This window comes from Antennarius striatus, chromosome 9, assembly GCF_040054535.1.
Source record: "Antennarius striatus isolate MH-2024 chromosome 9, ASM4005453v1, whole genome shotgun sequence".
NCBI lineage: Eukaryota > Metazoa > Chordata > Actinopteri > Lophiiformes > Antennariidae > Antennarius > Antennarius striatus.
Window position 1 is genome coordinate 6,497,141 of NC_090784.1, and position 133,253 is coordinate 6,630,393.

At 39.7% G+C, this 133,253-nt stretch overlaps 3 protein-coding genes across 7 annotated transcripts; 2 read left to right on the top strand and 1 right to left on the bottom strand.

The window, feature by feature from the left end:
* The first annotated feature begins 9,908 nt into the window (after positions 1-9,908).
* On the top strand, positions 9,909-46,989 carry mbpb (myelin basic protein b). 2 transcript variants are annotated; one of them, XM_068323768.1, is made up of 4 exons: positions 9,909-10,156; positions 21,105-21,163; positions 30,649-30,724; positions 46,691-46,989. In XM_068323768.1, the coding sequence occupies exons 2-4, from the start codon at positions 21,119-21,121 to the stop codon at positions 46,987-46,989; spliced, it is 420 nt and encodes a 139-aa protein (XP_068179869.1). In that variant the 5' UTR covers positions 9,909-10,156; positions 21,105-21,118. The 2 variants fall into 2 exon arrangements, with proteins under 2 accessions (XP_068179869.1, XP_068179870.1); XM_068323769.1 differs by having other exon boundaries at positions 9,909-10,098.
* On the top strand, positions 46,979-61,603 carry LOC137601541 (myelin basic protein-like). Of its 3 annotated transcripts, XM_068323766.1 has the most exons (5): positions 46,979-47,237; positions 55,246-55,350; positions 55,512-55,538; positions 57,541-57,624; positions 60,209-61,603. In XM_068323766.1, the coding sequence occupies exons 1-5, from the start codon at positions 47,118-47,120 to the stop codon at positions 60,239-60,241; spliced, it is 369 nt and encodes a 122-aa protein (XP_068179867.1). In that variant the 5' UTR covers positions 46,979-47,117; the 3' UTR covers positions 60,242-61,603. The 3 variants fall into 3 exon arrangements, with proteins under 3 accessions (XP_068179867.1, XP_068179868.1, XP_068179866.1); XM_068323767.1 differs by lacking the exon at positions 55,512-55,538; XM_068323765.1 differs by lacking the exons at positions 57,541-57,624; positions 60,209-61,603 and adding an exon at positions 56,301-56,519.
* A 1,286-nt stretch (positions 61,604-62,889) lies between these two features.
* On the bottom strand, positions 62,890-115,829 carry LOC137601853 (zinc finger protein 236-like). Of its 2 annotated transcripts, none has more exons than XM_068324302.1 (32): positions 115,748-115,829; positions 110,424-110,563; positions 108,641-108,805; positions 108,361-108,539; positions 107,212-107,339; positions 105,974-106,146; positions 100,004-100,126; positions 99,006-99,179; positions 98,139-98,316; positions 97,535-97,807; positions 96,807-97,010; positions 96,481-96,613; positions 94,693-94,953; positions 94,337-94,563; positions 92,876-92,977; positions 90,114-90,256; positions 89,198-89,301; positions 86,998-87,149; positions 86,437-86,613; positions 85,861-86,161; positions 84,732-84,835; positions 83,618-84,061; positions 81,297-81,442; positions 79,319-79,550; positions 79,056-79,229; positions 77,597-77,755; positions 74,212-74,369; positions 74,002-74,130; positions 73,421-73,615; positions 71,642-71,771; positions 67,075-67,248; positions 62,890-63,851 (listed from the first exon to the last, which is right to left on the bottom strand). In XM_068324302.1, the coding sequence occupies exons 1-32, from the start codon at positions 115,797-115,799 to the stop codon at positions 63,730-63,732; spliced, it is 5,556 nt and encodes a 1,851-aa protein (XP_068180403.1). In that variant the 5' UTR covers positions 115,800-115,829; the 3' UTR covers positions 62,890-63,729. The 2 variants fall into 2 exon arrangements, with proteins under 2 accessions (XP_068180403.1, XP_068180402.1); XM_068324301.1 differs by having other exon boundaries at positions 85,861-86,167.
* Between the last annotated feature and the right edge of the window lie 17,424 nt (positions 115,830-133,253).

Below are 133,253 nucleotides of genomic sequence, written 5' to 3' on the forward strand. Positions count from 1 at the left end.
ATTCACAGGAAGGCCGAAAGGTCATTTTGATGCTCAAGCGGATGAGGTGCTGTTAGCATTCTCACTGGATTGTCTGAATATGAACCTTCAGACCTAAGGCCGTCTCATCATACCACCAAAAACAAGTGACTGAAATACTGCAGCTGTCATGTCGCCAGTCATGAAGATCTGTTCCTAAAACGAGTATAAGTAATCTGACTGCTAGATGTTCAAATACATTAATATGACAACGTTGAAGTGTTGTGCTGGTGTGCACATTTTTTTTAAACCTAGTTTTCAAATTCATGGCTTGAGATAGTTTTAACAACTTGAATCTCAAAAGATGATGAGTTCACCATCACAGATCTTAAATAAGAAGATCTCGACTGGAGGAACAAGTTTAGAATCTTTAACAATAACTTAACTAATGATAATTAGTTATCCAAATCCCATCATATATAAATGTCCTGGTGTCTGAGAACAGTGAGATATTTTTAGGATGAACATGTTGGGTTACAGGATGTTTCATCTATTAAAAACCATAACCTTCTAATAAGCTGATGAAAAGCCAATATTTATTACACAGGGCCTACTCTAGGAGCAGATCATCAGGGAGCTCACTTTGTATTTATACTCATTTGTTTTTGTTTTCTGGTAAACAGTTCAAGTTCTCTCTATATTTCTGTCGTTAACAAAGAGTGATATTTATAATATACAAAATTGAAAGACATGGGAAAATGAATAAAGGAAAAGAATATTCACCTTGAGACAAAACAGTACAAACTGTTGCTGCAAACATTTTTATTTCCTTTAATCAGTCACTCAACCACACACTCACTTCACAAACACATTTTATTGTAAGACATGCAATTGTGGCAAGAAACTCCCTCACTAATTATCTTGGATTCTACAAAATATATCCAGCTTCAAAAAAATGAGAAAATGTGGCCTTCATGTTCATTTACAGTTGAGTTTCTGGCCCTTTTAGCTCTGAATCTTTCATTTTTAAATCCTGTCAATTCTGGTGATAGTCGTTACATGTCACACTGTTTTCACAATATCATCTGTTGCACATGGCAGTTTATTACACATCAGTGTAAATTAGGAATTTTCTTGGTTGCAAATAAACCAAACAACAAGCTGCTGTGCCAGCAGGGATAAGTGCTATTTGACATGCGTTGATGAACAGTGAAGATGCTTGTCACTGATGATGATGCTTATCTTTCATGTTGGAGTGCTCCCCTTTCACGCAGCTTTTTAGGAATAAAAATTAAAAGAGATCTGGGTTCAATGACGGCCTCAAGAGCTGAAGAGTTCAGGTCGGGTCAGGACGGAGTTTATTGAGGTTCTGCTCCTGTCGGGCTTCAGAGGCCACGAGCGCAGCTCTCCGTCGTCCTGACATGAGGCCTGACCAACAGAACAGTCATCTATTCATCTGGACATTATTGTATGAAACCTCAGAGCAGTCATAGTGTGATTGTTATTCAAAGGTCAGACACACAAGAACAATCAATACAAAAGTAATGGTAGCAAAGGTTATTCTACTCAAACAGAACGCTTTGTGTGTTTAGTGACATGTATGTCCTAAAAATTTTATATATATATATATATATATATATATATATATATATATATATATATATATATATATATATATATATATATATATATATATATATATATATATATATATATATATATAATGTTGTAACTGCTATATTCTCTTACAATTATGCTTTAATATAGGATTGTCTCCAGATTACATAGAGTATATCTATCTATCTATCTATCTATCTATCTATCTATCTATCTATCTATCTATCTATCTATCTATCTATCTATCTATCTATCTATCTACCTACAGTATCTATCCATCTATCTATCCATCCATCCATATAGCCTCAAATAGGTGCAGGCTTACAAGAGACGAATGATCATCTCACTGCATAAATTGTCCTGTGTGACAGCAGTGCACGGTTCAACCCTGCATTTCCCATGATGCATCTCAAGCTGAGCTTCTGCTAAGACTTGATATGCCTGTTTTCTTTCCTCTCTTCAGTATTTATGCACCAATGTGTTCAAATTGCAGCTACAAGCGTCAACATCCACCTCATGTTTGGTGTGTTATTTTCCTATTTCCTTCCAGCTTTCAGACCCAGCGTTTTATGTTTGTTTTTTATTCAACAAATTTAGCACTTCATTTATTTAGTTGCCTGGAAAGATAGTAAAAAAAAAAGAGAGAGACTGTGATTAAAAGTCAGGTGAATCAAACTCTGTAAAATGAAATCGTCCATGAACATTTGTCCTTCAGTCAGTGCAGTCAGACTTTCACCGACAGTAGTAGTCGTGGATTGAGAGACCCCTGGTGGCACAAACTACTACAGTACAAAATGTTTTACTCATATTTTCAGCTGGGTTTGTCCTTGATAGCTTGTTTAAATTATGGTATGTTAGCTTTGCTCATTAGCTGTCGCTGCTCTGTTTAACATTGCCTGCCTCTCTGTATATTTATTGGATAGTCACCAAACACCCAACAGTTCTGGATACATTATTTTACCCAGAATGTGCCCATACTGCCAGCTCCACCCCAACTCAAGCTGTGAATGCAGCTTCCCTTCTGTTTCTGCTTGTGTTCTGCTGCAGTAGATTGTCTGGGCTTCTTTCAGAAAGGCTGCTGCTTTACACAGCAAACATGTGTTTATGAGCATCCCTCAGCTGAATCACCCCACGCTGCACGTCTCCTGTCATCGAGATGAAGCAGGTACATTCACGAGCATTAGTGCAGTGATTGGTCATATTAATACTTAAATAAAAGCGTCAGCGTTTAATGAAGCATTGAGAGAGGCTTATGAAACTGAAATCGGCCTTTTTATTGCCTCCATCTGTCGACACAATTGTTGGAGACAACAATCAAAGTGGTCTCACCATAACCTTGAATTAAATTGTGTATTAGCTTTGGGCTCCCAAGAGTTTGATTGCTTTTCGTGGTGTTTTCTACCACAAAAGAAACACTTTATTTTTCTCCAGGAAAACCAGACCCTTGTAAGCTTTTGGGGATTGATTTTGGATATCAGCACCAAACATTCTAATAGCCAAACTGTACAAGCGTAGCTATCAGCCTGCCGATCAATCCCTGAGTGAGATGAGGCTCTTTGAGTGGATGATTTGTATTTATTGCCTGGCAGTGATCTCAGCTTTGCTCTGCATATGAGATGCTATCTATGTTATTCTTCCCCTCTTTGTGATTAAAGCTAAATGTGGCATGCTTAATATCCATCAGGTTTCTTGACATTCATTACGCAAATGTCTAGGGATAAAGTACAACTGCTCATTTCATTCATGGAAAACAATCTCATTCTCAAACACCAGGCTGATCGGAGAACAACAAAGTATGTCCAAAAGTGTCCTGTGGGTGGACGCTATTTGTAACACACACAAAAAAACAAAACAAAACGCTACACATTTTCAGCATCATTTAAATCTCTGTCAGGTTAACATCTCCACAAGTAACACGAGCTGAGATCTCTAAGATGAATATCGAGGTTGGCACCCCAATCTGACAATTTTACGCTTCCTGTCACCTCTCTTGGCCAACGTCTCCTGATCCTACTGTAATCACTCAGGTGCGTTTTGTGCAGAAATATCAGAGTAATGTATATTATTTTTTGAGTGCATTCACTCTTATTTGTTTCATTAACTCAAAAAATGCAAAAGGTTCACAATGTCATATACTTATCTTCACTGATGTGTCACCAAATTAATTTTTCACCCATATACCGCTTTCATTGAGAATCATTATCATCAAATATTCACTATGTGTTGCAGCTAACTAAATTGTTAATGTTACTTGTTATGCTTCAAGACATGAATTAGACCAGAGAGACAAAATTGTGATGGATGACTGACTGATGCTTGATTGAAATACCATAATTATGTAGAATACACTTTTAAATTTTTTTAAATATAAGCCATTTCTAATTACAAACCGGTGACATCATTAGCCTGTTTTCCAATCACTGTTCAAATAAAAACACTGGACAACCATGTAATCTTGATCCTAATGTTTTCATGTATTTTTCACTCATTTAATATAAATAACTAGCGGTTATTAGAATTTACAGGGTGTGTGTGTGTGTGTGTGTGTGTGTGTGTGTGTGTGTGTGTGTGTGTGTGTGTGTGTGTGTGTGTGTGTGTGTGTGTGTGTGTGTGTGTGTGTGTGTGTGTGTGTGTGTCTGTGTGTGTGTGTGTATTTAAATACTATGTTACCATACAGGCTTATACTCCTGTTGTATACGTGATGTGAGTGAAAATGTCATGTCAGGTAGAAGAGCTCAGAAAGATCATGGGGTGTCTGAATTTTAAAAATAAGTTTTAGGCCACAATGAGAAAAAATATTGAAACATTTTGTGAATGTAAGGTCTAATGTCTGCAAAAACCACTTATTGTAACCACTTATGTAACTTATTGTTACAAAATCTTGGTCAATCTCACTTTTTCATTTGATACTAAGAGCACCTTTAAATATTAGCCGTCTACTCCACAAATGAGACCAATCCCAGCAGGCCCAACTTCTGACACAATCTTTTCAAAGTCTTCAGACTTCTAATTATGTGCAATTGAAAAAAAAGCGACAGTTGCCAACAATGTTAAAAATGTGCATGGGATCTGTCCATTATAATCCAAGCATATCAAGTGCTGCAGTGACAGACATGATTCCCTCTGACCGACCAGTGGCTGCCAGGTTTTACAAAGGGTTTTAGTACTTGTTCAATCATTTTGAAAACAAAGAAAAAAAATTTTTTTTTTTTTTGGTACTAAAGAAGTAACACCAGGTACCAGGTACAGTTTTACCAAGTGGAAAACTAAAAAAGGCACTTTGACACAAGAAGAGCTCATAACACAGAGTGGAAATGTGGCTGAAGTGCCATTTCGTATCCCTCTGTTTGCTTCAGAAATCATTACATGTCAGTAATGTCTACACAACGCTGTAATGTGGAGGGGACAATACTTTTGCGGAAACACTCAATCTTCTCACAGCAACATTTCAAAGTGGTTTTATCTGTCAACACTTTCAGTAAGACAAACTGACTGCTTTCAATTACAGCAACATGTGAAAAAATGTGTGTTCCTTCCTTCAGTCAAGAATGGAGAAATGGAAACAAGACTGCAATGTTGCCAGCCTCATCTCCCAGTTGGCCTTCATAGACTCAGGAGATTAAAACTCAGACGCTGAAACAATTTCACAGTAAATGCAAGGTTTATGGGTTTGCTTTGCTCAGTGGAGCTAATTCAAAACAGCACAGTACCATTTTGATTATCAACACCCAGTAAGGCCGTTACCTCTGTACATCTGTTGACCATCATAAAGCCAGTTGAACCTTAAACTACAACTAAATGATCCCTCAGTTAAGGATGAAAGGAAATCCATCTTGAGCCTGCTTGGAAGAGTCATTTCCATCAAGGTAATTACATTTCAGAAAAAAATACAGAATCAATGGAAGCAAGACACCTGGAATTCTTTTTTTTTTTTTCCAGCAGATCATCGAGCAGAACACCAAGAAATTCATAAAACATGAAATCATGAGGATGTTTCTGTTTTGCACCAGTAACTCACCATCTGTCCATGTGTGCAGCTGATGAAAATGAACATGTCGTGATCCAAATGGAGTTTTATTTTTCTCTCAATACCTGATGGTAAGAATTGTAGTTCTGACTATAGAAAAGACAAACATCTTCTTAAGCTATAGAAACATATTTCTAACAACAAAGAGACATAGAGAACAATCCCCCCCGCTTTGCCTGAGGAATGGTGATGGATAATCCATGCAGTTTTATGCCCATTACCTGAAGTGCAGCCTGGGTATTTCCATGACAACTGACTGTATCTCTGTCCAAATCTGTCCAGGCCCTAAGCTAATGGGTTAGTATTATATGACTGATGACGTTGAGTAATTTTCTCTGAACTGGTATGATCTCCATTGATTCTGCCAGCAAACACACATACGCACAAACACACACACACACACACACACACACACACACACACACACACACACACACACACACACACACACACACACACACACACACACACACACACACACACACAGCCCCTTCTTCCCCCTCTCTCCCCCAAATCCTGAAGTTGAAAAGGCTACAAGCAGCTTTGAGCCTGAATGGATGGAGCCCCGACCTTCTAGATCCATCACAAAGAAATCATATTGGTAGATTCAACGATTCATCATATTATAGCAAAATCCGATTGTCTGCAACTTGGACTGAGTTTGATAAATTTACCAATTTAAAACTGAATAAATGTATCATTCCACTATTGCCATCATTCTGTACTGAACCTGCATCTTTGTATAAGTTTCTTTGAATTTTTTAAATATTGAAACAACATTTTACACATATCTAGACACAAAAATACCATTAAGACACAAGAAAGACATTATTAAATTTTATTGATATTTATTGATATTATTAAATTATTAAGTTTTGACGTCTAGCAGTTTTGATCAAACACTTCCACAATGACAGACATTCCTCCAAACCCCAGATCTACTGTGTGTATGCAAACTAGAAAATTTTAACATGCATGTTAAAAGATGATAGTGAGCTTTACAATCGTCTTAACTACTTGAAATAATTGGAATCAAATATTATTAAATGAAAAATAAATCAAAAAATCAAAAAACAGATTTGAGGAGAATAAAGCAGGATATTTATTCATCTCATCTCAGAATGAAAAGCTGTCCTTTTGACATTTTTACATAATTTTAAGTTTTAAGGTTTTATGTAACTTGAAGATTCAACTTCAAAGTGCCCACTCTTCTGATAGATGGGTCCAAAGTTTAGTGATAAGACAACCTGCACAATGTAATGCAAGTTACCATATTGTTCCAGTCTACGTGTCTCTCTAAACCAAACCTGGGCAAACCGCAGCCCACATCCAGTCCTTTGTACATCCCTGTCCAGACCATGAATTACGCGCACACAAATTACATACATTAAACACCACAATTTCAAATAGCCCATTATAATAGTGTTTTATTCTTCTGATTATCAGTAGCAGCTATTCAAAATATTTTATTTAGTGCATTTCGCTATTGAAAGAAGTATGATCAGAATCATGTTTAACTGGTGTGGCCCTCTGACACAATTCGGGTTTCTAATGTGGCCCCGTGTAAGAAATGATTGCCCAACCCTGGTCTAAACTCTACAATTTGTCGAAACTCTGAAACTGTCAATGCCACAGTGGGTTTCTACAATTCGCTTATGTTGACATTAACAATTACTGTATTTTTAAAGTATTTTTCTCCTTTCGGCTTTTCCCATCAAGGGTCGCCACAGTGAATCAGTTGCCTCCATCTATTCCTGTCTTCTACATCCTCTTCTCTCACACCAACTACCTTCATGTTCTCTTTCACTACATCCATAAACCTCCTCTTTGGTCTTCCTCTAGGCCTCCTGCCTGGCAGTTCAAAACTCAGCATCCTTCTACCAATATATTCACTATCTCTCTTCTGGACATGTCCAAACCATCTCAGTCTGGACTCTCTGACTTTATCTCCAAAACCTCTAACATGTGCTGTCCCTCTGATGTACTCACTCCTGATCCTATCCATCCTGGTCATTCCCAAAGATAATGGCAGCATCTTCATCTCTGCTACCTCCAGCTCTGTCTTTTCCTCAGTGACACTGTCTCTAGACCAAACAACAGCGCTGGTCTCACCACAGTTTTGTACACCTTTCCTTTCATTTTAGCTGAAACTCTTCTATCACACATCACACCTGACACTTTTCTCCACCCGTTCTATCCTGCCTGTACACGCTTCTTCACCTCTTTTCCACACTCTCCATTGCTCCAGACTGTTGACCCTAAGTACTTAAAATCCTCCACCTTCTTGATCTCTTCTCCCTGTAGCCTCACTCTTCCACTTGGGTCCCTCTCTTTCACACACATGTACTCTGTCATACTGCGGCTAACCTTCATTCCTCTCCTTTCCAGGACAAACCTCCACCTCTTTAGCTTCTCCTCCACCTGTTCCCTGCTCTCACTGCAGATCACAACGTTATCTACAAACATCATAGTCCATGGTGATTCCTGTCTAACCTCGTCTGTCAGCCTGTCCATCACCATAGCGAACAAGAAGGGGCTCAGAGCTGATCCCTGATGCAGTCCCACTTCCACCTTGAACTCCTCTGTCACACCTACAGCACACCTCACCACTGTCTTACAGTCCTCATACATGTCCTGCACTGCTCTAACATACTTCTCTGCCACTCCAGACTTCCTCATACAATACCACTCCAGATCTACAAAAATACAATGCAGCTCCCCCTGGCCTTCTCTGTACTTCTCTGTCAACATTCTCAAAGAAAATACTGCATCTGTAGTACTCTTTTTTGGCATAAAACCATACTGCTGTTCACAAATGCTCACTTCTGCCCTTAGTCTAGCTTCAACTACTCTTTCCCATAACTTCATTGTATGGCTCATCAGCTTTATTCCTCTGTAGTTGCCACAACTCTGCACATCTCCCTTCTTCTTAAAAATGGGCACCAGCACACTTCTCCTCCATTCCTCAGGCATCTTCTCACTATCTAAGATCCTGTTGAACATCTCAGTCAGAAACTCTACTGCCACCTCTTCTAGACACTTTAATACCTCCACAGGTATATCATAAGGACCAAGTGCCTTTCCACTCTTAATCCTCTTCAATGCACTCCTCACTTCATCCTGACTAATCTTTGCGACTTCATGGTCCACAACAGCCACATTGTCTAGTCTTTGTATGCTCTGTATCACTTTGTCAAAGTACAACCAGAATTTCTCCTTCTCCCCCAGCTCACATCCTACCTGTGGAAAATACCCACTAACAACACTGAACATCAGACCTTCGATTTCTAGCTTCAGATTCATCACATTCCTAACAAAGTCCTCCTTCAAGATAACTCCTACTCCATTTCTCTTTCTACTTACACCATGATAGAACAACTTGAACCCTGCTTCTAAACTTCTAGCCTTGCTACCTTTCCACCTGGTCTGCTGGACACACAGTATGTCTATCTTCCTCCTCTGGATCATGTCAACCAACTCTCTACCTTTTCCTGTCATAGTTCCAACATTCAGCGTCCCTACTCTCATTCCTATACTTTTGGCGTTCCTCTTCTCTCTCTTCCTACGAACACACTTTCCTCCTCTTCTTCTTCGACCAACAGTAGTCCAATTTCCACCGATGGTGGCCGTTAACCCGGGCCTCAACTGATCCGGTATGGAAGTCATTGATTTGATTCACATGTCAGATGCCCTTCCTGACACAACGCTCTGTATTTATCCGGGCTTGGGACCGGCACAATAAGACACTGGCTTGTGCCCTCTTGCGGCTACATTGTTTAAATTGATGTAGTTTAATACCATGCTACTGTTCTTCCGCTATAATAAAGGTTAGTTATGACATTTGGTTTTTATAAACTCAAATTTTGTAGCTCTTCCTCAAAATGTGAACCGGTGACACCATTACCACTTTTAAGACTAGGCAGTCCTTCTCTATCCTGTGTTTTCTTTGGTATCTTCTCGTCTTTGGTTTTGGGTCATTCTTCCCCAGGAGCAGCTCTGGATTAGGTTGCATAATGTCTACAGAGAACTGTGTCCTTGAGCAAGGCACTTTGCCTCGCAGCTGACTGGACGGTGACTAACAGCAGCTGTGGTGTTTGTGTGTGCGCGCGCTCGTGTGTGCGTGCGTATATGCGCACGCGTGTCTGGCTGTGTGTGTGTGTGTGTGTGTGTGTGTGTGTGTGCGCGCGTGTCTGTGTGATGAGCCACGAGCCCCTAATCAAGCACAGACGTGCACCAACGTGTTGCACCAACGTGCTTTTTAGCCTACATTTCTTGGCGCACCGAGGCTACATTCCGCCCCACCCCTTACAAACAACATCACCACTCTACCTAAATCAGGAAGCACCGACGCACGTTTTTCTTTATTTGTTTTGTTTTCTTTTGTTTTTTTGACAGAGACAATTATTTTTTTTTTAAATTCACTTCAACGACGAACCGTGAAGCAGGAACGGCGTTTGTTGTTGACGACCACCGCCGGAAGAAGACCTGACAGCTGGGTACGTTCGGTTCGAGGCTCAGCTGTGGATGTAATTGGCACAGACTAACAGGAGAAGGGTATGTGTGCGCAGTCCCACTGGTTCAATTCACAGGACAATCAAAGGCGACAAAGCCCGGTGTAAATACAGATGTTACTGCCTCCATACGGATCGGACTTCACATAGTAAATAACCACCTCGGCTTGTTTACAGTCGTTGCGAAACCACCAAGGAAATTACGCTAGGATGTCATTTTGGTTCCGGTCTGAGTCCACGCAGCTCTACCTAACCACACGGAGAGTGGATTGTTTTTCACGCATCTGTCCCACCGCTGTCACTGCCATGTCATGTGCTTTGACAGGGTCCCCCCCCACCACCACCACCACCACCCCCCACAAACACCACCACTACAACCAGCACTCCCTGTTTCCTCCTAACGACGAACCAGACCCTGTTAGAATGCGGAACAATTTAGCGCGTTTGTGCTAACTGGTGATGTAATACACTTAGTTTGATTACATGTAATGGTTAATATCAACCATTAGTTATTTATCTTCAATTCGGCATTACATGTAAAGCTAAAAGAGACTTAAATCTTATTTAAAAAATCTACATTTTGTATTTGCTCCACATTGGTTGTTGACATAGGTTTCGGTGTGTTTGACTGGCAGGAGACGGACAAGGAAAACAGTTTAGATTCCATTGCATTTCACTTTTATGTGTTAATATATCGATCATACATCAGCCGAATTTACCGGAAGGTCTCTCTAAGTTTGTCAAATGTATTACTTGCGTTGCCATATTATGTAAACACCTAAACCAACGCCTTTCACATTGTATTTAGAAAAATGTAAGCCGAGTTTCGCCTCCAAGATGTGCGGAAAAGGGAACCTGTCAGTGGGATCCCCACAAAGTGTTAGCAGTGGTGAAGGGTTAACTCTTGTTCATAGTTTCCTTAGAATAAAGTCATATTCCAGACACATCCTCTGTAAAGTATTGGAGCATATAGAGACCATTGTGATCTGTGACCTCATAACCATAGACATCAGTCTGTTGGCCATTACATTAAAGAATTCACATAACGTAGAAATAAAGAACTTTATCATGGAATTGTGGAGGCTAATGGAACTCTTTGTGCTGAAGGTTTATGAGCCAAAGTTAGAGATCCATGAAGTGTTTTTTTCCTTTTACCTCAGTCAGGTTCAAGTCAGGTTTGTTTGTCGGGAAGATTTAGAAAAAGGTAGATTTAGAAAAAGGTAGCACAAAGGAGTGTTCATACCACATGGAGACAGAAAATGAATCAGGAAATTTCAGTGGAGATTCAAATTATTACAATAACTTTCTAAATCTCTTATTAGAAAAAGTGTAAACAAGGAGAAGTTATACTTCTGGGGTAAAGTTGTAATATCATGCAAAAGCAACCATACTATCATGATTAGACTAATAAAAATCATAATTGGGACATACGTATGAGATGGGAATATCAGAAAAGTCGTGCATGTGTGAAAATGAGGAATGTAGAACATATCTTGTCAAGTTAAGTAATTTTATTTGACAAGTGGTTAGACGAGCGCTTGAAGGAGCCTGAAATGTATGACGCTGAGAAAATCTTGTGTAACATTTCTGCATCCTTTGTGAGGACTGGCCTGGAGCAAGCTCCACTTGTTACTCGACTTCATGTGAAGACAGTGACATGAACATAACAACGAGCAGACCAGCTATTTACTACTTTTAGTGTATTGAGAAGAAACACTGCCATAATCTCAGCTGCATACTAACATATACAAGAAGATAGGGGCTTTTAGTTTTACGCATAGTGTTCTAGTTTTATGTGGAAAAAGAGTGTGTCTCAAGCAGTGACATGCTCATGTATGGTCGCTGCAATCCACAGTCTATAAATAAAGTACTCACACATGAGTGGCTGCTTATGTCGGAACTGCACTGATTTAGTAAAGCCTCCATCCCTGAATGTCCTCTAGCCCAGGGACACACAGTACGGTAACCTCCAGCTCTGTCTGACTCAAACTGAGAGCGGCGTTAATCCTCAACCGTGTTGCTTCATAAAAACAAAGCAGATCAGTGGCACTGTGTCTCTAGGATCGCATGCTGTCACACATTGTCACATAACATATGTCAGATTATACTTCTGTTTACATATTGATGTAGATCTGAGCTGTGTCTACAGAGATGCCTTTGGTGTGATCTGAAAGATCTTATGAAACTACAAGGATTACCAACAAGGGAAAAAATTGTGTGTTGTACAAGTAGCAGGGTGCCAACAGCTGTAGCTTAACCTTCACATAGCTATAGGAGAAGTTTCTGTTTGCTCATGACTACCTGAGCCGAGGCGGCTGCAGGAATGCATTCCTGCGTATTTTTCAGGATTTGCCTCAGCTCAGCAAAGAGGTTTGAGTAGCCGTCACATGGCTGTTGACATTCCACAGTTGTCATGAAGGAGACAGGCTGATACTAGCAGGCCTTGGGTGTTTGAATACAGTGTCGTGTTTGCTTTCTCCATACCAAATTAAGTTTTCCCTCCAGCAACTGCAATCTTGACGCTATCTCTGTGTGGTTAGTCAACTTCCGCCCTCTAGACTTCCTGTGTGTTTTTACTTCCCCTCCTGGTGACACCTGTTGTTGGCAGACAAGTTGAGTCACAGTGAACAAACCAAAAGTTTTGTTAGTGTCTGAGGTGTGGTGCCGCCTGTTGTCTCAGGACACGACTCCGACAGAAGCCACAGTCTCCAATGTAGGGCTGTGTCATTAGAAGAAATATTATGGAGTAGGATTCTTCTTGCCCATGAGAGGCAAGTGTTGTGTAAATGCCACAATATTTTGCCTGCAAATTGGGAGCCTTCACCTTGGATTATGAAATTGCGAATCCCAAGTGCCAGTTTTCAATTAACACCAACGCTTCGTGCCCGGGGCTTTATTATCAGTACACCTGGACAAGTAACAGGAGGGGCCCATGCATAACAAGCCCAACAAATATATGGATGAACTCACAAAGCAGCTGCTATACTTGGTCCCCTGGGAGTATTGTTGTCCTGTCAGTTTCTAATATGTCTTCAAAGCCATATCCCTACAATGGTATTCTCATGAATTGAAATATGTTGGGCTACTGCTAACAGGAACTTCACATCCATACAGTACCAGCAGGGTACAGCTGTTTAAAACTTTCTTATAGTTTTTTTTGTTTTCATCGTGGAAATATAGATTGGTTCTCTCTGTAGGCTGACACAAGGAAGGAGAACTGATATTGAAACATTTTTACCAGGAAGATGAAATAACTGAGACAGTTTCAAAAAGGTAGGCTGGATGTCAGGCATCCTGTAACGCACATAAAACACTGAAGAAGCAAATGCCTTCCCTCAGGCACACATGTTGACCCTTGACCTCCGATCTTATATCAGAATAGAATCAGAGATCTTCCAGTCATAGAGAAAAGTCTTCTTTCTGAACTTTTGGTTTGTGGGAGTTGCGCAAAATTAATTGGGCACTTGGTAGAACAATCTCCAAAAACGTGACTCTTATATTCGGTTGTTTTCATATTTATATAGGCATGATACACATAGGTCTATTAAATAAATCTCTGTGGCTTTAAATGGTGTGAAATACCCTGTTCCAACCAGTCAGCAGTCATGAGCAGAATGCCAGTGTTTTGTGGTCAACATAGATTTCCCTGAAAGAAAAAGAAAACAATGTCAATGCTTCATTTCACTTCCGATATACAGGTATAATCAATGTTCTAGTTGCAGAAGCTTTTATTCAGGTGGAGCTTGAAGACTCCTGCAATGCCCTCCAGGTGAAACGCACTGTTGGAGCAACAAACTGACAGGAAGTGAACAGGCTGCATGCAGCAGGGCTGTGGTAGAGCGTGTTTGCTGGTGGAGAGGCAATGCCTCTCTGTTTCTCATGCTATCACACAACATTCTGACAAACACTGTGTCTCTATTACATACTGATGTGATGCTGAAAGAAAGCTGTTCTGCGTCCTGCATAGGAACAGCTTTACATTAAAACCACAGAACCAGGCAACAGCAACCACACACATGTTCCAGCCATTAGAGCTTGACTGGGAGATGGGTTTGTCAGCATGTTCTGTACATACGGGTGTTTTATCGCATCTAATTTTCACGGCTTAGTTTTTGTAGTATTGTTGACAATTCAGTCTTTGAAAGATTTAGTCTTGTAATGCAGTAATTGACAAGTTAAATGAAAATATGGAATGCAGACTTACTTTAGTTTTTAAGGACATAACTGCCTAGTAGCAATTGTGTTGTTGATTTAACAGTTGTGTGTTCACATGAACATATAAATATAAATATAATATAAACATTGATCATACATTGATGATCACACAGTTTGGACTGGAAGCCAAAACATTAGCAGTGTCTATTTGCAACTCTTAATTGTCAACAGATTCAGCATGGACTGAAGCTGTTCCTAAATCTTTCGGAATGTTTATTGTGCCATAACCCAAAACCCCTCAAATAACTCGGTATGAATGTTGTGCCAGATCTTTATAAAACAAGAAAAGATGTAATCCAAAGCATCCTGCAGTTGTCAACTCGAACTAATGGACCTGCAGGGTGAGGGAAAGAAATACAACATAGAAGGACTGTAAAATAGTATACAGTAGATTAACATTTTGATTTAACATCTTGTGTATGATCAACTGTTCCTTGCTATAAATCTTCCGCTGGTGTTTTTAGCCCCTTCTTGTTCGCTATGGTGATGGACAGGCTGACAGACAAGATTAAACAGGATCCTCTTTGGACTATGATGTGTGCAGATGACATTGTGATCTGCAGTGAGAGCAGGGAAGAGGTGGAGGAGAAGCTAGAGAGGTGGAGGTTTGAGAGAGGTGAGAGGTGAAGAAGCGTGTACAGGAAGGATGTAACGGGTGGAGAAAAGTGTCAGGTGTGATGTGTGATGGAAGAGTTTCAGCTAAAATGAAAGTTGTACAAAACTGAGACCAGCAATGCTGTTTGGTCTCGAGACAGTGTCACTGAGGAAAAGACAGGTGGCAGAGCTGGAGGTAGCAGAGATGAAGATGCTGAGGTTCTCTTTGGGAGTGACCAGGAAGGATAGGATCAGAAATGAGTACATCAGAGGGACAGCACATGTTATAGGTTTGGGAGATAAAGTCAGAGAGGCCAGACTGACACGGTTTGGATGTGTTCAGAGGAGAGATAGTGAATATATTGGTAGAAGGATGCTGAGTTTTGAACTGCCAGACAGGAGGACTAGAGGAAGACCAAAGAGGAGGTTTATGGATGTAGTGAAAGAAGACATGAAGGTAGTTGGTGTGAGGGAAGAGGATGCAGAAGACAGGGTTATATGGAAGCAACTGATCCGCTGTGGCGACCCCTGAGGGGAAAAGCGAAAAGGAGAATACGATTTACAACAGAATGCAAAGTTATACTTGTCTCTCTTTTTGTTTTCTGATATCAAAATATGGATCAATGACAAGCAGTGTAGAAAGAAGCTATATAGTCAACCAGAAAGCAGAAACTGTATGACACAGGTCTGTATTTGAACTCCACAGCAGTTACAATCTATCCATGCCTCGGTTACCATGGATTGTATAAATCTCTGATAGTACATGTTTAACTCCAGCAGTGTTTTATCTGCTTCATCTCCACTGTGTTTGACACATTAGTGACCCTCATCTCGCTGGACGCACTGACCCAAAAATTTATTCCGTCCCCAAAGAACAAAAATGTCATCACCATGAAGTTCAGAACATTTTCATCATGTCTGCCATTGTGGGAAAACTTGATTCGAATGCTACTTAGTGAATGAGAAAATATTGAGGAACATTCTGTTCAGACAAATAAACAAACAAAAAAGAAGTACCCTATTGTTTACATGGCAGTTCCAATCCTTAGTTGCAGTCACAGTTGTGTGAAGGTCACTTTCATCCCCGCTGACCCTTTTCTTGATGAAGCTTCACCCTTATTGACCGGGTGATGTGACTTTTTGATTGTTTCTGTAAAGTCAGAACACACATCCCTTTGATTGGTCATGAAGCAAGAGCGTCAATCTGATTCGTCCCAGAAGTTTTATTGCAGTGTTTGTTGAACAGTAACCCATTCTCCCTTTTGTCAGCATTATTAAACTCTGACCTGATCCGGAGGGGGAGGTTTATGTTGCTGAATAAGGTAACACCCCTTTCATCTTCTTCGGCCTGCAGCCAGTTAAGTAATTATCTGCACCTTGGATTTTCTTTTTTAAGCTAAAACGTCACCTGAGCCACAGTTACAATAGGAAACGCAGAGCAAATTTTCAGCACATGATTCATCTGGCTGCTCTGTTGACTATCTATCTGACAAGACCTCTGTTGTATATGTTAATAGTTCTACACAATGTTAAAGAATGGTTGTTATCCTCTGTAAAAATCAGTCAAGTATATGGCCGCCTTCTGGAATAGTCACAAAGAAGAGAAAATTGAACTGAAATAATCCGGTTTAGGTCAACAGACAGACATTTTATGAAGTAATAAGCCCTTCCTCATCCCTGTAAGCCATGTAAAAACATTAGCGGTTTATGATGTGGATGTGGAGTGGCTGTAGTTAATGTCCAGCTCAGACACATAGATAAGTGCTCATGTGTGGTGCAGGCTCTGCTGTGAGCGGTAATGGATGCTTCCAGGTGCAGGCCTGTATTTTATCTCCCCTATTATGAGATCTTTTTTTCTCCTGATTATTTATTTAAAAGACAAGCAAAACTGTTTGAGATGTCCTCAAACAGCAGTTTTTTTTTGGTTTAACGTGAGAAGAAACCAATGAATGTCTTCTATTTCTATCAATGCATGTTTTCCAGCTTTCCAAGGCCCCTGGTGATGTGTGAATTGAAAGAAATTCCAGGCTATCTGGTATTTTGGTTATATATGGCTCCATAAAGCGCTGTTGCTGAGGTGTTTCTAACCCCCACCTCCCCTTCTTTCTGCTGCCTCACATGTTGTTACGCAACAGACTGTGTTTGCATGTCCATGCAGGAGCCGATTGTTAGTTCTGCAGTAATGTTCTATTCTGAAACAAGGTGCAAGGCTTCACACGTTAGTTGTACAGAATGACAACTCAAATTCATGACAACCTCGTTTTGTATTTTAAGTCAATAATAATCTGTTCTAGCTGCTCTAGCAGATTTTAAATCTGCTGTAAAACACTACAAAAATTCCATCGCACCCTGTTGTTCCTTTGTTTGCTAATTGTAGTCCAATCACCTGTCTAGACTTTTTTTCCCCTCCACCTTGTTTGTTTTCACCAGTGTCTGTCAGAGTATAATTTAATTGCAAAGGACTTTAGAGCTACAACAAAGGCCTGCACCCAACTGGGTTTAATTGTCCAATATTTTCCCAGAAATCTTCTCATGCAAATATGAGCTGTGATTGAGACAAGAGACATCCAGACACCATGCTGCTGCAATTTTCTTAATTTTAATACGCAGGATATACACAAGGATCAGAAAAGATTGACAAAGGCTTGTTATTTGTCCAGAGGCAGTGTTATAGCTTTGTTAGCCCGACTCGACTGCTTCATGTGAGCCTGGATGTTATAATTCTTTAATCAGCTCAAAGTCCATCTAAGTTTTTAGTGTGACAAGAGCTCTGCTCAAACAGTTAGCTTATTTGAATTTCAACTAATTAATTTTGTTGTTTTACCATTGTAACAGATTATATGTTGTATGTTTGAGCTGTCACTAGTATTAATGAACCAACAGAGAACCAAACTCTGCAGTTCAGATATATTCAACATTTATTTATTTTGACCCATTACTTTATTATGTTGTTGCACATACATTTTGACAAACCCTCAGTCTGAGTTTTAAGAAACCTTTGTTGGATTTGGTCTCTTCTGGAAACACATCCTCATGGAGATGACTTGTCTGAGTATTGATGATGGAGCAGAGGATTCTTTAAAATTGGCTCCATCTTTGGATTTACAGCCGGGGAAGGGGTGATGTCCCCTAGTAAACAGTTTTGCTTAGATGTTGGGACATCTTCCTGGTCCTTAATAATATTATCAGCATGAGTGCTGGGGTGCTGGGTGGGGGCCGACAGCTCCCTGGCCCGATGGAGCAGCAGGAGGTCGAGTAGATGTCGGAATCACTCTCAGCTCTCTTGCTGTACCTGTTTCCAGATGAAAATCTGGAACAAATACCGATCAATGGTACCTATACCAGCAGACACAGAAAGTCAACTACAGTACTAGCATGTGAATATAATGAATATGGTAAAAAAAAGTCAACCTTAAACTAAAAGAATAGTAATTTACCGTAGTTAACGTTGCATATGCATTTGAAATGTGTGCCAACTTGGCAAAATGACTTCCAGAGCCATAAAAATCTCCTGGGTATGTAATTACGCTGCTGTTAGCTAATGTTTGCCATGGCAGCTTTATAAAGTGAAGCTCAGCACTGTTAAATTACCCCAAGTAATTAAATTATATTTTTGCTCCTCAGATAAGCAGCAGCACATCACTTTATAATAAGACTGATTGTAAAGAGAAACTCACTTTAATTCTGAGAAGAACTACTCATTAAGTTTTACTCATTGGTTGTAAAATGTGCACCATTGGATGGAAAGCTGTTTTTCTTCAGCTCTGTTGTTGTGACATACATGGTTAACTTTTCAGTTTGACAGTTTTTAATCACACTGTGCAGTGTTCCCTGTTAGAGAACAGTGGATGCAATCGCATGTCTCAGCACAGACTGTCAGCCTCTCCAAAGTAAGATGATAAAACTTGCTATTAGCATTGTCTTTAGGCCATAGTTTCAGAATTGGTGAAAGGCTTTTATCACAATATATAGGAATCCCTTGGACTGATGGAGCTGTGTGGAGGGAATATGAGACCTTTGGTTCACATCAAATCTGAATAATGAAGTTTGCATATATTACATTCTTGAGCTGATTGAGATCATTTTTCATCTTTTACTGGCCTCATATTCTTATAGTCACAAGGAATATCTCCATCCTGCTCAGAGAACAACAATGTGGGTCACCAGTAGACCATCACACATTCAGACACTTTTTTTTAATCATAAATTTTTACTAAAACTGTTTTTGGAAAGAGGCATGGGCATTCTTTGTCCATATATTGTTCTAAAATGAAGAAAGGCCAGAAAAGGAAAATGCTCACAGTGCCAAAGATGAATTAATATGATCGAAACCATTTTTGAAGACTGGAAAAAGAAACCCAGAAATGGAGCTGCTGTGATTATTTGAAAGGCATGAGAATGATCCTCCAGAGGAAACCAGATCCTTACTTTGAGTGGTGGGAGCAGGCTGTTTGTGATTCATGCAACCAATAAGAAGAGTCTCCAATACGTTTTCATACCGTTCTCAGTCAGTACTAGAATATGAAAGTTATACCTGGAAAAAAAAACATGTATGATGCCTTTTTCTATACCAAAAAATAAATAAATAATAATGAACATTTGTTTTAGCATTTATGCAATCTAATTTTGAAGACTCATTAGAGATCTTTTTATACTTATTTTATATGTTCTTGTTTTAAATTTGTTATGTGAGATTCATTTATAGAATGACTTCTTAAACATGGTCCATCATCTGTGGATAACTGCATCTGATTGAAAGATGTGACACTGATGCTATTACTGACAGATGCAGTGCCTACTGATCACAGCAGGTGGTGTACAGTGTGACAGCACTACAGGCCAAAAGAAATCCTCTGCTTTTGTAATTTTGTGAATGAATATAGGTGTAGGACACAAAGCGCTGAACTGGGGGCCTGTCACGGATTAGTTTGAGCCGTGTCAACCTGCTGCAAAATGGATTTTATAAAAGTAGGAGTGTGGTCTTAAGTAATCTACCATCCATCTACTGATGGTGTGTTGGGTCTAAATCTCGAACACTCACTCAAAAACTGTTCTAAGCTAGACCAGGGTCATCAGACAAAGGCACCTAGAGAGGTTTTAAAGTTTTACCAGCTGCAGCAGGGAGAGACACAGAAGAGATGCACTTGACTTGGTGCAATTCAAAGTAGACTCTGACTCTGTCCCACCCGGCTGCTTTCTTTTATTAAAAAATGGATAGAGCAGGGTTAGATAAAGACGCGCGCAGGCGCCGTAACAGTTTAGATCACACACAAGGTCAAGAACAATAAGATGTTTTTCTACATGTCGGGAGTTAACTTGTGGTTATCTATGTTGGAACATTCTAATCGTCATCAAGGTTGTAGCTGTCTGCAGTAGGTGATTAACCGGAACAGGATGTGTTTGTTAGTACATTCGGGTGCAGCACTTCTAAGGTAGATTATGACACTTTAGAAACACACATATACTTCATTTAAATTTTAGCTTATCTTACATGGTGAATGGCTCAGGGAGCAGTTATTTGAAAAGCAGGCTGTAGACTCACTGGATAGCTTGCATTTATACAGAATTGAATAAATTATAGTAATGGTTATATGCATTTTCTTGTTATATTAGGCAGCAAAAAGGCTAATACATGTCGTTTAGTTCGGAAGCAAGCATTTTGTAGAAAAAATGTGAACCTTGATGATGTAATTTTACAGAGCAAAACATTGTTTCCATGCGGTTTCTGTTACACACTGTTACACACTGTTAGACTGTTACATGCATGCCAGGAACTACCGGTTTGTTCTTCAGCATCTTTTCCTTGTTCGAGCCCCAATACTCCAGGGATTATCCGATGACCCTCATTCCACACTGATATATTTCCATAGAGGTGCTGGAAATGGTGAAAAAACATCTTGTATCCTCAAAACCGAAACTGCAGCTGCATGCTGGTGTGGTGAGGGAGCTGAAAGGCAGGCAGAATGAGCGATGTGAAAATATTTTACTATAAATTTTCTGCCAGTTTAGATGGTGTGCTGAGAACCTGGGTAAAATATCAAAAACCGGACCATCTAGGTTTTGAGCAGCACCAGGATCCAGTTTAACAGATTAGATCCTAGCAAAGACCAAACGTAGATCAAAATAAATAAAAACTTTGTTGTCTTCTGCTGCTGTTAACTGATTCTCTGCTGTTGTTCCAGTCTCTGTCGGCAGCATGGGCCAGCATCTAGGAAAGAGAGAGTCACCTGCAGACAGTAAGGTAAGAGTTCACATCTTCAGTTGGTTCATGTTTTTGTGAATGTGGACATGTAAATCTTGTAACATGAGTACATATCAGTGTAAGCATTTGGACAACAGTGATGTGAGAATGAATCATGTGTATTTAGAGTTTGGTTTAATGTTATCAGTGTGAATACTGGCCTCAATCAGCAGGACTTTAGACTCTTTCAGTCACATGATCAGACTGTTAAACATTTTTCATAAGCTGTCCGTTTACCTCTTATGGTTTTTGAAAAAAAAAAAAGTATAGAAACTTATACGTATATAACATATAAAAAAATCAAGCCATTACAAATACCCGTGAGCTGCCTGTGTCTGGTTATTACTGCTTACTCTCTTGCCTCCGGCGCTTGGATCACAAATACAGGTTTCATGGAAATGGCTTTGCTGTAGGCAACACTCATCTCCCACAGGTAGAGATGTGGAGCAGTAAGTAGGGGTCCATAGTGGATATTGAGTTTTGCTTTGAAGCATAGAGTGAGGAATGATGAGGGAATAACTTTGCAAATATTGACTTGGCTGTGTTTTATATGTTTACACTTATCCATTATTTTGTCTTAAAAGTTTCCGCATAGGGTCCAAATACTTATTGGTTCTATATTATTATAATTTATTGAAATGATGAAAGAGACACTTTTTCTGTTGTATTGTTTGCCAAGTTTAGGAGTTTGAAGTTTAAATTATGTCTGCAGACAGAATGAGAATATTTTACTCACCACACTCAAACAGTTCTTCTGAAACAGCCCCATTCCACTTTTAATTCAGTTGTGTTGCCATGGAGATATTCCAAGTACAACAAGTTGCTGGGGTTCTTGTGTGTTGCCCTGAAATAACCCATCAAACCCAAAGTGTGATGATTTATTTTAAAGCAACACATAATTGCTCCAGGACACAACCTGTCTGAAGTGGATGTGGTTAATAGGTCATTATGTGCATCGATGCGCAGACTAAAGGTGCTTATGTCATCTGAACATTAGCTTTAGCACATTTATCAGAACTCTGCAACGTTCACACACTTATCTGTCCATTTTCAACCAAATCATTATTTGTATCTCATATGGAAGATGTTTTATTTTTTTCAATGTCAAGCGAGATTTGTAAAATGTTTCTGTGCACATGCATCTTGTATTATTGTTGCTCTGTTAAAAGGTCTGTTTGAAGTCCCACATAGAGAAATGGATTGTGCTGACTGCTGTTTTTCCACTTTATTCTCCTAACCGGTCTGTTGGAACAATGATTGCCCTTGGACAGGTTGGTGGGTTTACTCTGAAAAAACAAAACAAAACAAAAAAAACCCTTTTATATCGGAGCCAGTATGAACAAAGAGAATTGATCAGAAATAAACAAGAAAGCAGGTGCAAGTTTTCCTCTTGAACCTTTATTCACCTGCCTAACATTTAGCCATGCAGAAATATTATCAATACTTTTTTTTTTTACAATTCCAGGATCAGATTATTATAATGAACTATTTTCAAGCTTCACTGACAATGTGAGAGATAATATTCATTATCAACCTCCTATTAAAATCCAGAACAAAATGTTGAATCTCCTCCTTCCTGATAAAAAACTCCAAACTGTTAGTTGCCAGTTGCCACCATGTCTCAAAGAGCTCATGGTTCTGTAATGGTTATGTAGGGAAGCTGAGTGGGGGCAGACACCCCTGTCATCAAGCTGCTCTTGTGTCGAACCATCTTCCAGTCTTGGACCAGGAGGCAGACACCATCTCCTCCCTGCATGTCAAACTACATAACCAGTCAAAAGTTTGGACACCAAACTTTTTTGACTATGAACTTAAAATGTTGAGTTTTGATCAAACTTCCTGTGTCGTTGTGACTATTGCCTCAGTACAGCCTTTACTGTCTTAAAAGCAGGATTCACTGCTCTGCCCTTGGGCTACTGTTTGACAGAATATATCCACCTCTAATTAAAAACACCACAAGCATTTGAGCGACCCTTTGAGTTGTCTTTTTGCTCTATGAGAGCACAAAAATGCAAACACAAATTGAGTGTGGCAGAGGATAAGGATTAAAATGAGACGTTGGTGCTGATTCCTATCCAGTTGAGACATCATAAAACGGTAATTTATTGTTTGACAACCAACTGGAGTTTGATGCTACCATTTTGAACAGAGTTTGTTCCAAAGACAACAGGTATATGATTGAGAAAGGCAGAGGTATCTTTAGAAGCTCAGTCATTTGCAAGCAAGGAGAGTTTCACCTTTTTTTTTTTTTAAATGTAAATGTGTAAGTAATGTTCTTTGTAATCATTTACATTTTTTACTGATGTTTCACTCAAAAACTAAAATTATGAATTGTATGAAGTCTGTCCAGCTATTTGTGAGAGTGTTTTGAGCAGCTGCCACTCCAGACACGAGTCAGGTGGGGAGGAAAGAAAAATATTTGGAAGATAAAAGCACTGCTCACTGTCATCATTTGAGGCCATGGGCAGTGGTGAAAAACCTGAGTCCTGCCTGTGTGGTCTGGCCTGCGCCTGTAATGGACGCGGTGATCATGTCAACTTTCTGGGAAGGATGGGAGCCCAAATCAGCAGGAAGGCTGAGAGCTCAGCTCACAGATGATTTGTTTCATCTGCCTGCAAAGCACACACCGGAGAGAGAAGAGCTGGTGCAAGAGAACTGGGTTAATTTGTCAAATGTGAAGCTGCCAAGAGAGGTGGCAAAACAGCATGTTGCCCTAACGCTGTATATTTTTTATCGTCATCATCATACTGTATATCTCTTTAGGTCTACCATTTGGCTTTCTTTTCATGTTGGCTTAATTATCATGGCTTTAATCATCACTATTATAATACTTCATGCTGAGTGTCTTCCATTTAACAGACAGCTGTCATACTGACAGGCAGGAGCAGAGCACGACAAAAGGAAAGGTTCTGTTTCAGTGCTGTTGTCATGACAGTGAAGTCGTGATCCCTCTCCCAAGATCTTGTCATTTTCTTGAAGGGTGAAATGTTCCTGTACCTCCTGTGACAAACCTCAGCAGCCGCAGCTTTTAGAAAACGTTTCCCCTCCAGCTCTCTGAAATGTTCACTTGGATTTACGGGATAAAATCATTGGCCTATGCTTTTTGACAGTATACACTATTGAATTGTTTGCTCAGGTGAAACTATAGTATTTATGTTAGTACATACTTATACAATTTTCAAGGAATGAGGAACTGCTGACAGACTCTAAATCAGATATTCAAAGGTATTGATTCGGGGGGGGGGGGGTGGTAACAGCAGATAATCGGGAAAGTTGATCTTTTCCACTATATCTTGTTTTTCTCTAGATTTGTCATCATTATGAAATTATACACAGAGACACTGAATGCAAAATAATCAGCTTTTGCTTTTATTCTCTTCGTAATTAATCACACAAATTCCTCAACAAATTAACCTGAATCAAGTGGCCGTCATCTGGTTTGTTTCAACTAAATTTCATGCTTTGCATAATCTAATTTGTCTCATACTTTAACAGGATGCTATAGGGGGGAAAAAACAGTACACTGAATGAAACACAGATTATCTGTGTTTCGAGTAAGCAACTGATACGACACGTTGAGTTGACATATTTTTTTAAATTTCTCAACTAAAGCCAGTTGAATGAATCTTTCAGTAATCTCAGACCTCGCTGTTGAACGTTGGATTGAAGTGTAAAGGCCTCAGGGTCAGTGCTCAACAATCATCATCAGAGAAATGGTAAAGAACACCCGTTACTGCAGCTTAACAGGAAAACACACTCTGTGGCTCTTGGTGTATGATTTCTGTTGCTACTGAATGAATGATGCTGTCTTCTGCTGGAGTTGTAGACAACCATTTTCATTTCTAGATATTGGTAAAAATCATTTTTGTGAAATGTCAGATTAGGATGGAGGAAGGATTAGATAAGGTGCAATGAGTACATGTGGCTGCACCAAAAAAAAAAGACATGCATGGTTGCAGCAGATAACATTCAGAGTAACAGAATGATCCGTCAGTGGTTTGGACGTATTGGCTGTCAATGAGGATGTGGAGCTGTGGCAGGAAGACCAGATCGTTCATATTGCAAAGAGGATTTTCCGGCACTTCATATAAACATTGAAGCGATCATTTTGCCCAGTAATCTCAGATTTTGGGTCGTCAGTCCGTCTTTCACTTGTTACTGGTTGCGATGAACACTGCAGTGCTATCACTATGGAATGCAAGTCTAAATAAAGTCTCCAGATGAGGGAGCTTGAGGCACAGCTGGTAGAACAAGAGACCTTTATGCATTGTCCAGAGCGGCAGGCTTGTTTATCTCTTCCGTCCATGTCTGAACCATTATATCACTTTTCTCTTCTGCTGTCTGATCTGAATCACACTGTGCTGTGATTTCTCGGCATTGCTGGACTCGGTGAACAGTTATGATTTCTTTAGCACTGGTCCCTCACAGCAGCAAACTTCTGACTTTGAATCTATATCTTTGGTCATTCCATGTGAAGTTGGCATGATTCCTCCGTTTCTGCTTTGGTTCTTATAGACAGGCTGACTTTGAATTACCCATGTTTTAAATGTGATGATGAGTGCCAACTGTGTTCCTCTTGGGACGAAGCTGCAACCCATCCAGGGTGAACCCCGCCTCTCACCCAGTGTCAGCTACAAAAGAGTGAGAATAAGACCCAGCCCCCACAGCCCTGCGAAGGATAAGTGGGTGAATAAATGGATGTGGTGCTTTTGATTGCCTGATAGTATAAAAATTGCCTTTGTTTTATTTCTAATGAAAGTGTATATTGAAAACTGTTTAATAGAAAACATCTTTATGTAAACTGAGTCATTTTTCAATAAGACTAACAGACATACAGCTGATATGAAATTGTTCTTTCATTTAAGAAATATTTTTACCGTCTGAATTTGAAGGTCAAGCTAAAGGGACTCAAGCCTGTCTAGTACATTTTATATCTTGGTGAAAGGTAACGGTGGAATTCTTTCCATTTGTCTTCTGTCTTTGAAGACACTGAAGGGCACGAACAACAGGAGCTTGGATTCCTTTGATGGTCTCAAATCAGCAAAACCTTGAGAGCTGCTCAAATGGCGGAATTCCTCTCCCCCAATCTCGGCTCAAAGGCAAGGAGCACTTAGACCAATTGAACACCATCCAGTAGCCTAGTGCTGACTAGAGATCAGAAGCTATGTGGTTCTGTAGCAGCAACTACCAAGGCTCGGTGTACTTGAAATGAGACACGTAGCAATCAACGTGACCAGCTCACAGTTATTAGCCTCAGACCTAAGTAGCAGTACAAGTACGAGCAGTGGAAGAGACAATAAAGCTTCAGCAACAGACGTAACTCAAGACCGATTCTTCACAACTATCTTATTGAATTCCAAACATAATTTGTATTTTATCACACATATCTTGAATGATGGGAGGCAGGGCACTGTCTGTCATGTATTGTCATGTCGGTGGAATAAATAAATAATGCTGTCTCAGGGAGGTTATAATGATAAGGGAGGATGTGAATGCTTTCCCTGCACCCATTTTTTGCCTACGTAACCAAAATGACAGTTCTGCTGATTTCCAACAATTCAGCTTCAGGAATATGCGTTTGTTGTTTGCATTGCTAATTTGCTACACACTTAAAATGCCCAAAGCTGAAGGGAGAGAAAAGACAGCTGTTTCTTTGCCTGAGGGTTTGTTATAGGATAAAATCCATCAAAGTTTAAATGACAATTGTTTCAGCAAATAAAAAAGAAAAACGTGGATCGCAGTAATAAGGCATAAAAATCCTGTTACATATGGGCTTCTGTCTGCCCGGAGCAGTGACGGGAAAGTGGGAGGATATGGTTGAATAGAAAGTGAAGCAAAAACCTAGCACTCTTCACAAACTAAAAGGTCAATGGGTGAGCCCAGAGATGAGAAGGATGAATCTCTCAGGAAAAGATGAATCACTTCCTGGTGTGTGATCTGATTGAGCCTCTGTCCTGATCTCTTTAACGTGCCTTATGGTCAGGTGAAGCTTCCCCGTCTCCAGCACCAGCTTCTCCAAGCTCTGTTTGTTCAGGGCTTTAAGTAACAAGCATCCAGCGGGGATCAGCTGTCTGTAAGGATGAATTAGCTGCTGTTCTGGGCTGTGGAAATGTTTCACATATACAGCGTGTCAGCCCTGGATCTTCAGAAAGTAGTTTGGCATTTTAAAAACAATGTGACAAGTGAGTGAATTAAATTTCAATGTCATTAGAATTAAAATTAAATGAAGCACAACATAACAAAATATGCTGCTTGTGTCCTTTGTCAGGGTTGAGGGTTAATTACTGCCTTTTAAATGCTAAGAGTAAATTTGAAGTTTTAAAAAAAAGGAATAAAATGCAGCTTCCACTAAACAGCTTTACTTATGTCAAACTGTGATTGTATGTTTGGATTTCGCATCGCCCAAAGGGCTGATCAACTTCAGTCTAATGAGAAACATTTGCATTCAAAGACTCGGCAAACATCCAATCACCATCAGTTTATCCGTAGGAATATAGATTTGCTGTTTGAATTGCTAATTTTTTTTTAGAGGAGGTGTGAGGCTGAAGGATGAGAAACCACAGCTGTGCCTAGGGGTGTGTGTGTGTGTGTGTGTGTGTGTGTGTGTGTGTGTGTGTGTGTGTGTGTGTGTGTGTGTGTGTGTGTGTGTGTGTGTGTGTGTGTGTGTGGTGACAGAAAAAATCTTTCTGTGCCTATCTGTCAGAATGCATTGATGGTTGGAGTTTAGTCAATGCATAGATAGATAGATACATTATTAATCCCGGAGGAAATTGTATAGACGTCCTTGTTGGATTATCTTCTATCTCTATCTCTTGTGGCTTTAAAATCACCTTCTGAAATATGTTTCAGTTTCATTATAGATTGTTCTGGTTAGGGTTACGATTATTGTTCAATGTAGTTTTATTTTTAAGCTAATAATAAAACTTGCCAGAGGGTCTGGTTAGTTCCAGTGCTACCTAGAAGGTATCTTGTATTAAATCCCAGTCTAATTTCCGTAAATACATTTACTGGGCCCGTTAAAATGGATCTCTTTAAGGATGTGGGAAGGCAGAAAGAAAGTGAGAGGAAAAAAAACAAATCATGGATCTACAGTACTCTTTTATTTCATATCTCCTCTTAAATTCAATGGTTCCTTTTGTGGCACAAAGTTTGGGCTGTGTAGCAAATTTTAGAAATTTGACAGCCATAGCATAAATTCTTCTTTTGTTTTCATGATTTCATATTTAACACACAAATAAGCATATTTGATTAAAAAAACGTAATGTTGTTACCTACCTGTTAATATGTCAGGTTTACTTGTAAATGAAGTCCATGCGCCGCTCCCTCTGAACAACCGCATCAATAACTTGTTTGTAGAAATTGTCCGTATCTTCCTTCAGTTTGTAATATTTAATCCTCCATTTGAATAGGCGAGCAGAAAAAAAAATTGCTGCACTTGACTTAATTTAGATCTTAGCCTGCATTCACTTATTCTTCAGCTGTGGAGTCCCAAGACGGATCCCTGGGATCACCAGCACCCCCCATCCATGAGGCTGGGTATTTTTGTGCCGCTCAACTCAAGAAAGTCGTTACACACATGCAGCTGTTTACAAAAAAACACTGTACATTATATACATTAGCTAAATTACGGGAATTTAGTTCATAGAGCAAACGTGTTTGAACATTTTAATAGCGACATATAGAGAGATAGCATTACGGTCCTACTGTATAGCATACCAGCACAGCTATCTGAGATATTGCGAATCTATGGTGAGGCACTGATGGCCGGTGCCTCACCGCAAGTCTCTGCTCTGTATTTCAGCGGTAAATGTGAAAATTCAGCGATTTTGAGTAAAAATAACCTAAAATTGGTGACGTTAAATGGAAAATAAGTTAATGATACATATCGATGGATAAATATTAGCATTTAATTTATTAATCCATTTTCCATTTTTTTCTTTTATGATGGCAAGTGAGGCCGTGCCTCACCTGCCTCCCCTGACCGCACGTCACTGCATTTTATTGTTCTTTCTTTATGTTCTACACTGAATTGAGATTCATTTTTATACAATCTGAGTCATTTCATATTTGCTGAATTTGCATGCATGATGAACAAAGGAGATTTGAAAAGCCTGGCGCAAAGCCTTTCTGTGATTTCTATTGTGCTTATTCCACACGACGGCTAACAACATACTGTAATCTAAGGTGAAAACACCTCCATCAGAAAGGAGGGAATCAGTTAGAGGATTTTTAAAAGTTGGGGATTTACATGCTCTTATTTAGTTCACTTAGAGCTCGTAAAGAGAAACAAGAAACAGTGTCGACAAATGAGATGAAGGTGATGGGGATTTGTTAGAGTCAATAATGCAGACCAGGTGGCTTCAACAGTTCAGCTTGCATAATGTTTCAGTCGTGACTTCATATATCGAACTGAACTGGCATCTGTTGCTGAGTCAATATTTCAACATATGTGAAAAGCCTGATGAGTACATCCATTATAATAAGTTGTGTTATTTATCTCTGCATCCCCATCCCTCCTCCCCACCCCCCAAAACGGATTATTATTCTTCAGCCTCAGCCCGCAGAGTCGACATCGATTTGTAAAGTGAAGTGGGTCATTTTAATAGACAGTCTGATGGAAATTATTCTGCATGTTCACAAATTCTTATTTTCCAGCAGGTAATGGGATTTCAAGCCGATGTGATCATGATGTAGAACCTTTTTGATTAAACCCCAAAAAATTGGATGATAACAGTCCCTGAAGGAGTGATTCAGTTGATGTGTCTTCTGATCACTTACAGTGCTGTCCTTTAAGACAAAATAAATGATAAAGTTTCTATTATCAAAGTATTGATACGTTCATAATAACACACTCTGACTTGACCGCCTGATACAGAGATTTCAGCAGGTAAACGTTCACCCACAGTGTTTACAGCGCTGCCGGATATATTGCTTTGTTTTTGTGACTTGTAGTCACCCTTTCTGCAATGTGAACTTCAGAGGCTTTGTTTTTGCTCACAGTTAAGTAACCTTAACAAACTGTTATTTATAGAGTGTTTTTATAGGCTCCCCTTTCACTTATAGAAAGCTTTCTATAAGTGAAAGAGAAAATACATTTTAAACTTAAAAAGTAATGATTATAATGAAATTATCGACAAGTGTTGATTGCTGATGGATTTACATCAAGTCAGATTTGTTATGTTCTTATCAAACCCTTTTTATTCACATGCTTTATTCTCAGCTAAGTGTGACTGATAATTGGCATCAAAATGTGTAAATCTCAGTGTGAGTTCATAATTAAAACGACTCCACACCTTCTGTGAACCTTAAATTTATCTGAGTTTAATTCTGCTACGATTATTAAAATTAACATAGAGCACTAATGTCAGTATAAGTGTGTCTCTCTGTAGTCCTCTCTTTTTCTGCTGTCTGTTCTTTCTTTCTTTCCTCTGTTGCCATGGCGCCTCAGCATCTCACCTCAGTCTGTTTTTGTGTTCCTACTAAAGGCTTCGTCACCTGAACTCAAAGCAGTACAGACGGTTGGAGCAGCAACAGAACCGGAATCACAAGATGAAGTCTTTGGTAAGGGGTCAAACTGCCTCAGAAATTTAAATGAAATGTGCATTCATGTTAGTCTAAGCTCTCAGTAATGGGGAGACTAAGCCGACACGGAAAAAGCCAGAGAACCCACGCAGACGCAGGGAGAACATGCCATGCTGTGCTGCGACAGCGCTACGAGTCCATTGTGAAAAGTGTATATAGATACTCAGAAAAAAGTTAGTAATGTATGAAATTAACTGTACATTTATGATTATTCAGTGTTTAAGATGGTACTTTTTCAACTGGAAACATGATAAATATTCAGCCGTGCACAATTTGAGCATTTAAATGAGTTTCAATGAATAAAATATTTGGGGGAAGTTTCTTGCTGAGCTGCTCATAAAGCCCTGAAGTCTGCTTCCTAGAAATAATTAGAACCTGCCATCTTTAAATCCAGGTTGACTCAAAAATATATTTTTGGCCAGAACCAACTGATCCTGCTTTGTGACATTATTTGGGCGGGGGTGATTCTTTTAGCTGATGAGGTTAGCAGGCAATGATGGAAAAACCTGCAATCTTTCTCAGAATAAGAGAACCTCAGAAATCTATGTTGGGACAAAAATTATGAGCGTCCAATCATCTTTGTGTTTAAGAGGTTTTCCTAATCGGAACTCAGCATATTTATCCAACAGATGAGAGTTTAATACAACCTTGATAATTCTATAGCTCAGCAGATGAAGGAAGCGTTTGGTGCAAAACAAATAGACCGCGTGATGTTTAGCAGGAACTTAATTGATTTAAATGCTCAGTACGCATCCAGAGGCCAAATTCATAATTGCTGGTTTAAATATACAGAATTGTTCTTTTTAACTGAACCAGCACATTTGAATTAATCAACACATGCAAATCAGAATTTCTGCTGATATATATATATATATATATATATATATTGTAACTCAAGCACACTGCATACATAATAGATCAAGTGTTAAATAGAACAGCTCAATCAAGGCTTGGCTTAAAGTAGGAGCTAAACTAAAATTTAGATGATAATGTCTCTGAGGCTTTATTGAGATTTTTTATCTCAACTTTAATGATTGGATAATAGTGATGACACTACTTCAGGAGTTGCAAGCTGTGATGAACTCATTTTACTCCTTGTGTACAGTATGTGATCAGACAAACCATGTTGAATTCATTGGATGTTACCGAAATGAAGAGAGATGTGAGTTTTGAAGTTTTGCTTGTTCATACTGCAAGACATTAAAATCCTTAGAGGTTGTGAATAAAGTCCATGATGGATTGGAATACAGCAGCCTGTTTTCATCCCTCTGTGTCAGGTTTGATATTTTGAGTTAACTGAAGTAAAGCAGAAACGATTTGAGGATGTTAGTGTTGTATCCTTTTTAATTTAAGTTTGTGTTGCAGCTTTACCTGCGTGAGCTGTAAATCCTTATTTTTGATCTACTGCTAAACATTCACCTTTTGGTAGACTCAGGATTTGGGCGTATGAAACGGGAATCGTATCATAGTGTGTACCATAACACTGGGCTTAGCATACTTCTATTTCTGTTCTGTGTTTATGAGCAACATTACTGACTGTATTATTGAGTGACTGGAAAACAGGGCCCACAATAAAGTGATGTACGAACAACTGCTTTTCATGGAAAGGTCAATATTGACCTAATATTATGCAAAACCAATTTCCCATCTTAGTTACGGCTAGTGTGTGTTTCTGTGTGTGTTTGTGCTTGTGTGATTAGATTATCCATATTGATGTCATGTCCTGGCAGCTTGTTTAAAAGTGCGATCATTCCTCCTCGTGCAGAGGGAATCTCTGTCTAAGCCGAAACAGTTACTGCTGCTGTTCTCGTTGTTGCGTGACTGTCAGTAAAGTGACGTGCTACTCTCTCATTTCCTAATGATCCTTATACTGTACAAGCCTGCTCTTCACTAATGTAATTTAATCATGCCGTCTGTTGTAAATTTTAATTTTAATAACAAAATTTGATTTATGCAATACTTAATAAAGAATAATTATTTAAAAAAGTGTAAATTTACAAAAACATAGAAGTAGAGTTAAGAGGAATTTCAGACAAAATCAAAATATATTTTCTAATGAAATGTTAAAGATGACATTCAATAGAAGGCACTGTCAGACGTTTTGATTTCCTCACACAGGTTTTTTTCTGATGGCTCAGACCCCAGAAAAAAACCTGTCCTCCAGGAACAGACAAGATAAATGCATGGGGATCTGTGAAAGGTCATGTGTGATTGAAAGGTCAGAAATCAGGAGGGTAGGGTACTGTTTTTGTAATCATGTGCTGGGGCCAAATCATTTGAGTTAAGGTGGAGGAAACTTAATGACATCCAGCTCTTAAAACAGTCTTGTTGGAAAACTCAGCACAGGTCTAAACCACATATGTCAAATGCAAGGCCCGGGGACCAAATGTGGCCCACCAGGTCATTTTATGTGGCCCGCGAGAACATAAAAGGTCAGAGTGTCTAAAAATAAATTGGTGTGCTTTGACCAAAACTATATTTCCCACAATGCAGTCATTAAGACCATTTTAACATTGACAAAAACGTTTAAAAAAAAAAGGTTAATGTCCAAACTTGTGTTTGATGTTCTTTTTCTTTATTCACTTGGATAGGTTGATCGTTGGTTGATGGACTTATATGGATTTCAGAACTTGACAAATTAAAAGGATTTATTTTAAAACACAGAAACAAACATTTTTTCTCTGCAACTGTAATGTTTGTAACTTGAATGAGTAATAAATTCAGAGTTATTTAACATTAAGGTATAGTTACATTTATTTTACATTACATTGAGTTACATGTAGTTACATCTGGCCCTTGAGGACAGACATTCTGCCCATGTGGCCCTCAGTGAAAATCAGTTTGACAGCCCTTGGCCGTGTGTCATCATCAGTGACAATAGATATGTGACGTTAATCAGTGAAATCTATGACATTTTGATTGAAGCCAGGATTGGTCAAAGGGTTGATTCTTCGAATCACTCATGCTGAAATTTTGTAATGTCTGCACATGATGATGAACGGACCAGGTTGCAGATTACAAGGTGTTGTATAGTGCTCTGGGTCTCTCATAGTCATTCAGGATTTCTTCGTGCTGCTTTTCAAATTGAATATCAAACTGAACCTCGATTATATCAAGAAAAAATTCCCTTGATTTTAGGTTGATTAGTCTGGTAAATTATGACCATGTGTCAGAAGGTTACTAAAATTTGAACCATGAAGAGTGTTTGGTCTCATTAACGTGTGTCGAAGGGGTAAGTGAAAGTTAATGTATATAGGTATTAGCAAATGCTGTTTTGGCACAGCGAAATATAGATTCCACTAATCAATGGTTAACCGACGCTGCCTTCTGATGTAATGCATGTAAAAATCCCATTTTCTTCTTCAGCAAGGGAAAGTGGCAGAGGATACATTTCAAACCTCCATACTGAACTAATTTAACTCCATTAGTTTGCTGCTAACAGAGAATAAAAGGAATTTATTTTTAATTGTTATGCTGAGAGTGGTTTATGATGAGCAGGTCAGCTTTATTGGAACCTGTTTTGGTTTAGTTGTCATCAGCAGGCGTCATGACTCATCCCAGCCTGTCCAGTGTCTGGGGATGTCTCCATGCAGCAGTTCCTGTTTGCAGTGCTTTTCCACTGAAGGGCAAACACCACCATCAGCTGTACGGCTGTTAAAAGCCCATTATGGCTCCATTACCTGACCCAGTCTGCAGCAGGTTCCCGCTCGACAAGGCAGACCCTCCTCTATCTGCCTGTTTCATCCCGGCTCTGTCTGGGTCATTGTTTCTTCATCTTCACAGGGTTAAGTAAGGAGAAATGAAATCAGCTCTAGATGGAAACCCGAGAGACTTGGAGAGAAAAGTCAACATGCTCCAAGAAGCCTGTGTGGAACAAAGTTGGTTTTGCTGGTTTCACACCTAACATGGAATAGTAAAAGAGTATATATTTTAATTTCTTTCATATTGTACACAGAATTTTCTGCACGCAACAGTAACATAATTTTGTTATTTAAGAACTTCTGTCATTTTTTTTTCTGTTTCCATGGTTACAAGTTGAATTTAGGCTCATTCTGGAGCATTTCTTAAATGCCATGTTTTCTTCACAAATCTTTTTGCCACAGAACTCAGTACTAAGGCGATGACTGTTGTTACTCAGGAATGTTTGTCATTTGCCTTTTTATCCTTTTTATGGTTAGAAGTTTGATTTTGACTCCTGTGAATGGGATTTGTTTCAGATGAGGCTTCATGGGGCTTAATCCAAAAACTGTTCAATGTTTCTTCACATGAGAATTGTCCGTTTATATTTTTGGAGTCATATTTAAAGTGGTATTCAAGAAAAATTTAATTTTGTTCATGTTAGCTAATATATTCAGTTAATAGATAGGCTAGTGTACATTAATATATTCCAGCAGTTCTCTTCATCATCCTGGCCACACAATGAAGCCGTTGCCAGGATGTCTGTGGCCTGGTCTTCAAGATTTGTGATGTAATAAATAAAAATTGTATTTACTCTTACACCAAACCTTATATCTGTCTTGTAGTGCCAGGAGGAGTATTTCCTCTCTAACATCCGAATTAGGTCAAGGCCTGAAAGCCTGTCTTTCTGTGATTGTGTACTCGGTGGGTGAAGCCATGTTTGCGCTCAGGGCAGAGCTAGCTTCCCTCCCATTGGTACCAGGTTCAGGTTGGTTAGCGACAGGATGGGTGTTGGTGAAGAAACACTGATGTGGTGGCCTGGATTGCATTTTGGAGTCAACATTTGTCCACCTTTGTTTTTATTGCTTGTAAATTCGGGTCACTGTCAATCTGTCTCCTGTACTTACGGTGAATATCTGTGTGGGAAACATGGATAAATCAGTAGGAATTATCCATCCTTAAATTCAACTGATTTATCCGTGTAAGGAACGTCAAGTCAGTTAACAGAATAGAAAAACAGGATGCTCGTGCTCTTCTGAAATGTAACAAGTTACATAAATTCCTCAACGTTTTTTGTTCCTTTTTTGTGGGGTATGGAAGCTTTTTCTTAGATATTAAAGCAACAGGGACAGCATTACTGAGACCCAGAGTGGGCTTGAGTATTGCATACTTGTATGCTCTGCAGAAGGAGCTGAAGGGTCTTACCAGTGATCTCAGGTTATGTATATATAACAATATTCATTGCTAGAGGTAGTAATTAGAAATGCAGTATCGTACAAGTAAATATCTTTTGTGCTACAGACAGACGCACAAGACTGATTTCCTTACCTTACCTCACCTTACATTGCCTTGCTTCATTTCAAGCTTGTCGAGGTTTTAAAAATGAAAAATGGATTGAAAAGACACTAACAATATTTGATAGCAGTCCACTTAATGAAGCTGCAGCTATCAGAGTATTATTGGCGGGCATGTAAAGAATTTCTGATCAATAGGACATCAGTTAAAATTGACTAAAACTTTCAAGGACAGACACTCATCATCTCTAAGTTGTCTGTCCTGCTCATTCACACAGAAAAAGGCTGCAAGTGTAACTGGGATTTCATCACTTTGTCTTAAATCTTTGGCTTCACAAGATTGATATTTTCCTTTCAATCAGTTTGTTTTTGTGTTTGTCCTACACCCACAGAAGAAGTGTAGATAAATTAATCAATATGGGTTACTTAAGCTCTTGCCAATATGTTCTCAAGAAAAAGAGTGAGTTCTGGAATAAACAAAATGTTTTTGAGTTCAAGAACAGGGTACTAGAGGACACCTAGCATCATGTTGGGAAAGAAGAAATGCAGATGACAGGAGAGAGGTGTCACCTGTGCAAAGAAACTGCAGACCATCCGAAAAAATAGTTTCCTGATAAAGACTAACCTTAAATTCTGTGTGATGATGTGCTCAGCTTGAAAATTAATGATTGTGTAGATCATAGTGATATTATCTTGTATTAATATCTGATCATTTTGTGAAGAAGGATGGTGGACAGTAATTGGTCCGGACCAACTGAAAGGCACAATGATGTTCGGCAAAATGCTTCAAACATTTTTTAATATGTTACAAGCATATTTTTTTTTTAAATCTGCTTTTCAGATTTTATTTCACAAAACTCATCAATGACAAAAAAAGTTTGGCTCTAAAAATAATTGTACCCTGTAGCAAGCAAAATGCTCATAAAACTCAGCCTCTCCTCCACATCTCTTCCAAGCAAAAATGTAATTACCTATCAAACCTAATTTGCATCATGCACAGGAAAGTCGGAGTCAGCCAGTTGCGAGGACACGAATCATAGACAGGGAAAGTTGCTGAAAAATATAGATGAATGTGCATCAAATACATTCAACATTTCAAAATAACAGCATTGAGAAAACTGGGAAAACTGTCAAAGCCATGAAGGGAAGAGGATGTCCACTGTAGATACTGTAAGTTTGTTTTTCAGATTCATCCCTTCTTGAGGTCACACATGAGCTTCTATCACTGGTGTGAGACAGATATTGCTTCCTTCATATATGTACTTTTAAGGATTTACTTCTCAGTCATGATGTTTTAAGATTTGCTCCCAGCTTGTCTGTTCGCTCATTACTAACTCTGTACAGACACATCTGGAAAAACAGATCCACTTGTAATGAAAATAGATTCAGAAAATGCTCTTTAGAAATTAGATTCTTTTTGCCTTTGATGTCTGAATATTTAATGTCTGGTTTTAGTTTCTAAGGATGAAGAGCTGGATGATGGCGTTAATGCAGCATTTCTTGTGATGTGCTCAGCAAGGTTTTTATTTACCTGCATGCCCTTCATCTGGCACTCACAACTCACTCTGATCATTTTTGCTTCATCCAATACAAATATCCCACAGCTATAGACAGAAAATCCTTTTCATTAACTAGTTACCTTTGAAAAGGTGCAGCTAGAACATTTCTGTTATTCTTTTACAAAACTTAAATAATTAGTATAATTTTAAAAAATCTGTGCAACTGGCATGAAGCTTTTTTGTTTCCTCTAACAACAGAGGACTACAGACACTTAAGGTGAAGCAAATTATTATTTATATTTTTTTATGAACAAAACCGATCTAATAGCTTTAAAGTAAACTAAGTGAATAATAAAAACCTACCGTTAAAGTTGAGAAAGAACAAGAAAGCATTTTAACCTGGATTTAGCAGAGATGGGTGACTTTCATGGCTAACCTGTAATGCAGCAACAGTATTCTGACCAGACATCAAAATGTTCTTTTTATCCTCTAACATACCATATACTGTATGTCCAAGCCAAAGTCTAGGACATCAATAAGACATGGTTTACAAGTTATGGCTGATATCTAACTCAGGAGAACTCCAGCTCAAGCTCAGCTGAAACATCAAAAGAGAACATGTGGTCTGCTCAGTACCCATGAGGACTTGAGCCTGTGAATCATCTTATCATTGGACATGGGCTCCTCTACTCAGATGTAAGGGGTCATATCAAGCAACTTTTGTTCTTCCAAGAACCCTCTACACATACTGTATCATACTTATATCTTCATGGTTGATTGGGCTCTATCAACAGTCTATTATTAGCGGGCGGTAGAGCGGGTCGTCCTATGATTTAAGATCGGCAGTTCGATTCCCGCTCCCGCCCCCCCAAAAAATACCCGGAGGTGAGCTGACAGTGGGAGGTGTCAGCTCACCTCTGGAGCACTGCCGAGGCACCCTTGAGCAAGGTGCCGTCCCCTTTACAAATTGCTCATTTGAGGCGCACCAAGAAGGAGCTGCCTGCCACTCTACCTCCCCTGCATGCCTACAGGCCCCCTTGTGTGTGTGTGTGTGATACAGGGGCCTGTACTCACAAATATATATGTATGCATCCGTTTGAATCAGTAGCTAGAGTGTGCGTTCTTAATTTCCCTTCGGGGATCAAACCAGTATATACAATTTACAATTACAATTAGCATAGCCAGACCCCAGACAGAAGGGTTCTCTAAAACCTGTACCTTCAAGAAGCAATAACTTTGTATTTTTGTAAGTTGCTTTCTTGTTTATATTTTTTACACAATTTCCATATCCTGAGGAAAATATCTGGGTGTTTCACAAATAGTCTTTGAATGCTATAATATATCTATGTGACATTGGAAAGTCAAGTTTTAAAGAAAAGTTATCTTCCTAGTTCTGTAACTCACGATTACAAGAGCTGTTAGACTGAACCAGAGTAGCAAGGTTGTGAGCAGTAATACCACAAATCCAAGACGGTAAAATGCTCCATTAAGCTGAAAATAACTGAGTTGGGTTTCTTGTGCATTTAACAAGCATTTTGTCCATATACTATACATGTGTATAGTATAACATGTTTGAATGTACATCATATCACCTAGACACGCGGCACTTTGAACATAGGTGTGAGTTTGTGTCTGTGCTGTGCTTTTGTCGGTCATATAAAGCCCAGCAGCTCAGTCAATTGTCTGTGGCAGTGGCTGACACTAACTGGTTCAGGCCCTGGCACGGCCAAACATGAAGCACCTCCTCTCCTCCTCCCTCAAAAGCTGTGATTGTTAAAGGACAGCATCCATCACTGGGTCAGTGTTCCTCAGTTTGACACCATTGTTCAGATTCTCCCTCTCTGTCCTCTCTCACCTCAGTTCCTGATCTTTAGTTCTTTCTGGGTTTTTATTTGTCTCTCAGATGGATGGATACACCTTCGATGTGAGCTGCAGGCAAATATTTTCCTGCCATCTGCTGAATGTGCTCCTGTTTATACAGTCATGTTCAGATTCTTATGTTTGTAGGCTTTCATGATTGATTTCATGAAGACACACATTATTTATTTGCGTATTTTGTGTGTCATCATGTTCCTAGAGATTGTACCTCTGTGTCGCCCTGCGTTCAGGAGACCATGTCATCTGGCCTCGACCATCTGGCAAGACAATCACTGAGAGTGTGTGTGTTGGCAGCTAGCTGGGTCTGTGGCTTCAAGAGTCCAACAGGAGGGGATGATGAGTAACCAAGAGGGTACAAAAGTACTACTCGGGCTACTACATCCCATATGTCTGAAACCATGAGCTGCAGTACTTTCTCGTTGGGGAGAAACAAGAGCCGAGTGGACATGTGTCTGAATGAGTGACAAGTGACAATGTACATTTAGAAACATCTTGATTCTTTACAGTCCATACAAGTTACAGTTCATGCCTGACAAGAAAGAGACTGCCTAATTGGCTTCTTGTCATCGGATTTATTTTTCACACTTGGCACAGAATCAATTGTTTTTACACTGAACAGATGAGAGTCATACGCACCTTTCACAGCTGGTGAAGACCACTGAGAGCATTTGATATCTAGTTTGGGGTCCAAATTAAAAGTAAACCTGTGGTGTTTTTCATCAGAACACAGACAGACCTTACCCCTGGGAATGGCAGGATTACACGCCTGTTGACCAAATGATCCTCCAGTTCTATTAGAGATGCACTTTCAAGGGACAAAGACAAGCAGCACAATCATGGTCATGGTGAATTGTGACTTTTCTAATGGGATTGACACTTACTTGGTCTATTTTATGTGCACTTGTTAAAAAGTTGCCAGCTTGTGCCCCGATTGCCTTCAGTCTCAGGATCCTTCTCACTACATCTGCCAACAGCTAAATGAAAGTGTCTCAACTCAGTGCCTTATTGATGTTTTTTGGTGCAACATAAATCTTTCATTTCTCACACTTTCAAAAAAAAGGTCACAGCTAGTCAGGCTTCATGTCATCCTGCACTTACATATTTACAATGTTTTCCCGGTTGATTTTGGTGTTATGGTTGTAGGGAATGTGTATGTTTTGTGGAGCATGATTTTCCCAACTAGAGCTGATGTTCAAGGTTATTTTCTCTGCTGATGCTTCTAACCTAGCTTCAGTTTCAATTCAATAGTCATGTCCACTGTCCTGCTTAAGCGTGTCTATCTATAAATAAATATCTTTTGTCTTCATGGTTAAGGTAACACCCCAGTGCAATACAGTGATGGTAGAAATCCTGTTGAGTTCTGCTGTTTTTCTAGGCAGTCCATGCCCTAGGTCTGAATCCTCACCAAAAGCCATCATTATATCACACAGGTATTGATATATTACTAGAACTGTGGAAAAGGAAACAAAACCCATGAATTCAAATTACTTTTACCTGTTGCTGGTGAGTAAGAAAAAGTCACCCTGTAAATGTGTTGTTTTTTTTCAGATTATTATCAGTCTATATGCAGCACAGTGCATCAGTCTCATAGATACATGGGATTCGTATGTTAGAATTAATGCAGTATTTCTTAAGAAATGAACAGTAGGAATTTCTGAAATGTCCTGTCTGGCAAAGGATTGTCAGTGAGCATATAATCTTTCCCTATCTCTAGCCTCTCTCAGCAACAGTTGATGTTTTGTTTTATGAAAAATATCCCATCATTCCACCATTATCATTATTTTAAGAGTCTAATAAATTCCACAGTGTTGTCAAGAATAAAAGAGAACTTCCTTCACAAACTTACTGGATTTGTTCCTGGTCCTAGTCCAACTCCTTTATAAGGTTTTGTGAACCTACAGTATAATGTTGTGAATAATCCTACTGACAACCAACCAACCAATCAAGAAGTGATTGACCAACCATTTGACAGTCAAAAATATTTAGATTGAAGCATGCAAACAAAGGTAATTAACTTGGAAACACAACATAATGTCTTTGTATAATTAATTCAGAGATTGTACGACTATGCAGATGTTATTTCACTAAAATGGCAAAGGAATTAGTCAATAAATTGATGAAGTAATTTTCCAGCAGACTGATGAAACGATCAATTGTTTCAAATATTAAATGACATTTTCCCGCTCCTAAATGTCTCGTAATTAAATATGAATGCACCCTGTGTCGGGTATAGTCTATTTATACATAGGTGATTTACAGTCACATCAGTCTTTGATTATATATGATTACAGTTTATACTAAAATATATAAATTTAAAAAATGACGACAGATTATGTAATAATTGGTTGCAGCCACAGACAGAAAAAATGTGCAGCACCTTGCATTGTGACTTATATTATCTACAAAACAAAGAGACATATATTAGGAAATTGTTTCAATATTGTTAAGAACTAGGTTAAAGCCTGTGTGGTATGTCCAATTAGAGATAAAAGATGTCAGAAAAGAAATTGATGTGGAAAGGTGTTGGTAATCAGGCCTTGTATTTTGTGTGGCAGCAAAATTTGAATATTGCAATTTGTGAAATGTAATTGCTGATTAAATATTCTAAATAGAAGTGCTGTCTTGTCTGCTATATGAGTACATTTATTCTTTAAAATTGTTGTTCCCTTTTTAAACTCATTAAAGAGTTCAAAGGTCAAGGTTCACGTGACATGAAGGGTGCGGTTCTATTGTGGCTCTTATCTTGTCCAGAAAAATCTCTGGAGGAATAACGTCCTGAATTCCACTTGAAGTTTCTGAGACAGAGAGATGCTTATTTCTCGGGGCTTGTGGGTGCTTCATCTCCAGGATGAATGCAGCGGCAGAGGGATTTTCACCCCTGGGTGGGAGGTTTGGTTCGGCTCCACATAGCGATGGGGTTTTTTTCAGAGGAATGCTTCCCATGCTTCAGTCCCACTACAGCCTTTGCTGTTGTCCCAGAGGCTTAGCCACACATCCTCTTCACAATGAGGAAGAGGAGGAAAAATGAGGAGATTGAGGCCCACGCCCCGCATACCTCTTCCAATCACGATTCTGATCGGTTCTACTTTCAGGACGTGGAACTTCTACGGTGATGTGAGCGGACAGCCGGTTGTGACCTGTTTTCATAATAATTTAATGACATAGGGGTAGGAGATAACGGTGATGATGGTAATAGTTTTGGGCACCAAAATCTGAAAGTCTGTGGTGCCCCACCCCCCACCCCCATCAGCAAACATGTCATTCATAGCATAATTATTCTCAAATTATCAAAACATGGTAGACCATCAGACAGTCTTCAATAACTTGCTTTCATGTCACTCTGACTTCCTGTTTTTTATCAGGCTATCTTCGTTTATGTCTTTCTCTTTCTGCTCAGATTTCATAAAGCTTCATATAATGGATCAGCTGACCTAGAACAAGGCTCTCAACTTTCATCTGTGGTATGCTGTAGATCAGGGGTGTCAAACTCATTTTCACTGTGGGCCACATCAGCATAAGGGCTGTCCTCAAAGGGCCAGATGTAACTGATGAATGTAACTCAATGTAATGTAATGTAAATGTAACTACTCTTTAATGTTAAATAACTCTATTATTCAATCAAGTTACAAACATTACAGTTACACAGAAAAAAATGTTTGCTTGTTGCTCTATTATAACATAAATCCTTTTAATTTGTCAGGTTATTAAACCCACAGAACTCCATTAATCAAGGATCGAACTTTCCAAGAGAATAAAGAAAAATAACATAAAACACAAGTTAGAACATTAACTCTATTCATTGTCAATGTTAAAATGGGCCTAATAAGTGCATTGTGGGAAATGTATTTTCTGACCTTTAGTGCTCTCGCGGGCCACATAAAATGACGTGGTGGGCCAAATTTGGCCCCTGGGCCTTGAGTTTGACACATGTGCTGCAGATGAAAGCCAAGAGCTATTTCCTGTTGTTGCAAACAACAGGAAACAATAACCCCCCCCTTTCAGTTGGCCTAGAAGGCTCCATTTCCAACTCAGACTTCCAAAAATGCTGTTCAATGTCTGCTAACCTTTGGTCATCTTTGTGGCTTTTGGACCCATTTGCTGGACCACTGAGAGGCAGGTCTGTAACATAAATAAATGAATCTTATTTGAACAGGAGGACAGCACAGACAACATAGCATGTTTCTGTCAGTGTTATATGTCGAACTGGTAGTTAATTGTCCATTAGTGGTGTTTGTAGGCTGTGATTCCTCTGCATTGCATGTAGTGATGGACTTCCGTTGGGAGGAAGAAAGAAATCATTTCTGATGCCTCTTCCTTCACGTAGTACTTTAGGAAAGGCATAAACGTGTGTTCATTCCTTTGTCTTGTAGTTGTTAGTTTTCAGATTAGAACCCAGGATTGAGTGATTTCTTATCGCGCTGAAAACTTTTACTATATTATTGAGCATATGTCACTGTGGAATAACTGAAAAGACTGATTAAGTGTTTCAATGCCATTCCTAAGATCTGCTAGGTACTGATTGGCTGTTTCATATAGAAAAAGGGAATTAAGACCTATTAAAGTATAATGAACATTAATTTCATGATAATTTAATTTCAGTTGAATATTTAAACTGGAATAGCTTTTACTGGAATACTACCCACTCCCTTGTCACTTTCTTCATGTAGTTGAAACCGAAGCAGCTTAGTAATCTTTCACAAAGGCATGTTTTTACAAACCCCATGCTATTTTATTCAGCTCACTAGCTGTATATTTTCATAATGGAAGTTTGATTTGCATGTGCTGAAAACAGCTGAACCAATCATGAGCTGCCATTAAAGTATCATTACGCATACTTTAATGGAACTCTGTCAGCATCCGATGAATCCGATGAATATCATTAGCACCAATCATTAAGTGATGTCACTGTAAAAAAGAAATGATAAACAGTCTTCACCTAATCTAAGCAGTGTTCAGAGATCCAATGAAATTACTTCATGATAAGCAGTGGAACCACAATAACACCACTGTGTGATTTGGGCTTTGAGCCGATCTGGTTCGAGTCTCACACTCATCGACGTGTCTTCTTCTTTCGGTTGCTACTAATGTGTGTGGGAGGATTTTTATTTTTGAGCAAACCATAAGGGCTGCAGAGTTCTGATTAGGCAGAACACCAATACCGGACTTAATAATCACCAAGTCATTGGCGTTGATTGATGATCCTATCAATGCACCATATTGTATTGTGCCATTGTGTGTGTTAGGATGCTAAATCCACCTAACAGCTGGGCACTGAAAGTCTGCTTTATCGGCAAGTTCAGTCTTTGCAGGATGTTTTTCTCTCTGCTTAGATTAGAAACTGGATCAATAAGTGATGGATGACAGAAGTTATATCAAAGGACTCATGGGCAGAAAATCAGTAGCTCTCTGAATTATTCTCAAGTAACAGCCCCACTAGCTCTGCTGAGAAGGAACTTGATGATATGACATATTTACTGTTTGTGAGTTCATATCAGCTTTATTTAGTTAGAGTACATTTGTTCTAATTCCATGTGGCTGAGGTGAGGATATAGCTCCATGTAAACATCTTATTGTATTGTTTTTATTATTCTGCAGGAGTCTCTTCATTGATCCATAAATATACTTGTAATATGCAAAGAGACTTTTGAGTATCGCTGTTGGTTACCGAGATCAGAAGGAAGCTTCTCTTCCTGGTGCATCATGTTATCCCTGGAGTTCTTTGGATTTATTGAAACCACAGCAAATAGCTTTTCAGACCAATAAAAGAAACACACATTCCAACATGCCAGCAGTTCCAAAACTGTGCAGAAGTGTAGGAGAAACCACAGCCAGCTATTATTACATCTCAGTTGTTCAGAACTTGTTCAGAAGTTTCATTTTGTCCATCACAATAATTCAAACCATGTGATTATAATATTTTTCACATGCACTGGCTCCAGTCCCAGCTTTCTTCTCTTTGCTTGACATTTACTGTTTCCTTGGTGTTAAAGCTAGGTTTTTATTAGAAATATATTTTTTGAAAGCCGTTGAACGGGATCTGCCACCTGCATTAATGAATGTCGCTGTTAACCTCTCAACAATTTTCTTTGCAGTGGTTTTTACTGTCTCCGACTCTAAAACGGCCAGTTTTCAAGAATGACATTAGGAGCAAATGAGACACGCAGAGTGAGATAACTTTCACTTAGTACATTTTACTGCAGTGTTTTGTGCGTGTGTGATTCAGTCTTCTCTGTAGGAATAATGAAATGGTATAACGAGAGCATTTTTATGAAAGCCTTTTCACTTATTCTTGCAGAAGGTGTTTAAAAGACAGTCTTTAGAACTCTTCTCAATGAAACTGGAGCATTTTATAATGAAGCAGAAGATAAATGATATTAAATGAGCATGCTTTTGTGCCTGTTTACCAGTCCAACCACGAACAAACAGGTTTGAATGTTAACAATATGTACGCATCTATCACTATCCATCAGTCTCTACTGTCTCGGGCTGTGACGGGCCTGCCGCTTACAGCAGTGAGGTTAAATGAATTCATTCATATTCAGCCATATTTTTATTCAAACTACATCCATATTTGATAAATGGCTTCCAAATCCCCCTGAAGGGAGGAGAATGTGGGTGTTGCTACATAAGCATAGTAAAAAGAACATTTCAAATTGAACCTCGATGTAGCATCCGTCAAAGAACCAGCCTTTGCTCTGCACTCAGAGCGAGGTCTCGTAGCTGCTGCCCCAATCAGATAAGTGTCATCACGCATCGGGTCGAAAATCCATACTTATAGGAGTTATTTTTGTGACACTGGGCTCTTTGTCTCTCTGTAATAACTATGCAGTTCCAACAACAGGCTACTGTTTCAGCCAATAGCAGCATGCAAATCCTCTGGTGTAGCGCTACACCATTTGGTCCAGTACAGTGTGGATATTGTTTTGGGGGGGGCAGGAATGCACTGGATGTCCTCTGCTGTGGGAGCTGTCCAACTTAATGGGTAGCTGTCAACGTGGAGGAACTAATGAAATGAAGGACTCATTGTTTTGGACAGGGAGTTGACTCGGTCATAAAGGTGATGCCGCCCGAAAATATCCCGTGTCGTGTGAATCCATCAGTCATAGTATTAATAAACCTTTGAGAAGGGCTTTTCAGAAGAATTATCATGCGTTCTGCGCTCGCCACAATCATCTAATAAATATTTAAGGTTTTCTTGTTCTTGATCTGTTAATGTTTAGGTTTTGCTATGCAGATGTGAATCTTTAGTTCTGCTGGTGTTGGCTGCAGCAGGAAGGGGTGCGGTCTCGTCAAAAAGGCCCCATTGTGTTGCTACGTTGGGTTGTGTGCTGTGTGCAGGCCCGAGCCCATAGATGACCCTTGTTGTCTCCACACAGGCCTCGGTGAGGCAGATGCGAACCAGAACAATGGCTGCATCTCCCAGAAGCCGGCGGTGACTGACTCCACAGGCGCTGAGGGCCCCCGCCAGCCTTGGACTCTTGCCAGCACGGCCGACCCTGACGCCGCCACGCCACGCCCCCACCTGGTCCGCCTCTTCTCCCGAGATGCCCCGGGGCGAGAAGACAACACCTTCAAAGACCGACCCTCTGAATCGGACGAGCTGCAGACCATCCAGGAGCACAGCGGAGCAGCTTCAGAGTGCGGGTCGGAGAGCCCCGAACAGGACCTAGAATAGGCTAGCTTCTTCCCCTCCCTCCCTCTTTTTTTCTCTTTTCCCTCCTTTGTTTTTTTGGTTCTCTCATTTAAGAGAGTGACAAGAACCCCACATTTGACAAACACAAACCACCAACCACTAGTACAAACATGGCATCTGCAAGCAGCTCCGCACAGGCCGCTTTCGGACTGGGCCGCAGGAAGAAGAACCCCGGCCTCCTGGATCAGATCGGAAACTTCTTCGGAGGAGACAAGAAGAGGAAGAGCAAGGTGAGGAAGGAGTTGAGGGGCCTTCATTTGTGTCTCAATTCATTCTGCTGATTCAACCCTAGAACCACCTCAAATGGTCTCGAAAGAATTTGTCGCAACATATTTGTCAAATAGATTTGTGTTTATTTACAGTTGTTTTAATGGTGAACCAAAGTCTGACATTGTCCTGAGTTTCATTTAACAAATCAGTAGGCACTGGACTGGTCACTGGATAATGTCTTTGGTTAAGGTTTATTTTAATTTTTTATCGTAAAGAGGATGTGACTTAAGATGATTTAATGATGTGTTTCGATATTCTGTTTTTTCCCTGAATGGTACTGACATTAGCAGCATTACTCTCGACAGTTCGATCTAAACATCCGTTGTAAATGTGATTTGTTGGCATTGTTCACTTCCTGCTTCAAGTTATTTATCGGCTCATTTGTCCATCTGGAATTTAAAACAGTCGAGTTTCAAGTCAGGTGCTTCGCGAAAAAATAATGATGAGGATGAGGGAGATGTTTAAATTCGTTTTTTGGATTTTTGTCGAGGCATTAGGTACCCTGCAGCGTACGGACTCTGTAGATCTTCTGTGATAAGTCAGCCACAGGGAGGTACTACACTTCACTCCTGTTTGCGTAGTGCAACATTGATGGTGTTAGGAAAGCCTCAGCTGTCAGTCGGATCTCAGACGTGAGATAAAAGGCATCAGGTCTCTGGAAAACTGACAGCAATTGCACCAACAAACGTCTGTCAAAACAGCCCGAGAGGAGACGCTTCAGAGGAAACAGCTCCAGATATAATGTCCTCAGAAGGAATGTCATCAAGATGTGACCAGAAGAATTTACAAATGCACAACGTTCCACACAGGTGGAATGTTTTGGTGCAGAGGAATAAATGATCACATGATGTGTTTCTAGGATTAAGAAGTAACAGCTTACAGCTGTTTTAACATTAACACTCCATACATGTTTGTGGTTGCATCTTAGTGACATCTCATGTTTTTTCTGACACTTCCTGACGGTTTACCAAGAACTGGCATCTGTAATGCCGACACCTGACCTGGTGGCTGAAGAAGTCCTCGTATGAACACCGTAGCATTCAGATGAGTCACTTTCAGGGTTATTATGCTATACCTGATGGAAGAGATATAAAATGTATATTAACTTATAATGGAATATGTTAGAATAGGGGCATATTATCACCCCCTGTTTGGGAATAGAAGTGTCTGCCTTCTGTAAAGTAATAACAGCTTATTTTACCCTGAAGACTGGTGATTATAAGGCCTGCATTGCTTACTTTTTACTCTGCTGTTGTCAGGAGACTGCACCAATTTTTACCTAGTGTAACAGACACATGTTCCTCTGCTGGTGAAGTGTCCATCTTTTCTGTGGCAGGCAGAGTTTTCTGTGTGCTCCTGGCTCCAGTTTGGCCATTAGCTTGGACAGACTGGATGCACTTCCATGTAATTGGCTGCTCAGTACTGCTGCCACGACTAATAAGAACCAGACCGGAGCTTTGTTAGTTCCTTTCCAGTCCAGTGACTTCACACTCAGTGATGCCCTCTGGAGGTGGTGTGAAATTGGAGTTCGGTAAAAGTCTTCAGTTCACAGCAGCATTGAACATTACTGTAAAAGTCTTATTCCTGGCAACACTTTGCCTTAAGTCTGGTGTAAGATTGATGATGAAAATGGTTTTATTTGTACTGTATGCTTCAACCATTTGCAACCTGTTGTGTTTATCGATAGATTTGCCTGTATAGATTGTACAAATTCAAAAGAACAAACTGATGATTTCCATCATTTGGGCCTGAGACAAATTCCCCTGCAGTATTTTGAGTTCTTGTGATTTATTTCTTTTAATCTTTATTCCATTAAGTTGTGCATCTCTCTTCATGCTGTCCAAGCGTCCTCAAGCAAAGTTATAGAGATATATATTTATCTATTCACCAAGGGTTTGCCTTCAAACGATGAGTGCTCACATTAAGTGAATGACAGATTTCTAAGCCCCACCTCTGTTGCCTCCAGCGAAAAAGTAAAACTGCACTAACGTCCTGCTGCAAACGCTTGTGTAACCAGCAAGAAATACTCATGAAGACAGATTTTTTTCTCAAACTTAATTTTTCATCCATTCCTCTGTCTGTGTGCACAGATTCTCCACAGACATTCTAAAACACACACTTAGATTCTTAGGCTGCAGTATTAGTAGGTGTGCATAGTTATTTGACTCGTTTTACTATCTGGTAGATGTAGAGCCATTAAAACAGATCTCTTGTACTTTTATTATTATTTGTTTCATACATGTGCATTATTTTCATTCCAAGCCCAAGTCTGAAGTTTTTAGAAAATATTTAAACAGTATACATACGTTGTGAGATGACGGCAAAAAACTTACTCCATTACTCAGGATATGAAGCAACTGCAGGAAATCTGCATTTGAATGCTGACAGGCTTTTGGTATAATTAATATCTAAACTAGAGGGGAAATTAGGTTTGCATGAAAATCAGCCATTGTGGAAAAAAAATTGAAGACTCTTAAGGACTGGAGAATAAATTCAAGTCCTAATTTGCATATTAATTTGTTGGATAGCAGCCTGAATCAGTTCCTTAATGCAAAGCGGGATTGATTGCTGTTAATGAATCCAGCTTTAGTGGAACAGCTCACAGTCCAAACCAAAACTGATGTGATGCTCTTCCGACCCCAGCAACTCGAATGAAGCCCGTCACATCAGTTGGCTCACCTCAGGTTCACGTGTCTTCGACCCAGTTGGAGTGTTTTGTTTGGAACCACCACTAGGATCCCTGCTGATCCCTGAAACACCTTCAACTTTGCAGCGGATACTTGTAAGCGTTTGTATTTCTCGTGAAGTGCTGTGACCGTTGACCTGTTCCTAACATGATCCTGTTTTAACTTTTTAAATTCTTGCTTGATTAAAACTCTTTAACAACACCCTCAGTTCTGTCTCTGGTTTGTTTTTAACTGATCATCTTGTGTTGTAAATGTAAGAAAAAGTGTTCCCACTTCTGCGCTAACAACTGGAAGCAACTAACTGGTTTGTCATTACTGCAGTTTTGAAGCGATTCAACTTGAGCCTTGTTTACACAATGTTTCTGCTGAAAAGAGAGGCTTTTTTTTTTCTTTAGCTTTTCAAACCTGTGTATTCTAAACAGTTTCCAGACATGCAGATTTGTAGTCGAGGGTTAAAAGTGCTGTAAAATGTATGCTAAAGCAGTGATTGGTGGTGTAACCTTTCAAACTTGACACCCCAGAAGAAGATTACACTGGTGGTTCAGCAGATCTATGGTGGAAGTGCATTAATAAACCCATTAGAATCTGTCTAACTTCACAGTACCAGTATTACTTTTAGTTTTTCCCATTTACATGATGGTGTGGTGGCATTTTCACAAACTCACCCTCTGGAACCCATCTTCAGAAGTCCGTAAATGAATGGTGAAAACCGAACTAGTTATCTGGTTTTGGAAGAACTGATTGAAGTAGCCCTTTATTTTAGTCTTAATGGACAAAACAGACTTTAGTATTAGATAATAAGAGCAGTTAATGTATTCTACAGTTCAATCAATGACAAACAGAAGGAGTTTAATGACAAGCAGAGCTACATTTTCGCTCCACTCTGATAATCCCGTGTGACAGATGACTGGTCTGATTTTGTGTGAGACTAAAGATTAAATGTCAAGAAGAAGAAGATAGGCGTCTCATTCTTTGTGCGCTGTTTGGGCTGATGGGTGATGGACCCCAGCGGATTGTTCATGTTTTGTTATGCACAACCTGAAATTCTGATCGCTGAACCACATTTGAATCGTCTGAAGTGTTTGCAGTAGTAGCATGTTAATGAGGATGACTTCACGTTTAAAAAAAACACTCATTTCACTTTCATTGTTTTCAATCATCAGAGACTCTTTAAGTTTGTTTAAAATGTAAATGTCTTTTTTCATCCTTTGTGAGATGGATCAAGACACAGGCTGTAATCACTGGCTTATGAAAACAACGGCAGACGTGGGTTTTGTTTTAATTTAATGATCGCTGCTCTAGAATTATGTAGATCTGTTTTTTTTTATTTGTGCATAAAAGAAGACCTCTGTTTCAGGGACTGTAGGAAAATTCTACTTGGGAGGTTGGCTGAACATTTTTTAATTTATTTTTTGAACAGAGCTTTTAAAAAGAGTTATTTTCTGCACGTATTTGGCATTTATCTCAAGTTTTAAATGTAGAAATACAATTTTTGAAAAACATTCTCGAGTGTAAACCTAATTTTGTCAATTTTGACGAATTAGTCAAACATTGATACCTTCCTTTACCCAATAAAAGAAACACCACTCCCCCCCCTATTATTTGGCAGCCACCACATGGTCCCTAAGAAAATTAGTCTTCATTCCCCATCGGTTCTGTCTGACAGCACAGATAATTGTTTAATTCACCTCCGTTTTGTTTGATATTTGATCTTGTGAGGCGGAAGACCTGATAGCCTTCAGAGGGGAGCAGTGAGCTACAGCTGCCATGTTTGCTTATCTGAACAGCCAGCCAACCTCTGTGTTTGTCAGCCCCCACCCCTGTTTATCAGCCTGAAAGACTCCAACTCCAACAAAAAATGTTATTCTTTCCTACTGTTTGAGTACGGCTGATTGTGAGGAAATGAGTGATGCGGAATACAGTAGTGCAGCCTTACAGGTAGATTGAAAGATGACCTGCAGATCTCTCAGTGCTGCTCTGGATAAAAGTTAAAAGTTACTCACAATGTTCTCCAGGATTAAACAGCATCAGTTATAGCTGAGGTTCTTGACCCCTGACTCAGTGCAGACAGATGTGATCGTGACCTTTTGTTTTTAATATCATGCGGTCTCATATTATGCAAAAATATTGTTTTTCATTGAGAGTTGGAAATGTCAGAAAAGTGCTAAGAATACAAAATAAGAATCCATTTGGTGCAAGGCTAGTCCAACATTAAAAAAAAACCCCAAAAAAACAAAAAAAATCCTGAAATTACAACCATTCTCATATCCAGACTATTAATATTAGACTAAGTGGACGGTTAGCTTCATGTAGCATAAAGATTGGAACCTGGTACAAGACCAGTCTTAGTGATTAACACTTTGTACATAAAGGAGATATAACAGCTTTAATCCTGTTGGCCTGACCATCAGGTATCGGTTTAGCATCATTGACCAGTAAAGCTCTGGATGGATGGATGGATGGATGGATGGATTGATTTTCTCAGGCGACCTTTTCTATCTATGAAGCTTCATATTTTATTTATCTGTATTAGAATACTTTCAATTCTCTTATTAACCCAGAAAATTAGATGAGACCCCTTAAGGGACATTTTAAAACCATTTAGTTTGAATCTGACAATAATCCAACATTAATTCAGTACGAGTCCTACATTCTGCCATTCTGTATTTCTTCTTGTAATCGCTGAAAGAAGAAGATTAGTGGCTGTTAACTCAGGGGAATTATTCTCTTCATTTACTACGAACAGCTTTCAACCTGACAACAACGACTGAATGGCATATGTTAAAGCACGTCGCTGCTGAACAATTGAACGTCTCCATCATGGTGAACGGCTTGTCGGCAGCTAATGGGAACCTGCTTTACTTCCTTTTTTCCTGCTTCAGTAGGTGTAGTGTTCATCTGACATTTTAATGCAGTCAGGGTGAATCGATGTCAACTCACATTTTTATCTTTCTAAAAGGTTAAAAAAAAAAAAAAATGAGGACAGAAAATGTGTTTTAAAGCAGCAAGGAGTCGAAAAATAAAGAGTCATATAAAAATACCCGCACAATTCACACAGCAATAAATGATCTCCTTTTTCTACTCCAGTCTCTCCTCTTCTGCCTCCCCTTGAGACAAGAAACAGCCTCCTGTAGTCTGTATCGTATCGCTCACATCACGACTGAAACAGACACACACTTATGCAAGAAGGCCTCATTAAGGGGTCGGTGTTGAAGCGCTGGAGGGGCCACAGAGATGAACGGCACACGAGTCCAACAATAACAGGAGAGCAGATTTACTCCACGGAGTTGTTTTTACAGATACAGCTTCTTCTTTTTTTTTTTATAGAAACAGAATTCCTTTTATGCAACTCTTGATTGTCTGAATCCATTTTGATATCTAAGCGGGAACCTTTCAATTTTCTTTTTCTTTTGTGTCTCTGACACTGTACTGATATCATTGTTTGTCTGTCCATTTACACCCCCTCCACTCCTCCTCTTCCCTTGTTGCCTTGTGGTTGTTTGATGTGGGGTAATGGATGTGAATCACCGACGGTGAGCCGTCCCACACAAACAGAAAATCACACGTCCGCTGTCCTCTAACATTAATGGGGTCAGAGGAAGGGATGAAGGAGGTAACGCTCATCGACACAGTGTGTGGGCGGATTATGTTTCCCCCTGTGGGCTGCAGGTTGTTGTTGCGGCTCTATATAAATAATAATTACACTTCTCACCTTTAATGAGTCTTTTTGGATCAGTTAAGAGTTTGCTTTTTTCGTGCTGCAGTTCTTTTTATTGAAAACCAGAGCACCATAGTTAGTGCTAACATTCCCTTTGTGATGTCTGACTCTGAAGAACCTGGCTGCACGGATTTGAATAATGAATAAAGAGTAATTGTTATTCCTTTGTTCAGATCCAGTCATTGACAGAAAAAAAAAATTAATTCATTTGACTCGTGGCCAAAAAATTTAGCTAGAGGTGATGGTCAAGGAGTGTCAAACTCGTTTTCACCGAGGGCCACATCAGTACATCAGGCTGTCCTCGAAGGGCCAGATGTAACTTATCAATGTAACTACTCCTTAATGTTTGACTGAATTTATTACTTATTCAAGTTACAAACATTACAGTTGCGCAGAAAAACCATGTTTGTTTGTTACTCTGGTATAACATAAATTTGTCAGGTTATGAAACCCACAGAACTCCATCAATCAAGGATCAAACTATCCAAGAGAATAAAGAAAAATAACATCAAACACAAGTTAGGACATCAACTTTGTTCAAAACGTTTTTGTCAGAGTTAAAATGGGCTGAATTACTGCATTGTGGGAAATGTAGTTTTGGTTAAAGCACAATTTTGATCTACTGTATTTATTTTTATACACTCTGACCTTTTGTGCTCTTGTGGGCCACATAAAATGATGTGGCGGGCCACATTTGGCCCCCGGGCCATGATTTTGATACGTATGTGTGTGTGTGTGTGTGTGTGTGTGTGTGTGTGTGTGTGTGTGTGTGTGTGTGCATGTGTGTGTGTTGCTGAATCTCAATCTGTTTGCTCCTGATTATCCACTAATACCTGCAAACAAAGTTCTCTTAGTTTGTGGTCACCTGAAAACAGCACAAGGCTGTTCAGTTTTCACCTCATCAATACCATTGATTGGTGGACGTAAACTCGTCTCGATGTGCTTCAGGCACACTGGGACGGGGGGAAACAAGTCAGGAGGTTTGTGAACGCTACAAATGGAAGCTGGAACAGTTTAGCGGTGAACAGGTTGGTAACAGAACTGCCCACAGACTCAAACAAGCGATGATTGTAGAAAGACTTTCTGCTCAGGATGGCAGGTGATACATGTCTGCTTTTAGTTATGTTTTTGACAAGGTTCCAACTTTTCTGAAATGTATTTAAGGCTTCCTTCATGAAATCCCACAGTGCTGCCTTTCTTTCTGAAGATATAATTGGATGTACTATCTTCTCGATCGCCTGACTTCAGGAGATAAACTGTTAATCTGATAATTATTATTATAAGAACCTGAGAAAATCCTTGTGAGACATTATTTCTGCGCGAACTTTCAAGGACTGTAAGGTCAATAAAGTTTTGATCACAAAGGAGCAGCTGTGTACTTAACATGTTGGTCTGTTATTTCTCTCCTCTCCTCTCCTCTCCTCTCCTCTCCTCTCCTCTCCTCTCCTCTCCTCTCCTCTCCTCTCCTCTCCTCTCCTCTCCTCTCCTCTCCTCTCCTCTCCTCTCCTCTCCTCTCCTCTCCTCTCCTCTCCTCTCCTCTCCTCCCCTCCTCTTCTTGGACAGGGATCTTTCCGAGGTGCCCTCGCTCCAGGCCCTCAGAAAGCTGCTGCCACCTCCCAGCGTAAGCGTGGAGCAGAAAACGCCGTGGTCCACTTCTTCCGCTCCATCGTGAGTAGAACCCACTGTGGGTGTGTTTGTAGGGACAGCGCTCTGCATCAGCAGCGAGACCCCCATCCTCTTCATCCAGCTCTATGTTTGTCTCTTTGCTCTTCTGCTCGTCTGTCTTTTCTCTCACAAACAATCCTGTGTTGTGATTAACTCCTCTTCAGGTGTCCCCCGCCCCTCCCAAGTCCAGGGTGAGTCTGCTCTGTGCTGCTGAATTTCACTCTCACACACATACAAAAAATAAATCCATAAATAAATACAGAATAATCTTGAGATAAATCTTTTTTAAGAACAGTAGAGTCAGAAGCTCATGATGTTCAGGGCCGTCTTCATTTACCAGCACCAAAGAGGAGGTTGGTTGGTTGGTTGGTTGGTTGGTTGGTTGGATGTCAGCCCTTTGGTGAATATCAGGATCCAGTGTAATTCAATTAAAGATCATTTATTCCGTTTTCCCTCATGATTAAAACAAAATGCTGAAACGGTTTCTGCTGAGCGTGGTGGGACAACGGGACGCGTGTCAGACAATATCGACTTAAATCTGGTTCGGATCAGAATGGAGAACCAAAACCTTTTTTTTTTTTTTTAAATCTCCTCAGCAGCGCAAACATCAACTTTTTTACACACATTTATCTCAGTCTAATCTCAACTGTTCGTGTATTTTCCTGCATTGTTTCCTGTATTTCTGTCTTATAATTTCTTGCTGCTAATGGTCACTAAATGTGTGCCCTTTTCAATATGAGCTCCTCCTTTCCCTCCTCCCTGTCTACCTGCCCCCTCCCCATCTCCCCCCACCTCATCTGCTCCTGCCCCCCTCATGACCCTGTGACTTTCCCCCCTGGATGGACTCTCCTATCTGCCTCCTCTCCTTCCCATCCTGCCTTTGTGCTGAGTAAGAAACTTACTTCTATTTGTCCCCACTCCCTTTCTTTGTCTTTGATTCTCTACTCATCCAGTGGAGACGACTAGCAGCCAAGATGGGCCTGGTAGGTGGTTTAAAAGAAACTGCGACAAAAACGGGTCTAATGCCTAATCGAAGCGAGGGGGAGCCAGCGAGGTCATCATCTGGAGCAGTGTTTGAGTGTGGCGCTGGCGTGACACTATTTCCATTCATTCTCCATCGACACTTAGGCAGCTATAATCTACCCACACATCAGTGATAACACCCTCATTTCCTTTCAACTTCAATCCATTTTTCAACTAAATCCATTGCCAAGTACATCATTTCCACTTCCATATCTGCATATATTATATGTCTATGATAACACAGGCGTCATGATGCACTTCATTACCCTCATTCCATTTCAAAAATGGTTCTGAGACAGACATTAATGAGGCTGCCTTTGTTTACTGCCAGCACTTAGTTTGAGGTCCTTGTGTATTAACGTTCAGGTGTGTGTGCTCGAACGGAAAATGACTCAGATATTTTACTATAAATATAACTGTGAAAATGTTTAACATAAATAGTAAAAGAGGGTTGTAGTTGGGTTTTTTTCTGATTGAAGGCAGGAGACTCACATTTTATGGAAAATTGAGCATCTTTTAGTTTTTTTTAAAATCCTTTTTTACATTATAAGGAATATTTTCTTGGGCTATTGCTCATAGTCGGTTACACAAAACAAGATTTTGTAGAATAGAAAGGGCTTGAACCAAACAGTCATTTTGACATGTTGTTGAAAGGTATTACCCTTGTGGGCTTAGTCATCCAACACTTTTGAAATGCTTCCAAAACAAAATACATTTGGTTTTGTGAATCTTCATAAATGTCGCTAACACACATTAGAAAACAATCTCTACATGATGATCTACATCTAATCATTCGTTCATTCATTCGTTCATTCGTTCATTCATTCATTCATTCATTCATTCATTCATTCATTCACTCATTCTATTGCTGACTCATTCTTTTGTTCAAAAAATATTTTATTCAGATACGAACCTTGCCAGAATTTAAAAAAAAAAAAGATTCTACAGTATAAATGAAATTGAGGAAATTGACAATCTATTCCTAGTTTTCTTCTATATTTGTTTTATGTTTAGACTTGGTCCATCTCTCTCCACATTACATATTTCCTTCTTTTTTTCTTAAAATGTTCCTCTACTCCACTGAATTTAATATGAATCAAGAACGGGCATCCATGTCCTCTGACAACCACCTTCTCGCTTTCCGTACTGACTCCTTTTCTGCTCCTGCAGGGTGACCAGAAGTCACAGTCTGCTAAAGCCAAGAAGGCCAGTGCAGGGGACGGCAAAGGTTCCCTGACTAGGATCTTCAAAATGGTAATAAAAAAAAAAAAAAGAGAAAAAGTCTGTTAAATAAGTTCCAAGTTTTTCTCGTTTCTCATAGAAAATGGAATCTCCCTCTAATCTCCCTTTTTTGTTTTTTCTTTCTGCCTCAGTGATTATATCAGCAGCAGAGTGAGTGTCTGATCCGTGATGGAGGGGCTCTTGAGTTTAACGCACTCCATATTTGTTCCATATACGTAGAATTCATCCTAATCTCATTACAACAGCAGCAGAATAATAAGAGGCTTTTAAACACAGGCGTTGTTCATGCTACAAGCTCTATTCCAGGGCTGATATAATCACGCTGAACATCATGGATCCACTTCCAAATGACCCACTGGGGCTGGAGCTAACATATAGTACCGGCTTTACATGGAGGGAGGTGTTTCTCATCTACATATAATGCAAGAACTCACTTTTCAAGCATGACTGAATCCTTCATGTAGGAGCCACTTCATATTATCAGCACAGTATAAAAGTGGTTCAGAATTCCCCATTCAGTAGCCAGCAAGGCTAAAATTCAGCTTCAGCATTCGCAATGTCCTGAACTGTCAGTGATGGTGACTCTAGAGTGACAAATTCAGCAGAAAAAAGTTCACCTTGGGTCTATTTCAGTAAGAAAATGAAACTACAAAAGACTGAAATCCTTTATATGGAGTTTGGGAAATGTGAATTGAATGTCTAAATCGTAGTTACTTACTCAAAAATAGAGTTTATGATTAAATATAAATGGTTGAAAATCTTTTTTTTTCCCCATTTCAATCTGGTATAATCAATAAGTTTATAATGACAACATATTTAAAAGTGAATTAGCACTGAATTAGTAGTTTAGGGTTTCAAACTTTGTAATCATTAAGGTTTGTGTCAAATAAATTATCCCCTCATTTTTATTGCAGACTGACACTGAGCTTTATATTGATCGGTTGTTATGCTAATTAAGAAATAAAATGTCAAAAGAAGTTATGGCACAGCTGCATTAAATCTGATACCTGTTAACGTTTACCCATCAGCCTTAGCGTGTTCACTGGGACATGCTTCAGACTACTTGGCCTTTTTCCTTTTACACATATTTTTTTCTAAATGATGTTTCCGTATGTCATGGAAATAGAGTAGCAGCTTTCACGCCCTGACAGTTTTGATTTGTCAGCCTCTTTCCATCTCTACATCAGAGTAAATCGTTTGGAAATCAGGGTTTCTGCAGCGCCTGAGTTGTCGGCTGGGAAATCGAAGTAGATGATGGACGTCTGCAATGTCTCACATCTTTTTAAAGTGATTCATCCGTGTTGACTTGAAGTTCCATCATAAATTCATGTGTGTTCCTTCCACTCATAAACAGGCCTGATGGGACTGAGTATAAAGACTTTTTTAAACTTCAATTAATTTTTCACAGTTTTTCCCATTTCTTACGTTCTGACATTTAATTTTCAAATCCATGCGTGCCTCTTTTAGAACAGATACTTAATTTAATCTGAAATAGCTGTAAGAATGGATTAGAACAAAAGCTCAGTCTGAAGCCATCATTTCATTTCACGGAATAAAAAGCTTCTCGTAATGTGGATTATCTTCTTTACAATCCATTTTCTGCCTTTCAGAAACTCCCACTACTTTCTGATCTGAATGAGAGACGGGAATGGGGAAAAAAGAAGTACAATACCATCTCAAACAGGGCTCTGAGATAAACACAGGATTCTTATTTGAAAAACCCTGGGGATGAGAAATGTAGAAAACAGAGCGGTTTTTATCTCTGAAAGGACAAAATGCCCGAAAAACCCACAAAGAAAACACATTTACAGCGTCTGAGGGGCGACGTGTGTTTCCAGATGTCACAGAAGAAGATGCAGCCTAATTTACACCCAACCTTTATTCCTCTTTATCTTAAGGGCAAACACAGCAGGAACTTCTTGTCATCAAAATCTTTTCAAACTGGAGACCTGCTTGAAAAAATAATAATGTCTTATTATATGAGCAGTGAAGGGGGGGGGGGACCCTAACCCCCCCAGGAAAAAAAGGGAACATAATGAAGAAAGGGAGTATAATGGATGGATGGATGGGAAGATTTGATTTTGATTTGATTTGACTTTGATTTGCGTTTGACTCGGACTAGTTTCAGTCATGGTGTCAAAGTGTTGATCTACTTTCCTGTCAGAGACTTCATTAATACCACCGGAGCGCTTCATTTATTTATTATCTCTTCTATTTATTTCCATTCTTGTGCATCTGTGTGGATCGCTGCTCACTAACCTGCTCCGTGTCACACTGAAGGACAGCTCTGATGTTTAACGTTCAGCCCTGGTGTCATTCATGAGTAAAAGCCTGGAGGATTTTCTTGAACGTTAGCTGATTTTTAAATCATCGATGATTCATGGTCCATCGCCGCTGGACGTTAGCGTCTACAATAACTTGTTACATAACAGCTCTTTGCTTAAGTACCGGTGAGATCTGCTCAAAAAGTCTTGGACTGTCGTCACACACAGAAACAAATGACTAATGGGCCGGATGCAAACATCACAGTCTTCCTGCGGCGCTGACGTCTGCCTCCTCCTCCTCGTATTCATCACATGTGTCTCATGTGTTGCAGGGAAGCAGGAGTTCTTCTCCAGCCAAACGCTGAGGTCCCTCTCTGCAGCCCCCTTCCAACAGCGTGAGGGCAGATGCTCAAGAACACGGGACTCAAGTGGGGAGAAAGGAAGAAAAAAAGAAGGGGGAAAATCTCACCACCCCTTGGACTCACCATCCCTCCGCCTCTGATAACACTCTAATGTTCACTAACTCACTCATGCCCCCTTTGCTGCCCTGCCCCTTTGGCTGGTAGATACAATCTGTTGCCCCCCCACCACTCCCTTGTATGTTTTGTGCCTCTGCAGTTGTCATGATTGGTGTGAAGTGAACTTTGGATCCTGTAGCCTCTCACATGTGCAGCCTGAATGACCCCTGACCCCTCGCCGTGGCTCTCTGTGCTCCTCTTGAGTTTCCACCGTTTCTCTAACCCAAAGCGAGACTAAACCGAAGCAGACCCGGAGCAGCTGAACGTCACGGCCGGTGCAAGTTTAACTCGACCGTCTTTGCCGATTGGAGACTGGATGAAAAGGCCGTGGTCGTTCTGTGTTTAAGAAAAGAGTGTTTTTTTAGTCCCGTCGCTCCGTCTTTGTCGTGCCCTGAAACCTTTTTCTGTGAACTCAAACACAAACCTGTGGATGGGTCTGTTTTGTAACATTATCGTGAGTCCTTTTGGTTCTCCTGTGTTTTTATCCACCCCACTGTCTCAGCTGTTGTGTTCAGTCCTGTTCTGAATGTGCCGTCAGTGTCTGTCTGCCGTTAGTGCCTGAGGTTAGAAGTGGAGAGTGTAGTGACAGAATAATTTCTAAACTGTCTTAATCAACCTGTCATCATTGGGGGAAAAAAAACAAATATTCATCTGTGATGTATCATTTATTATATAATGGCTCAGTCCTTATAAAGAACTAAACAGTGCTCTGTTTCCCGTCTATTGTGAGTCTGAATGGGAAGCGTGATGTTTGTGCTGCAGCATGATGCTAGATTCAGATATTTACTCATAGGTCAGTGTGTATTTTGGGGTTTTCTTCTTCACTGCTTCTGTCGCATTCACCGCGCCCACACTGTCTATGAACAAAAGCCTTCCCCCGAGTACCGTTTCCTGTCCACTACCAAAGCGACACACAGTTTCCTACTTCTAGATCTTTTAAAAACGCCACACAATTTCAAAAAGGTGCTCTGTGTCTAACCCTGTGGAGAAGATCCGTTCAGAACGTCTCTCCAGAGTTTGAAGCAGGTGTGTGTGATGTGCAGCTGTTATCCCTCCTGTGTGTGTGTGCATGGATCTTTGTGAGTGTTGCGTGGTGTTCTTTCCGAATGCATCATGTGGATGAATGTAAAGCTCCTGTTCATTACTGTATGTGTAATAAGATGACCAGCCACTTAACTTCCAATAAAAAAAAATAAAACATTTCAACTACCTCTGCTCTCTGCTTCCTGGAGCGTGTGACTGGAGAGACTCGTCGTGATGAAACCAAGTGGTGGGATGTGATAGCACCGGGTCACGTCACAGCGTCGCCACGGGGAAGGGCGTGACATAGTTTTTTCCACCAAGCCAGCCTTCACGATTCATTTAATAATCATTATTCATGTCTCTCAGCTACTGCTGATCGGAGGATAGAGCTCCATTCAGCCTGAATAGCAGCTTTCAGGTCGACCCACCAGTTCCGCCTGATGTTTTATTAAAAATAATTCTCATTCCCTTAAAATACTATCAAGCACCCACTGATAGAATTCTGCCAGACAAAAGATGCTGACATGTTTTTGCTAAATATAATACATTTTAGAAAAATTATAGTGATAATGTTTATTTCTTGTAAATATTTAGTAATTGGAGTTGAATTAATTTGAAGGTAAGAAAATAGAAAAACATGCATAAAAGAAACCAAGAAAATAGCCTCAAACTAAAACAACAACAACAAAAAAAGCCTCAAAATGGATGTTTATTCTTCCTCAGACAAAATTCCCAGGAATCTTTATACATAATCATTATACATAAAGAATCTTTATACATAAATAAATCTTTATACATAAATCTTTATACATAAATATCTTTACTCACTTTCTTGTTAGCGTTAGATGATAAGATCATTAACAATAAGCTAGGATTTGCATAAAAATCTACAAGCAATGGAGAAAACTAACTTGGCTGCCTCCAAAACAAAGTCCACCTGCCAAAGCAGTCCGAATCTCACTAATGAACACCATCTTTCTCCTTTAATTGGTGCTGGTGTTCAGGCTGGAAGCAGCGGTGTGTTCAGATGAAACAGGTTCTAACTGTGGAGAAGTGCTGCTTCAGTGAAACACGAAGATCTGATTCTGTTTCATTAGCGCAGATTCATACAGCTGATATGGACTCTGGAACTCTGGAAAGTTACAACAGTGATTATTCTGTTTGCTGCAATGATCATAAAGTACTAAATGGACAAAAACAAGAGTCGTTACAAGTTGTTCTTTTGTATTTGCTCTTCAAAAAGTCGATCCAGGTTCAGGCTTGAATTCACCACCGGCTCCATAAATAGGGAGGCTACATTTTCCACATATGGGAAGAACAAGTCCTGAAAATAACAAAGTGGTTTGACGGAGACAGACGAGGTGTTTCCCTTCACTGCCAGATTTATGTAAACCAACCCCCCCCCCCAGCAACAAATTGATTTCAAGTATGTAAGAATGAGAAACAAGCAATGCAAATTTATATCAAAATTAGTTTAATCTTCTTAATTTATACGGTAAATAGAAAATACATGTGCAAAAAAAAGAAAGAAATGAACAACAAAATCTGTACATTAATGTTTCAACAGTTTTTCCAAATAACATTTTTCCAAACCGATCTTTAATGTCGGAGATCATCAGAAAATATATGCAAATCTACCTTTACTATTTACAGAACAATCTACAGTACAGAAACTGACGGCGCTGCTATTTATATGCTAAGACAAGACGAAGCGGGATGCTGATACTTTTAGTCGATACAGCATTAAATGAAGAACTGGCTCTTCCGTTCTTCATCGACACAATAAAAATACGTAATAAACTACATAACATTTGGCCTGCAGATGAAATATGTACAGTATCGTTACATAAAAGCTGCTCTTTGTGCGTCTCTCTGCTAGCTGACCTCTAATGAAGACATGAGTCACTTTTTATCGTTTCCTCTCCATCTAGGGTCATCACCAGAGGGGCCTGGCTAATTCTCTGGGATGCCTGTGGTTATTGAACCAAATCTCTCCGGAGGTCATCATATATTGATGACAATCAGAGAGGAGCAAAACAGAAAAAAGTCATTAAGCCAATCAGAGAGAACCAGACTCCCCTTCCTTCACTGTTAATATGGATAAACAGCAGGGGGCTGCTACTGGGGGTAAAGCCCTTGACATACAGTGGATCTACAAATCTATAAATTCTCCAGTCTCTCTTTTTTTTTCTTTTCGCTAACCGAACAACCCCTCACAGAGGAGGAGATGTTTGGGGAAGCTTTGCTGTTTAGCTAGAGGTCATTATGCTGTGTGGTGTGTTTTTTTGGGGGGGGCCTGGTGTTGCTGATGGTCAGGGGAAGACATGCTGCCAGTCTCCAGATGGTTCAGGAACCACCTCCAGGTCCAGTTCTGGTGTGACCTCCACCTGATGCACAGAGTCTTCCTGACTCAGGGACACATCGTGGATCTGACCTGGAGGGAGAAACGTGGGAAAACAAATGATGGGTGTTAAGGTGGTGGGGTGGGTGGGTCCAATTATTTCAATAAAATAATGTCAGATTCATAAGAGCAGCACTTTTCAGTTGGTTTTCTGAAATCTCAAAATGTGTTGCGCAAACTCTAAAACACAGATGTGCCAAACACGATTCACGTGTTGTATGTAGTACGTCAGCTCGAATGAGTGACACACAGAGAGGTTCTACTGGCTCTCCTGCTGCAGGCCATGTGCTGAATTAAGTTTTACAGCAGGAGTCATTTCATTATCTCCCACTGTTTTTGCTTCCTGTGTCCGAAACACTTTGAACCCATATTCATCAAGTTGAAAATTAACAAGTTTGTGCCTTGAACCCATTTGTTTTTGGGTTTGTTTGTTTTTTTTGCAATTTTGCAGTTGAAATTATCTTCATTAAAGTAAACACAAAGCTTGAATATAAAGTCATATAAATTCAAGGCAATGAAAGATAAATCAAAGATCTGCATTTGTTAAACCAATGCAGCCCCATCAGTGTTCTTTCATTCACACGTAGTCAGAGATAGAATACTGGTAACGGAGATCCTGGTATTCCTTATTAAATACCTTTCTCAAACATTCAAGTAAGAGAGCCCTGAATATGTAAGCATGTAGCCTTATGTGCGTTTATGTGCAGAAGAATAATTCATGCTATGACGCACGGGCACTCTCAACACTACTTGGCTTTTTAAGTCAGACACAAAAATATGCCTCTTATTAAAAGCAATGCAGGGTCAGCAATTACATTTGTTCAGGGGCTCGAGTGTTTTCAACAAGCAAACATTAGCAAATCGTTCTTCAAAAACTAATATCACTTCACTCCACTGCATCAGCGTGAACAAACAAGAGAAACTCATAATGACCAGTAGACGGCAGCCAACTGCAGACTTCTTTGACCCCTACCTGGTTAGCCTAGCTACTTAGTGATGCTAACAGACTGGGCCTGTCCCACTGGACAGTATTATTAAGGGCCTGCTTCTTGTGAATACTATATATCGTATTCTGCAGGACCAGAGAGGAGCTTTAGCAGTCTGGTGTTGTGACGGTCTGAATTCAGTCACAAATAGATTACAGTATTTTCCGCACTATAAGGCGCACTGGATTATAAGGCGCACTGTCAGTTTTTGAGAAAATTAAAGGCTTATAGGTGCGCCTTATAGTGTGGAAAATATTCTTTTTTACTTCTGCCTTTTATGTCACCTGCCATTTATTTCTGGCTGTTCTGGATGATTGTTCTGGAACATTCAACGTTACTCACACTGCATAAAGAGAATATGAGCCTGTCATTGGTGGAGTAATGTTTGTTCTAGACCTCTGCCAGCGCTGTGCTCCCTCATGCATAGCTGCAATCTTTCTTGCAGTTAATTTGACAGGTCGCTAAAAACAAAGGTGAGTTGGTTTGCTCGAGGAGACAGGATAGATCCTCTGGGAACCATCACTGTGTGTGAAATCAAGCTAATCTATCTTGAAGACGTTTCACAGGATAAGTGAACCAAACGAACTCTCTGACTGGTGGGATCAAGATGAAAACTCTGGTGACCTTGAATTTTCAACCAGTTGTTTCACCAATTATTGTTCTCCTGACCATCAGACAGGCAGCCTTTCCTCAAACAGTTGCAGCAGTTACTTCTTCCTGCTGGGCTTTCAAACCATTTCTTGCTAGCGAAAAAAAAACATAACTGGAAATCTTTTCATCCTTGTATCAGGGGGAATCCTGACTTCTATAATAAGCATCGCCGGGGGGGTTACTTTCAATACCAAATTATTGAGCAATCACATCGGGGAGTATTTATGCAATGCTTGTATTCTCAATGCTTGTATCCCCAGATCCATATACAGACCTACCCGATGGACTGTGACCACATCAAGGAGGTATTATTGAATGACTCTTACCCGGGAGTTAAACAATATCTCACACATTTTCTCACTACTATCCAGCATGTTATCGCTTTGTTTTCTACAACAACCAATAATCACAGAAAATCACAAAGGGATGTCACTGTGCTCTAAACTGTGAAGCCAATCCCTTGCAACATAGCAGAAAATGGCTTTTGAAATGTTCTTCCTCCTGCTGAGGGAATCTCAGAGGAAACTTTTGAGGAACAGAGGCCTCACGCAAGGCAGAAGTAAAAAAAAAAAGAAAAAAGAAGAGCGGATCTACAAGCACTGTCATTCTCCACAGGTCAAATTCACATTTGAATGAAACCTGAACCAAGACCTGAGGAAATAATGATTTAACATGGAAGACGAGAACCAGATGATACACAGAGGACACAGAGTCGACAAGCGAGGGAGCAAACTTGACTGAGCTGTCATCCTCTACAATATAGCAGCGTTCGTAAGATGACGGGGAGTGTTTGTGCGTGTGTGTGTGTGCGAGTGTGTGTGTGTGCGTGTGTGTGCATATGCATTAGTGGTGAGTGTGTGGGCGGATTGAGTGTTTCCATGAGGCCCTTCCTCAACAGATAATGACAGGGATCATCAAGTGAGACAAAACAGACAGAAATGTTGAGCATAAGAGACATAAAATGTTCCACAGGGGAAGGTCAGCGACGGCCTGAAGTGTTCAGGGACGCCACTGACAATGTCCCGCTAAGAATGTCGATTATAGAGAACACGGGGACCCCGTGACGGCCTGGAGACACAGTCTGTTATAGAAACAGTTCTGTGCACTCTAGAGTCAGTGATAAAGTAAACCTGTATGTTACTAGTAAACTAGGACATTAGGAGTCTTTGTTCTGGTTCACAATATGGATTTAATCGCAATGCAAAATACCTGATTTTATTTTTCAAACACATTGGAGTAACTGCTCCTATATATATATATATATATATATATATATATATATATATATATATATATATATATATATATATATATATATATATATATATATATATATATATATATATATATATATATATATAATTTTTTGTCAGAAACAAAATGTTTTTTTTTATCCATCCATCCATCTTCTTCCACTTTTCCAGGTCTAAACCTGCACCCATCAACCTCCTCCAGGTCTCCATGTCCTGGGTCTCTTCCCAGTGGGACATGCCTGGATTTCCTCCCCCGGCAGGCACCCAGGGGCTAATATGAGCACATGGTCGATCCACCTCAGCTGACTTTCATCAACACAACCCACCCACCTCTTTGCACTGGTGTGACCCCAGTCAGCTGCTCACCGTAGCCATGTGATCTCTTCATGTGGTGTTTCATGTTGCTCTTCTGGGTGAACCTGATGCTGCACACCTCACACTTGAAAGGCTTCTTCCCGGTGTGTTTGACCATGTGGACCTGCAGAGCGCTCTTCTGGTTGAAGGCCTTGTCACACTGACTGCACTTGAACGGCCGCTCGCCTGCAGGACGACACGCAGGAGCCAGTTAATAAATCAGTGTTTGCGCATTTAAGATTTTCATTATGATGATGCTTTCATTATGATTTATTAAGGTATGCATTGTTGGTCTCTGGTTTAATTAGTTCTAATAAATTACCTCTTGATTGGAATTATGACTATGATGATGGGAAATTAAAAGACAGTGTGAATTTAAAGCAACGTTTTTCCAAACGTACATTTCACGACTCAAGAAGCAGCCTTGTGAATACGATCTACTTTTTCCTTCGTTTGCAAGAATCACTAACAAATAAACCGACTTTCATTTAAGCATCAATAAAGATCATGTGTGCTGTGGATGATTTTAAAAAAACTACAGTTTATTGGACAGGTGATACTGTAGATCAAATTACTGCATCTCTAGAGAACTTCTGCAGTTTGGGGAACATAATTACATAATAACAATAACAACAAGAGACGACGCACACCTTAAGGATGTTGACAAAGCACGCCTGAAATCTCAACTCTATCCAGCTGTTGCTTATGCTTGTTCTTTACAGGTTTTGGGGGGTTTCTCTTTCTGTAAAAGTGCTTTGAAATATTGATACGATTAAGCGCTTTACAAATAAAAGTTGATTGATTGATCCTGTTGCATCAGAACAGATGGACAGACAAGGGAAACAAGGGATGAAAAACAGCTTTTGTCTGACCACCAATCCAAAGCCAAAGGATATTAAACACGAACGAAAAGAAAAATCAAACATTCACACTTCTCGAGTTGGAACAGGTGAATCTTATTTAAAAAGGCTATTCAGATAAAAAGCCTGTCAAGTGATTAATAACCAATTACTTCAGCTCTAAATCTTGCTTTTGCTGAAATTGTTGAGGAGAACACAATAATCCCACTGGTGCTGATAGTAAAGGTGTGCTCAACAACAGCCTGATGAAAGACATCATTTAATGTTGCTAAAAGGAGTCACTGGGGGTAAATAGAAACAAATGACATGACATAACACAATGTCATGTACAGTATTCCATCTTCCACAGCTTATCTGTCATCGGGTCGCGGGGGCAGCAGGAAGACCCAAGCTTCCCTTTGTCTGACCGTATCCACCAGCTCTGACTGGGGGATGCCAAGGCGTTCCCAGGCCAGTGTTGAGATATAATCCCTCCACCTGGTCCTGGGTCTGCCCCGAGGTCTCCTCCCAGCTGGACGTGCCAGGAACACCTCCCTAGGGAGGCATCCCGGAGACATCCGCACCAGATGCCTGAACCACCTCAACTGACTCCTTTCCACGCGAAGGAGCAGCTGATCTACCCTGAGCCCCTCGCGAATAGCAGAGGATCAGATAGCAACCCACCTGAATAAACCCATTTCCGATCTTTCGGTCATGACCCATCGCTCATGACCATAGGTGAGGATAGGAACGAAGATTGAACGGTAGATGGAGAGCTTTGCCTCTTGGCTTAGCTCTCTCTTTGTGACAACAGTGCGGTAAAGCGACTGCAATACCGCTCCTGCTGCCCCAATTCTCTGTCCAATCTCACGCTCCATTGTTCCCTCACTCAAGAACAGGACCCCAAGATACTTAAACCCCTTCACTTGTGGAAGGACCTCATTCCCCACTCGGAGAAGGCAGTTCACCGGTTTCCTGCTGAGGACCATGACCTCAGATTTGGAGTTCCTGATTCTCTGCAAACCGGACCAGTGAGCGCTGCAGGTCACAGGCCAATGACGCAAACAGGACCACATCATCTGCAAAAAGCAGCGATGCAATCCTCAGGCCACCAAACTGTAACCCCTCCTCACCACGACTACGCCTCGATATTACTGTCCATGAAAATCACGAACAGAATTGGTGATAAAGCGCAGCCCTGGCGAAGGCCAACAGCTACTCGGAACGAGTCCGACTTATTGCTGAGAACCTGAACGCAGCTCTCACTACAGCCATACAGGGATTGGATGGCACTAAGGAGAGGCCCCTCACCCCCTTATCCCGCAGTACGTCCCACAGTGAGTCCCTGGAGACCCGATCGTATGCCTTCTCCAAGTCCACAAAACACATGTAGACTGGATGGGCATACTCCCAAGCCCGTCCAGGACCCCTGCGAGAATAAAAAGCTGGTCCGTCGTTCCACAACCAGAACGAAACCCACATTGTTCCTCCTCAATCTGAGGTTTGAAAATCTGCTAGACCCTCCTTTCCAGCACCTTGGAGTAAACTTTCCCAGGGAGTCTGAGGAGTGTAATGCCCCTTTAGTTGGCACACATCCTCTGGTCCCCCTTTTTGAAAAGAGGAACCAATACCGTTATTGTAGTGGAGAGGTTCGTGTGCACTAAGGATCCTGGGAGCTATGTTGTTGTGAGTCTTGTAGTCCTGGTAGGGTCTCCCAAGGCAAACAGGTCTGAGGTGAAGGGCCAGACAAAGAATGTCTCAGATGACGTCGTGAAAAAACGAGAAGGGAAACAAGTGCCTGGAGTGCCCTGCCTGGAGGAAGCCAGGGGCCCACGTCTGGAGCCAGGCCTAGACGGAGGGCCCGTCAGCGCTTTGTGGCCAGGTCTGCCACGGGGCCCAGCTGGGCTCAGCACAGAAAGGCAATATGGATTTTTATCACTTGTGTGGACCCAACACCCGCATGGCAGATCAATGGGGTCGGGTGCGCTGTCATACAGGTGGCAGTGATGACTGGGGGTCACGATGTGCCACACCCGGGCTGCAGAAGCTGGCTTTGGGGAAGTGGAATGACACCTCACTGGTGGGGAAGGAGTCGGAGCTTGTGTTGGAGGTGGAGCATTACCAGTTAGATCTGGTAGGGCTTACCTCCACGCACAGCCTCGGTTCTGGATCCTATAAATAGTCTAATTTCTTTTATATTCACATTTTGGGAGAAGCAGGGAAACTGTGTGTATAAACCTAAAATAAATACTCTATCTGTCCCTCTAACGACCAGAAGAGACGGATGGTCATAAGTGGCGGCCTGTCAGAACGCTGCTGCAGGAGGAGAAACTGTACGTGGGCTCGTGACCCGAGTGACATCTGTGGCAGGGCAGATAATGGAATGTGGCCATCACAAAACAGAAAGGAAAAAGGGTTGTCTGTGCAGGAAGCCCCTACGAGCTGTCATGCATAGTTATAACCACTTCTGTGTCTGTGGGGCTTTTTTTTTAGGAAAGGGAAGCTTGTGACAGTATAATGGTGTAGGATGCAGTACCGGGAGCAGCTCGGCATTATTGTATGCTTTGTGAAGAGGAAGACGTCGGTTATCCTTTTTGGCAATTTTTGATAAAATGCAAATTAGGGTTGAAACCATTATTCTGGTCACTGCTGGCTAATGGAATGACATTACATTATGATATTTACTCAATATTCCTGACAGAAATAAGAAATCTGTGACACTCGTCTCCTCATCAAGTACCGCTTGGAGCTCTGCAGGTAAAGCTGAGAAGAAACCCGTAGAACCACCACCAGCATTAATGATGGATGGGAATGGAATATTTTTTTTTCGCTCTGATTATTTTTAGTCATGTTTACAGAAACTGACACCAGGAGGAGGTGACTCTTCTTTCTCAGCAATCAAAGGGATGTATCTGATAAGTCCCTGTGTGGACTGATAATCACTGATTAATAATTAAAAAAATAAAAATAAAAAATAACTGTTTACTAGTAACTAAAGAAAAAGCCACACAATTTTTTGAATAGGTTTCTTGTAAATGAAAAACATGTATTTTTTATAAACCTCACTTATTTTCTTAAATACATTGTTGAAATTTTTTATCCTCAATACTTTACTATTACTTATTATTTTTTAAGGTAAATGTATTTTTATTTCATTTGCTTTCTTTTAATTATTTTTATTTAACCATAACATTTCTCTCTATTACATTACCGTTAACTTCATGTCTCTTTTAAAAATTGTCTTTTTATAGGCACTAGTGATGCCTCTACTTTCTACCCCCTCACGTTTTGCCAATCGCCCACCCCCAATACGTTTTATGGACTACATCTGAACGTGCGTATCATTTGTAGCAAGTTAGCTCTTGTTAGCTACAACAGCCACAGAACAGAATCAGTTCAGTAGCTACTGCTGTACATTAACACAAGGCATAACGTAATCAGCAGAAAAGCCGACATGACGTATTAATTTAACAAATGACTGGGTAATTAATAGATTATGTTTATATTTTATCATATTATTTTTATTTATTTATTTTATTTACTGTTTATTTTATTTTTATTATTTTTATATTTTATTATATTATAATTTATTATTATATTTTATTATTATTCCTAATATATTTTATTATTATTTCAAATACCTTATTTGTTTAACATTAAAGGTTTTGGGGTACCAAACTGTGAAACCATTGCAGATGGTGCATTTTGCTTAGGTGCACTGACAAACTTAATCCTCTTGCCTGTGTGAGTTCTGTTGTGTCTCTCCAATTGGCTGCGCTTGGCGAAGGCCTTCACGCAGGACGAACAGTTGAAGACTCTGGGTTTCTGAGAACTGGGCGAAGGACCTGGCTGGTGGACCCGTTCATGTTCCTAAAGAGAAAAACACATCCTGTTTATAGTTCAGCACACAAAATGCCTCTATAAAAGCATGGCTGGAGCAGAGACGTCCATCAGTGTGACCTTGGACAACCTGATGTATTGTTGAGATCTGGAGGATCCTGAAGTACCGTACATAACATTTTTCTTATTTTTCCATTATTTCTTTGTGACTGTGAAGGGTTGCTTGAAAAATTATATTTGCATTATTTATTTTGGACAACAGAAGCTGCCTTAGAATTCATGCTTGGTTGAGCCACAGGAAATGTAACTTAAATAATAAATAAAATCCAATCCAAAAATACAATCCTATTTAAAAGCAAAAATAGCAAATAACTCCAAGTCCCAGAATCTCATTATCTGTATTTTTATCAATAAAATCTTTGGATTTTGCAGTGGCTGGTTAAAAAACAAACCAAAAACAAACAAACACAAAGAAAAACAAAAAAACAAGTATTTTATTTTGAGAACAAGAAAATGCACTGCTGGAGAAATAATCTGGAGACTGATAATTTATTTATGTTTTATTTATTTAGTTATAAATAAATTCCATTCCATGTATACTTATTAAATTCTTATTTCTGTCTGATGAAGTTTAAGCTAAAGAAGCAGGCATTTAGTTTGGCTTAGCAGAAACCTCATTATTAGCGAGAATATTCAATATAATGACATAAAAGCAGTTTCTAACTTCTTTTACTACTTTTTGCAAGACAACAAAGTTGTCATTTAAACTGTAACTTATATATGTTCACAAGAGTTTATCTGATAACTGTGTTACGTACAAAAAAAAAGATAAAAGTGATAAAAATGTATGTGATTTGTTCGTCTGTCTGAGAAACACTGAGAGGTTCATGTCTAATCCAATAATTCATTCTATAGCCGTTACCATATTTTTATCCTGTATTCCAAAATTCTGAAGTTGTGTTTTTCTGCCGCCCTTCTATAATCAAAGGGCAAAATTATTATTCACAGGCCAACAATTTATGAAGCAGAACATTCACAAGTGGCCCTTTAAAAATTTAAAAACAAGTTCTCCCTGCAGACTAATGAGCACCCTGGGGACCTGTGGAAGCTGAGCCACTCTCACTGTGACACCAACCTAATCACTAACATTACTTTTAAGGAAGAAAAAGTGGGAGCCGACAGCACCGTGGCCTTTACTTCAAAGATGGGAGACGTGTGTCCGTGTGTAAGGTCATATTGTCTTCTTTCTCTCTGATATGAGAGTTCCGACATTTGTAGGCAAGAGCCACTCGTTCACATGAAGGGGAATGTAAGGACAGAGGAACCCAAGCTCCTCTTCTTAAGTGTTGTTGTCTTGAGTGACAGCGTTTAAGACTCCGTCCAAAGTATCACTAAATTAATTAGCCCTATTTATGCTTCAAATAGTGAGCCATTTTTGAGCACTCATGAGCACTTTGCCCACTTTGTCTCATTTCTTGATTGGATCTTTTAGTTATTTCCAGCCTGAGGACTGGGCACTGACTAGAATTTTTTTTTCCATTAATCAATCAACATACGCAGATGATTTTTCTAAAATTATGTAAATATTTCTTGTTGAAAATATATAAAGCTAAAGGTAAATCCATTAAATGTAGGATGGACATCAGTATGAATAATTAAATGTGAGCTTGTTGTTTCACCTTCAGATGTGTTGCTCTCTTGAAGGCCTTGCTGCAGAGGCTGCACACGTGACAGCGGTCTTTGCCGTGCGCTTGCCTACAGTGGCGTCGCAGCGTGTTGGCATTCTGGCACACCTGGTTACAGTAGTAACATTGGTTCCGGTTTTCTGCCTCCACCTGGCCGTCTTTCACACCTTTTTGCCCACCGTCTATAATCTGGTTCACACAAAGATGAAACATTAATAATCACTAACAAAAGCATCCGGACCGGCATTGTCAGGTCTAATTACGCTTTAGATTCTCTCAGATCTTCTTCAGATTCTTTTAGACACTGCTACTTCTCTTGGCAATAAATGATAGTAGTTTCTAAAGGCTGATAGTGGATTGTCAAATCTCACAATAGTAATAAAGAATAATAAAAGTCTAGCAGTTATTCAATGTGAGATTTAGATGACTCTCCATTTAAAAATCAAATGGCAGACATTTATTTCTTGACATTATTAAACCTTCACGGTGAATTATTTAGATGTCTTTCTCTGTCTAAAGTTAAATGAATTCAACGGTTCATCCGCTGTTACACTGAAGCACACAGACACACTCACATTGTACCCATTTTCAGAGGCTCCGCTTGTGGGCTGGGAATGGTGGCTGACCAGTATGACCTGCTGGTTTGAACTGGCTGGTTGTCCAGAGAGACCAGAGTCATTCAACACAGCAGGAAAGGTCTGACCCTAAAAATCAGAAGATGCTCTGGTCAGGTAGCCGATACAACTCAGACGTTAGAAATCAACCACAGAACGTGTTTTATTTACCTGTGTATTAAGGTTTAGGGTGACACCATCCAGCATACCCTGAGGATCCGCCAGTGTCAGTGTAACGCTGCTGTCATTGGCCACACCTCCCGGTGACATCACTAGGCTCTGGGAGGCGACGGTATGAGGCAGGGTGGTGCTGGGAGGCAGGCTGGAGACTGACAGGTGAGAAGCACACACAATATTTTTATTTATTTAATTAAACTAATTATACATTGACAAATCAATGCAATTTAAAGTAACCCTACTTCTTCTTCTTTGAATAAATGTACATCTGAAACACCCTAGACCCCCATCAAAAAAGGAAAAAGTTAGGAGACCCCTTCCCCAGACCATATTAAGACAATAAAACTTGAAAGACTTTCAGTACGTAATAAAACTAATAGGACTAAAGAAATCCTCCTTAAAGCCTTTATGAAAGTATATGCAAATTAATGTTGGTGAAGTCGGACCAGTAACTGCAGTACATTGATGCTGTAATGACTCAAAACGTGTACTTGTAATGTGCTACTAATTTCTACCAAAGTTTACTTAGTGCTTCAATCTCTGATTAAAAATGATAATATCATATTCAATATGACCACAAATTAGCAGCAAGTGCAAGACGTCATTACAAATGTGGTTTTAATAGCTTAAAGGAGAGCACTGGTTGAATTAATATGCAACGCTTCATTCCAGTCCGTCCAAGCAGAAACTGTGTGAAGTAGTAGGAATGATTTCCAATCGAGCCAAGAGAGGAGGATGGAGCGAACAAGCAAGAGAGAGAGAGAGAGATAGCGTGGGGGGGGGGGGGGGACTGGGAATTTGATTAAGCTTCTAGGTGAGGAGCAAAACAGTCAACAAAACAATCAAGAGGTCGACAAAAACAAATCGTCTTTGTTCACTTCAGACCACACGTCTCCTTCACTCTCTGACCATTAAAGGAGTTACGTGATAATTAATTTCAATGAGTCACACAAAAAAAGTTTCATCAGCTCTTTCTACTCTTCATAGATGTATACACAGTAGAAAGAAGAAGAGAGAAAGATGGATGACGTGAAAGAACCATGAGGGCCATGGTTCTTGGCCCTCAAAAATAAATTCTCTTTCGTGATTTAATACTCTTCAACTAAGATTTAAATCCAGCGTGTGTCTGTCTCTGTTTGGCTCCCAGGGTGATTGACTGTTGGTACACCACAAACAACTATGTACCGTTGTACTTTATAGCATAATGAATGTCAAAAGTACAACAAAGAAATAGAGAATTGAGAAAACAGTCTTTTCTTACGTGAATACTAACAAGAATTTATTACCTACTATTAGAGCAATTTATATCATATAAACTGAATTTGTATTTGCATTACCACTTCTTAACTGTCTTAGCATATGGAATTATTTAACAACATAGACAGACTAAGCAACATGATCATGATCATGACATGATCATGACCATGACATACTATGGGGTCCAGGATGTTTTCTCTATTATATTTATATGCTAGAGAATACAGTTAGCAAAACCTTCTGTTAGCTTATGATCACATGTCCATATTAGAGGACCTGGACCTCGGATGATATCAAATGATTCTCTTCTCTTTCTTCTGTCACTTGTGGCATCGCCATCCATGCAGCTAATCTGCAAAGACAGTTCCACATTCTCACTGTATAATTTTATTCATATTAAACTTTGGACAATAGAATTTTCTCCATCACACCTACAATCCAGGAGGAATGGAACATTTCTTGCTTAGAACATATTAGTACTTTCTCCTTGGGTCATGTATGTAACTTGTTTGAAAAGAAGAGCAAAGCCTACATGCTACTTCAAGAAGACAACTCTAGCTAAGAACTGTACAAACAATATTCCATGTCTCTATGTCGACATATCTGTGGGGGGTGACAAAGGTCGGAGCTGAGACGCTGAGACAAACTATCGTACGTTCTAATGGAATAATAAACAAGATGTCTGACTGAAACACTGTCAGTATTTCTATCACAAAACCAGTTCATACATATTTAAGAGCTTGCTGTGGTGTTTTTAATTAATGAAGTGCAGATTTTAAATTCATTTACCAGTACTGCCACTTAGGCAGTGAGCAAAAATTGATGCTCATGAGGTAAAATTAATAATGCACACACTAGAAGAGAGGAAACTGCATCTGTTTACTTCAACTCATGCAGCAGACAACATTATTTGCTGTAAGGTTTCAAACCATTACAGCAAATATTGAACTATAAGTCTGCCACCATTGCAGACTTATAGTTCACAGTGATCTACAGTGAATGGGACTCAGAGACTATTCCATTCTGGCTCCACAAATGTCACCTTATCTCGACCTTTCATTAAAAAGAGCACTGACAGAGACTCTCCAGCTTCCAATCTCTCTTATACCTTCTTTATGCTGGGAGCTATCGATGCTGCTCTTTTTATAAGATTTCACAGAAACTAAGCTCAAGTGTGGTTATATTCATGCTCACACACGCCTGTTCTTAACATTCACCTTCCATGCATCTTTCTTTTTTTATTGAAGAAGGTACAAAATGCTGCCTTGGTCTCCACTCACCATCCTTTACCTGTCATATCCGATAGGAGGGAAAAGTCCAGGTTTAAGTCAAGTGGTGTTATGAGTGAGCAGCATCACAAATGATGGCTCGATAGCAATCAAAGAAGGATTTTGTGTTCATTTAGAAGATGCATATGATGGAGTTGTGGTAGTTAGTCAGTGGGTCAACGACTGTGGCTGATATCTGTCATTAGTTTTAGATGATTGAGAACAACTGATGTCTACGCTCATGAGGCTGGTAGACTAAAAATGTCAGCAAGACTTGTTCAGGCATCCTAGTCCTCTCTGATTGGCTGCTGTGGAACCAGGCTAATGCTTACATATTTTGTGATTCTGTTTGTTGATGTCAGCGTGTGCCGTGAACAGCGGGACACCTGCCAGTGCCAATCTCTTCTTTATCACTTTATCACAAAGGCTCTGAGTACTGCTGGTTTTCATGGATTTTGATCACCTAAATTATTACTTGAGTCTTTCAAGAAATAAAAAAAAAGACACAAAGAAAAGTTTGGGAATGTGTGTGTGTTTCAAGTCCTGTACTTTAATGACACACTGATTCTGGCTGTGTGAAGTTATGAAAATCAAAGATGACCCAAAAAGAGGGGTTAGTGCTTTTGAAATTCCCGAAGGTCTCTTGAATCCATTGTGTCAAAAGGAGATTAACACTAAACTCTAAAGAATTGAAGACAAAAAAAAAAGCTAAATAAATTAGGAAAGTTTTATTAATACAGCCCTGAGCAGTAACAGTGTTGAACTCTAAATTTAACTCTTACATGTAAGGAATTCACGTGTAACACATGACTGCAGAGAGAGGATACCCCTCTAGATGTGAAACCAGTGCTGACCTGCCATTCCAGCGTTAGCAGGGCTCTGAGGTAGGAGGTGGTCATTGGAGATGGTCAGGGCGTTGCTGCTGGGCTGGCTGTTGAGTGGTGATGTCACTCTGATGCTGCTGTTCATCTCTGCACTGCTGGCGCTGCTATGCTGGGCGAGCAGATCCTGGCCTGCAAGAGTAGAGAGAAAAGCAATTTTAAGGGCCAAACATCATTACCTACATTTGCCTCTGTTTATTCTTATAGGGTAGAATAAAGTGGAGAATAGCTTCGCCTTAAATGAGGAGGGAAAGTGGCATTTAGTAGTCAGGACGATAAAATATACATGAATTAGGATAAACAGATGCCGACAAAATTACTTTAGCTGCATTTAGCTTGAAATCTTTTGCACTGTCATTTGTCATCTCTTCTCTTCTGCTGCCTCAAGCTAAAGAAAGAATCAGTTTAAGAAAAGAAAAAAGCACATGATGTGGTTTCCAAAAGAGAATAAGAAAGAAAGAACTGTTGCCATATATAATAATCCACAGAAAATCTCTTCTAGCTCCTCTGGTGGGAAGCCAAGGTGTTCCCAGGCCAGCCGATACACATAGTCTCTCCAGCGTGGCCTGGGTCTTTCCACTTCAGCTGGCTCCAGTCGATATGGAGGAGCAGCGGCTACTCTGAGTTTTTCCCTGGTGACCCAAAGCCAAACCATAGGTGAGAGTGGGAGCATGTATTGACTAATAAATCAAGAGGTTTGTCTTTCAACTCAGCTCCTTCTTCACCACCACAGACCTATACAACGACTGCATCACTCCCAGGAGCACTCTCTACGAGATACCACAAGGGACGTGGTCCAACGCCTTCTCCAGATCCACAAAGCACACGGTTGTTAGAACTCCCAAAAACCCTCAAGCACTCAAAGGAGAGTGTGGAGCTGGTCCAGTGTTCCACAACTAGAATGAAAACTGCATTTTCCTCCTGAATCTGAGATTCAACTATCAGTCTGTTCCTCCTCTCCCGTACCCTGGAATAGACTTTAACCAGGAGGCTGAGGAGTGGGATCCCCCCTGTAGCTGCAGCACACCTTCCAGTTTCCTTTGTTGAAAAGGGGAACCGGGATCCTGGTCTGTGGCAAACCACTCAGCACCCCCAGGCACTGAGAGTGGATGAGATTCACTCTAGGTACCTTCAGTCTCTGGATGTGAAGGGATCGTGTTGGTTGATGTCTCTGTAATATCGCATGGCGGTCGGGGAAAATGGCTCTGGTTTGGCCAACCAGGGTGAAGAAGGTGTATTACACTTAATTGCAAACACAAAGACACAATTAGCCTCTATTAGGAGAAGCAGCTTCAAATTGAAAGAGGGCTGGGAGATATTTTTTTCTTCTGTGCCTGCAAAGATGTCTGCCTGACAGATAAGATAATGCATAAAAGATAAAGTAAGCTATATAACAGCATAGCTTTGTGTTTGGAGGGGATATGGTCGTTACCTGATATGGTGAGGGTGATCTCCTGAGGGTTTCCTGCTCCAGAGCTGGAACAGGAAGCTGAAGCGAGGGCTTGGGTGAGGCTGGGGTTGTTGATGGTCAACGTTATCTCCTGACTGCTGGTGCTTCCGGCTATCAACCCAGAGCTGCCCATGACATGGCTTAGATCCTGAGAACCTGTAAAATTCACAAGAGAGCGTGAAAAATCCATTCAACTCATAACGGGGGGGCATACTTAATAATTCAGTGAAGGCAGTCTTGGGTACCTGTGGCATCCTGCTCAGACAGGCCAGCCATGGTGACCTGAGCAGGTGTGATGGAGGATGGCTGCAGGGCCAGGCTGGTCAGCGGGTGAATGACTACATTGGCCGACACAGAAGGGTCAGCAGTGGACATGAGCTGGCTGCCAGAGTGGGAGACCAGGCCAGTGTCGACACTCAGTGGTTGAGAGAGGAGCCCGCCTTGTTGTAACGTCTGCTGCAGGAGGGCAGGGTCAATCTGGAAGAGAGAGAACTACGTCAGACGGAAGAGGAAGACTGATGATGAAGGAAAGTAGAGAGGCAACAGCCTACAGCTCCATTTCTGCTTCCGGACAAATAACAGTTTCACAGTGATTAAAGATACTTTCACTTTTCAACAAAGAAAATGTTGAATAGTAAAAGTGATACAGACACATAGTAGTAATTAATTTGTCCCTGATGTTTGGTTGTAAATTAAAAAGCGTCTAATTTAAGCTCTGTCAAAGTGCTTATGAAACACATTTCTGTACTATAACCCTGAACAAAAGAATAGAAATCCACAATTGAGCTGCATCATACTTGCGAAGCACATGGGAGTCATTATTCTAAATGACACACCTGCACTTAGTAGAAAATGAGTGTACAAACAAGAGGCTGCAGGCTGCTACTCATCCATTCCTGCAGGTATATACGGTTTCTGAGGACGCTGAAGACGTCATTAATATCCTTTGGTTATTACTTCTCATGAGATCAGTTGGTGGATATGAGCAACGCTATCTGAACAAATTACAATATTCAAATTACAGACATTCATAAACAAATAGAAGAGATATGAAACCCAGTGTGGAGACCAGCAGTGTCAAAAACAAAATTGTAATTTATTCTTCAGCTGACTGAATAATGGGAAAATAATGGACTCTAGCTCCATTAAACATTGTTCTGGTGCTCTGGTAGGACTGTGGGCTGTCTCTCTGTGCTTGAACAGTTACTTTACATTAATGTTTATATTCCCACATTATGTTAGGAGCACAAAGGCTGTGTGAAGCCCTACATTAATCATCACAGGCAAATCTACATCCACTATGGTCATGGAGCTGTGTTAAAACGATTACTCATTAAAACATTTTGAAATTCTCTAGATTGCAGAACTACTGATATTTAATCCACACATTTTAATGAGATTTAAATGCTGGGTTAATGATGAATCTCCTAATTGTGACAATATTGGCAGATTGGTTTTGTGTTTATATTTGTGCACATGAAATATGCATTAGATGGCCTTCAATAAGAAATTGTCAGTAAAGCTGATGACACAACAACTAATGCATGAACCTTTTTGCAGTAAATAACTTCAAAATAAAAGACACCTTTGAGAAGAAATTGTATTAACACGAGAAAGTGTTTTGTTCAATCAAATAATGAAACACTGTGATGATTGGGATGCTTTTCAAAAGGTTTAGCACTTAGAAGGAGAGAAAAATAACCAAATTTTTGATGCATTTAAGACTCCACTATCATTTGGTGTGATGAATTCACGGAACACTAATGCATTAATGCAACCTTTGTGACTTCTAAACATTTTCTAAATATTAGTAGAATAAACCATTTGATGAAACACTGAGTAAATTATTCATGAACATACTTTAGGCTAATACCAAATAATGAGCCTGGCTAAAATGCTTTAATGAATATGTAGAAGATTACTCATTTTAATGCTCTAAAATACTGCTATATCAAAAAAACATTACATGAGCAACCATATTAGCATCACTGCAGCGACCTGCAACGCACACTCATATCCTAAAAGCCCCTCCAGATGAAACGTTAGAATAAATCGATTCCACTAAATGGAAAAACTGTTGCTCTGTGAAGCACAGACTCAATTTTGTCAAACAACCCTTCAATAAAAGACAACACCCTTCACTAACACTACGATTCACAAACACCAAGAAGAGCGAGGCGACAATACAAGAGGATATCGACAGCGTTATTTAGTAGGAACAACCTGCAGCGTGATGTTGTTGATGTTGCTCGTATCGATGCCGGAAATTTGGACGTTGGGACAAACCAGGTTGGCAGGTGTCAGCTGCAGGTGGATGCCGTCCAGGGTGGTCAGGCTGTCTGGGAGGGAGACGGTCAGGTCTCCTGCAGCTGCAGGAAACACGTGTACACACACACACACACACACACACACACACACACACACACACACAGACACACACATATTTTCATTTTTGAGATCTGCCAGATCTTGCTATAAATATAAATGCTACAAACAGCTGGCGGACAGAAAACAAAGCTTTTCTAGAATGATAAGTGTAAAATCTAAATATTAAAACAATTTTCAAAATGTTCATGAAGAAGTAGCAGTGAAAGACAGAAGAGATCACAAATCTGTTTAATCTAAGTCCCACGTGATGAAAGGGAACACGTGCATCAGAGGTTTCCTTGTAACAAAGGCCTCATGTTTTTAATGCTGCAGGATCCCAGTGAGAAAAGTCATTTAGTTTCTGCAGACGGTAGCTAGACTTCAGTCAATGTATTTAACTTCAATGAATTCCTTGCACTCACAGCTACTACATTACACCTTTATTAAGCATCTGTAGTACACAGTATACTGTATACCGTAACCACCTTCATAATTTAATACAACTTGGTCAGAATGAATTTGCTTGTTTCAGATAAAAACACCCTACTTTGTGAACATTGTGGAAAGCGAAGAGCAATTTTTGAGCCCAACGTGAGTAATTTGATCGAAAATGGACTGTCATCAATTCCTACGCCAAATTGTAATAATACAAGGGGCAGGTTTTTTGTTTTTGATCCAGTCACAATGAGGCCAAATGGAAAAGCTGGAAGGAGAAAACAAAGAACTGATCAAGTTCAAGTAATAAACGTGAATTCTCTTCTCATCTGGTCACATTCATTTAACAACAACACTCTGCTGTCACAACATTCATTTTCTTTTATGTCTTTGTTTTGCATGCCCTCACCTCACCTTCATCTTCAAAGGCACCAGCTTCATCATTCATCAGCTTTGAACTCTTGGATTAGGCGTTTTTAAAATAAATTTGTAAATCATCCTGCTATATCTATGGGATTGCATCTATACTTTAAATGTAGTACTTTTTAAATGTTTGTATTCTTGTACTTAAATGTTTTTACTGTACTTTCTTTTTCCATTGATTGTTGCTTCTAGAAATGGTTCTGTGCGGAAGCTGATAAAATAACCGTATTATATGTGATGCCACAGACTGTAGCAGTATGGTCAAGACAAATTTCCCCTTGGTGACAAAGTTTATTTTACTTTATTTTACTTTCGTTTTTTTCCAAAGATCTCATTATAAAGATGTTGCTGATTGTAATAATTTCCCTTTCCATTCAGGATTTTAAGTATGAAATAATAAATTCCGTTAAAGTGTACTCTGTTCATTTATTAAGAAATTAATTGTAAACAAATTTACAAATTTTATTTTTTTCAAGAGTTACAATATTCGTTAATAATGGCATTCACTGAAAAATAATTTGCATTTTTATTATTATTATTATAATAGATATACTGTATATAGTAATATCTCCTACAACTTATTAAAATTATAGCAATAACAATTGAATAAAATTAAATAAAACTAGGTTAACAGGACCCAACATTTCCTTCACCTTTAAGCCATTAATCAGCGTCTCACGAAGTGAACATCATGAAACTGTCTGTTCTTCACTGCTCAAGTGCATAAGTTTGTTACAGAGACCCAAAAGAGTCGTTTCTTTTTTTGACGCCAGGATATTTTATTTCCTCGTAAAGTCGCTGCTTAGCTGAGCGCTAACTTCACATGGAAATATTTGGAGGTTCTTAAGAGGACTTTTGGTGGCAATAAAAGGTGGATCGGAGGCCAGGGAGTAAACAAGAGGTAGCTCGTGGTGCTAAAACATGTTCCTCCTCCCAGGAAGGGCATAAACTTGGATTGTGATGAAACCTTTTTTGCCCCAAGCAACAATGTTGACACTGCCAACTCATTACAGACACAACACTGGAGCATTTCATTTACACCCACTGTCACATTCAACAGTGGTAAATCTGCTGTCATTTACAAAACTGATTTGTTGCTTTTATGGGCATAACAATAATCTGGAGTGTCATTGTCGGGTCATTGAACTACTCTGAAATGTTGAGTCCTTGATTGTCTTCTCACTGCATTGTTCTACACTACTTAGAGGAAAAGATGCAAATTGCATTTTGCATTTCTCTGAATGATAAATCAGCAAATACTTCTCTGTGGTAATGTGTGTCTGTGGGTACATAAGTCCCACCCCCTCCACCATCAATACCTGACATGGAGGCAGGCAGGATGGCCTGTCCCACCAGTCCTGGTTGCAGCAGATTCTGGTCAAACTGCCCAGTCAGGACTTGGTTGCTTGGGAGGTAAATGTTGGGGTCAGAGTTCGGTGTTTGTAGCAGACCAACAGGTTGGAGAGTCTCTGAAGCTGCTGGCTGCTGCCCCTGGCCTGCTGGAACAACCTGCCCAGGCCCCGGATCTTGAACCTGACCGGAGTGACAAGTGGACAAGGCAGACCGTTTGGATTTGGTCCTGTCACTGCTGGGCCGGAAGTGACACTGGATGTGGGTTTTACGGTGGCCTGAAGTCCTGAAGCGGAGGTCACAAAAGGGACATTTGAAGGGTTTGGATCCTGTGTGAAGGCGCATGTGCACCTTTAGGCTACCCTTTGTAGAGAAGGAGGTGTTGCACATGTGACAGCTGAACAGTTTTTCTCCTGAAAAGACAAGGAGATTTTTAAATCTGCAAGTCATATAACAATTTCACATAACTTTTAAAGAACAAGGACAGTTCCATAGACTCATTTCTTGGGTAAGACGGTCTTGAGCTTTCATTCAAATTCACTTGACTTTTCTTCATTTTCTTTAACAATTTATCAGGAGTTGAATGCAGTCAAGCTGAGACCCATTAGAAAATAATAAAACCATGTGTGGTGACACAACTTCATCAATTACTGTTCAACAAGCAGTTTTACATTTTGAAAATGTGCCGGTTTGCTTTCTTACTAAGAAATCAATCAACCATCACTAGGAGTAAGTTATCTTAGCTTAGCATTGACATTGGAAAAGATAAAATAAACACCTATAAACACTTCTTAAGACGTTCACAATGCAAGGCTGAACTGAATATGGAACAATTTAGATTTTTTTTTTTTAACATCTGCATGAATCAAATATGTATTGAATGCAAAACAAATAATAAGCACTATTTGCAATCTAAAAGTTTTGCCTGCATTTCCTGTTTCGGGATTGCTTTGGTAACAAATCACTTCTATTTCAAATACAACAATGTTTTTGAAAGTTCCACAAACAACAGGAGCATTGTCAGAAAGACAAGCAGCTTCGACCTCAACTCTGCGTAGCAAATCCCAGTGATGAATCCCTGACCTGTGTGTGTCTTCACGTGGCAGTCTAAGGTCGATTTCACAGTGAAGCTCTTCCCACATTCGTCACACTTGTAAGGTCTCTCTCCCGTGTGGATCCGAATGTGCCTAGAAATTGAAACAGATGGATGATGAAAGAGAACAAAGATTAGAGTTAAACGTGTGAGAAAGGACAGAGAGTCCAGTCAAAACTGCAACATTGTTTGTCATTACTCATCATCACCCTTCTATTTCATGCCTTTAGTTCCAAATGCTGCTGTTAAATGAGCGTTCGCAGAATTGCCTTCAGAGTTGAACACAACTACTTAATGCCTCTGATGAGTATGAGCTGTTCAGGGACAGAAAGGTTAGAGTTCCGCTGAAGAAAATAAGTGGAGCAGACCCAGACACAGAGACCGACTTAATGAGATTCAACACAATTATTTCCACAACTAAAACAATTCTTTTCCAAAAATAAACTGTTTTCATAGTTTATAACACTTATTTAGGAGTGTTAAAGCAATTAATTGGGGAATATGCCCTTGCGATTTTCCACCGGCTTGAGTGTCATTTCTGTTCCCTTTATCTTTAATTCGACATCTGGCACATAATTTCCTCTAAAAATTGCTTGGGATGACCTAACAACCCTTCATTTGCTTTCGGTGTGAATTTCATTTAGAAGGTGTAGCGTTAAAATAAAATTTACAGATGATTCTCTCTGAAACCAAGGAATTACATCAATACAAGCTGTTTCTCATTACTCTTATGTGCTTTTTCTCAAACATGTGAGCAGTTTAAAAACATAATGGAGAAGCTGGAAAAAGATTAGACTTTCCTCGAGGGCAGAATGACAAACCTGGACTCATATTCACAAAGCAGAGACATTTAAATCAGTTCCGCAGCACATCACTGGGAAACACTGGTCATGACACAGGTAATTATGGCTTTTACTGGTAATTGTGGTAGTTATGGTGACTGATCACCTTGTGTTGGTATTAGATGTTAACTAACTCATAAGAAAAGATTGGAAATAAAAGGTATTTTAGGGGTTTAAAATACGTAGTTTAATCCTTGTGTGCAAACGTAGCCTTCTTAACATCCTAGTGAAGCTGACATGGTAGAATTAAAAAAAGTTTATAAAACAATTTTTTTACCTGACAAGGTCGCTCGGCTTCTTGAAACTCTTGGGACAAAAACTACAGCAGTTTGCAAACTTGGGTTCCGTTTCCAGTTCCACTGCCTTGTCCTTTATCTCACTGATACGACCCCTTTCGGCTGCTGACTGGGACAGGATCCGCTCCGACACGGTGGCCTCCTCCCCGGGATCCTTAGCCAGCTCGGCCGCCTGCTCCTCGGTGAAGGTGATGATTTCCAAGCCCCTCCTCTTTGATGACTTTTGTCCTCCTTCCTCTTCCTCATCCTCCTCTTCTTCTGGGACATCTTGACTTTCCAGGCCTATAACTGCGGAGTGTGCAGTCAGTTATTGCTACTTGTGTTTGGATTACTTTAATGCTCGTCAGCCAACGCTGAATTAAAATGTCTTCAAACCCCTGGTTTCTTAACAATAGTGTTGAAGCAACTTCATCCCTGTCTGTATTTCAACAAGACAAAAATGAATTGTTTCATACTGTTTCATACTGAAGTGTTGCCTTCTCCACTTCCTTTGCAAACCAATTCCAATCCCTTGCATAGAGTGAGTGTAAGCATGTACATTATCTCGTCATTCTTACTTTGCTCCTCAATTGCATGCTCCTTCTTCATATGCTTTTTACACAGCAGGCTGGTCCTGAAGCTCTCATCACACATGCAGCATTTGAAAGACTTCATGTGGATTATCATGTGACGGTTCAGGCTCCCATTGGTGGTGAATGAGGCTTCACAAACATTACACTTGAAGGGTTTCACTCCTGCCAGCAAGATAAAAAAAGACAGGGTTTTTCATTGGAAGTAAAAATATGATAGGTTTACTAAAAAAAAAGTTGATTAAAAACAAATACATTTAAAAACTGATAACTTGACACAATGTTTCTGGTAGACATTTAGATACTTTTTAAAACAAACTTTTTTTCTTTTGTGACATGGATGCATAATTGGGTTTTATTTTTCTACTTCCAAGCATTTATTATTTCTTGAGAAACATGGAACCCATACAAACCTAGTTTGTAACTGACAGACCTCAATTTAAATAAACGATGTATTTATGAATGTGTCTTTGACGTTTGAGATTTTTTAAAATGCGACTAATTGTGGATTACTTGGAGATTCCTCAACACCTGATGGGTTGATCTCACCTGTGTGTGTGTTGAGGTGGGACTTCAGCACTCCGGCCGATACGAAGGCTCGTCCGCAGAGGTGACATCTGTATGGTTTCTCTCCGGTGTGGGAGCGAACGTGCTGCTTCAGATGGCTCGATTTTTTGAAGCCCTTATTACACCAATTGCACCTGGCAACAAAAGAACGAGCACAATAATTACTGCTATTTGCAATACCACTCTGAAAATGGCTAATATGATGATGGCTTATCTGTTAATGGGAGAAAAAAAACAACATTCATTTTGGGAAGTTTTGCCGTTTTGTATCAAAGCAGCATTGTGTGCTTGTTGTCTGCCTTTTTTTTTTTTTTCAATGAATCGTTCATCTGAACAAACAAGCAAACTTTTTTATCAGTTAACACTTTCCTAAGGGTTTTAAAAAATTCCCATTATCCTTTGCTTTCACATAAGACATATTTGGAGCACCTGGATCATGTTCAATTTCTGAAGTTTTCCAAAAGTATCCGACACAACACATTTTTTAATGGATCCTATACAACTGGGGTATCAAACTCATTTTAATTCAGGGAGCACATACAGCGCAGTTTGATCTCAAGTGGGCCAAACCAGTAAAATAAAATTACTCTACAACTAAAACTAAATATCTATGCATCAGTTTCTTTGACAACATAACCTGAAATTTGAATTAAAAAAAGCTACTATTTCCACAACCTTCTGCCTCAGAAAAGATGCTTATTTACAAGTTTTTACATCTTCAAAAGCAGAAAACATTTGGTTTCTATGTAAATGGAACTCAAAAACATAGCTGACTATTCAGAGGTGATTCAGACCCCTCGCATGGAACAGCTTGAGCAACCTGCTCCATGATGTGATCCATTTTATGCATCATTGTTTGCAAAACAAAACTTCCTGGTGCAAAATATAGTGGAGTGTTCAAAAATCATGTCCCTCCATTTGCTGCTCGTACTTTCCCTCTGAATTTTTTGTCACAGCACCTGCTTTTCTCATTGATGGTGCACCATTGGTAGCCACGATGGCAGCACGAGCCCAATCCACTCCAGTCCTGTCCACAGCTCCAAAGACAGCACTGAAAATGTCATCTGCTGTTGTCAAGTCCATCACAGCTACCAAAGTCCTCGGTGACAGTCAAAGTCTCATCAACATCTGAGCACCAGCTATACTTTATTGTGCTTTATTTGGCTGTGCAAATCTGTCTCTAATCCTGTCAGCTACAGCATTTCTTGTTGCTTCTCAGGATACACACTTCCTGCTGCCTTCAGCACACATGTTTTCACAAAACCACCCTCAAAGTATGACTTGGACGCTCGCGCTTTTTTCATTTGCAGTAAGGCAGCTGCCTTTGACCGCTTCATCACTAATCTCTTGGCAATGGGTAAAAACAGACCACTGTTCCCTCAGACCTGCTAAGAATTCATTGCTCTTTTCTGTTCTCTTTGTAAACTGTCATACTTTTCCCTATGGTAGGTCTCATCGCGGTGACAAATATTATATTCCTTTAGCACTGCAACTTGCTGCATACACACCAAGCATACAGGTTTCCCATTTCCCTTTATAGAATACAGTACAGGAACCATTTCTATTTTCTAAACTCTCACTAGTCTTGAGACACTATTTGACAAGAAGAAACAGAGACAGACAACCTCTTAGAAACAAAAAAATTGCAGCAGCACTACAGCTCATTGTGTCTGAGTGCTGCAGTGTCATAAAGTCTAAATGGTGAGATGAATAGTCTGGTCAGGAGTGAACTGGAGTTCACAATGCTTTATAGGCACCCTAAAAGAGCATAGGAGCAGATTTCTGGTCTGATGAGAGAAAAATTGAACTCATAATCTGAGGTTCTTTTCATGAAGTGGCTAAAACCGCGGTTTCTGTTAAATGTGGATAAAGTCGTCTGAAGAGAGGATGATTAACAGAGAATAAATGTCAGAACCGGCTTTCATTTGTCAGTAAACCCCAAGCTGCAGCATTTTATGAGAAGTATCTGAGTGTGTGGGTTCAGCTGAAACACCATTGACATCACTCTTCACTGAACACTAATAGTTTGAGAGGATCTGTATGACAGACAAAAGATATAAGAAACGTTTAAAAGATGGACATGGACACACACACGGACACACACACGGACACACACACGGACACACACACACACACACACACACACACACACACATGCAAACACACACATGCAAACACACACCTGTAGGCTCTCTTGCTGGTATCCCCACTGTCATCATGGTAGTCTTGTGTTTCAGTAGTTAGCTGAAGCTCACCCTGACTGGTCTGCTGAAGAAGCCCATTGGTCTATTGGTTTGAAAAAGACAAATTAAATAAACATCATTGTTATAAAAAGAAATGAATGACTTCATTAGCATATAATATCTTATGTTTAACACAAACATGTCAAAATATATTGAAAAAATGGTCTAACCTTGAGAGAAATCCGCAAATAAGCTCAGTTTTTGAGAACAACAAATTTAATTTCTCATGTGTAAAAGATAGCAGTCGTGAGATGGGGCAGTAGATTAAAAAGTACGCTAGCCAGTGTCATTAAAGCTCACTGCTTCACACGGTGTGATGCCAAAGGGATAGTCTGGTTTTATCTGTAACTGTTTACTGACGCAAAACATTTCAGTATTAAAAATCACTCCTTCCTTCTTGTTACATTTTGTGTTTAAATCATTTGAGATCATTCTCAACAGGATACTGTTGATTTTGGAAGCAGCCCTTTGTGGTGTTGAATGCTGAATCACACTGAAAGGTGTCACCAATAACCATATAGTTTAATGGAAAAATACATAAGTGTATTTCTTAAAATGTATCAGAGTCAATAGCTATGTAATGTTCTATCCCTCATGCTTAATGAATGAACTAATTCTTTTTTGTTATTTGAATTATAACAAATAACGGTGATTTTTGTTTAAATTTGGACTATATGAAAGTAAACTAACGCGCAAACCAGGATACTCAATCTAAGATGATAAATGATTACATCGCTCCATTAATAAAGCAAATAATCTAACACATTACTGCAATCTGTGCTGCACAGCACAGATTTTTTTTTAAAAAGATGTCTGAACGTCGATAAGAGCTAGACCTGGAGGCACATTACTCACCACCTCAGTGCTGGAGACGTGAAGCAGATTTGGGGGATGATAGCTAGAAGACAGGGCCTGAGACTCCAGGGTGCTGGAATCCTGCAGCTGCTGGACGGTGGAGAACTGGGGCTGGTTGTAACTTGTCTCATTGATGGTGAAGCCTGAGGAGGAAAAACAGAACATATACATCTCCTGAATTAATGATTATTACTGGATAACTGCAGTAGCTGCTCTATACTGAATTAAAAGTATATTTTACATTTTCTCTTGAATAATCACTCAAGAGAAATGTATTTAAAACGTTTTTAATTTATACTTTTAAACATGCTATAGCAAAGTTCTGAAAACGATCGATGCATTAGGAGTAAAAGGATGATAATTCAAGGTTGAGAAGTTCATTCCCTGATGCCACAGGAACAGTGGATCTGCAGTTCAGCAGATATTCAGCTGATAAGGCAATAAAACACAAACCTTGGTAAGAAAAAATAAGACTCAGAAAGTGTGAAATCTAGTTTGACACTGGGACTGCCCAATAGCTGCACAACACAGCAAAAGCAGAAGCCATTAATTGATCTTAAATTGCCGAACTTTGAGCAAAATATGCCGAATCAGTGAAACTGCTGACAGCGAACACCCATTACTGAACAGCACAGGGATTAGAGCCTGCAAGGGATACACGGTAAGATGGTGTTTAGCCTTGAGGCTGTTATTCTAAGCATAAACCCTCTATTGTCCCTATTTTACTCTGGTACATGTAACGGATGAACAGAAAGATGTAGTTTAATGATGAAAAATAGAATGTCTGGGCTATGAAAGTTGGGGGAAAAAAAGTCTTGCTACTTATAGAGGCACAAGGATCTCAAGAAATCCACTCAATAAAAAGAATTAAAGGTTTTTTGGACAGTGCTCTGAAATTTAAATGTTAGTCAAATTATATTAATTCAAGGAACGTCAGAATCAGACCCAAGAAATCCAATGACACCCAAAGCAGAAAAGTCGCTGAAGACAAGACGATTACTGTCTTCAAGAAAATGAATGGGTGGATGGATGGACTATGAGGCTTGACGTTTTAAAACGTCTGAAGAAAAACCTCAGAGGAAATAACTGCTTGATGGCTCCAATAGTCCTCCCATGCCCACAACTCATTTAAATGTTTTGCTGTGGACCTCCACCAGAGTTTCCTCTGGCTTCACCCTACACAGACATACGTAGTTCACCATCTTTCAGGTCTTGTGCTCGCTCACACTACGACACCGTGACAGAGCTGATGAGGCAGGACAGGGAAGCAGAGGGAATTAAATGGGCACAAAATGTATTTATGGAATTTTTACATGCATTTGTTTCATTTCAGCACAGCCTGAGTGTCTTTAATGCGTTTCAATTCCCCGATTCGTGAATCGACTCTGCTACAGTGTTCTAACCAACTAGCTAATCCATGTTTCACACAGAGACACACAACTATTAGAGGAGCAGGTTGAGTGACAGCAGCCAGAGGTCAGGACAAAGTCCGTATTATGCAGTCACTAAATCTTCTCCAAAACCAAACACGCACAAACATCAAGTCCAAAGTGCAAACAAGGTATAAATCATGTATATTTCATGTTCAGTTGTTCACAGAGAGTGTTTAGGGACATGCTGTTGTCTGATTGTATCATTGTAGTAAAGGAAAAACAGGATGTCTGTTTTCCTGAACGTAATTCGCACGAGCATAATTTGGTTCATGTTGTTCAGGATACCAAAAGCCTCCACACAACCCTTCATGAAGCTTTTAGCTCTGACACACTTTGACTAATGGTCTCCTGAGGTGTTTTCTGACTTTTCTATAGCTTTTACACAGATTCAAATTGTCTTTTTGTTTTTGTTTTGTTTAATATTTACTACTTTGTTTCACAATTTTCTCATCACTTGTGCTCTTTAATAAATGGACTGCACAAAAATTTTGGGCTTTTTGTAAAATGAGTAGGCAGGTGGGCTCCTGAGGTCTGGGACCATGTCTTGGTTTGCGTGTTAGGCTCTGATGACACTGATCCAGGTTCAGACCGGGCTGCCGAGGGAAATGGTAAAAGTAGATGTTTATGTTAACTTTGCAATGCTTTGCAGTACTGCCTACAGCCGCTGCACTGGGGTACTGCATTTTGACTCCACTGCATTAATCCAATAACGGCCAGTTAGCAAGGTCAGAATTTGATTTGTTTGTTGCAAGTAGAGTGGTAGCATTATTATTATTACTTCTCTGGATCAGTTACATGATGGACGATAAGAGTGGAAACAAACAGAAGAAATCCTACTGATATGATGAGTACAAATGAATTGATTTTCCACGGGAATTGCATTCAGTCAGTGGTTGTTGTTTTTTCTACATCTAAAAGCTGCTGCCTCTAATGGAGCAGTTTATTCTGTCATTGCTGTTTTTATGTGACTGATTTCTTTTGAATGAAAATCAAAAGTCTTTCTTGACTAACAGGGTGTCTTCAGGCCAACATTTGCACAATCAACAATTGCAACAATGAACAGAATAATTACAAAAATGGCAGGTGACGAGTTCCAGCTCCTTATCTGATACTGAGAAAACATATCTGTCAGAATTAGAGACGCAAGACGGCTCGATTTTCTTGTACACTCAGTAGTGTGTCATCGATAAAGTAGTTTTAAAATTGCGTGATTGTGTGTGTGTGTGTGTGTGTGTGTGTGTGTGTGTGTGTGTGTGTGTGTGTGTGTGTGTGTGTGTGTGTGTGTGTGTGTGTGTGTGTGTGTGCGTGCGTGTGTGTGCGTGTGTGTACCTTGTGTTAGAGCTTGCTGGTCAAAGGGAGGCTGAGGGAGTGCTGGTGTCTCAAACTGGCTGATATTTTGAGGCAGTGCATGCTGGGTAGTCACATAGGAGTCTGTAACCACAGAAAGAAGCATAGCAGGTTAGTGTACATCATGTTAGAATAGAATAGAATAGAATAGAATAGAATAGAATAGAATAGAATAGAATAGAATAGAATAGAATAGAATTTATTTTCATTGTATAAATTATTATGTGAATACAACAAAATTAGGGTGCTGCTCTTTTGGTGCATTAACAACAAAAAGTAATTATTAAAACAAAGAGACAGAATTATACACAAAATAGGTTCTGCAGTAACAGTAACAGTTCGCAAAACAAGGTTTTATTTTTGGACACATGATAGATATTACACGTAATGCCACATTTATAGAGGTGGTATTGCACCTGAGTACATCACACTGAGACATTTAGACATTACTGTGGGAGGTAACAGTTAAAATTGCACACTTGTGAAGTTTTCATTTGTTTTGTCTTTTAGTGTATATTGTGCTGATAGCTGCAAACTTAATATTCCTATTGGAGAGATGGGTCAGTTTACAGTCGGAAGTGTACAGTGTGTACAGTAGTGGGCTCAGTACACAGCCTTGGGGGGCACCAGTGCTTTGTGTTAAGGTGGAAGAGAGGTGGGGGCCAATTTTAACCTACTTTGGACAGATTGAAAGGAAGTCAAGCTCCAGTCCCAGATCCAATTATGCATATGAATTGACACAAATCCTAATAATATTCGTAGTACTGCTGACACACCGGATGGTCACTGCTCCACATTATCGTTCAAGGTAATGCATACTGACAATGGGATCACAATAACAATAATTGTATTATTGCAAAAATGAAAGAAAAGAACGGTTATACTTAGACATAAAATCAATAAACCATAGAAATGTGCCCCCCCTCTGGGTGTTATATTAAGTGTTTGTGTAAATGGTCAGCGGTTCTTTAAAGTGGTTACTGACTGGGTTGCTCCTGTATTAAATGTATGAATGTGTGTGAAGAGGTGAATGATGGTGAATGATTTACCGTTTTACTTTAAAACTTAATTCTGTATGATGTTTGCTAAGGGTTAAATCCAGTCCATATATATTATTAAAATGCCATTAAGCATAGCTTGATGTGGTCACGGGGTAATCATGTAATAGCCATGTATTTAAAACTTAAAACAATGTCATGATGGTGATAATAGATTTTTATAGATGTACCTGGTTGGTCTTTGCAGGTGAACTTCATAATTGTAATAGTATAATTTTATTCTAATGTTGAAAATATACTGGTTTTCTATATTATTCCTACTGCTTTTCCGAAACACTTGATATTGAGTTTATATTATTCTTTTCACTTCATACCAATGAGCTGGTTCAGGTGACTTTGACCTATGCCCAAGATGTCCCACCCCTCAATCCCCTCTGTCACTTACCCTCTCCTTGTACGAGCGGTTGGTCTGTCAAGGGTGCCTCCAATGTCACTTGCTGACCTCCGTTCACTACTTCTGTTTGGCCCAGTCCCAACATGCTTTGCTGTTCTGTTGCAGGAGGCTGCTGGAGAGCGTCTCCCTCTATTTCCACCTGCATTTCGTGTACCACGGTGCTTCCAGCTAAGGGGTCATCTGATGACTGGGGCTGCAGCTGCTGGGCCAGTTCATACCTCGTTTGAAAAGATAGAACGTTACATTTGAACTTGTGATTGATGGTTATTTGAGTTTTTACAGTGTGTCATAAGTGTGCCATAAAAAACATTTGTGGTTCATATTTAACATCCTGACAAAAGCCAAACCTGTGTGTCTTCATGTGCTTCCTGCAGTTGGGCGATGACTTGAAGGTCTTCTGGCAGTAAGGGCACATGTACGGTCGCAGGTCACTGTGCGTGGTCATGTGGCGTCGCAGGCTGCCGCTGGTGGTGAACGTGGTGTCGCACACCAAGCACTTGTATGCCTTCAGGCCCGAGTGGGTCCTGATGTGAGCCTTGAGGACTCCTGAGGAGGCAAATCCCCTGCTGCACTGAGAACACTTGAAAGGTCTTTCTCCTGTGTGAGACCTGAAATCAAAGAACGGTGGCAAACCATACTAAGCAAGAATAGGTTACCGGTATACTATATTTTGCAATGTGGTTAAAAAAATCAGAGATAATAATTCTGGAATCTTGGATTGAGGAGTTTGAAATGTGGGTATATTTATACTGAACTATTCCCTGATGATATGCAAAATTATCCAAATAACTTAATTTCCTCAAAAAGAAAAAAATTACATACATGGTTTGGTAATTTTTAAAAGAATTTGTTAACTGATATGCATTGTATTCACTTCACTTAATTTTCATATTTACCGGTGAAGAGTCTCTACTCAATATTCATCTGTGAACCAATAGGATATCAATACCTGTCAGTAGCAATAGATAGAGCCCCTGAGCTATGAACCTGACAACTACAGTATATTAGCACAATTTATGTTACTGTAGGGATGACAGCGGTGGTGTTTCAATAATTCTCTCAATATTGAAACGAAGACAGATGTTGGAAAACTGGCATTAAGCAAAATCTCGAAGGCTGATCAAAGGTAAGAAGATGGGGTCAGCAGGGTTCGTAGACTGTTCATCAACCTAAATGCTGTTTTAATAGTGTATTGTATGCATGGCTGACAGGGTCATTTTAGAGTTTGTATAAATCTAGCCCTTATATTGTCCTTTTATGCTGAGGATTAAAGGTTTTTTAGAGTGTTTTTTTCCTAACAAATGCTGAACAGCATCTATTTTCTTTCACCTCAGCCTCTCCACTGGCATTTAAACACCATATTCATTAACTCTGCAAACACACCCTCTCTAACTTGTCTTTTTCCGCCCCATTAATTGCTGATCACCTATCACAGACCTTGGGTTTTAAGTCACAGTAAACTTGCCATGCAGAACACACTTTACTAGTTATTATCTAGCAGAGATCACACAAACAGATTCAAAGAGATTTGCTGCTCAGCCCTCTTACACACTAGATATATTCACTGATGGTACAGGTGAATCCTTTCACTTGACCAAATATTAAAGTGGAACTTTTCGCCTGAGAATGGTGTTGAGGAGTCACCATATTAAGTTGGGTTCATCCTCTGCTGCAAGGAATATCAGTTAACCTACAATACATTAATTTGGACAGGAATAAGTATGACTTGCCAGACAAAAGCAATAATTCTTGGAGACACAAGAATTGCTCCCACGGATATATAGATGCTCCCCACGGCTTCATAGCTTATTTCGTTTTGCTGTGAATTCCTCCAGTATTTCACATCACCGACAAATGAAATTTTTGATTTCATTGCCATGAACTGTCACAAATACCTGTATCCGGTCCTTCAAAAAGCCTACAAAGTATTTTTTTCTTTCTTTCTCGTGCTTATCTAACATGGATCACGCAGGTTTTTCTATTGTTATATACAGTATTGTAGTCATTAATTTTATTTATTGAATTCACAGCCAAGCCAAAAACAATCAGTTACATGCACGCCTTTTCAATATTACTTTTTGGCTATTTTATTTATTCATTTTTTAATGAAGGCAGAATTGATAAACCCACTGTACCTGACATGCTGCTTTAGATGGCTGGACTTCTTGTAGGCCTTACTACAGAACTGGCACTTGTATGGCCGGTCATTGCCCACCACCTCCAGGTATTGCTGGAAAGCCAATCGAGAGTTCTGGGATGGGAGGAGGCCTGTTATGGAACATGTGAACATTCAAAAAGTGGACTTCAGGCATTTCATTTTGAACCGAAACACTCAAAACAAACACACACATACAAAGAAGATTTGACTAGAAACAAAGCGTTTCACTATATTTCAAGGACTGCATGCACGTTTACAATCAAACGTTCCTCATGCATATACATACACAATATACGATCTTACCAAAGTCAGTGATGAGAATGGGCTCCTGCAGGGGAATGTCAGGCAGAGGTAGGTTACTCTTGGACACTTTGGCCTTATTGGTTTTTCGGGGAAACTTGTGCTTCTTTTGCTGTAAGCTTTTGAAGTGAGAAGCAATGTGTGTTTTCCGGTGGCCTGATGTACGAAAGATCTTGTCGCAGTGAGGGCAGGGGAAAGGACGGACTCCTGGGACAAGCAGGGAAAATTTTGTGATTTTTAGAGAATTGGTATTTGGAGAATCAGACATATTATAACCCACAAAAGGTTCCAAAGCCTCGGTGAGCAGTAGGCTCCAAACCAATCACACCACAAGACTGAATAAACAGAAAGAAAAATACAGCTGAGATGTATTTATCAAAGGATAACTTAAAACTAAAACATGATTAGAGCTCTAAAGACCTCACATAAACAGTAGAGATTAACTACTGCACAATCCCTCTGATTGATTACTGTTACAGTTTGGGTTAAACACACTAATGCTGACATTTCATATCCGGGGGTTGATTCTGTACGGTAATTTCAAAATGAAGCAGATAGAGGAAGGCTGAAAACACACAAATACACAATTTAAGCAACATCACAACATATAAAGGATAAGACAACACATGTCTCCATAAACCTGTGCCAATAAGATGAAGTACGTTCGTTGATGTAGTAGCTTAGGTTGCCTTTACATGTCACACTTCTCATAAAGTGTCTCTGCTTCTCACCTGTATGCAGACGCATGTGTACTTTCATGCTGCCAGAAGTGGAGAAGCACTTCAGACAGCACTGACACTCAAAGGCCTTGATGCCCGTGTGCGTTTTCATGTGCGCTGTAAGGGTACTTTTGACAGCAAAAGCTCTGAAGCATTGTTTGCACTTGAAAGGCTTCTCATGGGTATGGATGCGGATGTGGCGAACAAGATCGCTGGGCTTTTTAAACTCTTTGGTGCAGTATGGACAGCCATGCCAGCGCACACCATTCTCCTCCCTGATGGAGCCTGTAAAGGGAAGGAGAGTGAAGCAGCTGTTCAGTGTGTGGGATGAAGGCTTTGCCGTATAACTGCAAGCTGCTCCTATTACACCATAATGTACCATCACTAATTATTAGCTGTTTAGTTTAGAAAGTTTGAAAAATGAAAAATTATAGAATATAGACAAACACAGTTACATACATATAATCCATACAAATATTTGGTATATTTACTTACTTTATAAATAATTACAACAGGTTTTTTATTATTATAATCATAACTGGCAGGTTTGGTTTTTTTCTTCATTTATAGAATAATCTTTTCTGCAGATTGGTTTAAATTCCGTAATACCCCCTACCTGGCATTTGTATAGGTTTCTTGAAGAGGCTCCTTTTCTTCTCTCGGACAGGTTTGTCAGGGCCTTGTACTTTCTTGCTTCCTACAGCGGTGGTCTCTGTGGTCTGGTTCTGTGACTCCCTGGAAGTGGTTTCACCCTGTGGCTGGACCACACTCAGTCCACTGTTCTCCAGAGCTTGCTGCAAAAACAGAGTGGAAAACATCTCAGCTTGAAAATGCTTGAGCTGTGACTCGACTCAGCCTTGGGACAAGGTTCACTTAGAAGGATAGTAGCTCTTCAGTTCATTAATGACCATAAAACAGTGAAGATTCTCTCTGACTAATCAGTGATCTTTAGTATCAACATGGCACCTTTTACGACCTGCCAAACAGTTCTGGGACTTCGTCAGAAATATTACATAAATCTCATCGCTAAAAATGTGGAGTTGAGTCAAGCTATGATACCACTTATTGTGTATGAGGCTCAAAGAAAGTTAACGCATGCTGTTAAATACTGTACATACAGCATGATTCACAGATGAAATGCATCAAAAATGAGAAAAGCTGACATTGAAAGGTGGTTTTGATACAATATGAGTGTGCATTAGCGATCTGTATGACACTGGTGTGCCTAGTTTAGATAGAATATCATCAGTTTGTAAATGGAAATACAAAACTCCATGAGTCTACACATGAACAACCAGACAGTTTGCTCAGAGGAAAATCAACAATATGACTGTCCTGGTCATGAACATTACACCTCAAGGCAGTGGTATCCACTTTTTAGTCTTTCTAGAGGAAGTTGGACATTTTTTTAAATGGATATCAAAGAAGTTCATATTTCCCAGGAATGGTGAAAGAGCTGCTTCCTCTCATTCCCAGCACTAACCTGAAGGATGTCCGAGTTGATCACAGTTTCCATTGCAATGGCTGGCTCTGGAGGTTGGGGCTGGGCTGTCTCCCCACTGACCTGTTCAGACAGCTCTAAAAGTTGCTGGATGACATCTGTAACCCCCTCTCCACCCTCTGACCCCCCAGGCGCCTGGCCCGTTGTCTCTGTCTCCTAAGGAAGAAGAACAGAAGTAAAGGACTAATAGATTAAAGAGGGGAAACAGAAGATGAGGACTCTCTGAGAGTAGAATTAGCAGAGCGTTTTTGAGCATACTACTGATGACTGTGTACATCTGGGTGAATCACTGATATGAGGGGTGTCACATAAATAAAATACCAGTACTGGTATCATATAACTGACACTGATATATCATGCAATGTGCCATACCCAAGCTTTTTGAATGGAGGACCTGGTCTGTACTGGACCACCAAAGCAAACAAACAGTGCTTTGTTCCAATGCAAGATGTGTTACTTTGTGGTCAGATGATCAAAGATCACAATATCACTATCACAAGATAAATAGGAATCATATTTATTCATTTATAGTTATTTTGCTACACCACAACAACCATAACACACTACTTTAGAATTTAAAACTTCTTTTGCTAGAAACTGATGAGACAAAACGAGCCATGTGGTGGTTGACCTTTAGCTAAAGGTCTTAATCAGCAATGCTTGGTAAATGTTAGAACTTTAATCCATCTCACGGCGGCTGAAAACACAACCATTAAGTTCTAATAATAATGATGACCATGATGAAAATGATGATAAAAATAATGATATTAACAAAAAACAACAGCAATAATAGCATTTTTTAATTATTATTATCATTATTATTATTATTATTATTAACTGTATGCCAATATTTACAGTCAATGTAAATTCCATGATAGGGTCAGGGAAAAAAAATTCTGCATATACAGTAGTCAAAGTGGTTGATGACAGACGGAATGACGGATGTTGAGCCTTGTGCTCTCTGCATACTGTTCTCTTACCGGAGTGGTGGAGGGCACCTCAATCACAGAGATGTGCATCTTGCTAATGTGGGCATTCAGACTGCCAAGCTTCTTGAAAGCACAGCTGCAGTCCATACAGGGGAACAGCGGGATGCCTTTACTCTGTAAGACAACATAAAACCTCAATGTTAGCACAACCCATCAAGCACTGAATCACATTGATTTTCAGTCTAATTCAGGAAGGATCATCACAAACTGGTCACACTACATGAACAGAACACATCATGTTGAAAATAATGAATGCCATATAAATAAACGTCATTCGTGGCTATTGGGAGTGGTCTTTTCATGAAACAGATCATATTAATACACAGATTTATTTGGAAACACAAGTAAAATTAACACTTTTGACATATTTGATGAATTGGCAGCTAAAGCTTCTTTGAAGTGTAACGAGCTAAAGCCGATTCAATCAGTTCTGGAAACCTTTACGAACACTTTAGCACACTTAAATTTAGATTCGAAGTCCAAACAGAAACTCTTTGCACTGCACTGCTATGCTAATGCCTTTGCAACTGGGGAAACTACAATTATATAGCTGTTGCTTTCTTTATGCTGTTTCGATCCTCAAAATACAGCATTGACTTTGAAACCGTGGTTTGTTTCATGTTATGTTTAAACCCCTTTTAACTACATTAGTGTTGTAACAAACCTTCAATAATTTGAACCTTTCACTTTGTTTTAAGTAAGTTAACCACGATAGGATGAACTGAAGCACACCGGTGTGAACCACAGAGCACAGGTGAAATTAAAGAATATATCGACCTACTTTCAGTATTGTAATACATCAGCATATGTTGAAACTTGCACTCTGTATCGTGATCTCCACTGAATCACTGGATCCATGACAAGAAGCCAAATTATTTGCAATCACAAAACAATAAATAACAGAAGACTTATACTCTAATGGCACTGCACACTCAAATTAATTTGTCCATGACTTTGAATTTGTTTGTAATTTTCCGTCATGTTTAAAACGTTTGACTTTCATGATGATCAGAAGATGAAAAGAAAAACACTTCTGAGCTTCATCATTTCAATCTGTGATGAGCAAAGGTTTTAAATTCCCATTTATGTGCAAATTATGTTATTATCTAAAAACGTGACCCAATCATTCATTGTTTAACCATTAAGCTTTACTTTATAATATTTCACGAAGATAATCAATTATATGGGCAACCTCTTCATGCAGCAGCAGGGATGAAGTGCACTCGTGAAAATTAGATGAATAATTCAAATGCTCCACCTGCTCAGTTTTTCAGGAGTAATTCAATCCACTAGCCCAACAGACATTGAGCATGACATATTATAAGGTGAGGAAGCCACATGCCATATCTATTTTTTTCATTCATATAGTATTTAATTTAAACACAACCTACAAACAAAAAACTGTCATGCAACCAATTTTACCTCAGAAACAAAATAGTCATGTTACTTTTGTCTTACATGCACACAAAAAAATTCTGAGAGAAATAATCACCACTATTTGTCATGAAGTCTGTAGCTTAAGTGTGTCTGTGATAATTTCAGGCATGCAGGTGGTGGTGGGGATGGTGATGATGATGATGATGATGATGATGATGATAGACTTTAATAAAAACACTTTTCACCTAACTAATAGTACTGATTTCATTTCAAAAAATTAAATCACCCTTTTTTTTTTTTTACTATGATAAAATGAAACATTGCATAAACTTATTTAACACCAACTGTGAAAATACAAATTAGTTCCGGCTGGACTAAACTGAATGAAATGTTAATAATAAGCTGCTGGCCTAAGAGTTTCTCCTGAGGGATCCTGGAACAGCACTGCAGCAAAGACCCTTCTTTGTGTGTTCATACTACATTTAGGTATTTAGGTATATTAGTAATCCACGGAGATAAATCCACAGTGACAATGCTGACATATCGATGTTCACCAACTGTTACATTCACCTTGTTAGTTTGCCATGTCTGGCACGCTCACTTTTACTAATTTGCACTGAACAGACACAACAGCTGAGGCAAATATTCAGTCAAAAACCAATTCTGAATATTAATTTGGACAGAAGTTTGAGCCACATCAAGGGAAAATCATTTTTTTTTCCAAAGTTTTAGAAGCTAAATCATAGAATAAAAATCTGATTTCACAGCTCTAGCTGGCAGCATGGACTTCAAGCACAAAGTGTTGGAGATGTTGTTTTGATCAAATACGCGAGCATTGAAGTTTGTGGCATATCCACTAATGGGTCCCCAGTGCACCTCTTGGAATTGAGAAATAATGTTTCACAATCAGGAAGGCAGAAAGCTTACCCAGCCCAAACTGTAGCAACATTACTGGAAGGAACTAGAGGCTACATTCACCTCTAGATATTTGTTTACTTGGTAAAAGCATTGATGTGTGCAGCTCTTGAAATGTCAGCCGCAGTTTACCACTTTATGGAAATAACTGCAGTTTCAGAGCAGTACCAGAGATGCAAGTCCAAAATAAAACAGAATGGATAAATCTTTCAAACTGGCCAATGTGACATGCTGAGAAAAAAAAGCAAAGGAGGAAGACGAAAAGCTTAAATTTCACCTCTCCAGTCCTCACTGATAAACTGAATCACAGGATGTCCTGGAGCAATGAATGTCACAAGCTGTGAGAGGTGTGTGTAAATGCAAGAGGTGCAGAAAAATAATGGTTTTTTTTTTCCAACAACACAAATAAAAGAAATAAGACTGAAAAACCATGTGGGAGTGTGTGAAATGATTTTAAGCGTAAGCTTAATGAGACACAGTCATGTTCAGATGAAGAGTGTCTGATTTACACTGATTTTTGTAATGATGTGGTTCTGCTGGCTGCACCAGTGCATGATGGAAATTTATTGGTGGATGATTGAGATACGTTCTAAGACAAAGTTTACTCAAGGTCATTTTGTTGGGAAATATGTCTTGGGAATGGACCAACGTACAGACGGACGGACAGACGGACAGATTCGATCAACACTGTAAACATGCTGGAACAGAGGGGAAAGTGGAATGTTTTCCCATTCTTTATTATAATTATGAACCCATTTTGAACGGGTGACTGTAAAGAACTGCAGAGGGGCCAGTTTAGCACCCAGACTCTTTAGCAGATTGTGTGTTTGGTATTAACTTGCTGAAATAAACCAGGCATTAAATGAAAAGGACATACCGTACCATGTGTTGTACACAACCTGGAAATATCGTTTGCATTAATGCTGCTTTCACAAATGTGCGGTCACCCATGCTATGTGACCTAACGCCCTGATAACAAGCCTGATGGTCACTCTCCCCTTTCGCCTGGAGGACTCAGTGTCAATGTTTTCCAAACAGAATTTGCGATTTTGACTCACAGACCACAGGACAGTTTCCCTCTTTGCTTCAGTCCATTTTAAAAGAGATGGAGCCCAGTGGAGACCACATTGTTTCTGGATCTGGTTTACGTATGGTTTCCTATTTGCATGGCAGAGTTTCAGCTGTCAGTCGTGAACCAGTAATGAACTGTTTTCACAGAAACAGTGGGTTTGGGACGTGCTCCTGAGCCATTCAATGACAGAATCCTGTCTGATTTCAATGTAGTGACGTCTGACGGATTGAAGATCCAGACCATCTACTACTGGCACTCAGCTCTGCTCCTTGTGGACAGAGAATTTGTCAGCTTCTCTGAATCTTTTCATGATATTGCAACTGTAAAAGATGGAACTCCAAGATCCTTTAATTACATCCCGCTTCAAAGCGGTGATGTGTTGTTATTGTCAGTGTTCGTGTGTCCGTCCGTCTGTTAGTCCACCAAATATCTTCAGAACCGTTGCAGATAGAAGGATGGAACGAAAAGGCAAAGGGGATGAAAATAAGATGATGACCTTGACCTTGTCAAATTTTAACTTTTGTACAATCAGGAACCGGATAAGATAGAAAGACGAGGGAGAAGGCCAGTCTGAGTAAGACCATAGATCAAAGCTAGTGCTTTGATCTATGATGGTAGGACAGATCACTAGCTTTTATCTTTCTCCTATGCAAGTAGGTGAAGGTAAATTTTTGAATTCACGGGTGTATGACTGTATTGGTTCTAGTTTTATTTTAGGTTGATGAACTACTATAAATTATTCTTAATTTGTTGCACTATTTACCAGTGCAGTCTTCCAGAGGGGTGAACCCTTTCCCATTTTATACTTCAGAGACTCAGCTCTATTCATATTCCATTATGTTTCCAACCGAATGCCAGCCAGATAAATTAATTTTGAGATGTTCCATCAGGTGTTTTTCTTAGCTCACACAGACATGGACTTGTTCTGTGTTTTAATATTTATGTTTGGTAACTTCTTGAAGCACATTATCTCTGTGGGTTGTCAAATGTTTCATTTTAACATACTGTTTTGATGGATTAGTTGGTAGTTCTGTAGAAGCCTGCTATAAAACAACTCATTTTACAGGCACAGTAGATGTCTTGAAGAGGAATGAGTCCAAAGGGAATTCCTGCACACTGTATTAAAAAAACACTTTCTTATATGGAAATGAATACTTGTGTCAAGGAATCAGAAGTCAGATATCATAACATGGACTTCTAAATATCACCGGAACCGATTATAAATCTTCTTCTTCTCCTTTTGGGTTTTCCCTTCAGGGGTCGCCACAGCGAATCAGCGAATCTAACCCTGTCTTCTGCATCCTCCTCTCTCACACCAACTACCTTCATGTCCTCTTTCACTACATCCATAAACCTCCTCTTTGGTCTTCCTCTAGGCCTCCTGCCTGGCAGTTCAAAACTCAGCATCCTTCTACCAATATATTCACTATCTCTCCTCTGGACATGTCCAAACCATCTCAGTCTGGCCTCTCTGACTTTATCTCCAAAACCTCTAACATGTGCTGTCCCTCTGATGTACTCATTCCTGATCCTATCCATCCTGGTCACTCCCAGAGAGAACCTCAGCATCTTCATCTCTGCTACCTCCAGCTCTGTCTCCTGTCTTTTCCTCAGTGACACTGTCTCTAGACCAAACAGCATCGCTGGTCTCTTCCACTGGGGTCCCTCTCATTCACACACACGTACTCTGTCTTAATGCGGCTAATTGGAACCGATTACAAATGAGCCTGTAAAAATAAAAAGTAAAACACATCATCCTGCAGACTGACTACCACACTGACCTCAAAATAATGCCACCATTTTGCCATTGTACAAATCTACAGCAAAAAACAATTATAGGTATGTATAAACATCATGTGTTCAAACACACACACATCCCCACACCCCACAGGATATGCTAGCTCCAACACAGGTTCCTCCCAGAAACCTTTACAAAGGGCAGAAACTGTGTTTCTGACAGTTAGAGCTACAAAGCGGACCTTCTGTTGTCTAACTGAACACGGAGCCTGACAGCAGCTGCTCGTGACTCGTGACTGGTTAACTACGAACCACAGCTGGTTGTTCCTGCTAGACTGAGAAGTCCGTCTGTCACACAATGCATTGCCATGAGCCCCCAGTGGATCCTGTGCAGACCTCTGCTCGGAGGAAAAGAGCTGCTGACTTTGTGTGAATATCTATGCTTTTAATGACGCTCTTGTCTTGGTCAATGGTGATATGGGGCATAATGGCTTTTGTTAAAATCATTACCTACATTTAACAGAGACATTAACACACCATACTCAATGTTATGAGGACATTTTGTTTTTATATAGTATGAGACCAAAACAGCTGCCATTCTGCTTATTCTCATGTAAATAACAATTCATTACAGAGAAGCCAAAACTCAATGTCCATTACAATTTCTATATATGATTTGATCTGACACTACATGTCAGACTAGTGTGTTATTTATCTCTCATTATTCATTAATACTGATTCCAGAATAATTTGATGGTTAATTTGAATACTGACCATATTCTTCGTGCCAGTAGGGAAGCTGTTTTGGGCAGGACATGGTTAAAGTACGTTATGCTCAAACTTGTAGCCTCTGTTCTTACCTCAGAATGAACTCGTTGGACATGAGAGTGCAAGTTTCCTTTCTGAGAGAAGGAAGCTGGGCAGAAGATGCAAAGGTGAGGCTTCTCCCCGGTGTGTCTCGCCATGTGAGTCTGCAGCACCACCTTCTGGTTGAATGCCTTGCTGCAATGTGAGCATTTGTAGGGTCTCTCACCTTCAGAGAAGGGCGGCATCGATGCTGAATTATGATGCTGGAAACATTTACATTTTCTACAATGTAAGACCTTAACTTAAAAACACAAAGTACGGTATAAACCACTGTAGGAATCTCAATTCAAGATGACTGGATGTAATAGTGAATATTTAAATAAGAACAATTCCAAATGGAAGCATCAACTTCATGGATTGCATTTTCTAAAATCCCCATCGTTTTTCATAGTTCACAAATAATTGCCACATTCATCACAAAATTGATAATTCAAACGCTGTATTTATATGCGGAAATTGATCTTATTTTATCCTAATAGCTCAACAATTTTCTCTCCTTGGCAGCACGGTAGGGCAATCTCCAACATTTCAATCTATTTCCTGAAGATGATTCAAATAGAAGCCCTTAACCACTCATCTGTGCTCCACAGAGAGGTAAACAGTAAGGTACAATGAGTCTGTGGTCATGTGTACATGCTGTCTCACAACGTGACTTCACCATTAGCTTGAAGCCTGATGAGCTTCAAGGCACAGATGAATCAGCTCCAATCAACTCCATCCTGCACTAGTCCACCAGTCAGTACACAAAAACAAATTATCGGGTGGATGAAATGTAAATAAGTGAATGGAAGCTGCTGGCTACATTACCTCATCCCCACACAAGCTAAAAAACAACCACACATCTACACACTAATGTTGGAACAGCATGTCGGAATTCAATCCACAAAAAACATTTCTGTGCAGCAGCTGAAGGATGACCTGAGCTCATTCCCTTGGAGCTGGACAGTAAAGGCTCCAAACTGCTTAGGATGTGTTGGTGCTGTGTTGAAGGAAAACTCAAATCCATTCAGACAGATCTAAGTTTTCACTTTTACAACAAAGCCTAGAATCAGATTCAGGGGGCATGACAAATTAAGAAAAAACTGCCATCGCTGCAGTTTGTGCCACTCCTTCCGTGTCTCCCAGTCCATCTGTGACTTACAGCAGAGAAGCAGCAGGACATCAGACCCCCCCCCACCCAGTACAACCTGGAGCAACACATGACATTAGCTCTCCAAATCTGGACGCTCACCTGTGTGTATTCGTATGTGCCTAACAAGCTGGCTGGGCTTTTTGAAAGCCTTTCCACAGTGATGGCAACTGTTTGTGAATCCACTGCGGTCAATGTTTTTCTTGTAGTTTCTGGAGGAGGTGAGCAGCCTGGGGAGGGAGGAAACAGAAAAACACAGGGGTTTCAAGGGAAGACAGAGAAAAAACATATTGTGTGTGTGTATCTGGTCTCTTACTACTACTACTACTACTACTACTACTACTAATAATAATAATAATAATAATAATAATAATAATAATAATTTAGGCAAGAGTGACAGAGAGTTCAGATACTTTGATGGAATTAGAATGAAATTAGAAAATGAAACAAACACGTTTCTCCTTAAATATAAAACAGTGCTTTCACAATTTGCCACTCAAAATTGTTTTTGTATTTAGTGTTTTGCAATGCGGAATTTCAAAATATAATATGCATTTAGCGTCAACAACACTTGATCATTTCAGATGTTTGGGTATCAATACTTCTTATTTCATCTTCGATTCCCAGATAAGCAGCTTCAGTTTTAAGTTCACTAAGCATTAATGGCAACTATGAGATTCTGTCACTTCTGTTGTTGTTCAAATGTCCTTTTTAACCTTGGTTCTGTTTAATTTTTATTAGACTATAGAGTCTACACACAACTGCAAGGAGTGTGACCTTATTAAAAGCTTTTGGCCTGCACATGTACTAATGAAGACTTACCTGCTGTGTGCATTCTATTCACGAGATGAATTAGAGCCTTGTTTTTGTTGTCACTGCAGGCAGTCTGTGCATCCATGCAGTCAATACAGGCCTTTTTAAAGCTATTAAATCTTTATTCCAGATCATAGGTCGAAAATATTTTTAAATGACCAGTTACATGATAAATTTTGCTAAAACCTTCAGCTTCATTCTATAAAATATGGAACATTTCCTATTATGATAGGAATAGCTTTTATTGGAAGTGTAAATGTACCTTAATCATTTTATTGCCGTTTCAGATGCCCCTAAATCTCCATGACTCATAGACACTGTTTCATTTAGACTTTAAATGACTTAGACATTATCTTAAAGATTGATTTTAATAGCCCTTGGAATCCCTTTAATCTCCCTCCTGATTTGGTCTATTAAAATAAATCAACATTGTCAAACCTCATCTTGAAATGGCTCTTCATGTGCTGCTTGAGGTTTGCGGCTGTTTTGAACTCATTGTCGCAGGTCTTGCAGGTGTAGACTTTGATGCCAGAGAGTTCTTTGCGGTGCTCCTCTAAATGTAGAGACAGTTGGCTCTGTAGAACAAACTCATCGCCACACTCCACACAGATTAAATTCTGCCAGGTAAAAATGGTGGGAGAGCACACAAAAGAGATAAATGAACCCATGAATCAAAGAGATAATCAAAGCAAATTGTCTTTTATTTTGGTCTACTAACCTCCTCTTTCTCATGTAGCATAATGTGAGATTTGAGGCTGGCGATGCGTGAGAACTTTTTCTGACAAACCGGGCAGGTGAAGTCAGAAGTCTCGTGTGTGGACTTGTGGAGTGTGAGGTTGAACTCCACATTAAAGGTCTGTGGACACTGGTCACATCGATGAGGCTGCACGGCACGGAGGAAAGTTAAACAGAGTAGTAAGTGTATGTCTGAAGGAGACGTGTCCTTCTACAATTCACTTCCTGTTGTTAATATACTGTACATTCTGAGTGAAAACGGAAGGATAGATAGAAATTTACCTGAGCCAAAAACTATACTTTTCTATAATCCTGGAAAGCACTTTATATTTTCTCCCCAGCCTACTGAATAGCACGTGTCCATGAGAGTCATTGATGGACTTCTGCATAGTAGCAGGTGTGTTACTAAATAAATACAGTAAATACAGTATTTTTTGCACTATAAGGCACACCTAAAAGCCTTTAATTTTCTCAAATAATCCAGTGTGCTTTATATATGAAAAAAGTTTTAAAATAGACCACTCATTGAAGATGAGTTCTCAGGTGTGTTTTATAATCCAGTGCGCCTTATGTATGCATTTTTTATTTATTTATTTTTAATATGCCATTTGTTGAAGGTGCGCCTTATAATCCAGTGCGCCTTATAATGCGGAAAATACTGTATATCTCTCACTTTATCCTTTCGCCATAAACAAGATTTGATGTGTAAGTAATGACAGTTCTTGGGTTCTTTGGCTTGACAGACAGGGTGAAACAAGTGAGAGTAAAAAAACAGTGGTATGCACGTATAAAATATTAACACACAACATAAAAAGATTTCCCAAAAGGCCGAAATGTCCCAACTGTTAAATCCTGTTTCCATTAGAGGAGCTGAAAGACTTAATTTCAGAGTATGTGCTCAATGCGGTGAACAAGAACGCTCTGACCCCGACTCTCTCTCCTTGAAAGTGAATAACCTAGAGGCTAGCACTCTTCAGCATGGAGAGATGATTTATAAAAGTGAAGATGCCAGAGCAGATGACAATGAAATCTTATTATTGTGTCTTTGTGTTACAGGAGATGACCACATGATAAAACTGCTTCACTCTTACTGCCGGTGAATACTGCAGCAGAGAAAGTTGTAGTTATACTCCAACATCAGTGTGGAACGGTTCCAAAATTAACTGTGTGATTTAGGACTGCTGGCAACACAAAGAACAGATAAATAGCTTCAAACCATTTTCAGTAATCCAGGTACTCCAACTACTCGTGGAATTGTTTCCGCGCTGCATGTGAGGTGCCCCCTACCCATCAGAAGCAGTAGCGATGCTACACATGGTGCTCCCATGCTTCTGTGCATTTCCTACTGATTTTTGAACTCCAAAGAGCAAAGCACACTTTTCCAGCCTTAAATCATAGTAGAGTCTCAATTTTGCATATACAGTAACTGTGATGACTGACACATTCAGTGTTTTTTGAGTTAAGATGTTTTTTGTATATGAACTATCTTTACAGAAAGAGCCCGCTGCTCCAGTAAAGGCTTGATATTTCCATTATTTGCTTCACTTCTACCAGATACTATGGTGTCTCGCATTGTATGGAAACATCCCCATGAGTTTTTTTGATAGATCAAACAAAATATTTTCAGTCAAACCAAATAAGATATACTTTATTTATCCCAAACTGGGAAATTCAAATGTTAAAAAGCTGCAAGACTCACATATCGCATCAGTATTCATTGGCTTGTACAGTACGTGTTTATACAATGCTGCTGGTGCCGGCCCTACCTTGTCATTGACTTCATGTTCACGGAGATGCTTCTGCAGCTGGCTCTCAGTGGTGAAGATCTGGGAGCATATTGTGCACTTCTTATCTCTGAGTTCTCCTTCACTGGAACTTTCCAGTTTGCCATCACTGGGATCCACATCTGATTAATCACAACAGAGAAGACTTCAGTATCTCAGCGTTGTCCTAGAGGATCTAACAACAACATCCAAAGAAGACGTCAGTGTTTTTTCTACCACCTTCTTCAGATGCATCAGTATTGTCAACAGTGGAGAAATTTTGTGCAAAGAAAAAAAAATAGTATTGTCATGTACCCTCTCTAATATCGCTTGCCCTCAGCAAAGCATATTATGGACACACACACAAAGATGAATCCAGCAATTATCAAAGTAAGGTATTTTTTATAACAAAATTCAAAGTGTAGTTAGCAATGTCCCCACCAAGATGCTTGATTATATTGTTAACATAAAGAGAAAGCATTGATGTAGGAGGTGAAATGACAGTCAATATTTAAATTGCAATCATAAATAATAGGTCAGCATAGAAGCAGCAAGTTGAAAACATTTATGAAACAAATTGCTTTGCACCAGCTTAAAAAAAAAAGACACAGAACGCACTGTCATCTGTTCTGTTTTTTTGGTGATTTCTATGGTGATAGGGAAACATTCCTCGTCGAATTTTTCATTCCACTTATAAAATCAGCATTGTGATGCATCAGCACACAGATCAGCATGTCCCATACTATTGTCCAGACCAGGTCATGTCCATCCTCCCATATATTCATTCACTCAAAAATGACCTGTTCCCGTTTTGGAGCCTCTGAAAAGAAATTCTGTGCACCTCTTTGTGTTTTCTGTAATAAGTTATCGGCTTTTTTCTAACATTCGGAGGATGGAGAAATACTGGCTTCATCTTCATCAAGTCTTCACCCACAATTCTTAAATATATTTAATCAGTTTATGATATTTAATATCTGCATGTTTAACTTTAATACTGCATTTGGCTTCAATGTCATAATGTTGTGTTAATGATCAGTAGGATGATTATAATGGTTGACCTGGGACCTTAGCTATAAAAGTGCTGCTACAGTGTTATCAGACTTAAAACCAACTAAGCTTATGTGAATTAAAACTGTGGAAGAAGGGAGAGGAGTAGAGGGGGTGGGGAGGGGATGAGAGAAGGAAGGCAAGGGGGGGAAAGAGAGCACCCACCCATTGTTATTCTGAGTCCCGCAGTGTGAAATTAGAGGGGGAGGCAGGTTGTATATACTGTACACAAGTCACATACAGTATATACACACATGTATATACAGGTTATACAGTAAATCACAAGTCATTCCTGCTGCTGGGTTAAGGTTAAATCGACCTTTAAACTAAGACAAAAACAAGACATGTCAGAGAGCTTTGTGACAATCTTAATAACTAGGCCCTTAGTAGGAAAGTGTTCACACAATGATGAATGGTGAAACTGCTCTCCAAACCGAGCTACATGGTAATTAGGTGCGTACAGCAGCACACAGTTCATTATGTGCTTAGGGTGTACTTTGCAGTTGAGTACTTTAATGTGAGACTGTTACACTTGTTTGATTTAACATAAATAACTCAATTTTAGTTCCGTTAGTCCAGAGCGTCTCATTCCCAAATGGAAGCTGGCTTGTCCAAATGTGATTTAGTGTACCTCAAGTGACTGTTTGTGGCATGTGCACAGACAAAGCTTCTTCCGTATCGGTCTTCCATAGAGCATCCCTTTGTACAAAGTGTGTTGAATAGTTGAACGATGCAGTGACACCATCTGCTCCAAGATGACGTTGTAGGTCTGTGGAGCTGATCTGTGGGATGAGTTTGACTGTTTCACCATCCGTTGCCTCCGCTTAACTGACAATTTTATTGGCCTGCCACTCCGGGCCTTAACTTGAACTGTGCCTGTGTTCTTACATTCCCTCACTACGTTCTTCACAGTGGAAACTGACAGCTGAAATCTCTGAGCTAGCTTTTTGCATCCTTCCCCTAGAGTTTAAACCATAATGTTGAACAATCTTTGTGTTCGGGTCATTTGACAGTTGTTTTGAGGTTCCCCTCCCCTCCCACTCTTTGTTGAAAATGCAAAAAGAACATCAACTTACAATTGGCCACCCTAAACACCCTTTTGTGATTGGCTTCACCTTTGTACATAGGTCAAGGGTCAATGAGCTTGCTAAACAAACTTTGTGTTCCAATAATTAGTACTTAAGGTATTCAAATCAATAAAACAAGGTTGGCCAAATGTATGCACCTGCCTATTTTTGTTTAAATAATTATTGCACACTTTCTGCATATCCTATCAACTTAATTTCACTTCTCAAATATTACTTTGTCTGCTATATATTTAACTGAAATTGTTGATCTGAACAACCAGTGATTTATAAAGGAAAATCTGGAAAATTATCAGAGATGCCCAAACTTTTTCATACTACAGTATGTATACACACACACACACACACACTCCCGATCAAACGTTTACTTGAAAAAGCACAAGAATTCACATTTTGCACTGTTGGGTCTTAATAAGGTTCTAAGTAGTAATTCAATATGCAGAGAAGAAATGGGAGTGAGACAAAAAAAAAAAAATCAGTAAGCAATTTATTGCAAACAACCATTAAAGTGAAAAAGGCTGTTCATTAGATCAAAAGTTTAAGACCACATCTTTAAAAAAATTGTAAAATAGAAATAAAATTTCTAAAAAAAAAAAAGGAGTGACAAGTAGCTGCACCATTCTTATTAATCACCTCAAAAATGTGTATTGGAATGCTTGATGCTAGTGCTTCCAGGAGGCTAGTGGGAATACGGCTCCAAGTGGTCCTAACCCCAAATATTCTCAATTGGATTTAGATCAAGAGAACATGCAGGATCGTTCAAAAGAGTGATGTTATTTCTCTGGAAGGAGTCCTTTGTCAGGGGAGCACTGGGAACTGCAGCATTCTCCTGTTGAAGAACCCAGTGATTACCACACAGACGATGGCCTTCAGTCTTGAGGAATGTTCCCTGCAACTTCTCCACATATGCAGCTCTTGTTTGACGCCTCTGCAAAACCTGAAGCTCCATTGTTCCATTGATGGAAAAACCTCCCCAGATGATAGCACTCTCTCCACTGTGTCATGTAGAAAACATCTCAGGTGGAATCTCCTGGTCATGTCAGTGATGTTGGAAATTCATGACTGTCAAGGTTGTTGTTTTTCTCATCAGAGAATAAAACGTTCTTACCACGTTCAATGCCCCATGTTTGGTGTTTACGTATAATCTCTAAACGGGCAATTTTGTGGAAGACATTTTTTGTTCTTAAACCCTTCTCTGGCAGATGCGCTCTGATGGTAATGGAACTGCAGTTGGCACCAGTGACCAGCTTAATTTGGGCTGAGGTTCAGCCACTGTCTTGATGGACATCCAAATGGATTCTTCAGCTCAGGGCCGGTGAAATTGTTTGGGACTTTTTTCTCCTATAACCATCAGGATCTTTTAAAAGGTTTAAAATGACTGTCTTACTTCGTCCAGGCTCAGCAGCAACGGCCCGCCGTGAGAGGCCTTGTTGATGCAGCTCAACAATCTGATCACGTTCAAAGAGAGGTTTTTTGTCTTTGCCCTCAGGAGGTCATGACAGTATTACTGACAGAAAATTAATCTGAATCCGCATTTTTGCAAGGATTTGGGTTTTTTAAGGTGGTCTTAAACTTTTTGATTAGCTGATGAACAGCCTACTTCAGTGTAATGAATGCAATAAATTGCTTAACCAATTTTTTTTGTCTCATTCTCAATTCTTCTTGCATTTTGAAGTGCTATTTAGAACCTTGATAAGATCCAACAGTCTAAAATATGAATTCTTGCTTTTCTTTCCAACTGGACATTTTATATATACTGTATATATACATGTGTGTGTGTGTGTGTGTGTGTGTGTGTGTGTGTGTGTGTGTGTGTGTAATAATTTATGTGTATACATATACTGAATATGTGATTTGAAGTGGAAACACTGCAAAGTAAAACTTTTGAACCAATATGTGTCACTCTTCAGCATCAACACCCCGGTGTTATGTCACTTAGTATAACCAATCAAAGTCAAGTAGCCCTGGAAGTTCTATTGATAAATCACTTAGAATCCTACACTATTTGTATATCTAAAAGTACATATATTTTAAAACTAAGCAGTAAATATGGACTGATAAAATTTTAGAGATTAAGGCAAATATGCCTGGCAACCAAGTCAGAATTCTTTAATGTTTTTCCGACAAAAGCCATTAAAATATAAAATAAATAAAAAAACATGCGAACATGCTTACACTGAAAAACAATGTTTTTGTACTTTATTGCCAGATATTTGAAATGTATTGGAAAATAACGAGTAGCTGTAAAAAAAAAATCTGATTTTTAATTTGCACAGGGATTTTTTTTTATTACACTGAGACCCACTAAAAGAAGTAAAGTGCAATGATAATTCTTCCTGGACCCAACACCCTACAGGTGTTCAAACTGCAGGTTTACAAGGTACACACTCTTTTGTTACTTGCCTATGCAGTGAGGAAAGAAATATTTACATCGTCTTCTTAACGGTAAACCATTGAACTGCTTTTGGTTTAGTTTTCAGTCATTAGCATTGACATTTTTTGTGTTTTTAAATAAAATCATCTCAGTCAGCTTGATAGTGAAGTTAATGCTTGCTACCAACTCAGAATACTGAAGTCCGGTTTACCAGTGGAGTTAAATACACAGTGTCATGATAACAAAGCTAATACCGTATCGTGATCCCGCTGATGAAAACAACCGCAGCAGTAAATGTATCCACACAACGGACAACAGACCGTCTCTGGTCCAGGAGAGTCCCGACTTCAGGTCACTGATTCTGACCACACCAGCGTCCCGCCAGCGGCTAACATCCCTGCAACCGTGCCTCACGAGATAACGTCCAAAACAACAATAGAGAACATTTAGCCTCAAAGCTAACGGTAGCAACGTGTGCTAGTTAGCAACAAGCTAACAACAAGCTACTATAAACAAAGATAAAGTTCAAAACCCGTATATTGAATAACAGTCCACACAGCAGACGCTCTTCCCTTCACCGACACCAATTTAGACTGGAAGCCAATAAGAAGAGGCACCGAGATGTTATTAATATCATTCCGCCTCAATCGCTTCTTCGCCGCACAAAGCAAAGCCCACCCGCAATACTATATCCGGGGACTATATACACTACATTGAATTGTTATTATAAAAGGCGCGGAGCTGTTTGTCCAAATAATATTAAGTTATTTGGATAGCTGATAACCTGTATTTTTTATTCGCTGCATTTTGGAACTTGTTACCTGTTTCGTCGTTGCTTTTAACTCTCAGTTTGCGAGGCCGGCCCCGCGGCATAGTTCCAGTACTCAGGGTGGGTGTGCTGTGAACGACTCGCTTTTCAAAATGGCGACGCAGTCTTCAGTTGACGGTATCGTAGCGATGAAGACCCAACTGCACGGAGTAGGGAGACATCTACCGTCTGTGTCACTGCAGATGCACCTTCAGGCAGACAACACACTGGTAATGACAGGACCCTCTGGCTGCCAGTGTCCGGGAAATATGTGAAGATGATGAACATCAAAGTACATCGACAGTACCAATTAATCGTTGCATCCGTCTCTGCTAATGGTGATATAATATATAATTGTGTGTGTGTGTGTCTGTGTGTGTGTATACAGTATATGTGTGTATTATATATATATATATATATATATATATATATATATATATATATATATATATATATATATATATATAATCAGTTATATAATACATATCAAAAACTTAAAAGTCTTTAAAGCAGCTCTCATTTACTGGTTTGTTGTGTAATATACTGTATAATTAACTTTAATAAGAAATGGTAGAAATATTAAAGTATTATAAGCGATCAAAACAAGCAGCAACAGGCCTTTGCATCAGTAAGGCACCTTGATCAATGAAATAATTAAGCCCAACAGGCTGGTCCTGCAAAATTTCCGTCTCAGTCTACCCTATATTTACTATGTAAAATGCACATATTTACACGGTGTAGAAAATGCTTTGTTTAGTCATTGAATTAATAAGCACAGACAGCTCTTGTTTGTTTATTCAACAGTATACAATAATAAAAAAAGCTGTAAGAAGTAAAAAAAAAAAAAAAAGATTGAGAATGATAATACACGAAAATACTCAGTAAAGAAGAGTAGAGTGATTGCAACTAGTGACGAACAAAAGTACTATAAACAGGTGTTATACAGGAAATGTATTGATCTCCAGCAGCAAAGAAATCCACAATACTTTTATTTATCAGGGGAACAGTAATTTACACCAATCAGTATAATTATAAAAATATGATTTCCAAGAGGATAAGTATTGAAAAATTGTAGTGATATTGGAGGAGAGAAAAGGCCACAAGTACTTGAACCTCAGTACAGTTTGGCTTGTACACATTAAGTTGAGCTGTAAAGAGTCATTGTTGGCATCAATAGGAAGTAAAAATACTAAACTGTAAGATAAAGTGACTATCAACTCAACCCTGACATAGTTTTGACCTTTTGGAGTATCAGGCATAAAAATATCATGACGTGTTAAACGTTTTCCACTCACAGTTGAATGCCAGAGATTAAATCATATTGATTTGTCAAAAGGGTAAGGGGCCAGTTGTAAAATAGTTTTACTGTCCATTAAGACCAGCAGAGGGAGGCAATGACATATGAAAGGCTCTTTTCATTTATGGGTTTATCATCTTGCCCCTGCCTCCAAACACACTATGCTGATGATCTTGTTTAGGACTAGTCCTCCACTGCCTGAGGGACCTTCAACCAGATCTGTTGGATCTGGAGCTCTCAACCATGTGGGGGTTGAATATCTTTACTAACACTTAGAACTGACCTCACATTACAAGTCACAGTCTTTAGGCAGCTCACTGCCTGAGATACACACAGCACAACATAGGCAATGTTTAAGACAAGACCCATGACTCATTTTACACTCATATCTCTTTTTGAAATCTTTTACTGGTTGCTGGTTGACATCTGCTTCATGCAAGCATAATGACAGGAAGTGAAGAAAGTGTTTATGCTTCCACTCAACACAAAAAGAACATAGATTAGACACCATTAGGGAGGCAAGCTCTGTAAAGAGGAGCATCACAGTACAGATTTTGATTTTGGGAACTTACAGAACAGTTATGTATACCATAAGTCCCAGAGATTGTCTGGTCAAAACCAACATAATGTTTACAAAAATAAAAACATTTACAAAATATGTAGTTTGCAACGTCTAAAAAAAACGCAATAAAAATTCAATAAAAAATACTTTTAAAAAATATGAGAATAATGGAAAACCATGGAGTGTTATTTGTAGGATGTCATCCTTGCGCTGGATCCTTTATTAAAACTGTTCAGTGTTACCGACTCTTTGCATTGATTTGCAGCATCTGCATCTGTGACAAATGGTATTATCGTCAGTCGTTACTAGAAATGCCAGAAATGACAACGATTAATACGTGATTAATGTTGTCACTTAATACACATCAGGAAAACAGTCTTCCCTTACACCTCATTCTGCAGCGTAAGCTGCTGATCAGACAGTTCATATTATATTATGCTGTTCAGAACACAGGGTTATACATGCTTAAGATAGTATAGTATGAAGTGTGATGTGAAAAATCCTCAACTGCACACTTTTGGAACAATTTTATAATAGGATTTTTGATTGGTTATAAATCTTCAAAAATCCCACTTACACACAAACACAACACAGGGATATTTGTAACTTTAAGAAATTTATCATGGCCAGAAATAGATTTCCAGCTGTTGTTTGTTTGTATCTTTAGCGGGACGTAAATCATCCTGTACCTGAGCCTGATTGCCTCAGCAACATTTCTCACTGATACGGGCCCTACAGGTGGGACACCATGTGTCTTTGTTGTGTTTTCTTTGTTTCCAAAAGGGGAAGTTATCCCATTGACTTGCAGTGAACGAGCTACCCACCCAGTGCATGTTCATTGTGTGAGAACATCTGTTCCTGCCAGGCCTCCAGTTACTCTGCCTGTCCCCTCGCCGCTGTGCAGGCTACTGATCTCACCACTGAAAACAAAAGAGTGGACATCACTCTGGCCTTGTGGGATTGTCCACGCCCCTCTTTCCTCCCCTTTTTTTTTGTCATGGGGACTGCTCTCTTTCCTCTTTCCGCAGTAGAGAGGAGAGCGATCAATCTTTAAAATTGTCATGGGCTTTGGGAGTAGGATTGTCAAGAAGCCCACCTCTGTAGGAGACATGCTAAACTGGTGGTGAGAAAGAAGCTGAGAGTGTTAAGTGTGAGCCGTATCTCTAAGCTTGTCATTCCTGCTAGCAAGCCCCCACTACCAATCCTGATAAAATGATACTGGCTTTTCTACAGACATGGTTAGACATGAGTCAGACTTGAAAATGCACCGCTCTTTTCCAGCACTGACAGGAGGCATGCAGTAAAATGCCCCATGTGCAATCACAAACGTATTCCTTAGCTTCTTAGCAATCAGAAGTTACAGCTGCATTTTAATGACAGCGCAGAACAGAAACATGCATTGACTGAAAAGTGTCCTTGTTGTTTTGGGTTACGTGTTTTTCCTTTATGGCTGCAGATGGACAACTGCTTCATGCAGAGCCAGACAAAGCCTGAGTCAGACTCCAAACAAAGAGTAAATTCAGACACTATATCCTCTATGCAGCACGAGGCCCAGGCTGAACATTCCTCCATGACGGGGGAGATGGGTGACAGGTCCTATACTGACCCTTGGAATAACCTTGTTCAGTAACATTTCACATCCTGCCAGTGTCTCTTCTCCCAGGTGTGGCCCATTCTCTCCCTGTGCTGTCAGAAAGCACCATCCTGATCCATGAAACCAATCATTCTTCTGCATCATGGAAACAGCATCTGACAGCCATGGTCGCCATGGGCATCCTCCCCTGTGACCGCCATCAAAGGGGAGCTGGGGAGGTGAGGCTCCACTCAGCAACACACTGGTTTGCTGACTGTCTGCTTTAGTAAAGAAGCGTTTAAATGTTGAAAGGGTTTTCAAGTTTATAAGTGAAATTCAAGCCATAGCACACATTAAACAAAGCTTCAGTGGTTTATGAAGATGCTACTGGCCAAGTTTTAGCTGCAAAATAGAGACAAGGAGAAAAAGATGATAAGAAGTGGTGAATAAATTCTTGACATCTAATAGTTGGTAATTAATATTCTAAAAAACAACATGTAAAAATAACCTTGGAATACCGATATAGAAACGTTTAAGTAATAACAACAATCAACATGTGCATAGATGCAAGTTTCAATAATTGCTGTCATACATTGTTAAATGTGAAGTTAAATGGATGCTTTTAAACGTTACAGTGTTTATGTTCTAAACATAAATTTGTATTTCACTCCATTTTTCCACAGTGGTTTGTCTCTGCCCACCTTTGTCTTTTGTCTTGTGTATCTCTCCCTCAGTTGTCTTTGCAGAGGATGTGGAAATGAGGGAATGGTTTTAGCATATCTGCCGTTTAGCCACCCATTGCCTGGGTGTTACAGGCAACGGAAGGTGAGAGAGGGAGAGATGAGCACAAAAATAAAGCCAGCATTTCAGCCAGTAAAACATGGATCCAGTTACCGTGGTGCATATATTCAAATAAAATAAATCTGATTATATTAAAAAAAAATCCCTCAACTTACAGTCAGCTGAGCCCGAGAGATGAAATAGCATCGCAGGACTGTTTTGTAATCAATAATGCATAGCTGTCCATCTTCGGAAAAGAAAAAGGCCCTCCAAACACACCAGAGGCATCAGACACTTTTTACTTCATGCTGAAGGTCAGCAGAGCACAATGATTGTCCCTGCAGTGCATAACACGAGCATGTAAACACACCATTTTCACATTGGCTCCTTCCATACATTAATAGGTGCTTTAATGGATGAAATCTTTCAGATGAAATCCCTAATGCAGACCAGTCTTCTAAATAAAAAGCTTTACAGAATAGTCTGCAAATTACAGTGTAATATGAGGGACGCAGTAAAAACCCGCATTCCTACTGCAACGACAGAAATGGGGAAACCAGACATGTGTAGGAGGGACAAAGAACTAAACAGTGGGAACATTTTCTACTCATTGGATAATTATGAATGAATGAATGAAAAGGTCACATATAGATTATAATTGTCAGTGTCTTCTAAAGATTATTTATCTCACTTGAAAATTTCTAATAAGTGGGATTAATAAAGGATTATTTTATCATCACATAATAACTGATATGTAAAAATGCTTTTCAATGTGTGCTTAATTTCAGGATCCAGGTCCTGCTGTCCAAACAAGCACCAAGCAGGACACATGTGGAACACAAAAATAAATATTTGTGCTGTGCAAGCTCACAACAATACACATGTGATCAAGTTAACAGAGTCTGCTCAAAAAGGGTTGTTCACCTCACACACACTTCAAAGGATAATCCACCTGGATGCACGAAAGACTGGGTTCAGATTTTATTTTTATTTTTTTGCCTGGACCAGCTGAAGGTCAGCAGCAGCATGGAAGCAAAGTCCCAGCAGAAGAAGTCCACCACCTGGAGGTAGCTTTTAAAACCATATATTTACATCTGTATGCTAGAGAATACAACCTATAACTGGTAAGACAGTACGTGTTCTGAGGGATTGTAGACCGTTCATTTCTCCCAAATTTTTCCTCCTCATTGCTTAAATAAACATCTCTTCCATGATTTGCTGGAAACAGATATTGTCTTCTGCTCCATATTCTTATTTCATCTGATTTTATTACTGTTTACTGTGGTAACCTGGCCTTGATGTAAATCCATGCCTAACATTTATATCAGCAGCAATCTGTTCAATCCAGATTACTGTTAAATATTAATCCTTCATCATCCTTACTGCACTATGACAGTATGCTCATCCTTCTATGGAGTCATCGTCTGCATTGATTTCCCCAAGCTTCAACACATCTGGATGTTAAATTATTCTGACCGCAGCAGAGCCTCTCCTCAGCCAATATGAATACAAGTATTTGCACACACACGCATGCACGTACACACAGAGACACACAAACACAGTCCATAATAATCTGAGGCTGTTCAAAAGCATTGAACATACAGTATAATCATATCCACAAAGTGATCCCGCCCTTATTTTTGTCCAACAGATGAATAGCCAAGAAAAATAGCAGCTACATTTGTCCTCAGATGCATACACCTGTATGCACACATATGTATGCAAACACCTAATCAGACTGTAAAAGCCAAAGGGCTGAGCTAATTTCCGTGTGCTGAGTATGACACATAAGGATAATCAGCTTCCTACCACATGAAGCCATGGCCCCACGACAGCTCAGATCAATTAGATGCCATTAAAGGCTGGTCCCAGAACAGCCATGGAGACTTCCTAATGTCTTCTCTTCCCTCTGCAGGGTGCTAACAAAATCCATCTTCTCCCTAGCCCCAAACCTAATTACAGGTGGAGATGCACTGTGTGGGATGAAAAGCTGGGAGATGCTTTGATGGATGGTGGGCTCCTGCAAAAGAGAGCAAACAGGTAATTAACATGACAATGGGGATGAGGCAGGGGTCTCATACAAAGATACAAGGGTGGAGGAGGTAATGGTGGCAATGTGGGTGAAGGGGTGTGCATATGTGTATTATGGCTGTGCATTTGGGTTGCAAAGACACCAAAGTGAAGACGTAGAAGCAGCTCAGAGACTTTGATGTTTTGTGAAATCCTTTCACTGTGTTAGCTGTGCTGAGGCAGTCCTGCAGGGAGTGACCAGACACTTAATGGAGGTGTTGAAATCTTGTGCAGGCATAAATAATTGATCCTCAGACAAAGTATACCTCATTAAAATTTCATTGGAGCATATTTATGTGAGAATCATGATGATTGGATAGCTCCATCAATCTTAAGTGTTGGCATAAAAGGTGCTGCTCCGCTACAAAGTTTTAACAATTTATTATTTTATACAAATCCATTAACAGCAGGTGTCTAAATATCTCATCACAACAGAAATAACTCTTCAAAAATGAAGTGAGAGAACACCTCGGCATGATTAGTATGGTAGGAAGGCAATTATAACTTGGAGGACAATTTGTTAAGCCGCAAGTACTTTTTTTGCTATAATCTCAGATGACTGCAGGTGGATTTACATAAAACAGCTGCAAAATGGCTAGAGCTAGAATTTGCTGTCAAGTGTGATCATAGAAGAAATAACATACCATGAAAATGTAAAACATAGCTTGGCAAATCAACATTGATATGGCAATGGCAAATATTTATTTACAGTAGTTACTTTGTACCACAACTTCTGACAATATATTTATTTGAAGTTGACTTCTGAACAAACTAACAAGGAAAAACATGTGTAGTGATGAAGAACCACTTGTGACCAAAAATATTCAAGGGTAATTCCAAATGTCAGGAGTTTGTGCCATTAATTTGTCTGCCCTGTCAGCATTCTGTCTCTAATGCAGGAGCACCAAATCCCATCATGTGTCTTTAATAACCGTCTCTCCGCTGGCAGACTCTATCATATCACATTCATTGTCTTGAAAGAGGCTGCCTCAGCATTGTTTGCTTGGTTAGTCCTCAAAATACAAATATAGCAGTGTAAGAAATACTCTATTACAAGTATTGTCAGTAAAAGGTAATGTAAGCATTAAAGTATTGGTTCTGCAATTAATGGGTCCATCTGTCATAGTGTGATAGTTAAATTAAATATCTTTGTGCATTAGTTATCTGGTAGAGATAGAGCTACTGGGAGTTAACTTCATGCCCCTTTGGTGGTCAGGTTCAGAGAGCATTGATTCTCTCCTAAGAATCTGCTCATTTTTGTAAAATATTTGGTGATTTTTCCTCTCTGGGAGTTAAACTTTTGACGTTATCCTGGCGGCTTTGGGACACAACTTTTTGGTGGAACTACCAACAACTCACACACATCTGAATGTAGTCACTCATAAAAAGTTAAACAGTTAAAAACCACACATTTTTGTCTGGAAGCTTTTATCTTTATTGAAGGCCATATTACAACAGTGGCTACTATATCTGACATGATAAGTGTGCAGCAGATGAAGCAAATACATTAAATGGAAATAATCAAGGGACAAAAAGTTCAGTGTTCTAACGTGCAGTCATTAAATAGATGTAATAAGTTGATTTACACCTCTGACCAGCATCAACTGTCGTGGACATTGAAGTCTTGATACTATGTTGCTTTATTGTTACGTATACAAATGTTTAATACACACGATAGCATGAATATTGACAAAAGTGAGAATACAACTTTGCTGCTGAACCTCTTAACTTAAATCCTGGTATTGCATTTCAAGACATTCCGAAAATGAATGCTATGCCAAAAACATAATGAAATGTATCCAAAACATCTGCACCACTTGCTTCTTGACATCTGACTGTGCTACAGTGGTGCAACCCTAAAGAACAGTCTGGGAGCAATGACCTTTATTTGTTTTTCCACAGTAGATTGCTATTAAAATGTATCTTTCAATTGAATACTTTTCATTACTCATTGGGATATTGTAATCATTCCATGTTGTGACGTGTACTTCTGGAGAACAGTGTTACACACCACCTCTGCCATCTTTTCCCCAAATGATTTTAGAAAAGAGACAATCTGTTAACATGCTGAGATATTCAGTGTACAATTATAAAACGCTGCTGTGGTGATTCCTCTGTCAGTGTGGACTCCATTCAGAACACTGCTCCATTCCCCATCACATGATTGAAATACTCAGTAATTCCTAGTCTATGCCAGAAGTGCTCCTCTGGGATTAGTGTTGTGGACAAGACTCCTTTGTTTTGTTTCAGTATGACAGCCCCCCCCCCTCTGCTCTCAGATCATTTCACAACTATAAAACTACTTTGTGTTAAATAATCATAACCCCTGAATAAAATCAGCCACATCACACTACCACAAATCCTTTAATACACCAATAAAGATAAGATGAGACCAATGCGCACTGTGGGGTTAAATTTTCATTGCACTCAGTAATTCTGCTACATATTGAGGTTGACAACAATCTTAAGCAACGACAAGCATCTTTCTAATTCCAAGCGAATGTCTAGTTTGTACAATGTGGACGTGTATTGCAGAAGGAGAGTGAATGAAAGACTTGCAAAGGGACGCTCTGAAACTTCCAATGCACATTTGTCATGCTCTTAAGTGATTTACAAATGAGAGGCATGCAGGGCTTTGTGTGGGAGACATAGAGAAGGAGAGAGGGGGAGAGAGCAGTTTTCAGTGAAGGAGCTTTGTGTGTCCCTGTGTTGCAGCAGCATATAGCTGGAGTTGGAAATTGTGTTTGTGAATCGTCAGTGGTCTTTAACCAGGAGATACACCAGAGCCCCTAGTAGAGCAGTGATGGAGTGGAGACGGAAAAAGACAGATGATGGTGATGATTAATGTCTTCCTGAGCCTTTAATTATTTGTTATTTGTAGCAGAAAGGAGTACCTGTATGAATGAGAATTTGGAATAAAGCAGTAAAAGTTTGTGTATTTTTGTAAGTGCTTGAATGATTGTAATGGTGTGACATGCAAGTGAAAACAAGTGTCACCTCACTCAACTCCCCTGAAATCACATCCATTCATTCGTATATGCACACACACACCCGGACACACAAACACACACACGCGCAAGCGCACACACAAACACACACACACACACACACATATACACACACACACACATCTTTCACTCTCTCACACACAAGTTGCCTTTACCGCCTGAGACAAAAACAAGACACAATATCTCGAGTAAACACACGAACTCCTAATCAGTGTCAGCATCTCACCAGCTTTTTCCCCCCACCAACCACTTTTGACTCATTTATTCTGACTTAAGTTGTGCAGGGGCGGCTTGTTTTAGCCAGGCAGCCCTTGAACAAAGATGAGAGGGAAGAAAAAAAGATAGAGGAAGAGGGAGGAGGGACAATCTAAAAAGCCACCCATCCCCCTCTAGCGAGAAAAAAAAAAAAAGCATGGCTTGCCATGATTTCCTCCCTCACCTTCCTATACAAGGCCTTTGTTTCACAACTTTCTCTTCAAGTCAGCGAATTAATAGAAAACACTCTTAGCATATCCTGTTTCGTGTGACCATATTGACTGGTAATTATTTCAGGAAATTATTCGGCAGGTTTGTTGCTGCCCGATTCAACAGGTTTGGTAAGCTGGTTGACTTTGATAGACAACAGCGTCACCCCATGCAAACATTCACTACACTCCATATGCCTTCGGTTCTTTTGACATGAGGTCATCCTCTTCTCACTGTCAGCTGTTTTGGACATAGCTCCTGTGTTTGGGCTATTGTTACTGGCTGCAAACTGTGTGTGTATATACGAATGTGTGTGTGTGTGTGTGTGTGTGTGTGTGTGTGTGTGTGTGTGTGTGTGTGTGTGTGTGTGTGTGTGTGTGTGTGTGTGTGTGTGTGTGTGTGTGTGTGTGTGTGTATAATTCAGCCAAGGCTCCATTTTGTAGAGAGGACTGGGGGTGGGTGGGTGGGTGGGCTGTTGTGGATCAGGATGCCCAGATAGATAGGGCTGATTGCAAAGTGGGTTTGAGCACTAGGGGCAAACAACAACTGGCTGTGGCATAAGTAGAAAAGTAAAGCGCATAGCTACATTCACAGACACACACCAATGCACACACACCTTGGATATAATTAGCACGATCAAGAGAAGGCGGAGCAACTCAAGATGTCTGTGTGTGTTTTGTATAAAGGGATTGTTTGCATTCACAATTACAAATAATTGTGCATGGGCTTGGAAGGGGAGCTTACGTTAAAATTGTTTCTTCCAAATCACATGGAAATCACATGTGTTCACTTCATCACACCCAAGGGGCAAATTCACGATACGGTGTTGGAAATGGAGGCAGACCATCGTATGCAACTTTGTGGATCTAAAAGCACAATGATTAGAACTTTAAGTGACACAGAAGCACAATGACGGTGACACAATGAAGACTCTTCTGTGTGGAATGTTCTTTCCAGGTTCTTTGACTTTGATCAACAGTCCAAAAAATAGGTAATAGTGTGAAATTATGAGTGTGAATGGTTGTTTTTCTCTCTATTTGTTGGTTCTGTCATGAACCAATAACTTGACAGGGTGTCATCTAGGAAACGCCTCAGTACAGGATGGTGTTACGGGATTAGTGTCCTCTGTTAAACTGCACGACAACTGATGATATGACTGATGATGTCACCGTGAGGTCAAAAGAGTCATCTTAGTGTTGGTGTAGTGTTGTAAATGGGATGCAGCTTTCCTGAGACGTGTGTGATGCACCAGCTGAGTTACTGTTTCAGCAGTAGAAGTAATACAAGGCAGCTTCAATTTCAAGTCTGAAGTATGGGTGGTTGATAGAGTGATGGTGGGGGTTGGTCTGATGTTGAGTGAGGCTGTTTGAGGTGAGTGTTAGTTAAGTAGGCGTGCCAGCAACATTTGAATTGTTGTCAAATTTTTTTAGGCATCTGCAAAACAGGTAAAACAGCCCCGGGGCTGTAAAGCTCAAGTCAAATTGTATTCCATGGCTTGTCAATAGTGCTGTGTGACAAACCGACTGGGACATTTCAAGTGAAATGAATTTACTCTGAAATGTTAACAAAAGGCTACGACCTGCCCATAATGTGATGCATGACTGATTTTCAGTATACCTCTTCATTTCAATCTGGAGAGACAAGAGAAGGAAGTCAAGATAATTATCTATGGCAGCAGATGTGATAAGGAGTCTGCCAGAAAGTCTTCATGCTCAGACTCCTTGGGTTGTGACTGAAAAGCGTCTTGCAGTGGTGGCGGCGGTGGCTGATAACCCGATTGAGACTGAAGTGAAGCAGGTGAACCTTTGAAAACTGGGTGGTGGTGGGGAGGTTAGGGGCACATGCTGAACAGAAGCATTAATAAAGTAAAGGTAAAGAGAAAAGGCAGCAGCACGTCAACGGATTAGCAGTGTATATGTATCCCTGTGGTTCCGGACGGATTCTTGACTGACGTCCCAGAATGTGAATTAAAACAATAAATTAAAAGTGAGAATTTGTGAGGGGTGTGAATGACCAGATGGTACAAGAAGTTAACATTGGACCGAGAGTAAATATAAATAGTTTTCCTGACTGAGCTGTCACTCAAGCTTAGCTTGAATGCAGCAGTGTGTAGTATTCTGTAGCCTGAGGAGCACAGAAGCTAATGATGCAATATATTGTAACTAGCGGGAACCTGTGGAAATTCCATGATAAAACAATATTATCAGACTTCATATCAAACATATGAAAAGAATAAATAGCTACCTTGTTCTATGGAGCTAATGCTACGCTGCTAACATGGAGATCTCTAGTTAAACATTAGCCAACTGATGCTAGCCGAGCTTTTGCTGCACAACACAATGTGAGACGTGGTGATGTCATGTATGCTAGAGCATATTCCTTCTAGATTACTTTAATACCTGAACAGTGGTTTCTATATTTTATTAAAAGAATAAAAGGTGAAGTTTTTGATGATGTAACTTTCCAGAGTTGGAAACATCCTGTTGCGAGTGTTGGACACCAGGAGCCATGCCGATGCCGACGCCATCCTGACCTCCGTTGAATCTGTAATCTGGTTGAGAGACCTTTCATAATCATCCATACAGAATGAGATTACAGTAGGATTCAGCTTGTCTTCATCGGAGGAACATTAATAAACTCAACAGAATCTGCAGCAGAAACACAACTGGACGGTCTGATGATGTTTTCTCGTTGTTTTTGCCATAGATTGGTTCTTGATTGTGTACATGAGCAAGACTGGAAGAAACTTAATAAACCTGCAGAGCGAAGCTTTGATTTCATCCTTTTCAGCTGAGTTTTGCCCATTTTTTTGACGACGGTACGACAGCATTTAGAAAAGTTTTCACCCCCTGCTGTTTGCAAACGGACGTACATCGCAAAAATAAGTTTCCTTTTTGGCCGAAGCAGTCATAATGTAAATGGACATACTTTTTGTATATCCCACATTCATTGGCTCTAGCTAAGTAGTACTTCTAAGTAGTACTTGTCTTTCAGTCGGAGTTTCGTTCAGAATTTGTTGACGTTTTCTGTCTCGTTCCTGCTGTTTGGACTCTCTGCTCAGAAACATGAAAATTGTTGTAACAGTCATGACACTCTAAAATTATGTTAACTGGGTGGAGTTGGTGACCTCGTGACAGCGTGAGACTTTCAAGTGAGCTTATTCAATTATATAGTTGGGAGACACTTTTGTTAGCTTCAGCTGTAATATTAGAAACAAAGTCTTCAATAATATCAAAAGGTATCATTATATTATAGCAATAAATCCAGAATGTGTAATTAAAGTGACTTTGACTTTTGTGTCTCATAGTTTAAACAAGTTGGGTCTAGATTTATTCATTTCATTCTGGAATCCAATTCTACAAATAGAAATGGATATTAATTTGCAAAGTTTCAGTACAGAGTTAGCAAATAATAGTGTCCTTTATAGTATTTCATTGAACGCAGCAATGTGTGAAATTGACTACAGACTCATGTAGCTGTATCTCTCCTGTAACTGTAGCTGTTCTAATAATTTCTTTGCATCAGTAAATATTTTTCATGTCTTGCTTTTCAAAGTGCGTGTTTCAAACCATTTTTTTAATTTAATTTTGAGAAAGGATTATAACTATGTATATTGTTGTCTTTAGTTTGAAACTATAGAATTATTCTTAAAAGTCATTATAAATACTTTAAATAAACTATGTGTGTGCAGGGGAAAATTGCTCAGGCACTTCAAATATATTTTTGTGTCTCTGGCCATCAGTGAAGAAGATTTCACAGAATGGGTGAGACAGACCCTGATGTGTGTGTGTGTGTGTGTAACGCTTTGATCTCACTTTCATGGGCATGGAATGAGCAAATTTGTGCATGGCTCTGGTTGAACTTTTTTACACAACTTCATTAGGATCCTTCAAGGGAGAAAAATGTGCTGATTTTTTTGCACTGCTCTGAAAATTTTTTAAAATTTTGTAGCTTTACAGCAGATGTCATATTTAAGAACTCTGCAACTTATTTTATGGAATATAGACTCATACAGAGCAAGGAAATATTTTTTTTTCAGACAAAATTTCACTTTTCATTGTATGTATGTGACCTTTTATATTCTGATATTGACATTAGACATCTTTTTCAAACACCCCTCTGTTTTTTAAAATATCAAGAAAACCTCGTTTATCCTTTAACTCAAACAGTTTGATTCATGGAAACGTTTTTGTACCTAAAACCTTTGACTGAACAGAGTGCAATGCTTAGCTGTCTTATTATGGGCCCCATGGAAGTGTTTCAACAGCAGTGCATTCGCTGCTGGTTGGAGAGCTCACTAAATTGGAGTAATAGAGCCTCATGCCAGACAATAATGTGAGTTAAGTCCTTCAGGGCAAGGAGCTGCAGAGATAGCCAAACAAAAGATAATCAATATCATATGGTGTGTCGCCTGGAGTCTAGACCAGCCCCTCGCCAGCTTACCCATCACATGCCTCTGAGCACTTGTCTACCACCACATTCAATGTCAGACACAATGTCAAACAGGCAACACGTCCGGGGCAACGTGTTAATTACAACATCATCAGACAAATAAATATGGTGGTAATGACAGCTTTCAGTGTGTGGTGTGATTGCGGCTGCTGTGCAACATTACTCTAGTGATGTAAAAGGAGCAAAGAGGCTGATCAAATAAAAATACATTACTCTACATAAATACTATACAATACAGTTAACTATATTCACTAACATAAGACTTAGACCTCAGGCATTCATTAGATAATTGTACATCTGATCTCAACATACATCACTTATAAAAGGAAGTAAAATAAAGGGAATAGCACAAGTAAATATATAGAAAATATGGAAGGGCTGTTTCACCTGATCAGAAAACAGAAATGTTCAACAAAGGTCTTTTTTTTTTTAAATGGCATTGGACACCGTACAAGCAAGCAGAACTTGCACAACATAACACTTACAAAGGCAGTGAGTGTTTGTATTGAGCACCATTGTGGTGACTTTAAATAAGAGTGTGTGCTGATGAGCTGATGAATAGAAGGAGGCTTTACACAAACAGGCGTGCACACTGACATACCATATGCAACATACATGGGTTTTAACTCCTTTTCCTGTACCCTCTAGTACACACACACACACACACACACACACACACACACACACACACACACACACACACACACACACACACACAGGGCCAACACCCTCTCCCTCCCCTCTCTTTTGAACCTGAGGACAGACAGAGGCGACTCTGTGTTTGAATTAAAGGGCTACAGCAGGAGCAGATACTTCCCTTCCCTCTGTTACACATTGTAAGTAACAGGGTCCCTGTCACTGGTAAAATAAACCACCAGCTCCCTGCCTGACTTCCTGTTTGCCTTGTGTAAGTCATACGTGGGATCCTGATTCGTGCTTTGTGACACACTTGCAAAATGATTGAATTATGAAATTCAAATCTCATGCTGTGATATTCTCAGTATCCCTGGTGGCTGTTTTTTGTCTTATTGTTTGCTCTCACAGCATCTTGTCTTTCATCATGCATGGCTGCCTTTGAATGAGCATGTGTGTACTGTATGTGGATGATAGGAGGGGGCATGCAGAGTAGTTTATAAGGAATATGTAGGTAACGTGTGGATTTGTGTGTGTGTGTGTGTGTTTTTGTGTGTGTGTGTTTATGTGCACTTCGGAACATTAGGAGCATCGCGCATTTTCAATGTGTGTCCTGTTTTCCATGAAGATAATGTGCATCTGTCTGCCTGTAGTTGCACTTTACTCTTGCATCTGTTCATGTGGTCAGGACTCTGTGTGTGTGTGTGTGTGTGTGTGTGTGTGTGTGTGTGTGTGTGTGTGTGTGTGTGTGTGTGTGTGTGTGTGTGTGTGTGTGTGTGTGTGTGTGTATTTAGAGTGATAATTCTGCTGAGAGGTAGGCAGACAGGAGGGGAGGGTGAAGGAGGAGGACGAAGAGGAGGAGGACTGAAGACAATGTGAGCGCTGCAGTATGATCCTGTATCCATCAGGCTGCCTCCTGCAGTCACCGCTGCTTAAAATGCACTGCCACAGACACACACACACTCTCTCTCCCTGCTCTGTTTCTCTCCGATACACACAGGAAATGGCCTCAATCACTGTAGCACACAGTCCACAGTTTCTCATTCTAGATGGGATTATGATGTTATTATTGTATGATTACACCGCATAACTATATTAGCAAAAGTACACAACCTGGGCCTTCTCAATCAGTCACCTTCCCTTTATATTGAGATTACTTTTCAACAACCACACCCTGTCTCCAATCAGAATACAAACAGCACACACCAAAAAAACTGACAGCAAGAGGACAAAGCCATTTACCATAACCTTTATACTTCCTGCTGCTTGTGGATAATGTGTCATAAATGTGATTTCAATGTTTACACTACAGTGCATCACCATTTGTATGTCTGATTTTTTTTTTGATCCGCCAAGGCAACAGCATTTGTGTTGCATTTGTGAGCCTTTTGCAGGTGGATGTTTTGAGCCCAGCTGAGAGCAAAAGCACTAAAATAGCATGAATGATTACTCATGTGGGTGAGTCCACCCTCTCTACTTACCCATACCAACCCTACAAGATTTGATGAGATGGAAAGAAAAAGTGGTCAAAAGAAAGGAAGAGGAGTGAGAAATTTTAAAGGTGACACAAAGAGAGGAATGAAAGCAGGAAATAGATTAAATCCATAGATTGTTTCACATTGAGTCAACAAGGCCAAGACAGAGAGAAGGAGCACTTCCTCATGTCACGCTAAAAAACTAAAGAAGAAAAAAATACTGTCCTGCTAAATTCTAAACAATAAGCAACCCTTTGTCTCTGTTTAAGGAGAGAGAAAAAAGAATTTTAACTGAACACACCGTATCAAGAAATTCATTTAGAATAGAATAGAATTACTAACATTTCTACAAATTCTGTTATGTTTGTTTTCATACCTGCAAAGCTTATTTGACTTCAGCTGACTATGTTTTGTTCAGCTGAGAGGTGTGGCAGAGTCAAAGAAGAGCTCAATGAGCTTATTCAAAAGAGGTAATGTGATATACCATAAATATTTCACATTGTATAACAAGACAGAGGCTTCCTCCTGCTGCTCCAAGACTGGTTGGGCACACACACACCCCCTAGACACACACACACACACACACACACACACACACACACACACACACACACACACACACACACACACACACACACACACACACACACACACACACACACACACACACACAAACTCCCTGAGGTATCTCCTTAAGGGTTCTCATTGCAGTTCTTTGCCAGCTGACAATTAGCATGTGTTCGCTAATACACTACAAGCTAATTGAGCACAAGGGGCTGAAGGTGTCATTCACTAGAGAATGCTTGTGATAGGTGCAGAGCCTGGTGGTGAGCACCAGTCATTTTAAGACGTGACCATAACGTCATGAAGATCATTGAGAAAAGTGTGTCACAGCATGAACACAATGAAGTGATCGTAAAAGAAAAACAAAAAACGTACAAATACGTCCAAAATTGAAAGTAGAATTTATGAACATTACATTTGCTGCATATGGCACCTGGTGCTAAAAGCTATTGTGCAACAATTCCATTAAATTTAACAATGGTCCTTTTACCAATTCCTTATCATGGTGTTGGATATGATGTGTAGCTATAATAGAAGCTGCCTTTAGATGTGTGTTTGTTTCTGCCACGCATGCACAAGTAGCACATCCATGCAATAGTGAGAAAATGCATCCTAGCATTATTGTCTGAATGTGCAGCTG

Excerpts from the sequence above, each read along its gene's own strand:
- mbpb (XM_068323768.1), top strand. The coding sequence starts at position 21,119 with ATGGGCCAGCATCTAGGAAAGAGAGAGTCACCTGCAGACAGTAAG. Across the intron at positions 21,164-30,648 it reads AGTCACCTGCAGACAGTAAG|GCTTCGTCACCTGAACTCAA; the intron begins GTAAGAGTTCAC and ends TTCCTACTAAAG. Across the intron at positions 30,725-46,690 it reads ATCACAAGATGAAGTCTTTG|GCCTCGGTGAGGCAGATGCG; the intron begins GTAAGGGGTCAA and ends GTCTCCACACAG.
- LOC137601541 (XM_068323765.1), top strand. The coding sequence starts at position 47,118 with ATGGCATCTGCAAGCAGCTCCGCACAGGCCGCTTTCGGACTGGGCCGC. Across the intron at positions 47,238-55,245 it reads ACAAGAAGAGGAAGAGCAAG|GGATCTTTCCGAGGTGCCCT; the intron begins GTGAGGAAGGAG and ends CTTCTTGGACAG. Across the intron at positions 55,351-55,511 it reads TCCACTTCTTCCGCTCCATC|GTGTCCCCCGCCCCTCCCAA; the intron begins GTGAGTAGAACC and ends ACTCCTCTTCAG.
- LOC137601853 (XM_068324301.1), bottom strand. The coding sequence starts at position 115,799 with ATGCCGCGGGGCCGGCCTCGCAAACTGAGAGTTAAAAGCAACGACGAA. Across the intron at positions 110,564-115,747 it reads TAAAAGCAACGACGAAACAG|ATGTGGATCCCAGTGATGGC; the intron begins GTAACAAGTTCC and ends GTGATTAATCAG. Across the intron at positions 86,168-86,436 it reads GCATGCAATTGAGGAGCAAA|TTATAGGCCTGGAAAGTCAA; the intron begins GTAAGAATGACG and ends CACACTCCGCAG.